Source organism: Pelmatolapia mariae, linkage group LG9 (genome assembly GCF_036321145.2).
Source record: "Pelmatolapia mariae isolate MD_Pm_ZW linkage group LG9, Pm_UMD_F_2, whole genome shotgun sequence".
Classification (NCBI taxonomy): Eukaryota; Metazoa; Chordata; class Actinopteri; order Cichliformes; family Cichlidae; genus Pelmatolapia; species Pelmatolapia mariae.
This window is the reverse complement of record NC_086235.1, coordinates 6,468,871-6,612,500: the sequence shown is the minus strand read 5'-3', so window position 1 is coordinate 6,612,500 and position 143,630 is coordinate 6,468,871. Positions and strand designations below refer to the sequence as shown.

The 143,630-nt window shown below is 40.9% G+C and overlaps 6 protein-coding genes and 1 long non-coding RNA gene across 17 annotated transcripts in view; 4 read left to right on the top strand and 3 right to left on the bottom strand.

The window, feature by feature from the left end:
• The window catches only part of LOC134634972 (zinc finger protein 345-like), a 7,585-nt gene extending 2,565 nt beyond the window's left edge, over positions 1–5,020 (top strand). Inside the window, exons 2-3 of the mRNA XM_063484482.1 lie at positions 961–1,557; positions 4,140–5,020. Coding sequence (XP_063340552.1) covers positions 961–1,557; positions 4,140–4,829 — 1,287 coding nt within the window. The 3' untranslated portion in view covers positions 4,830–5,020. The remainder of the gene's footprint in view (positions 1–960; positions 1,558–4,139) is intronic.
• An 18,660-nt stretch (positions 5,021–23,680) lies between these two features.
• pld1b (phospholipase D1b) lies at positions 23,681–82,856 on the bottom strand. Of its 3 annotated transcripts, none has more exons than XM_063484406.1 (26): positions 82,800–82,856; positions 56,125–56,295; positions 55,869–56,032; positions 55,067–55,206; positions 54,808–54,913; positions 54,640–54,705; positions 54,079–54,137; positions 53,746–53,838; positions 52,340–52,492; positions 52,108–52,257; positions 48,253–48,336; positions 47,492–47,573; positions 47,209–47,319; positions 46,935–47,117; positions 44,936–45,155; positions 39,212–39,340; positions 39,013–39,131; positions 38,726–38,839; positions 37,663–37,773; positions 37,305–37,393; positions 32,720–32,833; positions 32,388–32,437; positions 31,519–31,653; positions 29,622–29,775; positions 28,579–28,696; positions 23,681–28,319 (listed from the first exon to the last, which is right to left on the bottom strand). In XM_063484406.1, the coding sequence occupies exons 2-26, from the start codon at positions 56,261–56,263 to the stop codon at positions 28,095–28,097; spliced, it is 3,108 nt and encodes a 1,035-aa protein (XP_063340476.1). In that variant the 5' UTR covers positions 56,264–56,295; positions 82,800–82,856; the 3' UTR covers positions 23,681–28,094. The 3 variants fall into 3 exon arrangements, with proteins under 3 accessions (XP_063340476.1, XP_063340475.1, XP_063340478.1); XM_063484405.1 differs by lacking the exon at positions 82,800–82,856 and adding an exon at positions 68,500–68,742; XM_063484408.1 differs by lacking the exon at positions 82,800–82,856 and adding an exon at positions 68,500–68,742 and having other exon boundaries at positions 55,869–56,029.
• Positions 82,857–95,645: 12,789 nt separating this feature from the next.
• On the top strand, positions 95,646–108,958 carry mynn (myoneurin). 4 transcript variants are annotated; one of them, XM_063484417.1, is made up of 9 exons: positions 95,646–95,700; positions 96,291–96,365; positions 97,897–98,167; positions 99,713–100,689; positions 102,605–102,764; positions 103,171–103,349; positions 103,449–103,541; positions 103,857–103,982; positions 104,992–108,958. In XM_063484417.1, exons 3-9 carry the CDS (start codon positions 97,902–97,904, stop codon positions 105,438–105,440), a joined length of 2,250 nt encoding a protein of 749 aa, XP_063340487.1. In that variant the 5' UTR covers positions 95,646–95,700; positions 96,291–96,365; positions 97,897–97,901; the 3' UTR covers positions 105,441–108,958. The 4 variants fall into 4 exon arrangements, with proteins under 4 accessions (XP_063340487.1, XP_063340485.1, XP_063340488.1 ...); XM_063484415.1 differs by having other exon boundaries at positions 97,894–98,167; XM_063484418.1 differs by lacking the exon at positions 95,646–95,700 and having other exon boundaries at positions 95,740–96,365.
• Positions 108,959–109,348: 390 nt separating this feature from the next.
• lrrc34 (leucine rich repeat containing 34) lies at positions 109,349–112,627 on the top strand. The gene is made up of 10 exons (XM_063484483.1): positions 109,349–109,488; positions 109,945–110,051; positions 110,191–110,255; positions 110,344–110,430; positions 110,671–110,799; positions 110,877–110,972; positions 111,043–111,197; positions 111,280–111,435; positions 112,055–112,181; positions 112,266–112,627. The coding sequence occupies exons 1-10, from the start codon at positions 109,382–109,384 to the stop codon at positions 112,500–112,502; spliced, it is 1,266 nt and encodes a 421-aa protein (XP_063340553.1). The 5' UTR covers positions 109,349–109,381; the 3' UTR covers positions 112,503–112,627.
• Positions 112,628–115,299: 2,672 nt separating this feature from the next.
• On the bottom strand, positions 115,300–124,552 carry LOC134634991 (disco-interacting protein 2 homolog C). 4 transcript variants are annotated; one of them, XR_010573799.1, is made up of 7 exons: positions 124,232–124,552; positions 120,380–120,461; positions 119,837–119,960; positions 119,623–119,744; positions 119,331–119,442; positions 118,197–118,323; positions 115,300–117,660 (listed from the first exon to the last, which is right to left on the bottom strand). XR_010573799.1 is itself a non-coding variant. In XM_063484510.1 (6 exons), the coding sequence occupies exons 3-6, from the start codon at positions 119,889–119,891 to the stop codon at positions 118,262–118,264; spliced, it is 351 nt and encodes a 116-aa protein (XP_063340580.1). In that variant the 5' UTR covers positions 119,892–119,960; positions 120,380–120,461; positions 124,232–124,551; the 3' UTR covers positions 115,300–118,261. The 4 variants fall into 4 exon arrangements, 2 of the variants coding, with proteins under 2 accessions (XP_063340580.1, XP_063340581.2); XR_010573798.1 differs by having other exon boundaries at positions 115,300–117,667; positions 124,232–124,548; XM_063484510.1 differs by having other exon boundaries at positions 115,300–118,323; positions 124,232–124,551.
• A 135-nt stretch (positions 124,553–124,687) lies between these two features.
• LOC134635007 (uncharacterized) lies at positions 124,688–126,448 on the top strand. The gene is made up of 3 exons (XR_010094923.1): positions 124,688–124,783; positions 125,538–126,199; positions 126,374–126,448. It is a non-coding gene; the product is annotated as an uncharacterized LOC134635007 (long non-coding RNA).
• A 4,086-nt stretch (positions 126,449–130,534) lies between these two features.
• Positions 130,535–143,464, bottom strand: lrrc31 (leucine rich repeat containing 31). Of its 3 annotated transcripts, XM_063484455.1 has the most exons (12): positions 143,405–143,461; positions 143,124–143,197; positions 142,361–142,425; positions 139,538–139,735; positions 137,706–137,849; positions 137,302–137,469; positions 136,952–137,116; positions 134,537–134,719; positions 134,259–134,426; positions 134,016–134,180; positions 131,772–131,927; positions 130,535–131,498 (listed from the first exon to the last, which is right to left on the bottom strand). In XM_063484455.1, the coding sequence occupies exons 4-12, from the start codon at positions 139,671–139,673 to the stop codon at positions 131,110–131,112; spliced, it is 1,674 nt and encodes a 557-aa protein (XP_063340525.1). In that variant the 5' UTR covers positions 139,674–139,735; positions 142,361–142,425; positions 143,124–143,197; positions 143,405–143,461; the 3' UTR covers positions 130,535–131,109. The 3 variants fall into 3 exon arrangements, with proteins under 3 accessions (XP_063340525.1, XP_063340526.1, XP_063340527.1); XM_063484456.1 differs by lacking the exon at positions 142,361–142,425; XM_063484457.1 differs by lacking the exons at positions 142,361–142,425; positions 143,124–143,197 and having other exon boundaries at positions 143,405–143,464.
• Positions 143,465–143,630: the final 166 nt, after the last annotated feature.

The following is a 143,630-nucleotide window of genomic DNA, read 5'->3' as shown; positions in this document are numbered from 1 at the left end:
TGCCGACATGTGGCCAACAGTAATGTTTTAATGTTCTTCATTATTAAACATTCGCACATAAATAAGTGACATCATATTCAGTACTTACTTTTGCCAGTTCATTCTTCGGCCGCTCCCTTCTGCCGTATTTTGCGGCAAAATTATCCACACCCACCGCCGCGCTATGGATTGTGGGATATATGGGACCACGAAGCGTGCACCGGACCACGCTTGATATTTGGGGAAATCGACTGCGCATTTGGAGTATGCATTTCAAGTGCACTTTGAATTGGGACAGCCTTACTCGTACTCGCACTTGAAATGCGTACTTCAAGCGTGCATACCCTGAATTGGGACACAGCCTTTGACCCACACCTGTTTTTACACCATGGCTGGTGTGATTAGGTAGAGGATCAATAGGGGGTCCATGACCCTTTTGGGGGACACTCCCATTAAGTTTAAAATCTGGGACTCTCCACCATTTGACCCTAGAACTGAATAAGATTCTGGGATGAGAGGTGAAACGTCTTCAAGCAAGCTTGAACATGTTTGCCTTCCAAGCTCCTTAGAGTACGATGACCTGAATGACTAAGAACCTGTTAACTATTACAATGGATCTGTTGTCATTGAATAAACTAATATCAGGAACGGGAAATATAAAAAAGCATAGACCTGTAAACATTTTTTACTATTATGAGTGTGTTAGCATGTTAGCATTAATATTTGTGTACAAGTAGGCAGGTGGGGCATGATTTTACTGTTTGAACAGTCATCCAACCTGGTCTTAATTATTTTTAAACACCAGTTTGCATGTAATGTGTTACTACTACCAGCAGGTGGGGATAAGAGACCTTTAAGGAATTTGGTGCCACACTCCACCTTCAGGTTTAAAACTAGTGTTAATGGAGGGAGTTTGAAGGTTCAGTTTTTTTCACGACTGCATTTCACTCACTGCCTTTGTTTGTATCTCTGTCACTGCAGGACCAACATGGAGTGAGAAGTCAGCGCTCTCAGGAGGCCGACAAACCTCACAGAAGAAAGACAGAGAAAAAATACACCTGTGACGAGTGTGGGAAGGATTTTAATGTGAAGTATAAACTAGAACGTCATCAGGTCATCCACACTGGAGAGAAACCGTTCTGTTGTGATGAGTGTGGAAAGACTTTTTCCTGGGGGGGTTCCCTAAAATCACACCAACTCATCCACAGTGGAGTTAAAGCGTACAGCTGTGATCAGTGTGGCAGAGCTTTTTCTCGCAAGAACAGCTTACGGCGGCATCTAGTTAGTCACTCTGGAATTAAGGCGTACAGCTGTGACATTTGTGGAAAAACCTTCAGCCGGCCGTTCACCCGAGCCATACACCTACGCATTCACACCAGACATGATGTGTACTGGTGTGATCAGTGTGGCAAACAGTTTACAACAGACACACAGTTACAAGGCCACATGTTTACCCACACTGAGGAGAGACCTTATAAATGTGATGTGTGTGAGAAGACTTTTAAAACTCCACGTTACCTGAGACGACACCAAGAGATCCACACCAGAAAGAGACTCTACAAGTGCAGTTACTGTGAGGTATGTATTTTTATTTCTATCTTGTCATTTTAGCCTGACTGTTTGGAACAACTCTGCTCGTTAAACTGTGTTAGCATGTTAGCAATTCTACTGCATGGAAAAGCAGCTCTGAGTGATTATTCAGATTTTCATTTCAGTTATGATTTTTATTTACGCGATCATGAAAAACTAAAAGTGCTGAAAATAGATATGATGGTGTTATTTAATGTTCAGGTAGTTTAGTGCCTTAGGGCAGGGCAATATGGCCCAAAAATATTTTTCACAATATATATTTGAAAATTTGCAATAACAACATAACTGACGATATAACTGACATGAGACAAAATACTTTACAACTCCACAACATTATTAGTGAAAAAAAACACGAATTTATTTTGTATATAAAAATTTTACAGTGCAAATGCAAATTCCTTGCTAACATTTTAACCAAATGGCATTTCCAGTGGAAATTGGCTGACATATCCTCAGCATAACCATGTATAATATCCACAAAACTTTAAAAAAGGTGCTTTGTATCATAAAACTGAAGTGTGCCGTATTCTATGGACCATAAGGTGCATTAAGCGAAACAAAACAGTCAGATAAGTCAAGCTTTACTCAACTCATTCTTCTTGCTTCCTCCACTTCCGTACCATTGATTCATTAATGTTGAATTCTCTCGCAGCTGCTCTATTCCCATGTTCAAATGCGTGACTGACAGCCTTGAGTTTCAAATCAGTTTCATAAGCATGTCTCTTAACAGGTGCCATTTTGGGGTCCTTATACACATGCAATACGGCAATATTATGTTAAAGCACAGTACGTATTACTCTGCAAGGCTCCTGACCAATGTTCCCTCTAAGCTGTGCGTGCGCAATTGCGCACTGCTGGCACGGTCTCTGCGCAGAAAAAATCTGCGTTGCACACACACAAAAAAATCTGACCAGAATTGAAATTAAAGTAAATACGTTAACAGTTCTGTTTTGCAGTGTTAGTCAGTAAGTGACTGGCTGCTCCCGTATGGGATTAGAACGATGCCACCTTATCCCATAGTTCAGCCAATCATGCGATTCACATTCGTATATACGCAGCTAATCAACGTTGTTGACAGGCTATGACAGCGTCCTTATGTGCCGACACCGGTGTTTTAGCTAGCAAAGCGGCGTGGCTGATGTGGAGTGAAGCCACGTTAATGACAACGTGTACAACCATTGGAGATGTGAGCAGGACAGACGGAACAATTGACGGAAAAAGTGTGGATTTTATACCAGTTTTTAAATTGTGTTGATAGGCCACGTAAAACCAGAGTTATGATAAAAAAATATGCAATGTTTGGTTTTCTTCCTGAATACTGTCGTTGTTTATATTTACTGCGCGAAGAACCAGTAAAAACGGGGTTTATAAGGAAAACCCTCGAAAGTACTCTCCGCCTGTGGGCAAAGACGAAACCAAAACACCCCCCACCCCTTCCCATTGGTCGAAAAATGTACCATGTCGACCAATCAAAACATGGCATGTAGTTGTTAAGAAACGGGAGGAAGTTTTAGGAGTGGCGGTGGTGTTTTGAGATGTGAGAGATTTGCAAAGTTTAGCGCAAATCTTGTGTAGTTCGTGTGTAGTCTAGTCATTAATTTTGTTGTGTGTCAGAACAATGAGGCGACTGCTAAATGTTACAGGTGTTACAGGAGTGATACATCGTACGGTTACGGTGTAACCTTGGTTCTCTTCGTGACAGACAATCTCTCCCCATATGTACGGGTGCCACGACCAAGGAGTGGTCGTACCCCATACATATGGAATATGTTATGGTGTGGAGAGATAGCCTCGATATGCTAGAGAACTCCTGTTGTCAGGCCTGCAGGTATCAGGCTTTTGATGTTCTCCTTTATCTCATAGTGGACAGAAATTTATTTTTTGGAGTGGCACAAATAATTTGTGTGGCATCAGATTTGATGCAGAACACCTGATTGTTCTGTAAATATTTTGTAATGTTTGTTTAAAAAAATGCCTTGGCAGCATTTTAGGTAAACAGCTGCAAAAAACTTCGTCTGCAAAACTCAGTAACTTTTTTGAAGAACTATATAATTAATTGCCCAGCATTGGTCTTTATATACTGTATTTTGCAGTTACAGAGTTACAGGACTCTCTCCCAGACCACAGACTCATAATACAAGTCAGAGCTTTATTAAAAAAAAAAAAAAAAAGAGAGAAAGTTGTGTTTTCAAAATTGGAGTTCAAGTTATTTTTACTTCCAATAGTGTTAACATACTACACAGGTCATGAACAAGATTTATTTAAATTTTCATTGTAAGTGGGCTAAAGCAGTTTATTAAAAATAGTCTACCATAAATGTAAATGCTGTAATTTGATTATTTTAATAAACCATGTAACTTGGATGGATTTGACGCTGGCGTCACCACAGTGTACATGTCTGCTGTCGCTCACAGTGGTCCAAGGGATCGCTCAGGGAGTTTGTGTGTTCACTCAGACACATGAAAAATTAGAGGGAACATTGCTCCTGACTACAGTAGCCGTAGTGCTCCAACAATCCATCAAGGGTGCGGCTTCGTACTGATTTACACTGTGTTTGTGTCTTTGTTTAGAAGCAGAGCGGCACAGATGGATCCAGTTCTCAACTCTGTCATCACCGTAGTGGTGGGAAAGAGTTTCTCTGTGACCTTTGTGGGAAAACTTTCATTCTTCAGCGAAGCCTAATACTACATCAACGTAGACACACTGGAGAAAAACTGAAATACTGCAAAGAATGTGGGAGAGGCTTCCCCAAACCAAGTGACTTAAAACAACATGAACTCATTCACAGTGGGGTTAAAAAGCACCTCTGTGATCAGTGTGGGTCATCCTTCAGTAGTGCCAGTAGCCTTAAAACACACAAACGAGTCCACACAGGAGAGAAACCATACAAGTGCAGACACTGTGACAGAAGCTTCTCATGTTCATCTGCTTGTAACAAGCATGAACGTACACACATGGAAGGAAACTACAGCTGTGACCAGTGTGACAAGAGCTTCAGGAATTTCACTTCATACTCCGCACACAAACGATCCCACGTTACTAATAAACTGTTTCACTGTTACCAATGTGCCAAAACATTCACCTCATTGTCTGCTCTGTACAAACATCAGCGTGATCACTCAGGGCTGAAATCACTCCCATCACTGGATCACAGTGAATCTGCAGAGAGAGAAAGATCCTCTTCTGGTTTCAGGGTCAGACTCAAAACCTTTGAGATCAGGCTCCACAGAGTTCAGAGTGAATCTCCTGTAAAGATCTGATCAGGTAACTTTGAATGAAAATGTTCTGCTACTTAAATTTTAAGCTTCTTACACTGTTATGCTTCAGTGTTCGTGGCGAATGGTTTGCTTTGTTCCACCAGTTGGATGAACAAATCTGTTGTCAGTTTATCGAGTTTTTATTGCGTGTGTTTTAATAAATGTTTTCTTGTTCAGGTTGTGCTCTGAAATTCTGGAACGGTAAAATAAAAATTTAAAATGTTAAATAAACTGTTTGAGCCGTGATTTCACTTCCTGTATTTCAGAGTGAAGACTGAATTGAGAAATGAAAACATATTTACAGTGAGATGAACTATTTTCACTAGCACAGATGGAGGTTTATTAGAGGAGATTTGGCTGTTCTCTACTCGCACTGAACAGGGTTTCTGCAGCTCATAAAAATCTGACCTGAAAGTTATGAAAAATAAGATCTTTTAAATCATCAGTTTTTTATTTAGTTTTAGACGAACAAAGAAAAAAGGTAATGCGCATACACACCCAGCACACTGAGCAAACAAAATTTCAGTTAGTCACTTAATTAACAGCTATACACTGTTGGAGTCAAATTGTTAAATGTTGCCATTATTGTACTTAAACTTGTAAGTCTTGGTTCAAACTATGTGATCAAAGACATTCCGTTGTTTCTGACCCCCTCCCAAGCCTGTTGAATGGTGTGGGGGAGGCTGTAGTGGTTTTTTTTTTTTTTTTACAGGCACATCCTATGTGAAGGTTCTTTTTTCTTGTTTAGTAAACTTCCTGTTTTCATGACCTCACCTGTGTTTGTGTATGGTGAGACCGTTAGAAGAGTTAAGTTATATAAAGGGTGGGCCAGATGACCCTTTTGTGAGCAGGAGGTCACACACACACACACACACACACTGCCTTATCTTTTATAACCATAGGAGTTTTTGTTTTGTTTTGTTTTTAACAATGGGTGTTTGCGTAAACTGTGTGTCACACAAATAAAAGGCTGCAGGGGAAGCTGGTTCTTTGGACTTGTTTGACACCGAGGGCAGAGGACTGCTGCCGTCCGGCTCCCTTTGCTAGCAAGTAAAATCGATCGATCGCTGTTTATCTTGCTTCGTTAACAGGAATAAGTCTGAACTAGTGGGCCTGTGAAAGCGCAGACCCAACAACACACGTCCCATCTATGCCTCTGCATTGAACCATATCCTCTCTCAGATCGCATGGCAAGTAGTCCACCAGAAGTCGCCATATGTCCATGAAATTATGGTCACTGTCTGTTTAAATTTGCACTGAGCCATTCAGAGAGCAGAATGATAAAATTTCTTTGCAACACTAAGTTACAGTAGGGGGGCTGCTCCTTAATCCACATCTCCTAACATTAAACATAAGCTTATTTAATGACGTGGATCTCTTTTTCTCCAGATTTGTATTCAGAGGCAGCAACTGTGGTAAGAATTGATCCAGATCTTTACAGATCTTATAATTTAGTATCGAGTTCATTTCTTTGTTTACCAACATTGGGAAGGTTACTTTTAAAATGTATTCCACTACAGATTACAGACTACATGCCCCAAAATGTATTTTGTAACGTATTCCGTTACGTTACTCGATGAGAGTAACATATTCTGAATGCTTTGGATTACTTAATATATTATCATGCTTTTTACAACCACATGAATGCACTATTGCTGTGTGATTTATTACTATTACTGAGAGCTTACTCGCCATACCAATACCAACTAGATTTTTAAATCTTAATACAAAATGAATAACAGTAGCATGACTTGGGTAAGGCTGCACTTTTTGCAATGATCTCATATAGAAAACTATTTCTGTATGTTCTATTTTGTTTTATGTTGTCTTTTTGTCTGCTTTCAGAACTGCACATGATTATTTGCAGCTAGCAGGTTGTTAATGCTATCTATCAAGTCTAACAGTCTATGAACTAACCCAGAGCTTCCCAAAGTGTGGGGCCCACCCCCTAGTGGGGGCGCGGTATGAAAAGGAAAAAAAACAAAAAACACTTGGACACTGCTAGCATAATGGACAGGTTTTTGATGGGGTGCCCACACAATTGCAAAGCAGCAGATGAAGCATCGCTGAATATGTTTTCAAACTAACTTCATTCTAAGCCAAAGACTAGAAAATATGGTGAAGTATATCTGCATTCTTGATTTTTAGTTCACAAACACTTCTTGCAATGACTAACTACTCCTGACATTTTGGAGATGTTAGCTCTTTATACAGTAAAGTTACAGTGGGATACAAATAATATCAGGCCGTTCCTGCCACGATTTGTTCCCCGGTTTAAATCCCGGACAAACAGTATCCCACAGTTGTTTATGTTTTTAAACCCATTTTGCACAGAAAAGCATTTTTTGAGAAATGTATTGATAGCAATGTTGAATATTATTACACAGGAAAAAAACAACTATATGTAAAATAATCACACCGTGACGCCTCTGACTTGTAAATGGAGGGACATTAACTGCGTGTGTATGAAAGCATGTAAAACCTGCAGATAGTCAGATTAACAGTATTTTGCCTCTATCTGCCATTCTGCAATTCATCTCATGTAAACAATAACGTGGCGCACAGCGTGACATGAAAAAAGGCACATACCTTTGACGTTGTGTGACGAACTCTGTATTCCTCGTCCACACAAACGCAAAAAAGGAGTTTTAAAAACCCTCCGTTTTCTGTGATTCAAAACGCTCTTTACATCTGGATGAAAGGCCCAAACGCATAGAAACAGCTGCGTTAGTGAGTTAGTAGTGTATTTTATTGCTACCTGTAATTTATTGCAGATTACTTTTATTTGTTGAGGTGTGAAATAAACCACAATGGAGTTTGGAAAAAATATGGGTGTGTGTGGTTGGAGGATGTGTTTTTCTTGTAAAACAAAGGGGGCCTAGCAAAAAGGTTGGGGAACCACTGAACTAACCCTATCTAACACCAGCTAACGATGTTAGCTTTGTTGAGAGTAGCCTTCAGTAATAGTAATAAATCACACAACAATAGTACATCGAAGATACTAAAGTGGCATACAACCCAGGCAGCTACCACAACTAAATTGAGATAGTTCCAGTAGGCTAACATTAGTGTTTATAAAAAAACAAAAAAAAACAAACTTACTTTCAGCTCAGAGCAGCTTGTTTGCTGGCAAACAATGTTTGCATTGCACTGTCAGATTTTGCCCATCCCTTTGTTCTTTAAATGTGAAGTGGTGTCAGAATTTCCACAATTGCCCATGCAATACTGGCCCTGCTTCCACTGTGTAACTGATGCCACCAACATTAACAGGACGCTTACATTTAGTGGTGTATCCGGTATGCACGTGCGATACTGCATATATTGGTATCGATCCAATACCAAGTTAATACGGGCCAGTATCGGTAATACCAATACCGATACCAATACTGTTCAATAAAAAATTGGATGTGTCATTGAATTGCTAAATCGCAATTAATTTTCATGACCTTAAGTGTTTTTTGTGAGGTTTCCTTTTTTATTATTAATTAGTTAAAACCCAGGAGATAATTAGGAGAAATAATTTATTTATAATGAAATTAAAAAATGCTTTATTATTGTGGCTGGTCGTGGTCTGCTATGCCGCTGCAGGTGAGACGGACTCACCTTCACGGCATCTACAATCATACCTTGCCAGCTTAAAACTTGTGCTCTGCTTGTGCTGTTGTTGTTTTTGGTGTTGATGTGTACGGCTGGCAGAAGGAGAGTTGCAGCCGTTGAATGGTGGACAGCGTGCGGCAGCTGGAGGCTGGCGTGCCAGCGGGACCTGCCAAGCTGGAGACGGAGGACGGAGGTCGAGGTGCGTGGAGTCCTGACACGCCTGAGGTTGGCGTGCTGTCCGCTTCGGCCTCCTCCGGTTGGACACTTCCCCGTTGCTGGGCCAGGGCATGGGGCGCTGATGTTCCGGGCCGATTCCCTCGCCTGCTCGCGGAGTGGGGAGTAGGTTCGGCAGGTTTGGTGGTGATGTGTACGACTTCCAGCGGGAGAGCTGCAGCTGTTGAATCAAGGGCGTAGATTTGGCATGGACGAAAGGGACACCCCCACCAATATCCAGCGATTATTGAATTGTCCCCACCAGTAATTTGATGTCTTCGAGTAAAGAAAAACAAAACCAATAGAAAGAAAAAAAACGATCTGTCAACGTCTCATGCAGTTAAATTACGTTCTCTACTGGCAGTGGCGGTCCTAGCCTGTTTGGCGGCCTGGACGAACACTCCCTCTGGCGCCCCCCCCCTCCCCCCCCCCCACACACACATGAAGAGAGAGAGAGAGAGAGAGTATGAATAGTATGGAAACGGCTACTAAACAGACATAATTCGTCATACAATGAGAACAGGACAAATCAACAGTTGACACTGACTAATTAATATTATATTATTGTATATATTATTTGGAGTTTAGTCTGCTACTGTTACTATTTTTTACCATTTCTTCTTGGAGTAACTGTAGCCCACATAATTTCCTTAGGGATTAATAAAGTATTCTGATTCTTAATGTTTTAGGATACATGACCTGCCATTATCCAATGACACATCTGCTTACCTGTATCTTTTGCTCGTTTCTCCTTGTAGGAGCCATAATTAAATGTATTGAATTTTAATGATCACTGGGTTTTCATTTGTTTGGTTGCTATGGTGATGTGTAACGGGAGTCACGTGGGTGCTAGCGGTGACATTAAGAGGGCGTTGTCAGTCTGTCTTTCACTGGTTTGATTTTGACAGAGAGGAGGGCTGGGTAGCCGTAGTTTTTGTTGACCGCAGCACAACGAGTTTCCCCTTGTTGCATTAGAGCCTGTGATGTTTTAAGAGTTTGAATCGCGAGCCGATCACATTGCTCTGTAAACTTTTCAAGCACTTTAATAAACAAGCAAGCAATTCATCCTCTCGCATTATTGCGTAAAGTTGACAGCGCGTCAGGCAAATAGGCTCAGTCCCCGGCCTCTAGCGACTGTGGAAGTCGCTACGCTCCTCCTCTTCTTTTCTCTTTTTTTTAAACTTTAAAAACGGGTTGTGTGAGACTTTAAATCAACAAAATATAAAATATACATTTTAAATTGTTATTGATCCCTTTACCCCTGGTCCTAAAGTGTATATTTATTTTTTACTCTTAAATATTTATTGTTCGTTTACTTGCACTGTTTTAACTGGAGCCTTGTCGTCTCGTCTCTCTATGTACTGGACTGTATGTAGCGGAGATGACAATAAACTTTAATTTATTATTTTACTAGCGAGCAGGCGCACCGAGGGCTCTCGCGCTCACTTTTCGTGTATAGAAAAACATTGGTGCAAATTATAAGTCTGTATCATAATGTCTGGTGTTTTCGTGTTGTTGGTTTGTTTTTATTTTGTTTTATCTTGTGAGTTGGTTATTAGATGCTGCTCCAGCCAGCCAGAGAATCCCCCGCCGGCCCGCCCTCTCCTCCCTGTGCCGCAAGCAGCAGGTGCACCTCGCAAACGGAGGGCACCCTTACTCCCAGCAAATGGGCGATAGAAAACCGATCGGTGCCTACAACATTCCTAATATGCGCTGGCATGATGTCGGGGCAGCATTTTTATTTATTTAATTTTTTTTGCCGATGCCCGTGATGCCGCCCCCCACCACGATGCCGCCCCGGGCAACCGCCCATGTCGCCTGTATCTAAAACCGCTACTGTCTACTGGAGTCCTATCTCATGTGACAAATATGGCCAATGTGATTGGCTGTGCCTTTCAGGGAGCTCTGTTTAGTTTTAGCAGCGGCAAGCCTGCGCTGCAATGACCTGCAAGGAGGAGAGGAGGATGACAGCAAAAAGAACCTGGATATAAGAAAGTATTTTTCAAAGAAACCTGTAAGTCACTTAAAGTCAAGTTCACTCATAAAATCTGACCATCACAATAATGTTTACAGGCTATGCAAGGCAATACATGCCAACCCTCCCGTTTTTTCTTGCACAATCCCGAATTTCAGTGCCCCTCTTATTACTCTTTCTGGGTTGCAAAATAAACTTTTAAAAACTTTTCAGGCGAGAATGTAGCTGTGCAAACTTCAAATATCTGAGCCGGGGAGAACAGCAAACTCCCGGCACATCGTTTTGGGCTTTGGCCCTCATCAGTCTAAAATTGTATGTAACCATGAATAACGTGTTGCCATGTCCACCAGGAGAGACTGGACAGTATATGTAAAACAAATAAGCCAGTGTTGCGCTCTAAAAGTAGTTATAGAACTTGTATTTTCTGAATCATTGGAAAAATCTCTAAAGACTATTCTTATTTAATATTGTTTTGTTTTCGGACACATTTCTAGTTAATTTTTGTAGTTTACTAGCTAGGAGGTTAGAGTTCAGACGAGTGATGTCATCAGTAAGCGCAGGAAGAAAGGGAAAAAACAGTAGTCGTGTCCAAATTCATGGGCTGCCTCCTCCTGAGGCCGCATTTGTAGACCGATTACGTCACAGCGACGCGCCGAAGGCTGTCCAAATTCGTAAGCTGTGTCCCAAAACGTCGGCTGCATCCTCCGGAGGCCGCATTTGAAGGCCGATTACGTCACAGCCAGGCGACGAAGGCTGTCCCAATTCGTCGACTCCTTCAAATGCGGCCAACAAATGCGTCCTTCATTTACCCGAATTTGAAGGATGGGTCCGGTGTGTCCTTGGCGGCCCACCATATCCCAGAATTCATAGCGCGGCCCAGCCAAATTTCAGCTGCCAACAATGGCGGCCGCTACTAAGTTTTAAAATTAGTCTTATTAATCTTTCTGGGTCGCAAAATAAACTTTTAACATATTTTCAGGCGAGAAAGTTGCTGTGTAAATTACAAATATCTGCTTGGTTTATCAAGACATCGTATATTTGCAAAACTGTGCCGACGTTTTCGGAGACGTCTGTTACCCACCCGCTCGATAGCAAGCCGGGGGGTTCAATGGTCACTCCAGCCGGCGCGAGCAGCGGACTCCCGGCTTCATCGTTTTCAGACCCTCGCTCTTTCGCTACTCAGGTTAAACATGATATATAAGTCAATCGGATAACATAAAAATGTAATTGTTTGCCTTTTTCGGTGTTTTATTTGTTCCGGAGTAAATCGGTTTGGCTGAGATCAAAGTTATTAGATTATTAGATTAAATAAAACTTTATTAATCCATCGGGTGGGTTCCTCCGGGATTTTCACACAGCTGAATAAACGTTAAACAGAAAACTGATTAAACAGAAGTGTGAGCCGGTTGAGAATTTATGCCTGTTATATTTTAGATAGCAAGGAGCAGACGGCCGAGTTTATTAAACTCCACCACAGCGGTGACGCAAATTCATTCAGTAATGTATATACCTTTACATATTGTACATATATTTATTACTTTTTAGATTAGCCATTTTTATATTTTGCTTGTTTTACATTATTGTATTTTGCACAACTCTGTTGCTTGTGAAGCTCGCACACAAGAATTTCACTCACATGTACTGTACCAGTGTACCTGCACATGTGATGTGACAATAAAAGTGATTTGATTTGATTTGATTTGAAATCTGAAGGCTAGACCGTCCCATTTCACAACCTCGCTCTTCCGGCCTTCTTGGTCTGTGGAGGACCCGGCTCACGTATACCGCGAAGCCCAGGTCCTCCGAAGGATGCAGCCGACGTTTTGGGACACAGCTGTAGACTGCTCCGAATGCAGTCTCCTTTTCCCCGAATTTGAGGATGGGTCGGGTGTATACTTCTTGGCCCACCATATCCCAGAATTCATAGCGCGGCCCAGCCAAACTCTAGTTTCCGGCAATGGCGGCCGGTACTACGTTTTATATGGGTGTGTAAACTTCAAATATCTGCTTGGTTTATCAAGATATCGCATATTTGCAAAAGTGCTTCGACGTTTTCGGAGACGTCTGTTACCCCACCAGCTTGATAGCTAACCGAGAGCTCGAGGGTCACTGAAGCCGCCGAGAACGGCACAACATTTTCAGATCACTGCGAACTTTCGCTACTGAGGTTAAACGTAGTATATAAGTCACTTAGACAACCTAAAAATTATATTGTTTTGTCTTTTTTCATTGTTTTATTTGTTCGTGAGTAAATCAGTTTGGCTGAGATTAGAGTTATTAGATTAGATTAGATAAAATAAAACTTTTTTAATCCCCCGGATGATTTTCACACAGCTGAATAAACGTCAAACAGAAGACAGATTAAACAGAAGTGTGAGATGGTCGAGAATTTACTCCAGTGTCCTGTTATATTTTATATAGCAAGGAGCAGACGGCTGAGTTTATTAAACTCCACCGAGACAGCGGTGACGTTAATCAGAAGGCTAGACCGTCCAATTTCACAGCCGTTTACTTCCGGCCTACCCGACCTTCTGAGGACCCGGCCCACGTAGACTGCGAAGGCCGGGTCCTCAGGAGGATGCAGCCCATGAATTTGGACACAACTCCCGTTTATGGTGTGCGTGGTCAGTCTGTCAAGCGGTAGTTATGGTCAGCGCTGGCGGTCCAAGTGAGGAGCAGAGGACTTTGCAGCATTTAAGCAGCCCTTTGCTCCCCTGTCCGACCGGGCTAAAGCTATTACTAAAGCTACTGGGGTGTTTAGCTGCAGACAGGAGGCCTATTCTGTTGTGCAAAACAAGGTTTAAACTGTGATGAACGTGCGTGAGCCACGCTATGATATCTCGTTGCGCGTCCCCTTCAGTGACAAGATCGTCCCGAGCATGTATGAGCAGGAGAAGTTTAAAGTTATGGCTGAACTGTCCCAGGCAAATGGGTGGAGCTCCAGTGCTACGGAAAGCCACGTGACCGTGACCACTCGTTATATCACAGTGGAGTGGTAGATACAAAGCCCTGCACTGCCCTATAGATTACATTAGATTAGATGAAACTTTATTTATGCCTCCGGGAAATTCAGTTTCCAGTAGCACCGACAGAAGTTGCAGAAAGTGAGCAGAAATATACCAAATATACACATATATAAATACAGAGAATACAAAAGGGATAAATAGAATAATTAGGAATAAGAATACAAGGGAACGGCACATTTTAAGTATTGTGAGTCTATTACACCGTTGGGTATTAACAAAAACTATTGCACAGTGAAAAGGCACTACAGCTACTTGTTCCCCCCTCCTCTGTCCCCGTTTCCCCTCCAGCGAGGAGTTAAACAGTTTGTTGGCCTGTGGGAAAAAGGACTTTTTAAGTCTGCTGGTCCTTGACTTTGGGAAAAGCAACCTGTCACTGAACAGACTCCTCTGGTTGTTTATGGCCGTGTGCAGAGGATGCCCAGCATGGTCCATAATGTCCATATTGCACCTTAATTTGTTTTTATATAAGTGCGTGGAATGAGTTTTCAGTTGAATGTTTTTTAATAGGCAAAAAATACTTAAATAAGTAAACGGCGAGTCGAATTTTTGTCTTTCTTTTCTATTTTTGCTGATCTGAAAATTGATCCGATCCGTGACTTTAAAACCGTGATCCGATCCGAACCGTGAGATTTTTGATCCGTTGCACCACTAATTCATTTATCCACAGGTGCAGTTGCATTCATTTTCTCTGATGGTAAACATCTGGACAAGGCAAAGTAGAGCAGCATAAAAAACTTTGATATTAGTGGCTTTCAAAGTACAACCGCCCAGCTGTTCTGTATCACAGTGAGTCCCGATGACTGTCACGTGGGAAGGTGCTGTCCAGGGTCTTTGAACTACGAGAAGAGACGCGCATCTTTTTTAAGGAAAAGGGCAGTCATCTAGCCACCAGCCAAACTAATATAACTTAATGAAATGTTTCTGAAACTCAATAAACTGAATTTGCATATGCAGGGCACAAACACTCACCTTCCACATGTGGCAGATAAAGTCACATAATTTGTCAGAAAACTTGAGATGTGGCAGCAGTGAGTGAAAAGTGAAAATGTTGACTCAATTGTGAATTTAAAATTATTCAAGTAAGACAAGAAACTGCAGAACAAAGTAATCTCATGCATGAAACAACACGTCTGGGCTTCAAAAACAATTCCAGAGATATTTCCTGGTGCGGAATTCCAAAGAATATGACTGGGTCCGTGGCCCCTTCAGTGCAACAACCCCTTCTGACATCAGCGCATCCTAGGAGGAACAGTTCATTGATCTCATCTCTGATTCAACAAAGAGGCTGCAGTTTAATGCAAAGACCCGGGCTGCATTTTGGATTGGAGTCGAGAAAGATTACCACTGCTGGGTAAAACTTCCTTCCTTCTGCCACATCCTACTTACTCTGCTTTTCTGCTGTGGCTTCAATCAAGACGAAATATCGATCAAAGCTGGACATTGAAAATTAAATCAGAGTGGCAGTCTCAAAACTGCAACCCAGACTTGAGAAGATCTGGAGCAACAGGCAGGCTCAAACCAGTCACTCAAAAATGTGAGGATTAAATTTGTTATTTTTGCACAACAATGATGTTTGATTTTTCTTCTCAGGGAGTTGTTTATGTTTTTAAACCCATTTTGCACAGAGAGGCATTTTTTCTTGCACATTCTTACACAGGAACAAAACCCAACTACACATAAAATAATGACACCATAAAGATGTTTTTTCTTTCTGTGATTCAAAGACATAGTTTATTGCAACCTGTAATTTATTGCAGTTTACTTTTATTTTTTTTTTCCAATTGTTTACTAAATGTTTGAGGTGTGGAAGTTTGGGAACCACTGTGTTAAAAGCTGTGACACAACGAGGGAAAACAATGCACACAGAGCTCATCGTCCCAACCACAGCTCAATCTAACTAATGAGATGAGGAAACAAAACTCAAGACAACAAAGAACATAACCTCCCAAAATAAAACATGTGAAGTAACTGAATAAAGAAAATCCAGATTATGAATGAAGTAAATACAAAGGACTTGACACAGAGAGTGACAGAAGCTTAACTAAACAAAAAGAGGAAAATAATGATTATAAACTAGTACAGAGCAAGATAGTAAAAACTAGCAGGACTCAAATTATATGTGCATTTAGAATTAAAATGCTTGTTTCACTGACTTACTTGCCAAATAACCAAATTAATCATTTTCTTCAACATTAAATTCCTGTGTTGTTTGCAATAATGTTGAATTGTACTGTTAAATTTGTTTTTTTTTTTCTCTTTTTTTATATTATATTAGTATAACCAGTCATCATAATTTTATAATCTCTCTGATTGGAGTAGGCAGTATGCATACATTTGAATTGCATTTTAAAATCTTTGTAAGGTCGTCTCATTAAAAAGTGTTTCAGAGGCAAAGAAGCTAAAACAAATTTGACAGCACCTTATAAAAACGCATTAAATTACAGTGTAAATGTAAGTAATTTATGTAGTTGGTAACTTCTCAATAAGTACAAACACCGGGTCACCCTCAGTGCCATGCCATAACCTTACCATCTATTATAATAATTTACTATATTATAGAGTTGCTTGCATCATAACTGTGCTTCATTTTGGTGTGCATAAAGAATTTTCCACTGCTCAAATATCTAATAACAGAATTTGTAACATATTTTCCACCACTATTATGAGTCTGAAAGATTAGATGCAAACAACTTCGTTACCTAACTCAGCATACCTGTTTTCAGTGATGCAGGTTGAGGTTTATCAAATGAGGCGACTTGGCTATTTTCCAGATTGAAATTCCTCTTTGTGCAGGTGTTCTGTAGGAGTGGCAAAGTTAATCTGGCAAATGATCAAAAATCTCAAGTGTCAAAGAACCAGTTTTTCTGCAGCAGAATGAAGTTGAAAAGAGCAGAAAACTGAGGACATTTCTGATTTGGCTTTGAGATGTCGGAGGAGAAGCTGAAATCCAAACTACAACTGAGGGTAAGTGCTGACAATGCTGCAGTCAGAGCGGTATCACAGTGTGTTTGTGTAAAGTTTGCTTCCTGTGATTCTCTTCTCTATCAGGAAACATTTGTGAAAGAAGAATGAAACTGTTATTATTAGTTTTATTGCCAGATTTACTAAAACTCGATCATCAGCCACACTTCAAATCCCAGAAAGCTCATAAGTATGTATGAGATGGTTTATGTTACACAATTTGAAACGGGCAAAGTACAAACCTACTGAAACAGACTTTGGAGTATCAAAATGTTCTATAGTTAAATTAGAAGATCAGAGATTCAAGATTTTTATTTGCCATTTGCGCAGAGCTCTCCGGGTCAAGTTACATTTTTACAAGATAAAAACAAAGCAACTAATGGATCAATCATAGTGTTTACTATATACAAAAACACTGTACAGAGAGGGTGGTAATACACTTCTTAGTGCTGCACGCATAACATTGCACATTTTCACAAATCTGTTTCAGTGAGTATACTGCAACATCAGTCAGTGACTTAATCCCAATGTACATTCGAAGTGAGGTAGTGTTATTTTAAGTGTTCAGTGTTTTTTGTTTTGCCATCAGTCTGAAAGTGGCGGGGAGGGAGCTGAAAAACCTTGTTCTGTGTGTGACGACGCTGTCCGGTCTGTTGTGTCTCACGTTGTATGTGCCGTTTTTGCGTCGGAGCAGAGGGTGACCTGGATGGTGTGTGGAAGAAAGAAAGTAATTATTTCTGCAAATCTCATGTTTTCCAGCTAAATCTGTGACTTTTAACATCTTACGCACTAATGTGCATCAGTTTCTGTGGTGCAACAAATGGGTGAAGTTTGTGAACTACTTATCCACAGTTTTGTTTTGTTTGTTTTGCCGTTATTTGTGTTGGGCATTGTGGATCAGCACCTGCCCTCTTTGCTTAAATAAGATCAAATCTCTTTATCTCTGGCTCTTTATAGCCTGATCCCACTTTCAGAGTCCAGAGTACAATGAAGCAAATTTAACTTTCCCAAGGTGTCTTTTAATAATAATAATAATGGATTGCATTTATATAGCACTTTTCAAGACCCTAACAGCACTTTATAATTCCACTATTCATTCACACACTAGTGGAGGTAAGTTGCAGTTGTAGCCACAGCTGCTCTGGGGCAAATTGACAGAAGCAAGGCTGCTATATCACACCATCAGCCCCTCTGGCCATCACCAGTGGGTAGTAGATGAAATGTCTTGCTCAAGGAAACAACAACCAAGACAAACACAGCTGGGGATCGAACCAGCAACCTTCTGGTTACAAGAGGAGCATCTCAAGCCCCTGAACCACTTTTCCATAGATGGCTTTACTGACATGCCTTAGTTTTGGTGCGCAGCTCCTTTTGTAATCTAGCTAACTCAGTTTTTGTCTGCTGCTCAGTGGGAACTCTAAATTACAGCAGTTCAATGAGCTTTTCATGACCCGTGGTGCACTCCCATGCTTCTCTTATTTCTTTAAAAGTAAAACCTACACAGGTACACATCCACTCAAAATTTGTACGACAACTCTCCAAACTAGAGCTGCATCTGAGGTTAATCTGTTAGTTATTCTCCTTATTGACTGATTAGTTGATTGTTTGGTTTATATTTTGTGAAGTAATGAAGAAGATGGGCTTATGAAGCAAGACTTGTACTGATATTCTAAGGATATTAGCTGAAAGTTTTAAAACAAGAACAATGTTTTCAACCGCTTGCAGCCAACAGGGGAAAAACTTAGGAATAAAGTTGCTTCTGAGAGAGTTTTGTATCGGTGAAAGACAAAAACCTACAACCAGGCGTTCGTGTGACCTGTGCAAAAGATGGTGACGACAACTTTTTCCAGCAATGTGATTGGAAAATATAAATGCTTGGAAAAAAGTAGAAATTCTTGTGGCTATAGGAAAATCATTATTGATTTCTAAAGCTTGTCAAACATGAGGAATTCAAATGAGAGCAGAGGAAAGAAAGGCAAGCTGTGCTTAATTGTTTAGCACCTTTCAGAGACGAGCTTGACATTCTTTACATAACCTGAGGTGGAAAAGCATCTTGATTTACTTGAGCAGAAACACCACAAAGTGAGCAAAACGTCACACAAAGTCCCGGTTAACATTTTCTTGATACTACTATCTATTAAACTATTAATACAGAAAAATGTATTTAAATCACTACAGTAAAATATAAGTATATTCAGAAAACACCGTATGCAAAACATAAAAGGTCCTCATGATCGTACCAAAGATAAGACTTGAATCCAGAGTGAATGACTTTCTCTGTGATGGAGTTTGAGAGCACCGGTTTACATCTTGATCTTATCTGCAAGAAGCACGAATGGGATGGATGGAATTTATGTGAGAGTTTAGGCTTGAGTTTCCATGACAGCCTTCGCCTTAAGAGTATTATTTGTTTTGTGCTTTTTTTTTTCTTTTTTTTTTACTTCTGTCTGGAAAGTGGAGTTAGGGGCGTGGCCAACTGGATTAACACCTGTCCTACAGACCTGGACTGGCACCTTTTTGATGTAATCTTTTAATTTATTATAAATGTAGTGGAGAAAATTTGAGCATCTAAGAAATAACAATTTGCAACTGATGAAAATATAAATATAAAAATATGAAATAAATATAAAATTGCTTATGTATAAGCTCATGTTTACTTACAGTCATGTTTCCGACCACCTGTTTAAATTTGTTTCTGAAGAAAACGTTGTCCAGGGTGAAAGCAGGTTTGGGAACTTAATTTAAACCTCCCGTGTGCTGTCAGTGAAAAAGAAACAGTTTCTACTTGTTTCTACCTGATGCATGACCAAAGAACTCTGCTCTTCATTCATCTGTGTAAAATGAAACTGACATTTTGTGTGTTGACTTTTTTTTTTCACCCGGCAAATGACGATGCGTTTACACAACGTCATCCTCCAACAAAAAAAGTTTATATAGCAGCAACACCAAAATAACACAGACACTCACTGTTTTTAACACTAGTTTGGTAGTAGCTTGTAGTCTCTTGTAGAGCAGTTCTGGCCTCCGCAGCCCATTTTTAACACCCCTGCTCTGAATCATTGCAGTCAGTGAGTGTGAAGCTATCAGTGTGAAGTACTTAGCTGCATTTACTCAGTTACGCCACTATTTTTTGCATTTAATATGTTCAATGCAAAAAATAGAAGAAAAAAAGTACAGTTGTTGTTGTTTTGGAGGGCAGCACGGTGCTGTGGTGGTTAGCACTGTTGTCTCACAGCAGGAATGTCCTGAGTGTGACTCCACTGGCTGGGTCCTCCTGTGTGGAGATGGCATGTTCTCCCCATGTGTCCAAAAACATGCATTTAGTGGGGTTAGGTTAATTGGTGATGCGAAATAATAATGAAAGGGCATGCATATAAAAAAATATTAATAATAAACCAACAAAATGTTTTTTTTTAAATGAATAACTACATGGATGAGCATGAATGGTTGTCTCTTTCTATGCATCAGCCCTGTGACAGTTTTGGATGGATGGATGTCATAAATTACACGGACGCACCTTTATCTCAATAATACTTAGATGCTATGCTGTAACTATAATTATTCGTGGAGCTCATAAGATGTAATGAATGTAATGAAGTGGTTCCACATTCTTACAGACTAAACCATCTGCCTACTTCCTCTAACAGTGAACAGTAGTTTTGCTCATTTGTTTATCTTCCTGATCTCATTCAGGTTTTTTGAACCAGTCAAAATGGCGCCCCGTGAAGGACACGTGGATGGAAACATCGCAGAGAAGCACATAGCAGAGACTGGAGCGACCAGCTGGTCCACATTCACAAAGCGTCCCATCAGTCGGTGCTTCACTTATCACCGCAAACATACAGAGTGAGACAACATTTAACATTCAGCTGTTAGAGTGACACGAGAAGCTGGCTGTTCCGAACGTGGATCTGTACATGTGTAAAATCACTTAATACCAACCAGTCGTGAGAATAAATGCACTAAATCTAAAGGATGATTAAGAGCTGGTGGTCACAGTGCCCGTGCATGATATTCTTGACTTTCTATTTGAAACTATCTGCAGCTGACTATAGATTGATGCCAGCTGTATGTAGAAAATGTCCCAAAGAAGTAACATGGTGCAAACTGTTAAATATAGCTTATAACTTCTAAGTAATAAAACACAAACTTGTTTCAGTTCAGCACACTCCGAGGGCAGCTGCTAAATCCTCAACCCTCGAATGACTCTGACTTTATTGATCTTCTGTACTTTTACTGCAGCCAGGCTACATTTTTCTCTTTTAGCCAAAGTGACTGAGTGAATCTGTCTTTCAGTGATGAGCTACAGATGGACGCACCGAAGTTTCCCACAGCCAAGTTTCTGCTGATGAAACACAACGGCAACCAGGAGCTGATCGGATCTAAATTGGAGAATGAAATTGTGAAGTAAGCATGATTAAAGGTGCCTTAATTCCCTGTCTTTGTCTTGCTTTCTGATACCTTTATTGAGAAAATGCTAGCTGGTCTAAAATTAGAGGTAACTCCAAGTGTACAAAGTTCATGAAGCAAAACAACAACCAAACTCCAGCAAACACCAGGATCAAACAGGCACAAAGTCAAAGTAAAATAGGACGTGATCTAAAAAGGACTTGAGGACAAGATTCAGTGTGACTCTGTGGGGAGACTAAAACATAATACAAAGAAAGAGATAAATAGAAATCTCAACCACTCTTAACTAATACAACAACTCAGTGCTGATGGCTGTTCCTCCCTGAGCCTGGTTCCAATGGAGGTTTCTTCCTGTTAAAAGGCAGTTTTTTCTTCCCACTGTCGCCAAGTGCTTGTTGTGATTTTCTTTAGGATAAATTACCTTTCAGTAGAAAGTCCTGTTGTGATTTAGCGCTGTATAAATAAACCTGTACTGAACTGAACTTTCTTCATTGTTTAGTTAGTTCACGTGTTTCCCTGTTGTTTTCAGATTTTGTGCAATGCTAAGCTAACCGGCTTCTAGCTGGAACGTCATATTGACAAACTGCATTGTGTAATGCAGTTTGTAATATTTCAGTGCACAGTTTATAAATACATGACTTCTTCTTTTACAGACTTCCGTGTGTGAGGACAAACAGTAGAAGTTTTCCCCCCGATTTATAGATTCCACCCTGAACCTTTGAAAAGACACGTAAGTTTACTTCCTCCTGATCACAGTAAACCATGTTGTCTTTTTAATCATATATGCATAATGGAAATATATTTCGCAGGTTATGCCTAAGATGAGGAATGAAACCCTTGAGAAGCTCGATTAATTCTTGAAAATCTCCTGCCAAACTCAGCGGGGCATGAAAAGCGAGACTGCCGTTACAGTTGCTGTAAAAAGTTGCTAGAAAAAGACGTAAATGCCAACAAAAAAAGAGGTGATGTTGTTCAGTTTTGAGTGTGTAGATTATATTTTTCTACATCAGTATTCTCAAGTGTCAAACGTGGATTTGAAACACATCCAAGAATTGGGCCTTTATGGTGGATAGTCTTTGATACCAGGGTCACCATTTCCTACCAACAGATTGATTCCCATCATCTTTCCTTATAAGGCTGGCAGTGTTGGATGTTTGTTTGTTATGTGTTTTTCATTTCATGTCAACAAATTCCATAAGAAGATTTCTTTAATACTTCAGGTGATTGCTGTGAGTTTTATCAAACAGGAAGAATTTGTCAGTGCTCACTTTCACATCAGGAGTAATCCACATCTGAGCTTTTTGACAATGATCAGCCCAGCGTCACAGAGGAGTGACAGTGTTTAGGGTCTTCTTGTGGAATTTAAATTGTAGCTATCTGAACGTTTCCACTCTATTTATTTCACTGATATGCTGTTTTTCTTTCATAGAGTTTGTTTGTTCTTGTTGTGGATACAGTTCAACTGATGTATGTATTGTGCATCACAGTTTTGTTCCATTTGATGGGAGATTTTTAAAAAGCAATCATGTAAATAAAAATATTTAAACTGGTGTGTGTCACAGTAGATTTGAGTAAAAAGAAACTAAAGCATCGGTTTGAAACAGGGTCTTAATCTTAAATAAGCTGTGGGTCCCTGCTGGCCACTTTAGTGCCAAATAGTCCAAAAATGTAGTGGGTTTATTTGCTGTTTCTTTAATTTTAAACTGCAAACGTAAATGCAAATATTTTTCCTCACTCTTAACTAACTGAAGCCTTTCTTTAAATTACCAAATAAACAAACTTGTATTTTGCCTTCATATTAAATCATTTTTTGCTTTTTAAAGAAGAACAAATCCTCCCTAACAAAAAAAGCAGCTTCAAGGGCCAAATTGCATTGTATTTCTTCACATACACGGGCCACAAGTAGGGGTGGCCCCCGGGCCACGAGTTTGAGACCCCTGGTTTGAAAGAAAGGATGCTTTTTTTTTTTTTTAAAGTAACACTTCCATGATGTGACAAAAGAAAGGCAGGGAAACAGAATGAAATGATTAATATTTAAACAAGTTTCCAAACATTTACTAATAAATGAAGCCATAAAACTACTTTCAGTAATCACATTAACTTCAGCATTTCATATTATGATTTTAGCGTTTTTGTCAGTTTTAAAGACATTTATGCATTTTATAATTGTGAGAAATAGATGATGAGAATTTAAAAATGTATACCATGTTATTAAGAAATAAAAGGTGTTTTTTTTAATTTATTTAAAATGTATTTTTCCACAGTGGCCTTCTTAGCTGGAAGTTCCTATTTCACAAACTTTAAATTTTCCATTTAAATTACAGGGAAAAAAAATGTTAATCTTCTATGAATAAAAAGAAATTTTGAATTTCATTCAACAAAAAAAGAATAATTGTGATATCATGAAAAAATATGTATTTCCATATAAGGGTCCCTTTAAATCCTAAAGAATTAGACTTTGATAATGAAAACATTTTAATATTTAACATCGTAGGTGCTGAACAGCCGATATAGATCCAGCACAGTGAGTGCTTGTGCCTCTGTGTAGATTGACAGAAAACTTTAAAGAAGACGTTACTGAGCTTCTCAGTTCAGTTTAACTCACATAATATCACAAACTTATACTAAGGAATCACTGAACAACACAATCAGATGCTTTTCAATGACTTGTTAACACCTCATTTATTTAATCCATCATTTCAAAAAGCAACACATGATGTGGTACTGCAGATCATTTTAAGGGGCTGCCACAAAGAAACAACAAACTGTGCAAATAGTGCATATTTATAAAGATACAGCAAGAAAAGGCAGACGAGAGAAAAACGGGACAGATCAGTGTTTCTCAGCCTCTGAGCCGAGATTCAAAGAACACGAGCAAACAGTCAGATTTCAGCCATATTTCTGTGTTTAAGTTGATTTATTTGAACTCAGCCTTTTATCTTTTAAGCTTCTGATTTAGATTTAAAACATCTGATATCACAAAAGCTGAAAATATGAGGAGCTGAGAAAGCGCTGGACCAGGAGGTAGAAACACAGGGAGGTAGAGAGGAAGACTAAACAGAAAGAGCACACTTAAGGTCCATTTTCCATCAGCATTAAAGTATCAGGTCCATGTTACAGACAGGCACACTGATTAGCTTCAACAATGGCTTTAAAGAAAACTGTTCAGCTTATAAAGTTCACACGTTTGTCCGTGACGGTTTAATGGCAACGAGCTGCTGTCATGCTGTCAGCTGCAGTCAGTAAAGATCCTTACATATTTCCAATTTACAGCACAAAACAGCATCATGCAGATGAACAGACCAACGAGGAAGACACAAATAGCGATGCTGCATTCCAGATGTGTTAGAAGATCAGAAGATTCTGATGCATGAGGCTTCATGCATCAGAATCTGGTTAATCAGAAGGTATTTAACTGTAAATATTCCAAACCTGCAATAATATCTTTTGGCAACTTGAGGGGAGCAGAAACAAAGTGCAAAGACAAAGCTGGTGTAACATCTTCTTGATAATGCACTTAAAGACACATTTTCCACAAGGTGAAGCCATGTTTGCATCCACAAAAATCCTCTTTTAATTACCAGAAGTTAGGGTTAGGGTTGATTTGAGCAATACAAGGTTAAAATTGTCTACTTTGACATTGACATGGTCACGGTGATATTTACCCAAATTTTGACATAAACCAGTCAAAATCCACAAAGTCAATATGAAATCATGAAAGTCTTGTGGTCTGACTTTGTCGCACCTTACACCAAAGTGCAGTTCTGTTCCAAATAGGACCAACACTTAATCCAATTTCAAAGGAACGCCACAAGCATTGAAGGCTTTTGTTTGTTTTATTCTCCTCAAACAGACTATCCAACTAGCCGATCAGTATAGTGTTACATGTAGCAGCTGAACTGTAAAACGCTATTCTTAGAGTAGGTGGAGACCAAATATGCAGCTGAAAGAGTGAAAGTTTGACTTTTGGGTTGAATAGTTGATTCAGAATTGTGAAAATGTGACAAAACCTACTCTTTTAGATCCCCCAGGGACTGTTAACACTGGATAAGTTAAAATGACAAAAAGGCAGAATGCAAATGGTATCACAGGTATCACAGCCCACAGGCAGACGTCCGGATCTAAGATAAGAGAGCTCTGATTGACTTCATGGTAGCAAAAACACGTGACTGCAGCGTCTCATGGTAGCAACGCTGCACACACAAGTTCACCAAGGGGAGATCTATCCAAGTACCACTGTTCAATCGTTCAGTCAACCAAACATTGGGAATCATCATCTGGAATAGTGGCAGACTTTGGCATCATAACTTCCAAAAATTAGATTTGATGGATAGTCAGCAGGTGAACTCAGTGATGGACAGTCACGTGTCTTTACTCCTGCTGCTTGTCTAAACTGGCAACAGTTTGCAGATATAGTCACCGCAACAACTTACTAAAGTGGTAACATGTTGTTCTGCTGCCCCCTGGTGGCCATAAAAATCCATTATACCAGTAACAAACCTGTATTACCTGTTAATGCAAAGTTAGCCATTGGGGGAAATTTACGCTTTCTGACACAAAAGGCAATGCAGCAATGTAATAAACTCTTCATGCATGCTTCTGCAAAATAAAAGAGCTTTATACAAGTCAATAATTTCCTAATAGTTTCCTGGAAATAGTGACACGCTGCATGTATTGATCTCAATAACTGGAGTCTTTCTAAAAGTCAACCAATGAAAATAATTTATTACATCGAGAAAAATATTCCCAATTACACACAAGTAATAAATTAATATTTATTATTATTTGAATCCCCCAATCACCAAGTTACAGTAGTGGTTTCCAGAAAATTATTATTAGGAAATTAGAAACCAGCAACATAAAGCTATATCAGTACAGCTGGTATAAACGTAGGTCACTTGAGGCTTTAGGTCATGCAGAATCCACAGTATGAGGAATGTGTGTTAATATCAGCGTACAGTCCGTCATCTTTGGCACGTTTGATTTCCTGTTTGACATAAATATTAAAAGCAGCAACATGAGACAAGTTTAAAAGGAAAAACATGTGCAGAGATGTCCTACAGCTCGATCCGGCTCTTCATCCCCGCCTCTGCTCTGCTGGATTTTACGATTTAGTGTCTTTTGAAAGCAGAAGAGTCAGAGCTGGACGTTGCATAGTGTTGTTAGAGAACAGAGGCTCAAGCTGTACTTAAAAAACAAACAAAAAAGGTAGAGTAATAGCTTCATGGTGACAGGGGAATTTCATTTTTTCTGTAAACACGAGGCCCAGACTTTCAGGCACTGTAGAGTCCATCGCTCCCTCTGCTGCTGGTTTGTACGCCCATGTCTGTTGCTTCTGTTCAGAAGCAACCTGTGTGCACATATGAGCTCTGGGAAGGTGTGGAGTCTCTCTCTGTCTTTGAACATTTAAGAAAGTGTAAGGTTAGGTTCATAGATGTTACATCACAGCTGACGCCATGCTGGAGGTGACGTTTACAAGGCTGTAAACAAAACTGCTGTATGTCTGTAACAAAGAGTCAATTCTGGTTTTTGGAGCCACTAAACACATAAAGTAACACACACCAATGAGCCACGACATTTAGGTGGACTGGTCTGTCCACCTTCTGTCATAAATCAGATGGTGGATAGTCATGTTAAACATGGCTGAGCCCAAAACTCACACTGCTCCAAACCCTCCGTTTACAAAAATGTTTCCACTATTGGCTCTGTATGATGTCATAAAGTGGGGACAGTCATAATGTGGTCACCCCAGACTGTGAGAACAGAAGTCCTGGCAGTTTAAATTAATAACATTTATAATTTTGATGCAATTGAAGATTCTGCCCCAGGGCCCTGGTATTTATCACAATTTCTGCAGACCAAGCTCATGCACATCTACATGGTACCACCCCCCCAACAGCAGTGGTCTCCCCCACAAATCAAAAACTACCCATGACTTGAGGTCCATGCCCGACCCTAACGACTGTCCTTTAATAATGTGGGCTGCATTGATTGCTCTGCCTGCTCTGGCTCATCCTGCTGATGGTCGAACAGATTTTAGTGGAGTTTAGAAGTTTTGGCCTCTAGGTGGAGATCATGTTCCCGGGAAGGTTTTGCGTCATGTTTCATCATGCTGGGACGAGACCACTGCTGTCAGGGAGTGTTGGTAACATAAAAGGGCGTATGCATTTAGTCTGCGACAATCTTTTGATGGGATGCCAGGACTCAAAGCTTCTCAGCAAATCACTGTTTTTTCACAACATGTGATTCACTTCACCTGTCAGAAGGTTTAATGTTGTGGCTGCTTGATGTATGTTCAGGTGTCGTCTCATATCTTAGTTTAGAAACTGGAGCTTATTAGAGCTTTTTCAGATTAGTGTAACTCAAACAAATGTGGGTTTGAACAAACCCACAAAAGCCTGCTTGGACAAAATTTGGGGACCTGACTGCACTTTAGTTCCTGCTTTATTGACATGAGTATTCAGAAATATTTCTGCCTCAAGGGCAGACATTCCTCTAAAGCTGCAGCTTAAAGCTCATCACAGTAATTAGTAGGTGTTTCTAAATAATCTCTGATTTCTGTGACTTCCTTGTGTGACACAACCATTTTAAACGGTTTTGACCACACCTGTTTTTCTTTGGCACACTTGTTGAGGCTGCCAAATAATCTATTTAAATCACATAAATTGCCTGTTGTCAATACATTTATTTATCATTTAAACTTCATGTATGATTTTATCTATGATTACTTCAGTCATTTTTCCAGTCTCTGCTCTCTGTGAACATGTCAGCATTCTTGACATGGGTCTGTGTTTGTGGAGAGTCTTAATCTAAATACTCACCACTGAGAACTCCTCAAGTAGCTATGATCAGATTACAGTTTAAGAGTAAATGTCTCCTGAGAGTCTCAACTCAGGGAGATCCTGTCTTATTAACATGCAATCATGAGCTATAATCTATGATGTCAAACAGAGATCATAACATTTAAAAAGCTCCAGCATGACCTCATCTGTTTTTGGTCAGAGTCCCGTCAGACCTCCAGAATGGCGTCAGAGTGTTTTTCTATCCACCTTCCACGTAACGAACACAGACGTGCCCCCCTGTGCCTCAGGTCCAGACCTCCATGGGCACCATAGCCTCCTTGGAGCCGATGGGTGGAAGCAGGTTTTGTTCAGACAGGAACTGAAGAGGAAACTGAACGAGGAAGCCACGGATCTTCTTCAGCTCCTCCTGAGCCCGAGCCGGGTCCTCCTTGTCCAGGCCAGCCTTGGCCAGGTAGCCCTCCAACTCCATTATGTTACGGACGTCGCTGGATGGCAGACAGCGGAAAACCTGGAGGAGCAGGAGAGAAACAGGAGCTTGGAGCAATTTTTTAATGTCATTATTCAGGATCTATGACTGATTATGTATTTATAGTATTCCTCCATGACTGTGTGACAGCAAGTGGAAAAGTTCAGCTTTACCTTCAGCTGATATGCTTGTAATTTTAATATTGATTAAATCGTCCATTAAATAATAGAAAACTCATGTAAAAAATATATTTTATAAAAAGAAAGAAAAAGTTGAGCTGAATACAAAGGAGTACACTCACCCTCTGGTAGATGGAGGCGTTGCGAGCGCTGGTGGACATCCAGACCTCCTTGTAGAAGTGATCGCTGATTGGATCCGAAACATCGATGGTGGGATCTGTGTAAGTGCCGAGGATCGTCCTGATGGACACAGAAGGAGGGTAAGACACACAAAGATATACTGAACAGTATAATAAGTAAAAACTGAGCGACAACCTGCATTAAAATCTTTACATTACATCATAACATTAAACACAACCAACAAACTTAAAGGGTAGAAAAATAATATAATAATCATACAAAATTTACACATTTACTTCGAGACTAACTTGAAAAGAATTTAAAAGGCAAATGAGGACTATGTATAAAAATGGCTCTAATTCCTAAACAGTCAATGCAATACTTTTGCAATATAGCATAAATTAAAGCTTAAAGGCTGCACTTCAGTCACATCTGGATTGTTTAATTTCATGGATTGAACCACATATTAAGAACCAGCAGTGACTGTGTGGATGTTTGCACTATCTCTGATTTTCTATCACACCTCTTTTTATCTGTTCTCTTGTTTCTTTTTTCTTTTTGAAAGAAAACAATGTAACCAACTAATCGGGATCTAGATGTCAGTATGGATGCAGAAACTCAAGTCCTGCGTGATGTGAAGGGAAATTTCCACACTGGCAGAGGTGTGCCGTCTGAGACTGCTCTTCTTTCAAGTTTGAAATCTGAGACTTCACTCTGCACCCAGTGAGAGGTGGTGAAGAGCAGAATCCATGTGAGAAAACAAGGAGGTTAGGAGAGCAGTAATGCACTAATATTACATGAATCTAAAAGAGGGGTTTTGCTTCAAACACCCTCCTTCAGGCTGGGACTGAACCTCCCATTCTTTCCATCTTCTAATTCAACCTAAAAGCGACACGACACCCAGGAGGGTCTTTTAAAACAGATCACCACTTTAGCGTTGGACAGCTGATTTGAGAATGTAAGTTTCCAGTTATCATCATCATTTAATAATCAGTGTTTCTGTCAAATAAGTCTTTCTAATGTGTAATTGCACATTTTTCAGTACTTGAAGCACTCGAGCCGGAGCTGCAATGCATATTTTCCCGCCTTGTACGGCTCTCCATCCATCACTGAGTCCACCATCTCCGAGTCCTCCACGATCACCGCCACCTCGCTGTCCCGCTTTCCCAGCATGCTGCGGTCATTGATGTTGGCAGAACCTGAAGAAACAGAGGATCAAACCAGGCGTCAGGGGACAGAAGACACCAGCAGGGGGCGCTGCAACACAGGATTTTAGACTGTTTAGGTTTCTGCTGTTCAGGCTGTTTGCATCTCTCTCACAGCCAGTTTGGAGTGTACTGGAGGTTTCTTCCTCCCCATTTTCACTTCACTTTATGTTAGAACCACATCCTAATCATAAGACCTGCAGCTAAACAAATACATTTCACTGGAACTACCACAAGACACTAAAAGACTTCACAATTAATTAAACGGGAGAGTTTTTTAATCAAAGTTTGCTTTTACTTTCTTGTGCTAATTCAGTTTTTAGGGAAGTGTTTCTCTTTTAAACTTTTCTTTGTGGTTGTGGGCAAAATAAAAGCAACAACTTCCCATTTCAAAACAGAGAAAGTGCATTTATTCCTAAATTTACCTACGATGCAAACACTAACAAAACAGTCAAGTCATCAGCAACATATCCTGACAGTATTATAGGATGCTGACACAGTTCAGTGGTCAGGAGTTACTACCAACTATCACCTAAGCTTAGAGATGATTCATAGAAAAAAGATTTTGAGATGAAGTTTGGAGAATGTTTGAAAGAGGAAGTTCTGCTCCCTCAGATTTTGTCTTTATTCTTCTGTGGCCGAGTATTTCTGTTATTTTAACCATCACTTCCCCACCAATATTTATAATACTGATGACACCACATTATCAGATAATTCTGCCTTTGAAATCTACTGTACTAACTCTCCTCCCCATCACCACCGCATCCGTCCGGGTGTCAATGACTCTCAGATTATCCGTACACAACACTCTGGGGACTTTCTTATGAAAACATCCACAAACACAATCAGTGCCTCCCAAATGACCCCAACAGAGTCTCATTTTTTTATATAAAAAATTATCTTGATATATAAAAAAGTGGCTTTAGATGACGCCACTCGTGGCCACAAGTGGTGCCCTCCCACAGTGGGTTTAAAACCTGAACTAAAAACCTCGAGATTTTAATTCAAGCGCCTGAAACTCTGAAACTGTCCACAGTAAGAAGGTAACATTTTTGAACAGCATCATTTAATATTAAAACAAACTTAACAAAAATGTAATACCCTGCCTTTGGTTGTTTACATGAAATGATCCTGATGATTTTATAACACACAAATCAAGAAGTCAAATCTAAGGAATCAACGTCAGTAATTTTTATTTCTTTTTTTTTGTCTTTAACTTTAAACATTTATTTGCAAAAATAAGAAAACTTATTGTCTTTTACAGTTACTAAGTCATGATATACTAACAGTGCTCAAAATAATGTTTAAATTATAGTATTTATTGGAAATTTATAAGGAAGTTCTGAAATTCTGAATTAAATGATTAAAACTCTTATAGCAATTTCCAAATAAAACTAGAGTTGTGGAAGAGTCACGTGAGTTGTCGGTAGAGTTGTCGCGTCTTTAAATGAACTTATAAACCGAATAGATCATCAGCTTCCTGTAAAGCACAGCGTCTTCCACTAATCTGCACAAAAGACAAACTCTCATCAGAAACGGGTGTTTGATTTCATCTCTCTCCATCTTTGAAAACTGTAGTCTCATCTTGTGGAAACTGAGTTGTGACTTTGTTTTGAACCATTTTAAAAACATCTAAAATCTTCTGACACGTCTCACTCTGCAGCTCTCATTTCTCTCTTCTCTATTATACATGTTCAGGGTGGAATTTAATTCCTACATTCAGTTGAAGCTGCTCACCGATGATGACGGTGTTGTCGTCCGCGATGAGCATCTTGCTGTGGACATAGATGAGCTCAGTGACGAGCTTCCCCTCCAGATCAGCGTGAGTCCTCAGACCAGCGATGGAGATGTAGTTTATCCAGTTATCTCCCACTGCAAGCAAACGCCACACAGTTACAATCACATCAGTATTTTTGCAGTTTGGGGGTTTTGATCACTGAAACTGTATAGAAAGAGCAGAAAATCTACACCGTCACCTAGTGTTTACTCATAAGGAAGTGACTGATGCGCTTCTCTGGCTAATACTATAGATTATTTATCTTACAGTATAAAAGTGTGAGTTGGTGATATACAAATGAAAATGAAGTGAGCGAGGGAACTACGAACAAAATGTTCAAATTGACTCAGGTAAGAGCTGCATTGATACAACTACAATTTACAGGAAAACATTGCTGAAGTTACTGTAACACTGTTATGCTCCTGCTGGAAATCTACACTGTAACTGGAATCCCATTTTAACACTGCGCTGCAATGACTTGAATGGCATGGACGGTTTCATTTTAGGGACAAAAGGATTCTGGTTACTACACAAGTTAGGACGTAGATTTCCCGCAGAAGTATAAACCAAGCTTTAGGCATTACTGCACAAATATACACGATAAACAGGATTTGAGATTAAAAGTCTATCTAAGATTCAGCTGACTGTAAATAAACTGCTTTTTTCAGAACTTGAAGTTAATTGATTAAATTAACTCTACATATGTTAAAGGCTGTGACACAATACAGTGCATACAGTGCAAAGAGAGCTCATAGTCCCAACCAGAGCGGCTACGTGACACCCTGTAACAATCAGGGTGGCGGATGTGTTGCAGTTAGCGCTGACTTACTCTCTCTCTTGAGCTGGGAAATGATGGAGTGGTCTCCTCTGTTCATGGTCCTGCAGGGACAGAGAGACAGAGGAGGATTAGCAGCAAGTCCACATTCCACACAACACAAGGCTCCGTGTGTGTCAGCATGTTTGAGCAGGAAGGGCTGCCTGTTTACTCAAGAATGTGGGCGAGAAAAAAATGCTTCAACAAAAAAAGGAACGGCGTGAAGGCACACAGCACCCGCACACACACATGGCAGATTTAACAGGTGTGTGTGTTAAAAGTTAAGGTGTGGCAGTGGTTTAACATGGCTCATTCTTTGTTACTTACAAACACACACACACACACACCTGTAGTTGAAGTGCATGACAGCCTGGATGGCGCTGCCTCCTCCGGTGTTGATGTCTCCTTCAAAGCCCGGCAATAGCGGCGTCACCACGTAAACGCGATACTTTTTACCCTCCCTAAAATCACAAATAGAAAATCACAACATTTCAGTGTATTTATGAAGCTTTTCACATTATTTTAGACTCTTTTGTCTTTATTTGATGACATCAAACGATTGGCAGCTTTTCTCTGAACTGCAGAGTTAGCTACCAGGCTTTACACTTCAGATGGTGATTAAACATCCATTAACTGTCCATCAATTTGGCAACCTTATCCAAGATGCCATCAAACAAAGATCAGTGCCTCCAGGACCAGAACATCCGAAATACCCAATAGCTTGGTTTAAAAAACTTAAACATAAAAAATCAAAAAGAAAGAACAATACAGAATCCACATCTGAACCAAAGAGTAAAACAGTGAAATGTGGATTATTAAATATTAGGTCTCTCTCCTCCAAGTCTCTGTTAGTACATGACTTAATAATTGATCAACAAATCGATTTACTCTGCCTTACAGAAACCTGGTTGCAGCCGGATGATTATGTTAGTTTAAATGAATCAACACCCCCGAGTCATTCTAACTACCAGAAACCTCGAAGCACAGGCCGAGGGGGCGGTGTGGCAGCAAGTTTTCACACCAGTCTATTAATCAACGAAAGACCAAGACAGACTTTTAATTCATTTGAAAGCCTGATGCTTAGCCTTGTCCAACCCAGCTGTAAAACTCAGAAACCAGTCTTACTTGTTATCATCTATCGTCCACCTGGGCCTTACACAGAGTTTCTCTCTGATTTCTCAGACTTTTTATCTGATTTAGTGCTCAGCTCTGATAAAATAATTATTGTGGGTGATTTTAACATCCATGTAGATGCTAAAAATGACAGCCTCAACATTGCATTTAATCTGTTATTAGACTCAATTGGCTTCTCTCAAAATGTAAAAGAACCCACCCACCACTTTAATCACACTCTAGATCTTGTTTTAACATATGGCATAGAAACTGAACATTTAACAGTGTTTCCTGAAAACCCTCTGCTGTCTGATCATTTCCTGATAACATTTACATTTACAATAATTAATTACACAGCAGTGGAGAGTAGACTTTATCAAAGTAGATGTCTTTCTGAAAGTGCTGTAACTAAGTTTAAGAATATAATCCACCCACTGTTATCATCTTCAATGCCCTGTACCAACACAGAGCAGAGCAGGTATCTGAACACTACTCCAACAGAGGTCGATCATCTTGTTAATAATTTTACCTCCTCACTACGTACGACTCTGGATACTGTAGCTCCTGTGAAAACTAAGGCCTCAAATCCGAAGTCCCTGACTCCGTGGTATAATTCTCAAACACGTAGCCTAAAGCAGATAACTCGTAAGCTGGAGAGGAAATGGCGCGTCACAAATTTAGAGGATCATCATTTAGCCTGGAGAAATAGTTTGCTGCTTTATAAGAAAGCCCTCCACAAAGCCAGAACATCTTACTATTCGTCACTGATTGAAGAAAATAAGAACAACCCCAGGTTTCTCTTCAGCACTGTAGCCAGGCTGACAAAAAGTCAGAGCTCTACTGAGCCAACCATCCCTTTAACGTTAACTAGTAATGACTTCATGAACTTCTTCAGAAATAAAATTTTTATCATTAGAGAAAAAATTACCAATAATCATCCCACAGATGTAATATTATCTACAGCTACTTTTAGTACCATCGCTGTTAAGTTAGACTCTTTTTCTCCAATTGATCTTTCTGAGTTAACTTCAATAATTAATTCCTCCAAACCATCAACGTGTCTTTTAGACCCCATTCCTACAACACTGCTTAAAGAAGTCCTGCCATTAATTAATTCTTCAATCTTAAATATAATCAACCTATCTCTAATAATTGGCTATGTACCACAGGCCTTCAAGGTGGCTGTAGTTAAACCTTTACTTAAAAAGCCATCTCTAGACCCAGCTGTCTTAGCTAATTATAGGCCAATCTCCAACCTTCCTTTCATATCAAAAATCCTTGAAAGAGTAGTTGTCAAACAGCTAACAGATCATCTGCAGAGGAATGGCTTATTTGAAGAGTTTCAGTCAGGTTTCAGAGCTCATCACAGCACAGAAACAGCTTTAGTGAAGGTTACAAATGATCTTCTTATGGCCTCTGACAGTGGACTCATCTCTGTGCTTGTCCTGCTAGACCTTAGTGCAGCGTTCGATACTGTTGATCATAATATCCTATTAGAGCGATTGGAACATGCTGTAGGTATTACAGGTACTGCGCTGCAGTGGTTTGTATCATATCTATCTAATAGACTCCAATTTGTTCAAGTAAATGAAGAGTCCTCTTCACCCACTAAGGTCAATTATGGTGTTCCACAGGGTTCAGTGCTAGGACCAATTCTATTTACATTATACATGCTTCCCCTAGGCAGCATCATTAGAAGACATAGCATAAATTTTCACTGCTATGCAGATGACACTCAGCTCTATCTATCCATGAAGCCAGGTAACACACACCAATTAGTTAAACTGCAGGAATGTCTTAAAGACATAAAGACCTGGATGGCCACTCACTTTCTGCTTCTTAATTCAGATAAAACTGAGGTTATTGTACTTGGCCCTGAAAATCTTAGAAATATGGTATCTAACCAGATTCTTACTCTGGATGGCATTACCTTGGCCTCCAGTAATGCTGTGAGGAACCTTGGAGTCATTTTTGACCAGGACATGTCCTTCAAGGCACATATTAAACAAATATGTAAGACTGCTTTCTTCCATTTGCGCAACATCTCTAAAATTAGAAATATCCTGTCTCAGAGTGACGCTGAAAAACTAGTTCATGCATTGATAACTTCCAGGCTGGACTACTGTAATTCTTTATTATCAGGATGTCCTAAAAACTCACTGAAAAGTCTTCAGTTAATCCAAAATGCTGCAGCAAGAGTACTGACAGGGACTAGGAAGAGAGAGCATATTTCTCCTGTTTTGGCTTCCCTTCATTGGCTTCCTGTTAAATCCAGAATTGAATTCAAAATCCTGCTCCTCACTTACAAGGTCTTAAATAATCAGGCCCCATCTTATCTTAATGACCTTGTAGTACCATATCACCCTATTAGAGCACTTCGCTCTCGCTCTGCAGGCCTACTTGTTGTTCCTAGAGTATTTAAAAGTAGAATGGGAGGGAGAGCCTTCAGTTTTTAGGCCCCTCTTCTGTGGAACCAGCTTCCAGTTTGGATTCGGGAGACAGACACTATCTCTACTTTCAAGATTAGGCTTAAAACTTTCCTTTTTGCTAAAGCATATAGTTAGGGCTGGACCAGGTGACCCTGAATCCTCCCTTAGTTATGCTGCAACAGACGTAGGCTGCCGGGGATTCCCATGATGCATTGAGATTTTCTTTTCCAGTCACCTTTCTCACTCAGTATGTGTTAATAGACCTCTCTGCATCGAATCATATCTGTTATTAATCTCTGTCTCTCTTCCACAGCATGTCTTTATCCTGTTTTCCTTCTCTCACCCCAACCGGTCCAGCAGATGGCCGCCCCTCCCTGAGCCTGGTTCTGCCGGAGGTTTCTTCCTGTTAAAAGGGAGTTTTTCCTTCCCACTGTCGCCAAAGTGCTTGCTCATAGGGGGTCATATGATATGATTGTTGGGTTTTTCTCTGTATTTAATATTGTGCTATCTACTGTACAATATAAAGCGCCTTGAGGCGACTTTTGTTGTGATTTGGCGCTATATAAATAAAATTGAAAATTGAAATTGAATTGGAAATTGAGGATTATATTCGCACTTCACTCTCTTCCTAAAGGCTATTTTAATGAGATAGCTCAGTAACTTGAGAGGAGGAAGAGGTACTTCAGTCCTTCTAAACATGACTATAAAATCAAAACGATCCTCTAAATAACTGTACAACAACAAGCAGTCCGTGAATTTTCCAGAATGGACATTGTTCTTGTGCACAACTTTGACTTTGAGCCCATGAAGTTGGTGCAAAAACGGATGTGTCTTCTCAGAAGCATAAACTCAGATAAAAACGTATCTATGCGGGTAAAAAAAACCCCACCTATCTGCTATAGTGTAAATAAAAAGATTTGATTAAGAATTTGAACTTCAGAGTGTGGCCATTTTAAAGGTCTTTAAATGAATTATGCATTAATTATGCTACACATGTTTTCCTGCGTATGCATCCATTAAAGCTGGGAGGTTCATCAAAAACCCATCCTGGACTGTTTATAAACTGAAGCCACAGAGACGTCGGGGCAGGTTTGTGTTTCTGCAGCATGGAATAAACTCAAGTTCTCGCCAGCAAAACATCACAGAGAGGAGAACCATCAAAAAGGAAAATATCCAACGAGCTCTTCGAGTGGGTCAGACTGAGTTCATCTGTTAAACATGTGGAAGGTACACAGAGCAACATAACACTGTGTTTCTGGGAAATAATGTCACAATAAACCAGAGCGAGTGTTGAGTCCATTGGAGTGTTTTTACTCTAAACACACACAAACGTCGCCAAACTGTGTGTTCTTTCAGCGATACGCTGTGTGCGTGTGCATTTGCGTTTTACCTGTACGCACGAATGATGCGCTCTGCAATCGCGTCTCCTATCTGGTTGAAAACATATTTGTTGTCGGCACAGCTGATGAAGAACTGATTCTGGGAGATAAAAACAGAAACATTCTTATATCCTGTACAAAGGTCATAAATATTTTCTGCACAGTGAAGAAAAGCGAAGTACTCCTATGGATATCAAAGCTTCATGCTGCATACGCAGTCCTGACTCTGCAAGAATATGAAGCCAATATGAGGCTGAAGCTTTAAAAATCAAGTTGGTATCTTTCTATGTTGTAGCTTTTAGAAACGATTTCTACTTTTGTTGTTATACTTCCACTACAGGATGGAGTTATATCTGTAAAAATGAAAACCTCTATGTAGATGAAGTGCTGGCTGTTCTTGATGACGTGGACGTAGGCAATGTGGATGGACTCTTCATGGTATTTGATGCCAGCAGACCAATCTGAAGCTGAGCGCAGAATCTGAGGGAACACAGATTAGCGATGGGAATAAGTCACAGGACTCTGTTTCCTGTCACTCAGAGGAAACTTCACAGAGAAGATTTATTACTTTTTTGTGTTTATTTCAGCTTCAGCTTAGTGATTGCTAAACATTTACAAAAAAGTTGAAAACTCTTCCTTGTGAACATGTTTCTATCTTTGGTTATTATCCAAGTACAAGGTCTTGGTTCTCTGCCAGAAAACAGTGTATTTCTACCTCTGAGTTGGGGAAGAACCCCAAGCAAGGACAATAAAGATCTTATTCACAACTGATGTGGCTGAGTTATTGATCTACTGCTCAATCAACATTCCTGCCCTCAACTATGATCGTGACCAAAACCGTCCGGGTTTCAAGTGACTGAATTGAGTTTCCAACACTGGGTGTCTCATTTCTGCCTTACAGATCCTGGACTGACCACAAGACAATGCAGTCAAACTCTACGAAGGTTATTTGAGATGAATCACTGAATATTATCTTCGTGGAAATCAAAGGATGTGTGTGCAAAAGGAATCATGCACAATTGTACGATCTACTGTACAATATAAAGCGCCTTGAGGCGGCTGCTGTTGTGATTTGGTGCTATATAAATAAAATTGAATTGAATTGAATAGAAACATAATTGGACCTAAGATAGAGCTCTGGGGGACACCACAAAACAACATGTCAGTTCAAGTGGCAAAGTTCTGGCCTCATAATTATAAAGCTCCTGTCTGAAAAGTGAGAAACAGGCTGATCCAGACACAACAAACTCATTAATAATGTATATTGCAGTATATACACCAGTGTTTGTAGCTTCAACTTTTTACAATTAATCTAAAACTAATTAATTCACTGAAGATTAAGGCACATAACTGACACCAGATGACTATTAGCTAAGCCAGCAAAAATAACAACAACCCCAAAGCCTACTTGGGGGTTAGTACCACTACTAACCTGTACTTTGGCGGGGATGCAGTTGGGGACTTCGTATCGCTGTTCTCCAGCAGTGGTGTGAGACTTGGGCAGCAGATATGGGTATGACAGGGAGCGGTACTTTGGCTTCACAAGCTGGTAATGCAACAGAAAAGAGATCTCATCAACTTTTTCTTCTACAGTCATGAAAATCAAGCACTTTGTTTAGTCCAAGTCAGTTCAACCAGGGATCACATAATTTTTGATCACAGCTTTCCCAGTTCTGTCATTTTTATTCAGACTGAAGCAGCAGCAGCATGACCCCCAACCTTAGTGAAATTCCACCGCTGGATGAAGTGTCTGGCCACATCCCGAGCTGCTTTCCCATGAACCACTGAGGCAATGTCATGCCAAGGCATTCTGGGAGTTTTGTGCCTGTCTATGAAATCTAAAGAAGCAGAAACAGGAAGTTCAGACCTAAAGAAAAGCATCCTGCATCAAGAGTGACACCATCAGTGGTGTGCTTACCATCGAAAGGCTTATCTAGCTGAATCCAGTCCTTGTGCACAAAGTTGCAGTAGTCTTTCCCGTGCCAGAATCGCGTGTTCCCATGCAACTCCCCGACCCCCGCAGGCTCATTTTGCACTGGGCCAGAGGCTAAAAAACAATTGATACTGATCAATTATCTATCATCAAAAGAAGACGATGAACTATTCTTAAAAAAGCTATTTCAATGAGTTCACCCAACCTGGGACGTTCATTTTTGACCAATTCTTATTATACTTATTTCAAACCATTATATGGTCAATATACAATGATAACAACGGTCTCTTCTTTGAACATTTCAGTTTCCCTGATGTTGCACCTGTGCTGTTTATACAACGCACCATTTTCAAACATGGTGGGATTTTCAAAGATACTGCTGCTGACAGGATCACACTTAAACAGCACAAAATACACATCAAAGCACACACCACAGTTAAACTGTATCTCAGAGATGGATGGAGTCAGCACGGTACGAGAGATTTATTGTCCATAGTGATACAAATAAGAACCATATTTTAATAGTGGCCATAAACTGATCTAGAAGGTGTTTATTGAGGTCATAGATCAAATGAAAAGTACACTTTCATATAATCAAACAAAAAAAAAAGCCAGCCATTTAAAAATAAGACTGGTTTAATACCTTTACACAAGCATTGGCTTTTTATTAAATTATTAAATGTTGTTTATGTAGTGCCAATTAACAACAACAGTTCTTTCCAAGCTCCTTAGACAACAGTCACCTGAAGCCGTTTTATACTTTTTTATGTGGGGTAAAGACCCCACAAGTTGGACATGGACTCTATATATTGGAAGTTAGCTTTTAACAAGCATGTAATGATTACATTAAAAAAATAAAACCACCTAATTTAACAGACATATCTCTTTAGGCCTAAACTGACAGTGCCAACAACACACATTCAGACATAGTAATAGATGGTGTTTTTAATACTATATGTGTTAGTCTAATGTGGTTGTATGGGGTCTGCATTGACCTTCTGTGTTGTAAGTTAATGGTTGCACAGCTATTAAGGATCTAATCAGCTTCTAAATGTTTTTTCTCCCTCTGCTTGCTTCTTACAGTCTTTGAGACTCGGGACCAGCACAACACACATTACATCAAACTCGTACTTATCAAACTAAGTCTAGAAAAGGAGCTGCTGGACAGAAAGACATTACCTGAGTGGGAAGTATTTTGGTTTTCCAATATATTAGTAATTGTCAGTGACAGTTGCTAATAACTGTAACTGTAATTATACTGTAGATCAACCTGTTTTACTTCTTGTTTCTTTTTTTCTTTGCTTTGGGGAACTTGTTTCTTTACTGATCGATTCCTGCCTTCTGATATTAGACTTGAGTTATGACTGCACTATGCGGTTGCTGATGAGTCCAGTTAATTCCACAAGACATCCTGTGTAAGTTAATACAAACAATGACAGTTTAATCTGCATTTCTTGAAAAATCATATCCCACCAACTTAGTTTAGAGCAGGGGTGTCGAACACCAGGCCTCGATGGCCGGCGTCCTGCAGGTTTTAGATGAGTCCTTGATCCCACACAGCTGATCTAAATGGCTAAATTACCTCCTCAACATGTCTTGAAGTTCTCCAGAGGCCTGATAATGAACTAATCACTTGATTCAGGTGTGTTGACTCAGGGTGATATCTAAAACCTGCAGGACACCGGCCCTTGAGGCCTGGAGTTACCCAGCCCTAGTTTAGAGGGTCCACACTGTCTGCACAATATATAATGAAGTCTGCAAGTTTTTGAACAGTTAAATTTGCTTTGTGTCCAAATTATTATACAAATCATCACAATGAAAAGTTCTTGAACATAGCTCTTTTAAAAAATATGCTTTCCTGACATTAATGCAGGGGTGGGCAATCTCAGTCCACGAGGGCCGGTGTCCCTGCAGGTTTTAGATGTGTCCTCGAACCAACACAGCTAATTTAAATGGCTAAATTAGCACCTCAACATGTCCTGAAGTTCTCCAGAGGCCTGGTAATGAACTAATCATGTGATTCAGGTGTGTTGACCCAAGGTGAGATCTAAAACCTGCAGGGACACCGGCCCTCGTGGACTGGGATTGCCCACCTCTGCATTAATGTGTGTGGGGTGGTGGTCAGGGCTATCCAGACTGACAAGTGGGACATTGAATGTCACCTCTCCGGTGGGGAGGGAGCCTGAGATTGTCTACTTTGAGGTCTGTTCTACAGCAAATGCAGGAAAAAAATGTTTAAGAAAGCAAATGAGTTCTTTTTGAATGATACTTGTATTCAGTGCTATATTAATATAAATGCTGTACTAGAAATGTCAAGGATGATAAAAAAAATTTGATTTTTTTAAGCAAGTTAGCACAAATTATTTTTAATTTAGTAGAACTTGAAATGATTATCAGTGGGTAAACATTTAGTATTGTGCCCCAGAAACATCTGGCTATTCTTAGTACTGTATACCTGCAATGAACGTTATCTTAACCTCCTAAGACCCGAACTCTTCCACAGCATGCATTTTTAATTTATCTTTTATATTTGGGCTGATTGGGGCCCGATGAATGTAAAACCAAAGAATTACCAGATTTTTTTTTACCCATTTTTGTTTCTAAGAAAAATGAGAGCCACAAATGAGGATATTCGTTTAAAATTTCAATAGAACAGTAGCAATATAATGTCCTTGTAAGTGGATATCAGGCCCTTGTAGAGCGAAATTGAGTATTTGGGTCTAAATAACCAAAAATGTGATGTCCACATATGTGGACGCCAGGTCCTATGAAGTTAAGTAAACTTCAATTTGTTTTTTGAGGCAATGAGTTTGCATAGTCTTTTTAAGTTCTGGGAACTAATTCAATTTTACAGTGCAGCTTATCTTAAAGAGCCATGGAGACTCTGTCAGTGATATATGGGTGCTGAAAATGCTTCAACAGCCATTTTAAAGACATGAAACAGCAGCTGGAAGGAGGACAGGACATAAACAGAAGCTGCAAGCAGACTGAACTCCACTCACCCTGTTTGCACTACAATCACTTCACCTACCCGCCAGGCTGGAGGCTCATTTTAAAAACATATTCATATGGTCAACTGTGTCAGATGTGCAAACAAAGAGAAGAAGCAACAGCAGGGGTGATTTTTCTGCCCTTATTGTTTAATTTGCATCACGTTCCCTGTGATATGACATCAGCAGGATTAACATAGATGAACGTGGCAAACAAACAAAATGCCTCCTGCAGCTAAAAACAAAAAGCCTGCAGCAGCTGTTTTACTGCAGGAACGACACTCGCTCAGAAACGTGTTTGTTTAAAAAAAATAAATAAATGGAGTGAAAGTGATTACAGGGTGTTGTATATCATTAAAGGGAAAATCTGAAACAGGCCACAATCAGACTGAGCTGTGAGTTATTTAAGAGAAGGCTGGTTGATTCCTTATCATTAAACTCACAAATACACGTTTTCACCCCCTGTGGGTGTGTTTTCCCCTTACTCCCACATTTCTTAGCTTTTTTTGACGTTTCTGAATGTATTTATGTTCTCAGCTCACTGAGTGTGCAGGTGCAATGGACTAGATAACAGCACCGAGTACCTTTGGTCGTTTGATCAAAACGTTTTATTACATGCCCTTGTATACAGCCCCACAATGTTTCTGTTTCAATGTCTCTAATGCATACACCATGTATATAGTTCACTCACATATATGTATATATGTACACATACATATTGCTTTTTATTTTTCCCTCGATGTATTTTTTATTTTTTTTTTACTTTTGCACCTTTGTAGTCCAGCTTCCCAATTTCACTGTGCAAGAAACTGCACAATGACAATAAAAAGCTCTAAGTCTAAGTCTCTCTAAGTCAGTCGATCGGGAACATTAAACTGTGACTTTTGAGTGAGATTTTTGTTTTGTTTAGAAAATCAATAGAACAAAAGTGTCCAAAAACTCATTAAAATAAAGAGAAAATAATTTCAAAGACTGAAAAGCCAGGATACACTGGAGGCTCTCAGGTATATATTATCGTAGAAGCCGGTTTTGATGACTAAATCAGTGTTTTGTTATCCTCAGCATACTGTTTTCCTAGTGGCAGTTTAAGTTTTATGAAACACTGAATTTTGCTTTGACTCTAAATTCCTGAGGTGAATTCTTCCATTCTGAGTTGCCATCTGGAGATTTCCCCTTCATGGCCAGACCTTTTTCTCTACATGCCCAAATTATGAATCAAAACCTGGCTATCCCACTGTGACGGGACTTATGGTTCACATAGAGGCCCGTTAGGTGGAAGCATTAAATCAGGTCTGTTAACGCTTGCTTGTTAGTGATAACTCATACAGTAGCGACTGCAATGGAACACTAAAATTTCTACTAATTTTTTTCCTGGTATAACATTTATTCTTTTGAGTAAATGTCTTGTCTTAATTAAAGTTAAATAAAAAAATAGAAGCTTAGATTGACCTTTGACAAACAGAATCAAATGTCAGTCAGTCAAGCTCAAACCACAGCAAAGCACACTGCAAAACAGGCGATCTAGCAGCCACCCTGCTTCCAACTCACCAGCCTGGCACAGGCCGAGCGGTATGGCCACCCTCGGCTCTGACAGCCTGCCGGGGATCAGAGCCTGATGGCTGCTGATGCTGTCAGACCAACCTAAATGCAGCGCCCATGAAAACAAACATCAAATCACCTTCTTCCCTCTAAGCAGGACCATTTGAGTTCATGTTAATTAATAACAACTGATTAATTACAGGTTAATTTCAGCTGTTCTTCATGCAGTTCTGATGGCCACATAATATGAGAGACTGACGAGACCAAGGCAGATAAGAAAGCATCAGCATGAACGCCACCATCAAATATGATGAAAACAATGGAAGAAATGTTTTAATTGAACAAAAAGAGAGTAAAGAAATAGCTAACAAGAAAGAATGCATTTACTGATTTAATAAAGATAAACAGATAATAATAAATGTTTTTATTAAAGTAATAAAAAGAAAGGAAATAAAAATAAATAAAATAAAAGCAAGGAATAAATAAACTAGTAAAAATGTAAATTTTAAGATGAAATGTATTTAAAAGAGATTAACATAGAAACACAAAAAATAACCTAAACTAATAGTTTTAGATTAATTTGTCTTTAATTCCTTTTTAAAATACATTTTTCTATTTCCTTAAACTTTGCATAGTTTTATGGGGGCAAAGCTAATGCTTTGATTATTGATGATTACCTCACTCTGTCACCTATCATCTGCCATAGGACTGTCATTCCCAAAATGGCATGAATCGTACACCAGTAGCACACAGCACTGTTTACCTAACCCATGGGTCGGCAACCTTCAACATCAAAAGAACCATTTTAGATCATCCCACGAAACTACATTTAAAAAGAGCAGCATGTGATGGAGACATGGAGGCAGAAGATACCAATATCATTAGCCGATAAAGAGTCCCATGTGGCTCACAATCTGTCTTACCTAGCCTAAGCTAACCTAAACAAATTGCATCTGTTTCATCAAAACCTTGTAAAAATACTGAAGGCAAGGATGAAAACACAATATAATTTAAGCGCCGGTGAGCAAAAATCTTTTATTTTTGCAGAGACACACTGCATAAAGTCGAGTAAGCAGTTTTTGTTTTTTTGTTTTTTTAAAGTGAAAGTACACCCATGCACCCTGACATAAGCGTGTTCTGTACATCTGCTGTGTCGTGCATGCACTTTTGCAAAACTCACACTCTTCGGGCTCCAGGTCGCTGTCGCTATCGGGATGGGCCAGCCCGTGTTTCTGCAGGTGTCTTCTGATGCTCATTCTGGTCCTCCTCAACCTCCCGTGACTCTTTAGCCTTGGCTGGTCCATCGAGTCTGCCACAGTGAAGACGCCTTTTCCGTTGCTCTGGGAAAACGTACCACTGCCGTTGGCTTGGGCAGCCATGCCGGGAGAGGCAGCTGCAGCCTAATAAACAGTAATAAAACAGATGTATTATCACTCTTGTACTGCTTTCTTTAATGTAAGCCTGATCCAGTTAATTCAGTTAATTGATATAAATTATGACTATTGGGTTCATTTTTAGATCATTTCCCCCCATTTTCCCTCTGTTCTTTTTGGGTTTTTAATATTTTTTATTAAGAAAAGTTTTTAAAAAGTTATCCAGTTGATAGAAAGCTTGGTTAGAAGAAGACTTTGAGCAGCAGATCACTCTATCAGAAACATAAAAGTTGGAGTAGGCATTTGTGATACTGTGGCTAAGACTGTTAATATACACAATTTGAGAGGCCCTAGAATGGATCCCTGGGGAACACCCTTGGTATAAGGAGGTTAATTAGCACCTAATATCAGAACATGGGATGAGGGTTCTAAACACCTGTCTGGATATGTTTGTGTGCAGGGTTTTTTCATTGTGAACAGAGCATTAAATCCTTTAGTCCAGACCTTCCCAAAATGTGGGGCCCATGGCAGGGGGGGCGCGGCATGAAAAGGGGGGGGGGGGGGGGGGGGAACGCTTGGACACTGCTAGCACAGGGCGCCTACAGAAACGCAAAGCAGGAGATGAAGCATCACTGAATATGTTTCCAAACCAACTTCCTTCCAAGCCAAAGACTAGAAAATATGGTGAAGCATATCTTCCCTTTGGTTTCACCTGCACAAGTGCCAAGGTAGGTCTCCCCTGCATAATTGGTTTTCCCTGCGTCGGGAGCAGCGCTGGGCTGTTCAAATCATGGACAAACAGTATCCCACATTCTTGATTTTTAGTTCACAAACACTTCTTGTAATGACTAACTACTCCTGACATTTTGGGGATGTTAGCTCTTTATACAGTAAAGTTACAGTGAGATACAAATAATATCAGGCTGATCCTGCTGTAATTTGTTCCCCGGTTCAAATCACAGACAAACAGTATCCCACAGTTGTTTATGTTTTTAAACCCATTTTGCACAGAGAGACATTTGACATGAATACATTTGAAAAATGTATTGATAGCAATGTTGAATATTATTACACAGGAAAAAACAACTACATGTAAAATAATTACACCGTGACGCCTCTGCCTTTCTAAACGGAGGGACAGTAACTGCGTGTGTAAATGTAAGCATGTAAAACGTGAAGATAGTCAGATTAACAGTATTTTGTCTCTATCTGCCATTTTGCAATTCATCTCACGTAAACAATAACGTGGCGCACAGCGTGACGTGAAAAAAGGCACATACCTTTGACGTTAGGTGACGAACTCTGTATTCCTCGTCCACACGTAAACGCAAAAAAGGAGTTTTAAAAAATCTCCGTTTTCGGTGATTCGAAACACCGTTTACGTGTGGACGAAAGGTCCAAATGCTTAGAAACAGCTGCGTTTTCAAAAATACCCGTGTAGGTGTGGACGTAGCGTAAAAGAGTTAGTAGTTTATTTTATTACTACCTGTAATTTATTGCAGATTACTTGTATTTGCTTAAATGTTTGAGGTGTGAAATAAACCGCAATGGAGCACAATATGGGTGTGTGTGGTTGGAGGATGTGTTTGTGCGTGTGCGTGCGCACGCGCGGGGGGTGGGGGGCGCGAACATTTTTCTTGTAAAACAAAGGGGGGCCTAGCAAAAAAAGTTTGGGAACCACTGCTTTAGTCTATTTGAAAGAAACGAGATAAGTATCTGTGGAGAGTGATGATGGGAATTTAGGAGGTCTATAAAATGTTTTGATTCTTGCATTGAGCCAAAGTGACACTAAATTGAAGAAGTGACCTGCTCCAAGTGAGAGAGCGTCACACTCCCAACATCGGTGAGCCGGTGTTCCCTGTCATCCCAACGTCCATAAGCAAGGTCAATCCCACCCACAAAGGCCACCGACTGATCAATGACGATGATCTTCTCATGATGCGCCCACAGGTACACAGCGGAGGAGACGTGGTCTGGGTGGCGCATCACCTGGTGAAGAAAATATCCCAAAATTTAGAGAAGAAATGCAACGTGTCAGCCATTATGAACCCGCAGAAGACCTTTACACTTGTGTACTTGCCTTGATGTTGGGGTGGAGGCGCAGCAGCGTTCTCTTGCTGTATCCTGAGTTAATGCCCAGAGCTAACTCCACCTCCTTGTAGAGCATCACAAAGATTCGAACTCCTTGTTGCTGTGGGGGAGACCGGGGAAACAATTATGAATCAGGACACAAAGTCACAACCTTAAATTTAGCTTTTGGATGAAATAAAAGAGGGAAAAATACTTTGTATTATATCAATATGGAGAAATTGACATGGCAGCTTTACTTTTGTTATAAAAACTAAGAAAAATGTCCTTCTTACCGCTTTGCGTTTCAGTATGCAGTCGAGACGCCATCGGTTTCCTTCAACAACTGGCCTTTTCAAAAAGATCTCTGGACTCAGCCTGCGGGACGAAACAGGCCAAAAAGGTTTTTCCCCTCATTTCACTCTCACTGTTATACTTCCTCCTCCTTTCCTTTCATTCATCTTTTCTGTTCCTTACTTTTCTCTTTCCTTAACCTTTCTATCCTTCCCTTGCTTCTTCTTTCCATCCCGTTTCTTTTCCTTTTCTATATTCATGTACAGATTATGTAAAAATAATCCTTCCTTTACTTCCTCTCTAGCTAATCCGGAAGCATACCAGTAGACTTAAAAGAGCCACTGCTGACTCCGGCCTCCAGGATACTTGATTACACTTACACACACTTATTTTTATATATATATATATATATATATATATATATATATATATATATATATATATATATATATATATATATATATATATATATATATATATATATATATATATATATATATATATATATATATATATACACATATATGCAAGTAAAATGTAGTATTTTTGTTTAGCGGTAAGACTGATTTATAAAAACAAATACTGTCTGTAGCGTTAATTGGTGTATGATGTGTGTGTGTGTGTGTGTGTGTGTGTAACAGTAGCCGGACTGTAACTGATCTATTTGACCAGAAAACCTCTCTTAGAGGTGACCGCCACATGCACTCAGTGCACTATGAAACACACACACATACTCACAGCTCTGTGTGCGCTGAACACTCACCACCAGTCAGTGATAAAGATTTCCTCCTTGGCTTCTTCGAGAGCATTGGCCACATCCTCCATGTATGTTTTCCCGTTCACATACCTTCAGAAGAACCACAAACAAACCCACAAATTATACTTCAATCATCGCCTTCTCAAAATGGGAAAATCAGTCCAAAATAGTTTTTTTTAAATTTCATATTAAAAAGTGCAAAAAAAGAAATAATTGAAGGAGCACAAGACAAGACGTATTCTCCATGAAATCTGTTTTTTTCTCCCATTCAGCACTTTCTTTATTTTTTTTTCCTACTGTGAACAACAACACAGAAGGCATCAGAACTCGTCAACCACATATAAAATTATAAAATAAGTACAAAGGCTTCATCACCTGGATTCTTTTATTTTGAAGGTGTGCCCTTCATAAACTGAATTGTCCTTCCTTTATTCTGCATTCCAACTCATTCCAAACTGTCTCAGCTGATTTTAACCTGGGTGATTATGAGTTATGAGTCGAGCCTGGAGGGGTTTCTAATCAGGGTCCTGATGAAGAACTAATGAGGGTCCCACTTATCTATAACCTGACTGGTCATCATGTTGCTGTAGGACAGGGGTGGGGCAACTCCAGGCCTCAAGGGCCGGTGTCCTGCAGGTTTTAGATATCAGCCTGGGTCAGCACACCTGAATCAAATGACTAGTTCATTACCAGGCCTCTGGAGAACTTCAAGACATGTTGAAGAGGTAATTTAGCCATTTAGATCAGCTGTGTAGGATCAAGGACACATCTAAAACCTGCAGGACGCCGGCCCTCGAGGCCTGGAGTTGCCCACCCCTGCTGTAGGATGTTGTGGAAGCCATGCACGCTGAATTAAACTGCAACACTATCCTCACAGACCTCCCTGGCATCATCACATCTCCTCCTGCATGTAATTACCATCTGTCCACCTTCTCTGACAAAGACACAGCTGCGGAGGTTGTGATGTGTCTGCTGCTTTAACTCGCTGAGATTGACTCTTATTTGAGTTGCTTTTATTTCTATTTGACTCGTGAGTGGAGTGCTAACTTTTTTATTTATGTAGGAGGAGTGAATCAGGGGCAGAGTAGGAATAGAGTTTTTACTTGTGTTATTTTAATTGTAACCTGCGACGTAACCTCCCTCTTCTTTGTTTCCTCTCCATGTCACACCCTTCCTCATGTCCTTCCTCCAACTTCATTTCCTCGTTTTCTCTCTCTCTCGTGCACCAGGTGGGAAAACTTGCTGATTGCTCTGTCTTCTGTTTAACAGAGAATGGGAGCGTGTTCTCATCCCTCCTCAAACCCGGCTGTTCCAGCTTTCCCTGACCCCGTCTAGAAACTTATTTGTTTTCCCCCTTGGGATGATTTCTTTGTTAGTTTATGTAAACTTCCTTATGTCATAATTAGGAAAGTAAGTTCTGGGGCCACCATTTTTAGGACTTTTTGCCAGGCTGCCGGAGCATTAATTTGTTCTGACTTCTATTTATGATCAAATGATTGTTGTTAGTAAAACTTAAACTGGGGTGTAGCATCCTCTTTTTATGTGGCTGTAACAGAAGTAATAAATCTCTATTTTGTTATATTTTATTGTTTTATACACACACAACGTGCATCTTTTCCTTTAAACACAGATGCCCCTGCGAAAGCAGGACTCTGTCCAAAAGTCCTTCACAGTTATCAGAATTTCAGAAAGCTTAATCTTTTCTACTGGTAATTGGAGCAGAGACAGGTGCTAAACCTGTTATTTGATACAATAAGAGAAAAAGCCTGGAAAAAAGCCCTGCGCAGCAGGGAAAAAGGTGCAATTTCTCTCACCAAAATAAAGCTCATAGTAAGTCGTATGATTTGAGTTAAGATAAAATTCACCTGCACAGTTGTTGACGTGTGAAACTATCTATAGAGACAAAACAGTTTCTGCAGAAGGCTGTAAACATGTTTGCTTCTGCTGTAAAATTAGGCATTTTAACATGGGAGTCTGTAGGGAACTGACTCACTTTTGAAGCCAGCCCCAGTGGACATTAGAGGACCTGCAGTTATTGGAACTTGAGCACTAGATAAATTTTTCAGCCTCCGAGGTTTCAGCTTTAACCGTCCTCTGGTTTCATTGCAGTGTTTGATGCTTTTTGCTCTTGTTTGGACAGAAAGAAAAATGAAACAAACACTTCCCCTCTCACTTTTCAATCTGTCCATTGCCTGTTGAATCCTTATGCTCTTGACAGCAGGCACACACTCACTCACAGTGTGTCTCACAGATGGTATAGGGTTCCCCAGCGGGAGGACAGGTGATGAGCAGGTGAGTCTCACTTTCCCTTGCTTTGTGTCGGGTTACTCCAGCGCGAGACACACATTTGTGCATCTACCTTGTGAGGATTGCCTCTTACATAATGCTTTTTCTTTGTGTAACCTCACAGCTACAGTCTTTAAATCTGAGTCCTTACAAACACTCTAAAAGTGGGTCGTCACTTTCTATAAATGTCCTCACGTTTAAAGTCTAAACTTCAAAGTGGTTCCCACAAAGGCAGAAGTACACAAACACACACTAACCTACACACTGTGCCAGCTGGACCGGGTATCGTCTAGACTTTTTTTTAAAGTGATCCTGGGTCTGGTGATTGGCACTAAAGTGCTTCAGTTTAAGGTTAAGAGGAAGATGTGAGGCTGTTTTTTAATGCTTCTTAATAAATAAAAGAAGCTCAGTTCATACACAGATCAGCTTGTATCCATGAGTTTTAAGTTGCCTGAATCATCAGCGTCACAGCAGTGAAGAAAAAACTGATCTGTATCCACATCTTGTTCGCTTGCTTTTATGGAAACTGTACTGTAATGCTTTATAATGGCAGTGGATTTTACCCGCTGTTATCCAGAAGTTCAGTTTAAATGGTGATGTGTTCACTTGCAGTTGAACTTTGCAGCCTTCACTCACTCTTTCACTTGAGAGCATCAGTAAATAGCATTTTAACAGCTCTGCATTCACTTTCTGTAGCATGCGCTGAGAGCTTTCCAGTTATGATGCATTTACCTATCGCAGCAGAATAGTGATGTGTGTTTTGGACGTATCCATTACTGAGGTTCTCTTATATTGTTTTGCTGCTTTTAAACTGAAGTAAACACAGAACAAGAAAGAGTTGAAATAAAGAAATCATCTAAGAGTCGGCCCGATGTACAGTCCAAAAATTTAGATCGGTGTATCCCTAATTTGATCTAATGTGACTCATGAACTCAAACTACTTTGACGTACTGAGAAAACTTCACTTTTCAATAAGGCTTATTGTTAAGGCTGGGTCAAATGATTCAGAACCATCCCTTTTGATACTACAGGCTCAGGCTGCTGGAGGACTTCCCATGATGCACTGAGCACTGCTTCTTCACTCCCGCTCCTTTGTGTTTATATCTAACTACTGCATGTCATTGGCTTGTACTCCTCTCTCACATAGTTAGTGGTTTGTCCTCGTCTCCCTGTGCTCTCCTTTCTTCTCTTCTTTCTCCTCATCCCCGGTTGTTTGCAGCAGATGGCTGGCCCTCCATCAGCTTGGCTCTATTGTAGGTCTCTTCCTGTTAAAATTGAGTTTTTCCTTTCTACCATTGCCATATACTGCTCAGGACTGTCGAGGACTGTTTGTTGGGGGTTTCTCTATCATTCGTAGGGTCTTTACTTTGCAAATACAAATCACCTTGAGGTAACAACTGTGAAAAAGCTCTATATAAATTAAACTGAAGTGAAAAGAATGTATTGCCGTATGGATAGATGTCAGTGCCACAACTGAATGTTTAGACAAAACTGGAAGTGATCTGAATGCCAAATAACGGGTTTTAAAATGTCAAATGTGAGTGTAACTACAGGAGAAAGAGTAAGTGTGGTTACCATTTGGCAGGGATGTTCACTTCCACTCTAGCGAAAGATCCAAAGCGGTGATCTTTGAGGAAGGCTGAGCCATACTTCTGGACAAAGCCTTCAATGGACTGACCCCACCAGCGGGCATGTCTGTAGCTGTTGCACTTGAGCACCAAAGACCTGCACAAACACTACTTCAGTTTCTGTTTTTTCTCAAGCCTTAAAATATTAAACATAAGCAGTAAAAATAGCCATCGCAGACCTGGAGAGACTGTCCACACGGACGCCGTGTTTGGTATCCGTGTCTTTGGAGTCCATCTTGATGCCAAACTCTTTGTCAAACAGCATCACAAAGGAGATGGCGCCTGAATCCATCTTCATGTACAGCAGAAACGAGTCCTTCACCACCAACCAGCTGCACACACACACAGGCAGTATTTTAAGCAAAAGTTCATTATTGACATATACTTCCTTAAACACCATTCGGCTTATGTAAACATAATAGCTCCCCTTTAAAATAAAATAAATACATAAATAAATAAAGCTGACAAGCTTCTTAGATTCAAAATGTTTATCTGTTATGATATATGTTATGATGGATCACGGCATTTTAAAAAGGTTAATTACCCCATTTGGCGTGGCACATATTTAACTGGTTAATCATCGCCTATGTCAACTACATGTAATGAACCAAGCAGGATGATGAAAAATCCACCAATTTCTGTTCCCTAGCAAGAAATCTCTGTCAAAACATGATGCCTGTGTTGATCTGTCTTAGGTTCAGGAAACCCCCTGTGAAGCGCAACAAACACACAGAGCAATGTTCCTAATATTCTCATAACCTTCTGTTCACCATTTCACACCCAGGGGTTCATGCAGGCAGTAATTTAATATTCAAATTTAGTTCTTATCCTTGCGCGATTGAGTGTGGATTTACATTTAACTTATGATGCACATCCTGGGAATAAGATCAAGGATTTAAATAAGAATAATCAAAGGTAAATTCTACTGTTTGCTAAAGAAAATGAATCTAAAGCTAAATGGAAAGAACTTTGCTGTTTTTAAGTCAGTCAGCTGTAGCAACACTGACGATCCTAATCAAAGTTTCCTCTTGTTGTTTAGTGGACTTACCTGTTAACCCTTCTTTCCTGCCATTAATAAGAGGCTCTGTTAAAATGATGTGTCAGCATTTTACTCAGTATCTAAGCCATTAACAATTCTGAACTGCAGTTGTACAATTTGCAGACCGTTACAGTGATTTGAACACTAATTTCAAGTATAAATCTAAGGAAGGTTTGTACAGATAAGGTTCCAGATAAGATAAGATAACATAAAACATTGCTTTAAATGCTTTATATTTAAATCTCATCTTCAGGACGTTTGTTTTGTCAGCTACATAGATAGATTCAAATGTTTTTCCTAGATCGAGTACTAACTTTTCACTTCAGAACCCCCAAGAATTGAACCCTTTCCTCAGATTAAACAGCCAGTAAATACAGCATTGCCTCTTCTGCATAGATGAGGTGATGCACTGGTAAAGATGTCTCTAAGCTTCCCCGTCATTTCCTGTTTTACCTAAGCTGCTGTGTATTTGTGGCATATCACAAGCTCACATTGAAAATGACCAAGACTATTAAGGCTAAGCAAACATCCTGATTATTTACTGACCGTTTGGACCAGCGGTAGCACATTCTGCTGCGACCACAGCAGTTTATGCCGGGGATCCGATGGCCGCCGGATCTCTTCAGCACCATTCCCTCTCTAAAAGACAAAAAGACAGTTCATAATATAGAAAAATACTTAGAAAGGATTGGTTAGGAGAACCTTACTATATGAAGCAAGACAATTCACCAAAAAGATTAAATATTTTGCCATTAACTTTAACCTGCACTCCCCACCTACACCATCTTTGAGTAGGAATTTCAGAACCTCATTGGATATATTTCTTAAAGTGCAAGATTCCAGTGAAAAATTGACATATTGATAACAAATGATTCTTACAGTCCTTTTGGTCCCAGGTCGTGAATGAAAGACATTTGACTAACATCAATGAACTCCATCTGAAAATCAAGCAAAAATATTTATAAACTCACTTTCACAGGTTTGTTGTCTACTTTATCATCTTCTAAGTTGACCTGAACAGGTCGTCAGTGTTTTCCAGAATATATAGAAACCTTTCAAGGATATCCGTTATGCTTTTCTTTATTATATACAGTGTTACTACGGTGGATGTTCATATTAAGCATGGGCAAAGTTTTTAAAAATGAAGCTCAGATTCCAGACTACTCTAAACACTCGGTTTCTTTCTTTCTTTCTTTTTTAACCCGGTCATGTTAGATAACGAAGCCCTGCCCACTTCTTACTTAAACCTGTTTGCAAGATGTAACCAATCAGAAGTTGGCTTAGAGGGAGTTGGACCTAAAACTGAGGGGCCAAGTTTAAGGTAAGAAGGATTATTTAGAACTGTGAATTATGCAAAGTGACTCTGATAGAATCCAAAAACAAAAACATGGAGCTGAAAATGAGCAGAATGTAGTTACTTTGTAACTTTTGTGTCCTTACCGTAGCATGGTAGTTCCTATACATCGGCATCGCTAGCACAGTATTCAAGTAATCTTCCAGTTGTTTCTAGATCAAGGAAACAATGAGAAATTTTCAGTACAATTTAATATACGTAGTACATAAATCTGGTACCATAAAATTAAATATCGGCCATCAGGAGTAATTTACCCTTCGACTGGAAACTCCTCTGTCCAGTTCGCCATCGCCTCCTCTGGGGAGTTCTGGGATCTGGCTCACCTCACTCCTCAACGGTATGTTCCTCTTCACCGTGTGACTGCAGAGAGAGAAATAAAATAAAGTTTTCTTAGACGGCTGCATGTTCAAATCCAAGAACATGCAGTGGAAATACAGGCAGGAAAAATGAGCTCTGCTAAGCACAGTGAACATAAATATGAACTGTGAATAGGCACAGGAGACACTGAGGTACCTGCGTGGAAGTGGAATCTTCATGAAGGTCTTGTATGTTCTCAGTTCTCTGTGGAGATCGATGAAGTGCTTCTCCTTCCTCTTCACCAACCATGTAAACTCTCCGTGTTTCATCTCAATTTTATACACAGCTGGCATTGACTGCACACACAGCAGGGCCTCCAGTTATTTACATTCAGTGTTTATCATTTGAAAAAGCTCATCAAATAAATGAATCATAGGTTGGGATTTAGTCTAGAATTTTGACATCATTTCTTTTGTTTATGGTTGATAAACTGCCAACTTTTACTACGTTGTTGGAATCTTTAAGTAATCCAGTCACCTGGTTTTCCTAAGCAGCTAAAAGTTTCCTGAAACACTGGAATAATGACTTTTTCTGCTTTATCCATGACTGTAGATGACATCTCAGGTGCTGCTAAAACCTCAGCTAAATCAAGTTACTAAAATTGGCCTTTTGATTGCATTTTTAAAGCTGGTGCTTTTAAGAGCACTTTAATGGACAAATATTGTGCCTTGCTGGGAGGTAAAAACCATCACCTATGTTACAGTATTGGTAAGCAAAACTCTGGTACTTTTGTTTGTTGCTTAGCCCTAATCAGCAGGTATCTGTGTCTGTGTGTTGCATCCATACAATATACAGATGCAGCTTGCTAACCATCTAGCTGCAACTTAGCACCCCATCCTCTTCTACAAGTATAGTCCCTTCTGGCTCAAACTGTGACGTCACAGTGGCTACCTCCATGTTTCATGTATAGTGTATGGCTAAATGCAATTTTTCCCTACAGTGACAAAAAGATCTTCACCTTGTTGACGCTCCTCTGCGTGGTGAGGTTGAAGCGGTCCTGAACTGAGGTGAAACGCTCCACCTCCAGGATTTTGACGGTGATGGGAGAGGACAGGTAGACTTTGGCCTCTGTCTCCTTGAAACCCACTGTGTTGTAAATCTCTTTAAAAGGCAAACCCTCTGCTAGGTGAAAAAATATAAACAGTTACACAAACAAATCGCTTACACAACAAGTAGAGAAACACCTGTACAGAGTGCAAAGTGATGGCAGGTACCAGGTGCATTGGTGTCTGTCGTGTCATAATCTCCATCGCCTAAATCGAGATCGCGGGTGTCCAGATTGTCCATGATGTCGCTCATATCACTGGCAACCAGCTGCAGGGTGCTGGACGATGGCTCAATCTGCTGCAGCATGGCTAACACTCAGTCTGGAGCCCGGGGCTCACCTGGACAGACAGGTAATGAGGGAATATGGTGGTTAAGTCAAAGGTAAGGAACAAAACTGGATGTGGTCTGTTTTCAAAACTCTTTATCTGACATTAATTGCTTATTACAGACTTCAGGTTCAGTACCCATCGCTGTGAGAAAAAAATAATCAGGAAGCCTTGAGTCTGGTCTAAATCCACAGAGAAACATTTCATCTCAGAGTCAACATATAACCGCTCGCTGCTTGCGCACTGAAAAGAAATGTCAGGGTATCATTAACTGTAGCACAGCGACCAACATCAGAGCGCTCTAAACCCATTTCAGTTCAGTTTATTAAATGGGTCCTTTCATATTGCCTGAAAAGAATTTCAGGTGAATTTCTTAATTGGCATTATGCAAAATTCCCTGTCCACATCCCAAATTTTGGATGACTCATCCAGCCAAACATGGCAAGCTCACTGGTGTGTTTCACCCACGCACAGCATTTCTCTTCACATTCATGTTTCTGGGTCAGTTAGTGTGAAAATCCTCTCCAGTGAATCCTCTTCATTCACGAGTGCACACGTGAACACCATTGACCCCTTTTTGTTTGTTTTTCCTTTTTTTTTTTTTCCCAACTCTTGCTCCGCATGCTCACACATACAGTTGTACAGGGGAATATGTGCTTCCTGTGCTTCTCCTCTGTTAATCCTGATCTTTGGATTAGTGTCTTATGTGAGGTTAACTGCTGCTGTGGGAGAATAAAGGAGGAGGAGAATGGACCGGCTGCAGGCTGTAGTACAAGAAAGGGGATTAAAGAGGAATCCAGGCAAAGAAAAGATGTGTATAGAGGTTAAAAAATGGATAAGAGCGCTTATAAGAAAGCACGAGAAAAGGTTTCTGAAGTAAAGCAATGCTTTACCGTGTGGCAATCCTGAAATCATGACTGACATCACTGATATAAACGTCCACATTATCATACCAGGTTCCATCTACCTGTCGTTTGGAGCTGAGTAAAGCCCACTTAGATTAAAGCTGTAATGTTTAAAGATCTTTCAGGTGAAGCGTGAACTTTATTTTATCAGGTGATCAGGTCAGAGGATTGTTCCACAGTCTTGATGCATGCTCAATCATCCAGGGAAGGAAATCCCAAAAGGTTGATTCTGTGCATTTGGATGTAATGCTACATCCAGATGAACAGAATCAACCTTTTAGGATTGTTCCACAGATCTTTTTTTTGCAAACATTTTAGCAATGATGACAGATTAACTGTTGGGTTTAGGTCACACGAATCAAAATCAGATATTTTCTCTCTTTTAGCTCAACTTTTGGTCTCCACCACATCCTCAGGCTGAACACTGTCCACCAACTCATGTTCCAACTGTGTCTGCTTGCTGCTTAAAATGAGATTTGTTCAATAAGAATGAAAAATAGTATCGTTGTGGGCTATAAAACTCAAACATTGAACTGAAAGATGCCCTAAACCTTTCAGCATGCTGTAATTCTATAAATATCTTGATGTGTGCTGAATTGTATAAAGTTTTCATGTGAGCAAGTAAGAATTAAACACTAGTTGACATTGACCTCCAGAACCACCACAGGAGCCCCTAATGATTTCTCACAGTCTCCATAGCTTTTAATATACCCAGCACCTTGCTTTACTATGATATATATGGCATCCATCCATTTTCTGATGCTTAGTGGGTCCAGGTTTTGGAGGCAGCAGTCCAAGCAGAGAGGCCCAGACCTCTCTATTACCAGCCCCTCCTCCAGGGGAGGGGGGAGGGGGGGACAGAGGTGTTCCCAAGGCAGCAGAGAAACATGATCTCCCCCAGTATGTTCTGGGTCTGCCCCGGCGCCTCCTTCTGAAATACCAAGGTGGTGTCCCGGACACATCTTAGTCAGTCGGCCAAAACTGGCTCTTTTCAACTTCCCTGTTTATATATTTTTATGTGATTCTACACAAAAAAACTTAAGTTAGCTCTTTATATGCTTTCATTGATTTATATTTTCCTGTTTTCTGAGCATGAATTGTCGTTTCTGTGGTGGCCCTGTGACAGGCTAGCGACGTGCCCAGGGTGTAGCCAACCTCTCACCCTGTTAAATGTGGCTGTTAAATAGATAACTTTAGGAAAATGGATGGCTTGATTTACTGTCCGTTATGTTTATTGATCATCCTGAACCAGGTTTTACTTCAAACTCCATGCTGTACGTCATTACTTTTTGTGGGCATCTCCACGGTAATCAGGGCGACACCGAGAGGAGGCTTAAAAGCAGGAAATAAGTACACAGCTTCCTTGTTTTAATGTGTTTTAATGGACAGGTTTGACGCTGACTCATCTGAAATAAGGTCTGGGTTAAGACGAGCTTAAAAATATGAAGATTAAGTAAAAATCTCAGCTGTGAATTATGAAGCTTTTACATTGTGAGACATTTTCAGTGTCATCACGCTAAAAACAGGAAGTTATTCTTGGTTATGCTGACATCATACGGTGTAGTTTATAGTTTAACGTTAGTGCTTTGCTTTTAGGAAGATCTCAGTTAAGTTGCAAATAATATGTTACTGATAAACTTCTTTATTCTGAAACACCCTCGCTGCAGGAAGGAGCGCTTTCGCAGATCATTCATCCCAACAGCAGTTAGACTCTATAACTCCTCAATCACGATGTCATAAGTCACTGGACACTGTGAACATCCACGGTCACCACTTCACGCATAATGGACCTTCCATGTGTATGGACATGTGCAGGTATATATGTATGTATATGTATACATATGTATATTTAGTGTGTACATGTGTGTGTTTGTGTAAATGTCTATAAATAGGAATAGTAGTGGTACAATAGCTATATCAAGCTATATAGTTTATGTCTTCCATATTTCCAACCATATCCATAATCACATACTGTGTATGCTACCATTGTATATAGTGTATTATCTTAGTTTTTTTCATTGATTGTACTTATTTGTATTTTTGTATTTCCTTCTGATATCTGTACCTGAGCTGAGCTGATAAAAATTTCCCCGTTGTGGGATCAATAAAGTCTTATCTTATCTTATCTTATTATTGCAGAAAAGGTATTTTCTTTTAATCAAAGGAACCAAGGCAATGCTAACCAACTTCCTGACTGGCCTTCAAAAAAAAAAACCAAAACAAAACAAAACATTAAATAAACTGCAAAGAATTCTGGGTCCATGATTTCCTTCTTTTTTCTTTCTTCTCTTTTCTCTGTTCATAAACAACAATTTCAACAGTCGAATCTAACACAGATTGATCTTGGATTTATGATATGTTTATTAATTGGATCCCTTCAGATTGTAGAGGACTTCCTCTTTTAAATTTAACCTGAAGAAAGAAAAACATTTTTAATTCCCTTTCACCTCATCTCTGCTTATATTTTAACAGATACATTAAAAAAGTGATATCACACATTCAGGTCCGTCCGGGCCTCTGGTGTGAAGTTTATTTGTAAAACTGTCATCATGTTTGACTAAAAACACGTCTATCTAAAGGTAGCACATTCTAAGAGGCAGCAGAAATACAGTCGATAGAAGATTGTGCTTCGTTACTGTTCTCTATTTAAAAAAATAAACCATGCAGGAGTCAGATTTCTGACTGTATGATGCAATTCCTGCCAGACAACTTCTAACAGCTCATTCTTAGGAAGAACATGGGTTATGTTTGGGTTTAGTCAGAACTGGTTTCACTGCGGTCTGTCTGCTTTCACTTCCTGCACCACCAAAACACCAGGAACAACCACACAAGCAGGAAGACCGCACCCCGCCGAACCCCAAAGAGCATTTCTTTGCTTGCAATGTTTATTCACGGATAAAAATCTGGCTAAATAACCATTAATCCAACTCTCCCACAGCCACGCAAGCCATCACTACCCACAAAGTTTCTATTAACACACACACACACACACACACACGCACACACACGCACGTGCACACGCACACACACACACACACATCATACATTTTAAAATAGATGATTTAATCCAAATCCTTTTTACTAAATTTGAGGATTTAAGCAATTTCACACAAAGCCCCCTATTAAACTATGCACAAATGAACAATAGCAAAAAATAAACAGCAGCCAAGTACAGAACTAAAACATGACAGAGTTACATAATGATTTGCTATTTAAACTCCATCAGTACATTGGAATTATCACTCCAGCCCTGTCGTTTGCATTTTTAGTTAGAAAAACTGTCTGAACAGCTGCTTTGCAAGCTTAGGAGAAATATGAGCAACGCTTCCCGTTTCATATTGAAAGTCTAGTAGGAAAGGGAAGGAAAGACGACGACTCACTGAAGTGTCATTTGCCTTTTCAGAAAGAACACACGCACAAACAGAAAAAACTGTACTGTCTGTCACTAAGTACTAACTTAGTAAAGGAGAAGTGCAGATTAAGTTACCAACTTTGAAGTTACCAGGCTGGGTCATGTATGAGCCCGGAGGGGTGCAACTATAAAGCTAGATTTATGGGTTAATGAGATATGTCCAGTTTAAAGTCAGACTGGTTAGTGTCACAAAGTTGCTGGCTCTGTTTTTACCGAGCTAGATCACTATGGTAACTTATGCTGTACACATATCCCAGACTGGAGCAGGTTTCATTTAATTTTGGCTTAAAAATCACCCCAAAGTGCCAAATTTGAGCGAAATCCTATTTTTTCTGCTTGCACAGTTAGAGCTGTCAAAACAGCTTAACTGACAGATATTAACCATTATTAATGAAACTGAGCAAATATAAAAAGAAATATTGTCAATAATGTTTGTGTCTGATATAAACATGTCTCCAGTCAATCTCTGTGCAGCTGAGGTAAATAAAGATCCATTATTGGAGCATTTATGATCGCCCACATTGAGATCATCGTGGATCATCAGTGTATTCTCAATGTGAAAAGAGCTTTTTTCTAATTGCTTCTTTTCTCAAAATCAGATTGAATGGAGTTTTGTGAGTGTTTATGGTCCTCTGCTGCTGTGATTTTCTACTGTAGTTACAAATTTTTGTTTCTAATTTGTCGGTTTCATCCACCCAAACATTTCATCTCCAGTTTTAAAATATGTTGTAAAGAAAAAAAATATTATAGTGTTATATAGTTATCAAACAATCCTGACTGATTCACGTCACGCAAACACACCAACTTTGAGGTGGATGGACTACAATAGAGGGCCGTGTCAGGTTTCTGAAACTGGAGGTTGTGAAGAGCACAGGTTCACTAAATCTGGACAGAAAAACTTCTGAAAAAAAAACTTCATTTATGCTGAGACTGCAGACAGCAGGGTCATTGGGCTTTAAAAAGATGACTCCATGCTGTTGCCAACAATACAGATAGACTGGGGAATGTTTTCTTGGCACACTTTGAACACTTAATTTACCAGTAAACTGTGGTTTGATTGCTACGACATGAGTGTTTCTGCTGACTCTGTACAGTTTTTTTTATTGCCACAGTTTACCATCGTCTAATGGCTCCTTCCAACAAGAAGTCAGAAGTCAAACTAATTTTATGAACATGGAAATGCAATCAGTGACTTCAGTCTCAAGAGAAGACGTCTAATAAACTGTATGCATGTTGAGATATTATGTACTAATTATGTACTAATAAGTTAATTAGCTTTCCCGTTAGCAGTCATGTACAGAATCACCTCTCACTTGTCAAATCTCATTAAAAAGAAGCTGAAAAACTTTGTTTACTCAGCCCCAAAATAAGTATTTAATTTTGCTCATTTAAAGCAATGGTTCTCAAATCTTTTTTTAACCCTTACCCTCCTGAAGCCCCACTTCGGGAGCCATAAAAAGCTCACACACAGCTCACACAGGCTGAAAAGCTTGGTTCATTTATAGGGATGGGTATCGGTGTGCGGTGCCATTATGGCATAAACGGTAGTAACCAGACCGAAAAGCAGCGCACATTTCGGTGCTTTATTTCCCCTGAGATGTCATACACTTTGGATTCTAGCCAATCATTTTACGTTTCCGAGGATAGTAGGCGGGCCCAGGTACGTATGTTCTTTTAGAGCAGAGCTACAGATTAAAAATGCCCAAGGCGAAGCGGTCAAAAGTCTGGCTGTACTTCACAGCAAAAGATGCAAACTCAGCAGCCTGCAACAAGTGCTTTAAGCTGGTACTGTGCAAAGGAGGTAACTCTTCGAATCCGATGAAACACCTGGCGACGCATAGCGTTTTTTTAAAAGCCGAGAAATGCGCCGTGTTTGATAGCTTGCTGCGAGACCTCACACCGTGCACATCTACTGCGGGTGTGGTGCCTGTTATCGGACCCGGAGTTAGCAACATCCCCCAAGAACCCGAAGAGTAGAGTCCTGGCCCCTAGCCCTGCCAGTGTAGCAGAAATGATGACGGATGATGATGGCAGCAGCAGCTGTTCTTCTCTGCGTGAGTAGCTTAATGTTGTTCGTGTGTAATTTACGTTGAGTAGGCTAACCACGTTATTAAATTAATGCGCGTAAGGTGAACTAGCAAACACCGTCGTAGTTACATGCGGCTGTCTTCTTGTTTGATGGCAGATACTCCCTTCACCCTGGCCAAAAAGGCTAAAATGACCAAAGAAAAAGTGGACGAAATTCATAGGGCAGTGACAAAATTTATAGTCAAAGATCTCCATCCATTTTCAATGGTGGAGTCAAAAAAAAAAAAAAAGACGGCTAAAAATAAAAACACAAGAGGTTTTTGGACAAAGTTTGTGTTCGCCATTCTTTAAGCACCAGCACCGTTTCAAAAGTACCAGTTTGGCACAGGTATCGGATAAAACCTAAACGATACCCATCCCTATTTATTTAGCACCAGTCACACAGGCCTGGAGACTGGTCTGCAACCATTTGGCAACCATTGGTTAGTAGAGAAAGTGTACCTGGGGGTTTAGCAGTTGCTGGGTTGCAAAAAGGTGCTGCCCCAAAAATCTTCTTACAATCTCTTTATGTGGAAGATGCCGACAAGCAGACAAGTCAACATCTTCCAAGCAAACTACCAACCACAGCACCCTGCTGGCAACTAAATTCACCCAGCAGCAGCCAACAGACTACAGCAACAGCTTGTCAACTGCTTAGGGAATACCTACAGACAACAGAGGTTGCCCGAGGGTTGACAACCAATCAGTAGGCCTCTGAGCTCTTTGATAAACTGGTTTAAAACCAACGTAAACAAAACGTCCTAATACAATGTTTCCTTGTCATCGCTTGTATTTAGCTATTAGATACTAACCTTTCACCCCAATAATTTAAAAAGCTTAAGGAGGTAGAGCATCATGATTCTACTAGTACATCCTGCATCTGTCTGTGTCAGACATTTACTATATTAGACTTTCCCCTTAGTACACTACTGAGTTAAAAAGTATACACTCTTGATTATATGTTCAGTTGCAAACTAAAAGCAAATTTCACGCAAATACTGTGGCCTTTACTGAACCATAACACCACAAACAAAGAAAGTTATACAGTCCTCACAGAAAGATACACAAGCACAGTACACTGCATGTATTATGCAAACTAGCCACGGAACAAAGATCGTGAGTGTTTCTGGGTTTTTTTCCCTCCATCAGAGTCGGATTGAAACTGTGTATCTGAGGTGTGTCTCAATAACAATAGATGCTGGTGGAACCGGTGGTGCAGGGATGGAACAAGAGGGGAAGAAATAAATGAGAGGTTAACCAAAGTGAGTAAAAGTGGCCTACAGTCAGATTAAATCAATAATCTGAGGTGTGATGGCATAAAAGAAAAGGTTAGCCCAGAGTTTTTACACTTAATAAAATCAGGAATGGCTTCAGTTCGGCTAAATTTTTCATCCTGTCTCATGTCTGTGCAGGAATAACGCAATAAGAAATCTTCACTTCTAAAAATTAAAGAGGAGCTGAAACTTGTACTGTGTGCCACTTCATTGATCTTTTCAGTTTCTATATGAACTGAATCTGACATGTTCTGGGTTTGAAATATCCAGTAAAAAAACAACATCTAATTAATTTGCTGCGCTGGTTTCAAGAATATTAAAACGTTTTATTTTATAATGTTTAAACCTTAATTTTTCCATATCAAAATAAAAAAAAAGGTTTGGTTCAACTTTGACTATGGACCCATTTAACAATCTTCATCTGAAAATAATACTCAGCACACAAGGAAAAAGTGATGGCATGTAAATCTGTTGAAATATACAACTTAAACAGACAGTGAAACCCAGATTGTGCTGATTCATTTTTGTGTAATAGACTGATGTACCACCTATTGTTGTACTACTACCTATAGCACAGCATGTGTTACTTAATCCCAGTAATATTATGTAGTTCAAAGGCTTATCACAGTTTCTCTTAAGTGGAAAATAAATGTCATAACACACATACAATATCACAATATGACTCATTCATGCTTTAAATACCTGCATTAATGCAGGTATTTGTGACAAATTGTCTACAAGCCGTTTGGTTTATTTCTGCTAACATGCCGATGTTGCTAACATCAGTGTTAGCAGAAGTTAATTAAACGTACAGGTTTGCAGTCACACTGCAATTTAAAAAAATGTTACACTGACATTTATCTGAAAGTGGCGGTAAATTTGAACAGTCCCAACTTCAAACCAAATAAAAAAAATCTAACATTTCATATTCCTGTCTCAGGGTGCTGGAATTGGGGCAAAACCCTCCATTATTTACCATTTACCATTTATTGTAAGGACTTGTCATGATGTCAGTGGCTTTTACATTATGTTTATAATTTTTTAGATAATAGATCATTTCTAAATTAAAGACAAGTATCAGATTACTTTTTAATAATGATTCCTATGATATTAATATATCTAAGAAGACCCATCTTAACCTCTTTGTTTTTCATAAAGTTATTTTAATGTTTTAAATACAGTTTATTGAAGAAGTGACACATTACATTTTCTTTGTATTAATACTTTAAAAAGATCTGAGTATTTTATTTCATGTAAACATATTCAGCAGTTCGAGAGCAATCTTATCTTTAACATGTAGTACTAGTTATGTCCATCTGACTATTATAATTCCTCAGTTTTTGCTCCAATTTGGGTCTCCTCCACCGCCTAAAAACAACATTACCAATAAGACTGGCTGTTTTCTTCCCCAGCTTGTCTGTACCTGCCTCCACCTGCAGATTTATAGGTTTTCTCTCTGTAGTTTAGAACTAAAAGTGAGCTCTTTGTTAATATAAGACTATAGATTAATGGAGCTTGCAGAATAAATCCTCTCCATTTAAGGCTGTTTTGTGAGGACATGCCCGGAGCTGCATTGTAATAAATCTCAGAATCAGGGGAGGAAACTGGGCTTGAAGGCCCACTGTTGACCTTGGAAATAACAAAAGAGTATTTTAAAATGATTAATGCAGACAGTGTGTGTGTGTGGATGTGTGTATACATTATGTCTGGCCCACTGAGCACTCACATTAATTGGGTACAGTGTGGCCCATTACCCCCTCACAGCATCACTCGCCAGCCAGGTGGCAGGATGCTGAGCCCTCTCTCACACAAACACACACAAACACACTTTACTCAGATAATATAAGAGTGTTCTTTGTTATTTAAAATTATATTAGAATGTATCAGAGCTCTTATGCTAAAGAAAAATATAATGGCCGTTTCTCAATTCTCAAGTACGCGAGTACGTACTCGCGTTCTCGGCAAGTACGTACTGGCCGAGAACGCACGGGAGTACGGACTCGCCGAGAACGCGAGCACGGACTCGTGATTTGTACAATTAGAACACCAGCGTACATGATGATGTCACAGGTCCGGAGTTTTTACTGCCGTCCCCTCTTAATTTAACTGTGAGTAACATGTTATGAAGCTTAACTTTAATCACAGCCAAACCGGTTTACTCAGGAACAAATAAAACACTGAAATAAACCAAACATTAACATTTAGAAGTGATCTAAGTGACTTATATATCATTGTTAACCTCAGTAGTGAAACCTCTATTAATAAAAATAGTGTACATGTACATACGTGTACATACCTTAATAAAAACAAGCAGGTGAGATGTTAGAACGCTTTTATTTTTATTTTAGTGGACACTTAATACAATAGACAGCTGCTGGAGTTTCTTTAACCTGAGTAGCGAAAAGACCGCGGGCGGGGGGGGGGGGTTGAAAACGATGTGCCGGGAGTCCGCTGTTCTGGACGAAATGCATTCTGGGATATTTAGCTGTACCAAGTCCACACCGATGCATGCTCGATAAAACGGGCGGAGTGAGAACACATCCGGGACTTTTTCGCGTTCTCGGCTTGATGCGTACTTCGAATTGGAACAGTACTTGGTCTCCGACTGATGACGTATCACGAGTACACGAGAACGCAAGTACACACAAGTACGCATATTGATAAACGCCCAATGTCAGGATTGCCTTAAATATTTGTTAACTGCAATCAGAAACTAGCCTGAACTTAAAGGAATTTCATAACAATTCAAATAAAGTTACTTTAAGTTGAATGAATTGTTAGTCGCATGGACAGATATTTAGGTTGTTTCTTTTTTTGATGAATACAGTGAACTTATAACCTCCACTGAAGTCATTTTTACCGCAGTTTGTACACTGACAGCTTCAGACAGTGAGATGCATGATGTCTGTACAAAGGCAGGGACTGAGTTCAGTCCCAACCTTCATCACGGTTTGCATTAGGATGAAAATAAGCTATCGGACCAAATCTAAACAAACACGGCATGTTTCTGTTGTGCCAAGTCATGATAAACAATAGTCTCTGGGGAGTTTAAATGCGCTTTAATCCTGCTTTCATAAACTCACTTTAATGAAACGAGTGATTGCTCACCTTATCTTAAAGTCAGAAGAGAAGAAAAACACTTAAATAATAATGAGAAAAAGATTCAATAACTAAATAGTATAAAATAAGGACCTTAAATGTAAAATGAATGCAGGTAATTGGGGATGAGATGATTTTTAGATTATGTGTTGGAGAAGACAAGGAGTCAACTGCCTGTTCAGTAAGTGATGAGGTGGGTGGTCTGGATACATTAATTATCCACAGCCATTATCCACAGCCACACTGTGTCAGTGATTCCAAACAGCTTGCTGATCAAACTGGATTCAAACACCAACACAAACTTCACAGCTTTTCTCACTTTTCTATCACAAGTCCAGTCCCTCCACATTTTTTCTTGCTATTTAGATTAATGTCTCTGTCAGCCCAAAAAGCACAGCTGCACAGACTAAAGATAAACCCAAATATATCATCACACCGGTGGAAACATTTCAGAAGCTGCACCTCCTCTTTGGACACAATTGTTTCAGCTTCTTCAGTCTGACTTTCTCCTGCTTGTGCAAGCTCATCACTACTTTCACTGCTTCACCTGGAGGTAAACGTCTCCTTAAATAGAGAAATGGAGCTGCAGAAGCCTGCTGGTTCGTAAACCCAGTGGTAATTTTGCATACAAACTTTAAGTGCAGGATAAGAGCATTTACACTAATATTAGTAAATAAAGGCCAATGAACATTTAGCCTGTGCAAAAAGTCTGTTATTTGCTGACATTAACCATCTGACTATTATTAATATGCACTTTTATTTCATTCATTCCCACTTTTGTGCTACACCAATAAAGAAAACTTAATTATAACAATAAACTGACTCAGTTTAAGACTCTTCAGCTGTGGAAACATCCACTGGCATCTGTTTATGGACTGGGACTTGAATAGGACTTTTCTTCTCTAATTAAGCTCTCAAAGCACTTTCACCCAATCACACACACATTCATACTGCACCTTATCCTTCTGTAACATTCACACAAGGATAATTCACCATGCAGACTAAAGAAGCCGAGCACTGAATCGTTGACTTTCCGATTAGGAAACGACGTTCTATTATTTGATGATGAGAAGACTTTAGCCTCTGATAGTAGTTAACAAAGCTTTATGAGCCAGTTATTGACATTCGGCCAACATGTGAGTGGATCTCTATGAAAAACTCTTGGATTGACTGTTTTCCAGCCTCTTACAGCGCTGGCTGCCAGGCTTGCCAGCGCAGATGCACACATACACTGATGCCATTTAACCTCAGCTGCTACTCAACCAAATCTGGTGCACTAGAAGTGAAGTACAACACTGCTGCATCCGGGTGTAAAACTCATACAAAACATGCAACAAACAAAAAATGGAGAGGAAACTGGGAACCAAAAACAGGCTGTTTGTGACAATAGGAGGATCCTGAGGAGCACACACACATAAATGCCACAAAACAGCTCTACAGAGTATCAGCATCCACTGACCTGAGCCCGCGGAGGTCGAGGGACACCCATCATCATCTTTAACGTCTTTATAACCATCATCATCATCATCATGTCTTTTCTTCCCAGCGAGAAAACACACTTCCTCTCAGAAGAACAAAAAAGAAGCTGCCACTTCTCTTCTAAATCTGTTCACACGTTCATGCACACGCTCTCTGCGGTGTGCAGCACACACACACACACACACACACACACCTCCACACAATCCTGACAGCCAGTCTGCAGGTTGAGAGCAGAGTGCCACAACGAGGCAGACGGGCAAGGGAGAGATTCAGGAGGGTGGGACAAAGGGGGGAGGGAGCAGATGGTATTGGCCAGAGGGACACTTGGGAGCCAATGAGAGGGCTGCTCTTACTCCAGTCTGCATTAAAGGGCCAAACGGTTAACATGAGAACCAAATTACATAATTTTCACGTTTTGCCTTTTCAATTCAGGCTACAGCTGAAAAAGTCCATCAGTTTTTATCAGAAAGTTTTGTTTTAAAATGTTGACAATTAAATAATTGTTAGCTTTCCAAGCCTTTTTTAAAAGAAAAACTAAATTCAATCATATTTCAATAACACAGCGTTTGATGAGAGCCAACTCTCTGTACTCTTCTCACTAAGCCAGAGTGAGAATGATAAGGAACCAGTGGGTCAGTAACACTAACGCTGTGTTTGTAGCAGGGCCAGGAAGGGTGCTTATGAAGGTTTTCTTTGTCATATGCTGTAGTTCTTTAAAGTCTGAACGCCTAAAATCACCACACCTAAATCTGCACTGCACAACCCATTATTGTGTTGAGACACACCTGGTTAACACAGGTTATAATATAATATCCAGCTCCACCCTTTTGACCTGAAAAACCCAGTTTTTACCAGAACACTGAGCTTTCAGAGAAATGAGAGAACCAGTTTAGATTGAAGCTGTATTTCTGTTGCTTTACAAAGCATTAACTGTCATGTTAAAGGCAATGGCTACACAATACACGTGGATATTTCTGCTGTAAATACATCTTAGGGTAGTGTGTGTGTCCTTTTCCAAAACCTCTGCCAGTCAATGAGTGTGCATTAGTAGGACATGCTAGTATTTTTTGGATGACACCAGCTTCACTGTATTTTTCCATTGTGAATGAAATATGTGTGTGGGTTTGTATAAAAATCTGGGTTTTTTTACATCTTCAGAAGATAGCACAGACACCTACACGGTCACATTTTTCTCTGAGTGAATGAAAAATTGTTTCAGGCTAAAAAATAATAAAAATTCTTGAACTAACTGAGACTAAAGTTGAAAGCCGGAGCAGCTATCACCCGGAACAAGCAGTGACTCATTTTTGACATTCCAGAAAAGGACCAAAACATTCAGACTCCCACCCACATGTGAGCCACTGCAGCACGCACGCACGCACGCACGCACGCACGCACGCACGCACAGCTGGGCAGAAAGATGTATGAAGCCTGAGCCTAAATTGCAGCATTTCTCTATGGAGTCTGGTGCCTGTCACTTCCACCCCTGAAGGTACAAACTAGTCCTTAAAATTACGGTGCTTGTTATTCATTTCCTGCCCGCTGTATTTTATAATCTCACATCACTAGTTAATATATTTTAGTCCTGAATTTTTTTATGAGCTGATCAATATTTACTTAAAGCCCGAATGAGAAACAATGTTTTATCCAGATTAAAGTTAATGATTAAGAGTTTATAACCCAAAAGACATTCATAGATTCTTGTCCAAGATTATCTTAAGAGAATTAGAGAATCAAGGGCACATAAAACATAGCTGACAGCAAACTAATGAATCAATGACACAATATTCTGAGTTTGTACAGTGATACAGAGATAATCTAAAAGTAGTGGTACTAGGGCTGGGCCATATCATACCGTTCACGGTAATATCAGTATAATGTTAGGCAATGATAAGAAAATGAAATATCGCGAAAGAATATGGGTAAAACGCGCATGCGCAGTGCCTTTGTTTTCACACGCACATGGCGAAAAAGCATTTCGGTGACGGAGAATGAGAAGGGCGAAAGCAGATCGTTGAATGAAACGGATGAACCAGAATTGGTTTGTAAAAATGCTGCAACTTCAGTGGTGTGGAACTGGTTTGGCTTTCGTCCCTCAGATACACACCAAAGCACATTATTTGGTAGAGCATGCAAGCGGCCGTCGTTATTACCAAACCAATTTTATGTGGCACAAGGTGCTCGAAAATCTGTCAAAAAATGTTTTAGTACGACTTTGCTAAGCTAGGAACCCGCAACGCTTGATGGATTGTCGGAGCATTAAGGCTGCCGTAGTCGGGAGCCTCGCAGAGTAATCTGTACTGTGCTTCAACATAATATTACCGTATTGTGTGTGTATAACCTCTTTTTAAGTTTTGTGGATATTATACATGGTTATGCTGAGGATATGTCGGCCAATTTCCACTGGAAATGCCTTTTGGTTAAACTGTCAGCAAGGAATTTGCATTTGCACTGTTACATTTTTATATAACTTTAATGCACATAAAAAACAGCTGCTTGTTTAAGTGAAAATACATTGATGGGTTTTTTTGCACTAATAAAGTTGTGGAGTTGTAAAGTATTTTGTCTAGTGTCAATTATATCTTTATCGCAAATTTTCAAATGTATATCGTGATAAATATTTTTGGCCATATCGCCCTGCCCTAAGTGTTACCGCAACAAAATGATTCCCGTGCAGCCCGATAAGCATTTTCCGTCGCAGAATGATTATGAAGGACGCCACCAGCTGCACACAAGATTGATTATTGCAGTCTCTAATTATTCTGTTTGTTTTGGGGGAGTTTTTAAGTTACAACGCTATAAAAACACAGCTAACATGAATAACAAACGTGGTCCATATCCATTATTGAATGTCTCAGGTTGAACTCAGGGCAAGATGGACGCTACACTGACTCGCTGTACCATCTTGTGGATTAAAATGGTATTACATGAGATTACAGTCCTGTCCCAGTTCAACTTTAGTCGATATCTCAGCAACACATAACATCACAGCCGCTGTTTCTTCACACTCTTATGGTATTTTAGGTAATGTAGATTTAGCAAAGTATTTTAAACAGAAAATGTTGACTTTAAGCCCTAAATCAGTAAACCATGACTTCAAACATTAAACCATCTCTTTTTTCCATGAATTGTAATTTTGGTGACAGATAAAAACATTCTTATGAAAGTAGCTTTGAAATTAATTTAAAAAAAAAAGAAAATTAGCTGCAGTTTTAGTAGGATGATGTTGAACGCTGGAAAGCGTGCAGCTATTTTAATCTTGTCTTTTTAATAAGCATGTAGGGCGGCCGTTGAGCTGAAACACTTTCTTGCAGAGGTGTCATGTCAGCTGCTGAATTTGCAGAGCGTAAAGAAGAAAAAAGTGAGAAAAGTCACAGGATCCTGTGAAATGATCTTGTGAAACCCAGGCCTCTGAAAACACAGAAGAATGTTTGAATGTTTATGAACCAACTACAAGGTCCTAAAATAAGAAACGGACTGAACACAATCTGCCTTAAAAAGGTCATTAACAAGTTACATCAAAGGAAAACACCTGGCATGATAACAGGTCTGTGTGTAGAGCAGCCCCTGCACCGCATGCTGCTATTTTCTGATGCAGCTCAATGCTCTGACAGCTCGTCCTTGTGCAAGACGATCATTAGGCGGCAACCGGCTCCACTATTCCTCTTAGCTGACACGGTGATGATGTTCCTGGCTGATCTTACAGGCCATTAAAGACACCCAGCTCCTCCCTGAAACACTTTGATGAAACACAGCCTTAACTTGTAGAGAGGCCAAAGCATACCTGAATTCATATCTGAGCAAAAACAGCCGCTTCTAATTTGACAGTTCAATTTGTTATTGCAAGATGAAAGAAATGTGAAAAACCCATTTTCAGCACGTGGGGTTTCCAGACAATAAGGCAGTTATTGTTTGTTTTTTGGGTGGTGGACGGTCTGCACTGGTGGTTAGCTACACACAAGGAAGTTGCACATTTTCCCCCTTATTAACATGTTCACTGTCACTGAGAGCCATTAATGTGTCACACTCTCATAATTCCCACCAGCAACTGTACGAACAGGCCGGGGTTAACTTTGACAGATATTAGGAAGCACAAAAGGCCATCAAGACTACCAACAGGCTACAATGACCCTACATTTTTTTTTAAAAAAGGCATCATATTATTTTAATTTCAAGACAATAACATCTCTTTTATATCCAAAATCCGGAATACTCATCACATATGCATGGGCATGTAATAATAATGATAATTCCAACAGGGCTTTAATAATTCACGGCTGTGTACCATGCAGGGTTTGGTTTGTCATTCCTTTTAAATTAACAATAAGACAATAATGCTATTTCATGTGCTGCAGCTGCCTTTGGTTTCTGTATTTCTCTCTTTGTTTTTTATTGCTTTTAATGGTTTTAAAGAACAAAATGTTGAAATAAGGCAGCGATTCTTTTACTGACTTCCCAGCATGCATGTGGAAAGTTCCGTTTTAGGAATCAGAGCCTCTCAGCGGTCTAAAACAATGACCTGCTAAAGTGATTTCCTTCCACAATGCACATGCCATCCTGTAATTACTGGGTAGAGCTGCTGCAGGAAGCTCAGCTCCTCCATGACTCAGACACAAAACACACAAGGTAATAAAATCACACTGTTAATATACACAGACCCAGGACATGGTGATAATTACACTTTACTGAAAGGGGACTCAAAGGAAAGCCTCTAAAGTACAGGAGAAACATAACTGTTCACTAAATGTGCTGACAATGAAGACAACACGACAGTGACACCTAGTGGTCAGCTCTGACAGCTGCATCGCCTGTCACACCGATCAGGTCTGCACACACACCTGGGCAACATTTCCTTCTGGAAGGACAAAGAGGCAAAGATGGCATAAACACGGGGCCGCACATTGAACCACTGACACACATCATTACACACATGTCTGCACTGCTCTGGTTATTATCAGCATGTTCTAAAAACGGCATGAAAACTCATCAGTTGTTTTACAAAGCAACAACAAGAGTATTAACAGGAACTACAAAGAGAGATCGAATTTCTTCCATATAAGCTTCTCTTCACTGCCTCCCCGTTAGACCCAGAACTGAATTTAAATTCTTCATCAATCAGGAGACGGACACCTTCTCTACTTTAAAGATTAGGTTTTCCTTTTCAAGTTAGGGCTGGGTCAGGTGACTTTATCCCTTAGTTATTCTGCTATAGGTTCAGACTGTTGGATGAACTCTCATCAAGTCCCCCACTGAGCACTTCACTCCTTTTTATCTGCCACCCATGCATGAGTTTCTATGCTCTTCTTTTGTGATCTGGATGAACTCGGGATCCCTGAGAGGAGCTAGAAAACATCGCTGGGAAAAAAAACATGTCTTATTAGCCTGCAGCCAGTATGAAATAATGGATCTGAATTCTCTGATTATCTGAATGACCCTTAAATGTTGCAGCTTTTATCAGAATAACAGACTATCTGTTTTAACCGGGCTTGACAAAACAGGAGGAACCGATATTGTGGACGTTTGTCTCAAAGGAGGTCAGATTTAAAACCACAAACTATGCAGGTTACAGGTTATCTGAATGTAGACGTCCAATCTGTCTCTCTAGGTGGAGAGATCACGAGTCCCTTTTTTCTGTCCATCTGTAGTTTCCATCATTTTCCACAGAAATCTGCGCAGCTTATGACTGTCTGCTGACTCAATTCCCCCTCTTAAGCAGCAAAAGACAGTGACATGTTAACCCTGCTTTCTTCACAGCCATCGACTTTAGAAACGTGGCAGTCCTGCCGTTCTTTTGTAAACTAAAGCCAATCAAATTGGACAAGGAAGACAACACTCACATATAAAGCAGGATAACCTGTTAATCTTCTGATAGAGTTAAACAGCAGCACAGAGCCAGAGTCCATCAGTCGACTTGAGTTTTATTAACACGTCACTCCCTTTTATTTATCACGGGTCGTCTTCTTTTCCTGCTAAACGCTAAAAAACGTGTGAACGTGTGCCTGTTTGAGCTGATTTAACAGAACACACTGGTAGGTGTGCACCATCTGATCACCATTATTACTTCAATAACTATCACTGTTTGATAAATGCTAAATGCTTAGAGCCAGAAAACAAACACACAAACAAACAAACAGCAGACTGTCTGGTTTAGCGTTTGCTCTGGGCTAGTTTACGACCTCACTAAACCATTTCCTGGTGAGTTTATGATCGCTGTCACTAGATTTGAGTCTTATTAATCAGCGTGTTGTTTATTTTGCAAAATGTGGTCCCATTAGAGGCAAAAAGCATGTTAAAGCAGGGCATGCTTCACAGCACGCAGCATCAGATTCAGCTCGCTCTACTGAAGTCTGACTTTTGAACATGAACAACCGAGGACTTGATATATAGAAAGTGATATCTCTTTCTTTATCTTCAGGGTTTAATATGATGTCAGCTGACCCTTTGCCATTGCCGTTATAACAGCTTCAGCCCTTCTGGGAAGGATTTCCACAAGGTTTAGCAGTGCGTATGAGAATTTTCTACCATTCTTCCAGAAGCAAACTTGTGATGTCAGACAGTGATGCTGGACGAGAAGGTCTGGCTCACAGTCTCTGCTCCAAACGGCTCCTACAAAGTTGGGAGCATGAAATTGTCCAAATTGTCTTGATATGCTGAAGCATTAAGAGTTCGTTTGGCTGAATCTAAGGGGCTGAGCCCAACATGTGAGAACAAACCCCTCACGCTAAACTCCCCCCTCAACCAAACTTTCCATTTGGCACAGTGCAGTCAGACATGTACTGGTCTCCTGGCAACCGCCAAACCCAGACTCATCCATCAGATTGCCAGACAGAAAAGTGTGATTCATCACATCAGAGAAGGCGTCTCCACTGCTCCAGAGTCCTGTAGCAGCACGTTTTACATCACTGAATCTGACGCTTTGCGTTGCCATTGGTGATGTAAGACTTGGGTGCAGCTGCTCGGTCGTGGAAACTCTTGAGCTAATCGTGAAGCTTGGAGGTCTGTAGTGGTTGACTGCAGAAAGTTGGCGACCTCGACCCCACTCTGTGATTTCACGTAGCCCACCACTTTGTGACTGAGTTGCTGTTATTCCCACTTTGTTATAATACCACTAACAGCTGACTGTAGAATGACTGGACTCGTTGCACAGGTGGCATCTTATCACGGTACCATGCAGGAATCCCTGACCTCCTTAGAGCATTTGAATTCTGTCCCAGATGTTTGTAGAAGCAGCACGTCTACATGCTGGCTTTTATACACCTGTGGCCATGAGAGTAATGGGAACACCTGAATTCAACTATTTGGATGGGTGAGTAAATACTGCATCTGGGCTCAAGGTTGCAACACACTTCCTTTTTCTCGCAGTACAAATGTGTCACTGAGTGTGTGTGTGTGTGTGTGTGTGTGTGTCTTATCGGTGGAGTAAGAACGAGTAGGAAAGACGCCTGATTTGTATCCGTCTCTTTCAGCATCAGAACACTCAGCATTTCTTTCTCGTTAACATTTCTTGTCGCCATCCTTCACCACTATCACATGATCAAAATCTCCTGACACAGATCATGAGAGCTCACCAGCCAAACCTGTGGCACAACGGACTCTGTGTACAACTCGATTTACTAAGACATGTTAGGCATCCAGCTGACACTCCCACAGCAAACTGAGTCACCGTCATGAAAAGGAGAAAAAAAAAACCATTTCCAGTCAGAACTGAAGTGAAATAACTGGATTTCATCAGGATATCCAGCAAATGTATCTTCCATTTGACAGAAAACTGCTCAGAAACTACAAGCCTGAGTAATTTTTGCAGTTCAGCGGTAAAACAGAGGCCAGTGATTCATTTTATGACACCACCAAACATTTAAAGAGGTCTCATTCTGCATTTTCTTATTTTCTGTTGCACTGTTACAGATGCTCATATTAAAATGCCGGTTAAGAGCAGTGAGACTATAAAATCAGCAATAGAATAATAGTTTACAGATGCGTGCAACGTCTTCAAGCTTCTTCAGTTATTTTTAGTTAGCTATAGAAGGAGTGATGTCGAAGATAAAGGTCCAAAAATTGAAAGAAATCACCAGGCCAACAAAAAGCACCAGCTGAAACGTGCATACTTTTCCTGTTTGCGCAATGAAACGCTTGATGCATGTGCAGTTTCAGTAAACGTGTGCAGTTTCTGAGTTTGGCTTGATTCACAGGAGTTAAAGTCATGTTAGTAAAACACATGTAGCCCAAGCTCATCCTCTAACCCAACATTTTATAAATTCAATTAAAAGCCTAAAAGATCTCACAGTTTTGTCGCATTACAAAGAAATCCTGCTGCACCTTTCTTTCACCTCACACTCAAATCAGTGAAATTAGAGAACAAGCACAGAACAAGTAAAAGCAGAAGTTATTTGTTACACCACAGTAAATGTCTTGCATTGTTTAAAAAAATGAAAATAAATAAATGGAGATTTAATGCTGCATCTGTAGATGGAAAAACAGGAACTTTGTTATATCTCACTTTGTTATTTAATGGTTTAAGCATTACTTCGTCCTTTCTGAAGAACAGAATACAGTGAAAAAAATGTTGTTTTTAATCTCGTGGCTCATATTGGACTCTTCAGCGAGCTGGTTCAGGCACACCGTCCAGCATATGAAGAACTAACTGCTTAGCATGGACCAGTTAGTTTGTGTGTCTTGTCTTTGTATTGGTTAATAGTCAGAGTGAGGTTTACTGTTACACCTGCAGATACAGCATGAACACAAAATCAACAATCTGTTGGTCTGCCTGGGATGGAGTCAGATTCCCAGCTTATTCTTTTAGTCAGCTGACAGCTACAGTTTCTAATAACGAGGTCAGTGCATGTACAAATACTCCCTGGGAGCCAAAAGCTCATTTTTCAGCCTCCTCTGAAAACTTTTTCCTTGTCTGAGCTCTGAATGATGTCAGCGAGGGAGGTTATCCTGTATGCGGTAAACTCAGGCTGAAAAGCTCCACCCGTCTGTTGCTCAAACCTTCTACTACGAGGAGCTAAAACAGCCTGCTTCACACAGATGATAAACTGCATCAAGGCTCAGTATTAGATTAGAAAGGTTTATTTTGAAGTGTGAATCATGCAAAGCTACTCTAGTAGAGTCCAAGAATGTAAACAGGGACCAGAAAACTGGAAGAATAAAATATGGTAAATGGCCTGTATTTGTATAGCGCTTTACTTAGTCCCTAAGGACCCCAAAGCACTTTACACGTCCAGTCATCCACCCATTCACACACTGGTGATGGCAAGCTACATTGTAGCCACAGCTGCACTGGGGCGCACTGACAGAGGCGAGGCTGCCGGACACTGGCGCCACCGGGCCCTCTGTCTTGCCCAAGGACACAACAACCAAGCCGGGACTCGAACCGGCAACCTTCCGATTACAAGACGAACTGCCGCCAATACCCCCAAATCTTTTATTTTCTGTATGATATGCATCTAAAATATAAGTACTCATTAAGGCGTGAACCTTTTTAAAAGGAGATCCTCCGAGTGACCTTCAGTGTTAACCTCCTCTCCCAGCCTAACTCAATGGTAGGTTAGAAGGTTTTCTGCATGTTCGTTGCTTACAGGCCAGAAGATTAAAAAAGGGTTCATTGGATTCTGAAATAAAGTCCCTTTAAATTAATATGTTAAATATATGCTAGTGTAATTTATACTGCTTTTTTTTAAATCATACAGCTTAAACACATTAATATAAAGAAGGTATTTTAAATGTTTTAATGGCACTATCCCTCTTTCCTCTCGTTTCCAGAATCATAGACTGCTGCTGGTTTGTTTAACACCTTCAGCTTTACCGAAAAGCTCAGCAGCAGATTAATGTCAGGAGCTTCAGGCGAGTCCCAGATTTCTAACTTTAAATCTTCTTCTGATGGCTGTCTAGACTGCAAACAGACACAGGCCACATTTTCCTTCACGGTGATTAAATTCTCCTGAAAACACCAAATAACTGCAGTTTGTGTGACCCCTGGCTATTCAATTCGACTCGATGGCACTGATGGGAGCAGAGACTTAATTCAAGTTGACGTGCTCCTGAGGTGAAGCTCAAGCTTGCGACCTTTCAGCTACAAGATCATCTCTTTAACTCTGAAACACAGTCAAGTCACATTAATAAATCAGAATTTGTTTTGCTCCCGTCTCAGCAAATTCAGTGTGCTTTATTCAAAAAGAGACGTGACTAATTGTGACGTGATGGGCAGCTCTCCTTTAGGGATATCCTGACTGATCGCCAAGTCCCTCTAGATGAAAGTCTCAACACTTGGCAGACATGTTTAAAACATATCTGGGCAGCTTCAATCTAAATGAACAGGGAGGAGACCATTTTCCTTCGTCTTTCCTCATTATCATATCCGTAACAAAGACACAAAGAGAAGCTTAAACTAGCTCTACCTCAAACAGCTGCAGCAGTACTGATGTAAATCTGGGGATTTTAATACTTGAAGCATATTCACTTCTTTATTTGTTCAGGGCCTTTTGTTCCAGTGAAGAGACAACATGACGTTACCTGAGACGACAGAGTGCTTCCAGCTCTGCATCGACAGTCTGCCCTGTGCGGCCATCAAGCACACAGTCAGCTCCTTAAAGAAAGGCTTTGCCCAGTTTGGTGCGAAGGAGTGTAGTAGAGCTGTGACCAAAGACTGTATATAACAGATGGCTGCAGCCACTGTCACTTTACTCACTACCATATCTTATACTGAAGCCTTGGAGCACTTTCAGCTTTGTCATGTGGTTGTTCTCAAACCAAACGTGCTGAGAAAGGGCTCACAGGGCAGCCAGCTGTAAATCATATCCTGCTTTATCATCCTCCATAACTCTAATGAGACCTTAACTACCAAAACAAGCATCACGATGTGTTAATAAGACTTTAAAATAGCAACTGAGGCCATAAACCCATAAGGAACATGTGTCCTGATGTCATAAATCAAGTGAGAAGTTGGGTCATTTTATCATTGACTTCTCTAGGATCCAACTTCTTTTTGCAAACAGAGGAGCCGACACTTTACAGCAGCACAAACTAACTCATTTTCTAATATCACTGATGGAATTTTCAAATATTTAAATTACAATCAAAAGTTTGTCCGCTATTTTGCAAGATATTTAAAGAAAAGCATAAAATTAAATTAAAATTATTTTAATTTATCTAAAAAATAATTCAAGACACAGAATTTTAAAAATAAATGTACATTTTTTAATTTAATTAGAAATAAATCAAAATATTGTTAAGTTGTGGGTTTCCTTAAATAAACTAAAGAAAATGTAATACAAAGCATCCCCTTAAAATACACCTGGGGGGTTGTATTAACAAAATAATACAAAACATTTAATAAACTGAAAAATGAGAAAGATTGTTTATTGGCTAATCAGCTGACCCATGTGTGTATATTGTGCCCCGTGTTATCAGTTGTTTTATGTGCCAGATGTATTTGAACTTCAGCAGCTGTATCTTACTGCACTTTACTATATCTGTCTTCGGTTCTGCAAAGTCATTAAATTTAGCTACTGATAATATTGATTGAAGGCTGGACCAAACCCACCGCTCCCAGTGCCCCTTGAGCTCTCTATCAGCGTGTGTGTGTGTTGGCTGGAAAAGCACACACGCCCACGCCCACGCCCACAAAGTCAATCAAGCACTCCCCACGCTGTGGCCTGTGTTTTGCTGGAAGCGCCATTAAACACAGCATATCCTACCTGCGTACAGGCCAGTCCTATTAATCAGCCTCGACAGTCTCCATGGAAGCAAACGAGTCAACTCTGCTCCGTTTAAGTCAGACCAACAAAAATAAAACCCTCCGACACACTGGAAGAGCAGGTCTGTGTGAAACAACACAACAAGAAAAGAAATCGCGTGTCACTTTTCCCGCACTTGTCTTCAGACTTCCTGCTTACACTTCCTGTCCATCTCATCGCATCGTAGCAGTGTCTCAACAAACTTCATCACTGACCTGAACTGCAAATTTTGTTGCCCCACAACAGTCTTGCAGCAGGAGCGATGATGCAACTCTGTTAAAAGGAACTCTCTGCAGACTTTCTGAACTGTGAAACCTTAAACACTGGAATCTTTTAAAAAAGGAAGGTGATTATTTAAAAGAACTTAAAAGGTGAATTAACTATTTTGATTACAAACTACAGGTACTGTTTAAATACACTTAAATAACCAGGTGGGGTCATTTATGACTTTTTGATGGTTCTGTTTGTTTAACACTGAATGTCATTTATGCATCAGTTTAGCTGTCACATTCTGCAGCAGTAAATCTTTCTATCCAGGTCCATCATCCACAGGTCACAGCAAACTATCACAATGCAGTCGTGAAAAGTGGAAACTTTAAAGCAATCTGAGTGTATAATGTGAAACTTCTTTACATATAGATATTTTTGGAACACCAATAATCCAATTCCTATAAAAGTACCTTACAGCTTGCCTCATATATTAACCCACTTGCAGGTTAAAGAGAAAAAAACTTATCTCAACTCAAATAGTTTCACCTGATATTCTGCTTAGTTTAGGTACTATACACTCACAATGCTGTGACACACTCACTCTGGACACAGCAACACTGCTGAAAAAGTGCGAACTATATCAGACATGCAATCTGTTTGTAAAGTGATGACGTATCGACCCCGTTTCCTGCTTTGGATGAGCCTTTCGTCGTGTGTCTCTCATTTTTCTGAGCAAACATGAACTTCCAAAACCTGTTTAGCTATTCTCTGTGTTTTCAGCCTTTTAAAGGGATTATTTAACAGCAGCATGTCTTTAATTTTCTAAAAACTCATCGTTTATATGACAATATCAAATGTTTGAATGCTTTCAGTGTGGACATTAAGCTTAGGATCAGGACTTTTTCATAATTCAAATCATGCAGCAACATATTAATGACTGAGCTCATGTTGCAGATGGACCTCAGACACTCTCTTGACTGGAGTTTGGCCATTTTTCAGGGACCCCAACATGGACTTTTATTGAGATCAATTTAACCCTCGTCCTCTGCCTTAGCTGTGCTAACATGTTTATCTCAGCCTAAATGTAGCTCTGTAGCTACATCACGTACACATCATAATATGCCAACTACCAAATCCAGAGCCCTTCTGCCTCTGTGTCCATCCAGCGTTACATACTTCAGTCAGAACACAGCATATCATCTTTAAAATCTACCTTCTCGCTTAGCTAAAGCTCATAAATCCTCGTTTTCATGTATCTCTGGATGTTAAACACCAGGGAGCAAAGCCACACTCATTATTTTATTATAGCTGAACATTTTTTAACACTCGGGCACCTCAGCGTTTGATAGATTTTGAGGAGTAATGGAGCATTTGGACTGGAAATGGTCAAAATGTCAACAAGCAGATACTCACATTTAAGCAGGCGTTATCTAACAAGACAGAGGCTGGCTCAACCCCAAAAAGAGAAAGAAATTTTTACATTTACACAACATAACCGGTTTGATTTCTCTGAGCATGCGTGTTTAAAGTGTGGAAGCTGTCCCTTAGGGTACATAATAAAGTGCCAGCTGAGTGTGTATGTATAATGTTGTGTTACAGTGCCACATAAGCTGATACATGTGGAAACAGACACGCAAACAAGAAGCAGAGAGGGTAAACTTTCGCGCTTTAACCAGGAAAATGGGCCCTGAAGGCGACTCAAAGGTAATTTTGCTTATTACAAGGTGCTGGGTGAGGATGGTGAGTTGTGTTACACACTGACTGGTATGGAGGAAGTGTTTCACTGCCATGTAGATCGACAAATGAAGAAGGAAGAAGCCCGCAGTGACAGGTCGGCGGAGTGACGCACCGACACGCCGCAGCTGCAGCAGCTGACTCGCTCCTCGGTACTGGTCTGACCCGTTCCCCGTGCTTCCCTGAAAACGTTGCCTGAGCCCTCCTCCGGGCCAACGTTACGCTCTGTGGTTCTCCTCACTCGATTCAAGCGACAGTGAGAGCAACACATGGCTCATATGTGCTCGCTGCCTCCCAGGGCAGCCTGCTGCTGATGTGCCCGGGCACTGCGGTGAGGAGGACGGATGCCAAAACATGCCAAAAAAAATCCCAAAACAAAACAGCGCATCCACCCACGTCTACCCCGCGCTTCCACTTCACCACATCAAATTTTACGCGCAAAGCCACCGCTCCACTCTTTACGCGTTTACGCATCTGCGCGACCACAACAGGAGTAAACTTTGCCGACAGTCACAGATTTAATCTTACACACAAACATCTGGATGAGCCACAAACGGCACAGCTGGACGCCAAAACGAAGGCTGAGTGTTCGTCTTACCTCCTGATGTGATGTGAAGTGACGGCAGCCGGAGATCTGCTGTGGCGCCGCGAGCCGGTGACCAAAAACCACCAAAGTGCTAGGACCAGCGGCAAAGACTTACAACGCGACTTCCTGTTCAGTCCCTGTCAAAATAAAATCCACACAGGTAGGACGGTGAGCTTTCTTCCATTTATTTCCAGTTTAGTGACATAAAGCAAGGCGACCAGCTTTTATTACATGAGGATAAACAAACACTGGTACACACACCTTAACTGCGTAAAAATCAACTACTGTGGGAGTTCTATTAAAAAATAAATACATTTAAAATAAAATACGGACTCACAGAATACAAGTAAAGCTTGTTTTAATAACATTTCAAATAAATACAAATTAAAAAAATAATTAGCAAAGCACAATTAAAGGACTCTATAATTAAATGAATAATCGATTATGTTTTATTAAAAATAAAATAAACATAAAATAAAATAAAATAAACAGTAACATGATCAAGCTGAGGGGTTTGTTTTGACTCATCACACATGAGTCTGACTGTTTGTCAGTCTGCACACTTTACAGCCGGTATTGAATGTAAAATGGTAAGAAAGTAAATGTGAGGAGTCCTGAGATGACCCACTGGCAGCAAAGAAGGACAAAACACCAGTGTGTTGTCATTTTGATTACTTTCTTTTCCCTTTAAAAGTAGTTAGTAATTAAGAATAATGTCATTTTTCTTTTGTCTCTAATTGTTGAGTATTTTAAGACGCTACACACAGTGTTACCAGACTTTCACTCAACTTCCAGTCTTCAGTTTGTCAGCATGTATTAAGATCTCTGAAGACACTGGAGTAAAACAGTGTAAACAGTAATAGACACAATTTAAAGTGCCACACTGAAGGCGTTTACAAGAACTTTACTTAATTTAAATTACTCTATTAAACTGAATTTACAAAGGTTACCTAAATATACTGAGATATATGTCTGCGTACTGATGAGTATGTTTGGGTCACATTTATCCATCCATCCATCCATCCATTCACTTCTATATTTCAGTTTGTGCTGTTTTAAAATGCCTGTCTGGTGTTTATGATTGAGAAATACATTTTTTGGCAACAGGAGTGGCACAGACTCAGTCAGAGAGAGTATTAAAAGGGACTTCAGGTTTAGGTGGCTTGCAAGTGTGCACAAATTATAGCAAAGGCTAAAGGAACTTATTTAGCATATCCTATATGAGATTTGCCTGTTTAAAATAAGTATATATCGAGTTGTTCACTTTTTTTGTGTTTTCAGTTTTGTGGAATGACGTCAAGGAAACAGCGTTCAAATTTATTTCTGACTTTACTTTGAAGAGCACACTGCGATACTTCCGGATCACGCAGTTTTTCTGTCTCTACCTTGATGAAGTTGATAAGACACAGTGGCTTCCTCTGTGAAACCATGCCTGAAAACCACTGCAGCTCATTGCACTCAAGAACAAAAGTTGCTTGCCATGAATTTAGAAAAAAACAACAGACGAACTTCATCTAAAGACTGAAATATAGAAACAACGAAGAGTTACTCACAAACTGAAATATGCTGACTTATTCAGGCTGATTGCCACACATGCACTCTGCAGCTGGGCCACATAATCTGTGTTTATGTGGGAGAAGAGGAGGAGGATAGGACAGAAACACAGTACTCATTTCTGGGTAACTGTGTCGTTCCTTCCCTTTTTTGGTTACGTCCCTTTATCTGTAGGATATGTGAGAAGTTCGGTCTCTGATGGTAATCAAATGTGCAAATACTCCCACGGGAAAGTGAGAGATTACTGCACGTAATTAGAGGGTTGAGAGTTTCTGGGTAAAAAAGAAACTGATATCACCATTTTGTGGTGCAATGCCACATTTGTTGCACTCATATGTAGTTGGGGGCAAAGATTTGGACAGATGTTTACAGTTTTACTAAGTGTAGAACCAAATTAAAAGAATCATAAACATGTCTGTTTATACAGACATGTATAAACAGGGGGCAGAAGTTTAAGCAGAAACTGGTTTTTCCCTGACCACCTCCTCCAGCTCCTCCAGGGGAACACCAAGCCAGCCGAGAGACGCGCCCTCAGACCTGAGGGTGTCCCTGAAAACCCTCTCATGCTCCCTTCAGCTTTCTGGCCAGCGGTATTATCTGACCAAAACATCTGATGTGTTTTGTTAATATGTCCAGACCACATCAGATGGTCCTCATTCTGGAGAGAGCCCTGACCCCCTTTATATTGCGTAAGGGAAGAAAACATGTAAGGGGCCACTGTTCACCTGGAAGTGCTCCCATCCGACATGGGAGAGGCATAAAAATGTGTATACTCTAAATAAAAGGTGGACATGTATTCTTTCTAAAGTCCAGCAGCGGAAACTCTGCTGGATTCAAGTAAAAGTTAGATTTCACTCTATGGTGGGCTGGAGCTACTCTTCACCTGTTCTGTGATCTCAGTAAACTCTTTCCTGGTGATGTCAAGGTGCCTACGTGCATCTGCACGCGTCAAATCTTTCTACACATTCAGATGACAAATCTCATATTTATCATTCATCTTATATTTAACCTCATTGATTCTGTTTACAGATAATACCACAAACTATTTAACAACAAACCATAAAAGATCAATAACAGGCCACAAGACGAGACCCCAAAACAACAGGAGAAAAACCTCCAGAAACACAAACAAACAAAAAGTAAGAAAATTGGCAAACTTAAGGAAATGCCTGAAAACTCCCGTAGGTGTTAGGGGGGGCAAACAGGGGCGTAGATATCATGGAAAGTGATTAACTGATTAACATCAGAAAACTGGAGTAAAATAACAAAGGGAGCGCAGGCTCAGCCAGAAACTGTTTATAAAAGAGGAGCTCGGGTGGAGGTGACTTACTAAATGGCTTAAAGGTGTGGAGCAATGGAAGGTATAGGCTAAAGCACCTGAAATATTGTACCCTATATGAGATTTGCCCTCCTGACTAAGGCTATGCTGGATCTGTTCACAGTTTGGATGCTTCCTGTTTTGTTTCTGTCATGAAGTTGACTTTTATTTTGACCTTTGTTACTCTTCATTTCCTGTTTTGTTTTTGCCTGCTTTTCCACCTCTGTTTCCCTGTCAGTCATCTCTGAGTATGTCAGTCAGTTCTGCTCAGGGAGTTTGCTAATGAAATGTAGTATCTGCAGTCAAAAAAGGAGCTGGTTGAATTCTCTGACTACTAAAGATGGGCAGGTCAGTGCTTCCTTTATTACCTCCTTTAGCAGAGGACAGACTGGATCGACCCACACCTGATAAGTCACACAGATCAATAAAATGTTAATTAACCATCTGTTTCCCATTTCATGTATTGACCTGCTGCTGAACTTTTAATGGATGAACTTTGAAATCAGCTTCTCAGTGAGGTGTTGTTTTGTGTGAATAAAGATTATTAGCTATTTAAAAAAGTCAATCTCTGGTTTGACCAATTTGGTTGTGAATTTATATTTTTCAGTGGTGCTCTGTATTATGAACTGCATGAAATAACACAGCAAGAACTCACAGAGGGAAAACAACTGTACCCACTGTACAGTTGTTTTCCATTTGTATCCCTTTGTAAGCTGTTTTAATAAATATCACAGTCTGACTAAAATAGATTTCATCTATTGACCTCATATTTCTTGGGGGGGGGGGGGTATCATCATAATTAAGTTTTGGCATAAAGGTGTGACATTGCTTCAGTCACAGAAAAGAACATAAGGACCTCAAGTGGTAGTGGGCTGCAAGCCACTTTGCATTAACTGAACAAGCTAAGTCTCCTCTGTGTAGCCTCCTCTTTTTGAGCCAAGTTGGTAACATTCTTTAATTCTATTATTTATGCACATGACAATAATTCAAATTCATAACGTATAAAATACCATTCAAATTCATGTATCTCAAATGCACACTGCACAGCTTCTGATCATGATATTTTCTGTCTCTGCTTTGATGTAGTCGATAAGAACTCGTGGCTTCCTCTGCAAAACCACACTTGAACCTTTGCAGCTCTTTGCTCTGAAGAAGAAAAGTTGCCCATCTTGAACTTAGAAAAACAATGACCATGTGACAGGAAAAAAAACTGTACGCAGCTTCAACCCTCCGTCACATTATTAACCCTCTGAGGTCTGTGTGGTACGGTCCTAACCCTGACTCTAACCAACATTACATCTATCCAAAACATCCTTTTGCTACTCTCCAGAATATAACAATGTAAGATTAACACCAGTGCAGATTTAGAGCTCAGATGATCGAGGAGCCTGGTGTAAGAGGAGTCTGTCCTTGACTTCATGATGTGAGCTAAAGCGATTAGGACGAGACCCAGGAGGTGATTTCTCGACTACTGACTGGAGCCGTTGTCTAAACTTTCTTTTGCCGGTCCTTGTGTGCCCATTTTTTCTTCCCTCTGGTTTCTAAACTGTTTTCCAGCCTGTGTCAGACATTTTCAGTTTGTCCAGTTGATGCCTGAGTATTTCTTAGTAATAGAGGAGTTTGGTACAAGTTCACCTCTGCATCTCTTTGGATTAATTTGCGCTGGTTTGAGAGTGGGGTTTCTGTGAGCCAGTGGCTCTGGTGCTGTGCTTGGATCAGGATAATTGATGGCAGGTGTGTTTTATTGTGCTTCCTGCCTCTTCTGTTTATGCTCCAGACTGCAAACAATGCTGTTACATGATCTCGTTTCTGTGTGCAGGCGAGGACCGGCTTGTTCGGCAGTACAGGGAGGTAGTCTTGTCCCTTCTGAAAAGATGCCGGGCTCCCCCTGAAGATAAATTCCGCAGATCCTTATTCATTAGAAGACTCTGCAAGTTGGTCTTAGGTCCAAATCTGATCTCCATAACAACAAACCCTTGAAACAATAGGCGTGTATCTATTTGCACTGTAATATTCAAACACTGCTTCCTCCTCCCGCTGCATGCAGGACTCCCAGCCTCTGCGTCTATAAAATCCTGGTTCCAGCCCTGCAGTCTGTGGACAGACCTGCCACATGGCTCCACATCAGCAGCCTCCTCTCTCACACAAAGCCACTGTTATGGCTGCACTATAAACCCTAAGCTATCTCATATTCAAACTCTCCCTCTGTGTGCTCATTAATAACACACACATTGACCTGAAGGCGTTTATTTGCTGTGCTGTGCAAACACCGGGGCGTGTTATGCACAGGCTCATGCAAACACACACAGTGAATTAAACCACATTGGATTCTTCCTTCATAGCGAGCCTGTGGTGTGTTTATTTACCGGACAGTGTCATGATTTCTGGACCAGCTGCTGAAATATTTCTCTTTCGTGTCCAGCCTCACTCGAGTCCCTCGTTCGCATTTGCAACTCAAACACCGCAACTGCAGGGACTGATAAGCCATCAAATAATGCAAATTACATTTTCCTACTCATGCAGTTATTTAAGTTGGTTACCTTCTAGGCACACTTACCTCCACTGTTCATCGTGTGTAGCTGATAGATATATTTTGAGTGCTTTGCAGTGATGATACAAGAAAACTTTGAACTGAATTGTTGTGAGAGACGCGTCAGTCAGATGAAAATGAGACTGACCGACTCGTCTATCTGCTGCATGTAGAGATCAATAATTATCACTTATTCATTCCTCCAGTTGAGGAAATTGACTTTGCCAAATGGACACTCACCTGCTAGGCAATTATCATTTTCTAACTGCATTAAAATTCACATTAAATGAAGAACATTATCTTTAAGACAGCCTGAATGTATCTTGTTACTGGAAAGACGTTTATTCTCTACCACGAGCAGTTTCTTCTTTTCCTTTTGCCTCTCATAAATATTTTGTCAGTTACTTTATTGTTTACTTGAGTAGAACTTTTAGGCATGTGTGCTTTGCTTGAGTCTTTATTTTTCTGACGATAAATTTGAGGAGAGTTATTTCATATCACTGTTCACCTTCTGGACATCAAACTAATTTGAACATAAACTGGAGGCAACAGTAACACATAAAACAGGATGCTATCTCCTCCTGGACTATTGTGACTAATGTAAAGTGTGATATCTCTCATGCATAACTTTTCTTAACCTAGCATGGTGATCTTGAGGACCTTTTACGTATTTTAACTGAAGAGTTTACAATTTCTATCTGTCGTATTCATATTTAAGTCAAAATAGAGATAGAGAATGATGTAAGAAAGAAAGGACAGGAGAGAAAGAGGAAGAAGATTTTATTCAAAGGTAAGGACTGCTCAGTGACCTTTGATTAACTAGAAATGTAAAGTTTGCATGTAATATCCTCGTTCCACTTTTTTTTAGAGTTGTTGTTTTTCTTACATTCGATCTATTGCTTACATGAACGTTCATATTGTGAAACGTCTTGCAAAGCAAATATAGGTATATTAACTTTGTGGTATTCAAAGGTTGCATTAAAAACTGGGGAGTTAAGCTGAGGATAAGCTGGTTACTTTGCAGTACTGTGATATAGTTTACGGTAATGCACTATGTTGGGCTGGTGCAGAGCAGCTGTGCTGATCATGCTCAGTAGTAGCAGACATCAAATGAAACTTAATGTGATGATGCTCATTCACTCACTGATTTCTGTCTTTAAACTAGCTTTATACTGTCTGCAGGCTAAATCCACAATGATCAAGGAAGGGAGCAGAAGCAGCTGCGCAGCTCAGCTGATCACAGCCTGCACACCACAGCGTGTACTGGAGCTCGCTTAGCTACACCTTCCTACGACAGGAAAGGAATGGTTTTCCCTCAGAAGTCCCTGAACTTGGCATAGACTCAAAAAGATGCAGGAAGGGCCCAAAGAGTGCCAGGAAAATAATCCCACACCATGACACCTCCAACAGTCTGAACTGCTGATACAAGAAATGATGGATCCATGCTTTCATGCACCAAATTCTGACCCTAAAATCTGGATTTGCAGCAGAAATTGAGACTCATCAGTCCAGGAGACATTTTCCAGTCCTCTGTTGTGAACTTTTGGTGAGCCCATGTGAAGGAGTGGCACCCACTGTGGTCTTCTGCTGCTGTAGCCCGTCTGCTTACAGTTTTCACATGTTGTTGTTGATTGGATATCGAACACTTGTATATTGATAAGGTTTTTGCGTTGGGGTTGTAATGGAATAGCATGTTGGCATGTTAAATTTATAAAAAAAGAACAGAGTACAGCTCATATCTGTGTGTTTGTGGGTTCTTTATATGTTTATTTATGTGTTTTTTAACTAAAAAGTGGCAACAGAAAGTAGTAGTAAAATGTTACACCAAGCTGTTTCTGTTATTTTGTCTATCCTGTTTTACATGAATGACACAAGACAGAGAAAGATCTCTGCAGAGCTTATCATTCAACAACATCCTGCTTCAGTGTCTTTTTTCAGCATCACTTATCACTGATGTTAGCGACCGCCTGTAGACAGAGCACACGGCTCACGGACGCAGGTGGTGCGGGCGATGCAGGTGATGTCACATTCCAGGGAAGCCGAACGTTCCTGCAGATCCTGCATGAGGTGGAAGGAATGTTTATCTGTAATCCTCCAACATTTACATTAAACGTGTGGCGTAAAAATGTGACTACGCTCTTACGGGAGAATGACACACAGTACGTGGACTCAGACCCGCGTCTTCAGCACACACTTAATGTTAACATGTATGTGGTCTGTATAGATAACACATGTTAAGCATAAATTACTACGATATTGATTTAATACAGTGGTTCCATCAGGCCCTCCAACATGGGCTGGTAAAGTGGACTGGTACTTAACACTACTCTATTTGAGCACTCAAAGCACTTTCATACTGTAAGCTTCATTCAACCATCTACCATTCATGCATCAGGGGATAAAGCTGATCTTCCAATTAGTGGACAAGCCGCTCTACCTCCTGAGCCCCAGCAGCCCCAGCTGAGTAACAAAAATGACCACACAGGACTGAAATCCATCGTGGTGCAGTACAGAGACAAAGTACACACAAAAATAACTAAAAAAAAGTCCTTGACTGAATATTTAGCAGCTTACTGAGGAACAATTTTATTTTCTCTCTGTTTTTACGAGTTGAATGATTGGGTTTGTGTCATTACTGAAAGTGGATGTTTTACAGGTTTGGTATTTAACTGTGTGACAACCTCAGCCCTCGCTTCTATCCCTCACCCACTTTGGACTGAAGTAAAAGGAAAATAGCTTTTTGATGTGTCAGTCGGAATTATTTTTTACATTTTAAAAGATGCACATTTCTGATAGCATAAAGATAGAGTAATCACTGACAGTGCATTAGATCTGGTGCATTATATCAGTGCACAGGGTGCAGCGGTGCAGAGGTTAACACTGTCCTCTCACAGGGAGGAGGTTTTTCTTTGGAACATCCTGGTGAGCCGGGGCCTTTCTGCATGGTCTGCATTTTCTGCCTGTCCCTGTGTGGATTCTCTCCGGACTTCCTCCCTCAATCCGGAGACATGCGTGCCAGGATAAATGTTTCTAAACCGTGAGTGTGGGTGTGAGTGTGCGATGGACTGGTGACCTGTCCGGGGTGTGACAGCTGGGAAAGGCTCCAGCTCTCTCTATGATCGAAAGGTGGATAAGCGGTTAAAGAAACAGAGAGATGCATTATATCCACTGCATGTGTTTTATAACAACAAAGTGAAGAAAATACAAAGAAACAGGATGTGAGCCCTGTTTCAAAGTGTGCACATACCATCGGAATCGTCGATCCACCTCTCCATCTTTGAGTGGAAAGATTTTTAGGCGTTTTCATAAACATTAAAAAAATATTTCATTTTTCTTTTCTTTTTTTTTCAATTTATTGCTCAGACATCGTGTTTTTACCGAGTCCACTTTTTGGCACATTTAAGCGGCACATAAACTTCTAATGAACTTTCATCACTAACCATGATGTGTCCTCATGTGGACAGCCATTAGAGGAAGTTTGTGTGGCAGCAAGCGATAAATAACAATGCAGTAAAACTCAGCTGTACTGCTATAAAATGTCTTCATCGAATGGTGCTTTCAAACGGTTTATGGGTGTAACTGTTGCCAGTATGAAAACATCAAGATCATAAAACAATGTTTCTGTCTTTCTTTCTTAACTACATGACTACTGCATTGATATTAAATGCATTTGTATGAGCTTTGTTATTGTTGTCACAACTGTAGTTGAGCCTGCAGCGCCCCCTGGTGTGGGGGCATTTTAATGCAGTGCAGAAAGGTCAGAAGTGCTACTGTAGCTTTATTATCAATAAAAATATGAAATATAATCCAAACATCCTCTATTTCCTTTTTTCTGTGCATGAAAATCAGGAATCGGAGCCATGAGATGTACATTTTAAAATACTATCAGAGGTTTAACTTTAAAATTTTTATTCACTGTCTTCTGATGTTATTTAAATGAATGCATTTAATATTTGTATTTTACTACATGTGTCTTGTTCATTTAAAGCCCTCAGCTGTTGCTCTGTGATGTTTATACACAAAGTTATTGCGCTTTAGAGGTCTGTAAAGATATGGATCTTTAGCTTTAGCTGCTGCTGAAGAACCCACACACATAAAAAGATCATTTGAAAATCTATCTGAAAATATTTGCTGCCAAAAGCAATCATGTTTGAGGTCAGACTCGTGAGGAAAGCACTTCTCCACATTTAATACAGTCCGCATTTGCCAGTTTGGGAGATATTGCTTCAGGCTAGAATTTTTAATTAGCTGTCAACAAAAACAATAAACACACCTGCAGGATATTGTTTTAATCTTCTTCTTCTTCTTTTTTCTGAAGTGATTCCCAGAGCAGCAGTTTTCTCCTGTGAAACTACAGAACAAATCTTCTGCTGCAGATGGATGAGTCTAATTATGGCTAAAAGCAAGAAGAATATCACACGTGAGCAGAATAATGTGCCATAATTACCCAAGCAGGATAACAGCTCACAGCAGCCTGTTGGACTGAATGTGGGGCTGAAGGTGTTTTTCTCTGGAATAATCAGCTCCTTCACTCCATGCATAATGCATGATGAGTGCAAAACAGTGTTTTAGTGCCTGAGCTGCACACTGTTGCATACAGTTTATTATTTCCCTGCACATTATTATGAAATTCCTGTGTCACTGAATATGATGTAGAGGAGTTATATAAACATATAAGTAAATAAGAATTCTGATTAATTATGATTAATAGCTTTTTTTTGTTCGTTTGTTTAGACCAACAGTTTATCTTATAAATGATAAAGAAAAGAAGAAAGAACTTGGATCAAAAAGAAATAAGGAAAACAGCAATTTGTACATTTTATTACGGTTTTCCTCATTGTTATTTTAATTGGATCACATGCAGATTTTTTCAAGGCCTCCAAATGTGATTAAGAGGAAATCTGAAGTAAGACTGTAGCTAAACATCAGTTTGATTATTTCCTAAACTATAAATTCAGTCAAAGATTTCTGAAATGACTGATTTCTTGAATAAACGTGAGTGCAAGCCAAACATGTTAAATAGCACCAAACACTTGTATAAAACTAAATATCATATTGTTTTTATTTATTACTATTATTATTTCACACCCTTCAGCCTCTCCAGCCACATGACATAGCCAAGTCCACACCCACCCACACCCCACCTTGTGTGAAAAAGATGTGAAGCAACTCTTCAGGAGACAGAAGATCATGATGGTACCAGGCTGTGCTGATCAGCTGCCTCCCATCTTCACACTGATCTTCGACAGATCCCTGGAGCTGTGTGAAGTCCCCTACTGTTTCAAACAATCCACAATTATCCCAGTCCCCAAGGAACCCTCTATCACTGGGTTAAATGACTACAGGCCTGTGCCCCTCACGTCTGTAGTCATGAAATCCTTTGAGAGATTGATGTTGACCTACCTGCAAGACATCACATGTCCCCTGCTCCACTCCTTTAGTTTACCTACTGGTCAAACAGTTCAGTGGATGATGGTGTCAACATAGGAGTGCACTTCAACACTGCAACACCTCGACTGCACTGTTACATGTCCTGGAGTCGTCTGCTCCAAACTCACTCGGCTCATTGTCCCAGCCTCCGTCTGTCAGTGGATCACAAACTTTCTGAATGACAGGAAGCAGCAGGTGAGACTGGGGAGAATCACACTTCAGGACTGTGTCCTCTCTCCTCGTCTCTTCTATTCAGTTTAATTCGTTGTTATTTCTACAGCAACAAATCACAACAAGAGTTGCCTTTAAATGCTTTATATTGTAAAGTAAAGGCCCTACAATAATACAAAAAACCCCGAGAAAACCCCAACAATCATATGACCCCCTACGAGCAATCGCTTTGGTGACAGTGGGAAGGAAAAACTCACTTTTAACAGGAAGAAACCTCGAGCAGGACCAGGCTCAGGGAGGGGCGGGGCCATCTGCTGCGACCAGTTGGGGTGAGAGAAGGAAGACAGGATAAAGACATGCTGTGGAAAAGAACCAGAGATTAATAACAAGTATGATTCAATGCAGACAGGTCTATTAACACATAGCGAGAAAGGTGACTGAAGGAGAAACACCCAGTGCATCATGGGAATCTCCCAGCAGCCTCCCAGCAGCATAAGGAAGGATTCACTTAGTTACGCTGCAATAAGTCTTCTTCCTCTACACAAATGATGACACCTTAGAAGACCCATCTGTCAAAATTGTTAAGTTTCCAGATAGCAACCTGAAGTGGCCACCAGTATGGACACTATCATCAAAAGGCCCAGCAGAAGATTCACTTCCTGCTGCAGCTCAGGAGATGTTGATCCAGTTCTACTCTGCAATAATCCAGTCTGTTCTCTGCTCATCCATCGGTGTACGGTTTGGATCAGCCAGCAAACAGGAAAAGAGCAGACAACAACAGACAGTCAGGACTGCAGAAGAACCATTGCTCCCGACTTACCCTTGATTCACGATTTGTACAAAGCCAGAGCAAAGAAATTAGCAGACAACATCACTGCAGACCCATCACAACCTGGACACAACCTGTTCCAACTCTTCCCTCCGGTAGGCGCTACAGAGCACTGTACACCAAAACAAGCAGACATCTGTGCAGTTTCTTTCCACAGGACATCTCTCTGACAAACACTTAAATCAGTCACACAGTGTCTGTACTTAAAAACTTCCACTATATCTAGTAGACATAGTGGAAGTCCATTATAGAAACATACATTATTTTAGACATATTTTATATGAAAAAATCTAAAGTTAGTCAGATGTTGGTGTGTTCACTTTTTCCATTTAATAAAGTTTTTGTTCAGTATTTAATGAGTTTTAATTACTGTTATTTATTTATGGTTATTTCCTCATGTGTTCCTTGGTCGACTGTTTAGATTAAAATGTTTCCCTTTTTGAGCTGTACACATCTGAACTTATATGTAAAATCCAAAATGAAAACATCATAAAAACTATATTTTACGCTTGAATGTACATATAGTTGAGTCATAAATAGGCTCCACACAAAATAATGTCTTGCTCATGTTGTAAGTAAAGCAGGAAAAAGTAGAATATATTATTATATATTATCATTGCATATTATTATTGCTATTACTACGACATAATAGTAATGATATAATATGAAATATAAAAATACATGTGCTAAATTGCATGACTGTTGACAGATAAATAGCCTACAGATACAGTCTACTTGGTAATACAGCTATGCTATTTATAAATATCAGCCAACAACAGCACTTTTGAACATTTCAAAATTAATTTCTTATTTTCTGGGCAACATTTTTTTATTGACTTCGTATGTGTATATTTCTTATTCTATAGATTAAAGGGTTAAATATAAATGAAATGAAATCTTTTATTTTTAGCTATTACTGTAAATCCATATTAATGATAGTAACCCTCCCCAACTGTCGTCCTTTGTCAGGGAGCGACGGTGTCTATCTTGACCGAACCCAGTTTCTCTTTGATCAATATTGTCGTCTCGCGAGAACTTCGATGTCACGTGGATTATGGCTGAAGATCGCGGATATTAGAAGGTACTTTTCTGCTTTTATTTACTTTGTTGTGGGGTAAAATCGCGCATTTACGCAATTTGCTTATTGCAGCTCGAGGCGTATGTGCATTAGCTGTCGCTAAAATAAGCATGTGCAGCTTTTTGTGGCCGCTTACGTCGGCACCGCCGGTACAAACCTTCGAAATAAGAGCACAATGTTTTGCGCGCTTTTTACCACTACGAAAACAGTTAGCTTCTGCTTCGTGAATGATCCGCTGTGGTTAAACACCCGTGGGCCTTGCTCTCCTGTTTGGAGGCTTCTACTACACCCAAAGTGCAGATAAGTCTGCGTAGAGACCTAAACGGCGAGCAGGAGAAAATTGAACCCAACGGCGACACCGCTGTTAGCCTTAGCCACAGCCCGAGGCCTGCTCAGGAAGCGGGCGGGAGCTTTTATTTTCCAAAACTGCTTCTTCATCTCACCTGCCAAGGCTGTGGATTCAGATCATTATACCTGTTCACAAGCTTTTATTCAGATGTTAGACGTCCACACGCCCGTATTTAGATTTTGAGCTGTTAATTAGACACTTAATATGCACCGCGGTTCGTTCTCACACTCTTTGTCATTAACAGGAGAGAAATCTACAAACCGAGAGCAAAGAGGAGGCGAAGCTGTGACTCTCCAGCAGCTCTGACACACTACTCACAGTAAGTTTTCACTCTGTTATCAAGTTTTAGAAATCCACGAGAAATCTGTGCTTTTATGTGCATTGACGTTTTTTGTGATAAGATTTAAATTTTGTGCAATTATTAAAAATATTAGAAACATTACACTGGATTTCCAGCAAGTGAGTCATTAATATAAACTGCAGGGGAGGTTTATTACGTTTGTGAGGTGTTTGTGTCTCGTTGTGATGTGTTTAGTCGTTTTAGAATAATTCAAGGCCTCACACAGGTAGATATTAAATTAAAGCTTATTTATAAAAGTGCTTTTCACAGACAAGCAGTCACAAAATACTGTACACAAAAAACTAGGAATAAATACATTACTATATAATTGAAATTTAACATTAAATGAATCATAAAGTCTACTGGGAGCTTCTGTAAAGAGTATAAAATAGAAATAAGTGTGAACTTGCTTAATAGAACTCATTAATAGTTTGGTTATTGGTTTCTGGTTTTTTATTTAAGTATTTATTTTTGTTGTTGTTGTATAGCTCAGATTTATCTAAGCCAGTAAACAGGACATTACTGTAATCTAAAAAACACTGATTAATTTTCTCCAGTTCAGCCAAGGAGACCGCTTTTTTGTTACAGTGTAGACATGTTCCTTATATAAAAGAAACTCTCAGGTAGAATTTGATTAGTCTGATTTATCTCAGGAACAGTGCTGATTATTACTGATCAGAGGAGCTAATATGTAAAATTGTTCAAATAAATCTTGTGGTGTCAAAGTCACACCTGTGGCTCTGTTAGCAGATGTCTGTCATATGAAGCTGGATTCAGTTAGAGAGGTAACCTCAGGTTTATCTGCAATCCATCAGTTTTCTGGTGTCATCAGTGCTGGAAAAACTTATGTCCTCTGGAGTAGAAGGATCTGGGGGGGGGGGGTTCTAGCTTTTTTTTCCTGTATGCTACGAATGGATGAGCTAATATAACGTCTAGCCTTACTGAAGTCGTCCCTTGATGTTCTCAGGTGTATGAGAATAATTCAAGGCCTCAAACAGGTAGTAAATACTATTCAGTCAATCTCTAAGGTCTAATAATTCAAACAAAATTGATTGCATTACAAGCAACAGCTTTTTCCCTGCTTTGGCCTGTTTGATGGGTATTTAAGACACAGAAGCCACACCCACTCACCGTACCAAGGCTCGCTTCATGTAAAGCTATAAAATAATTGGGCTTTTCATGGTTGACTCCACAAGTTTAGTCCATTTTGAGTGTTTATAATAATTTAGTAAATGATGCCTCAATTACCAAAATTAGTTTTTGAAAAAAGCTGTTATATTATATAAAAAGAGGTTATTTTCCTTGGACTGGGTTAAAGCTATTTTTGGTGGACTGTGCAGAAAAAAACTCTGGATAAAAGTGTTGTAGTTGCAGTAATTTGTTTACATCGCTCCTGGAGCTCAGTGGCTCAAACACAGGAGAAACGTCTCCCTTCATGCAAAGTTGTATTTTCCCGTTAAGTGTTGCTAATGCGTTAGTGATGAGGATCCCCTCGCCTGTTTTCCAGCAGCAGTGATGGCGCATGTCTTCAACCATGGGAAGCTGCTCCTGCAGCGCCTGCACCAGCAGCGGGAGATGGACTTTCTGTGTGACATCACCATAATGGTGAAGGACGTGGAGTTCAGGGCTCACCGTAACATCCTCGCTGCATTCAGCGAGTATTTCTCCTCCCATGCTGAGAAGGGGGAAGAGATCACAACTTTGGACCCCGACAAGGTCAGCCGGTACTCGCTGGAGAAGCTCCTGGAGTTCGTCTACACGGGACACATGAACCTCAGCAGGTAAGCGTGAGGGTTTAGAAGCTAGCATCAGCCAAAACACGGATAGCATTTACACAGGGTCATCCTGTACAGTTCTACATCTGTATACCCAACAACCTGAGTGTACAACATATGAACAGAATGACAGCAAAGTAGACTTGGATGTGATGAAGCCAACGTCAGAGTTATGGAAAGTAAATGTTAGTGAGACATCTTTGCTTTGTGCCTCTACATGATTTACTGATGGCTAAAATGTGCTTATTATTAGTTGGTGTTGTGGCTCACATTCGCTCATTAAGGTTTTGTTTTTTTTAATTAAGAAAGCTAGCTAAATAGTTTTTCAGACAGTACAGGGTTAAAGTTAGCACACAAGATACAGTTAGCCTGCTAGCTGCGTGAATAAGTTCTTGGTTGTTTTGTGGCGTTGAAGGCTTCTTCATCACTGCAAATCAAGATGGCGGCTTCGTAGTATGGTGGCTTACATGTTCGCCAACAAGCCAAAGATCTCTGGAGGACACAAAAAACTATTTATGAAAGGTCTGCAAAATCAAACGTGTGGTGCTACATGCTGTGGAGATCTCTTTTGAATCAAGGACTGAAAGTAGCTTCTTCAAGACAGGATGTTGCTTTGTTAGCTAGGAGAGTTTTGCTAAGTGAGACGGTTTGCAGTTTGGTCATTGAGCAGAGATCCTAGTTTGGTTAATGTTGACTGTAGTTTTGTCCTGCAGTCACTCCTGTTGTCATATGTGTTAGCTAACGTTAGCTCACCTGCTTGTACAGGCAAACTACTTGATTAAGCGCAGCACTGAGTTTGAGTTTTGCCTTGAGCCAGTTGTTTGATGATGTTGGTGATTTGTGGACTCCAGTGAGGGGCGTCCGCACAGGAAGCGATCCGTTCGTTATCAGTTTGTCGCTGATGGTTGGTCAGCTTTTTCAGGCTCTCGTTGCTGAGTAGCACTCTGCTGCATTATCGCCTGGTCCCATGTCAGGTGTCCGTACTCACTCTCATCAGTTATTCTTTCAACCAGTTGCCTCTAAATTGACCAATTTTTCACTCCAGACTGACTTTTTGTGGTCACTGGTTGCCATGGCACTGTTAGATACTTGTTCTGTGGACGCCCCTTTAAGGTATTCATACCTGACGTTTGACTAGCTCTGTTGGGTGGTGCTGTTGCCATAACAACAACAAGCAATAACTCACAAGGCGAGTGTTTTAGGTTTATGTACAACGGGGGGGGGGGGGCTCCAGGCCTGGAGGGCCGGTGTCCTGCAGGTTTTAGATGCATCCTTGATCCCATACAGCTGATTTAAATGACCTCCTCAACATGTCAGGACACCGGCCCTTGAGGCCTGGAGTTGCCCACCGATTATTCTCTGGACTGATCAACTTCTCCAACATTTTAGTGACATACTGCACAAGCAGCCACTTTAGTTTCTAAGGATATGTTTTTAGCTTGATTTCATTGGTTAATGCTGCAGATTATGAGAAGGTCATAGACGTGAGACACTTGCAAACTGAATTTTGAGTTGGTACTTTGAGTAAAATGTTTTTCTTTCTGGTTCCAGCACCCGACAAGCGGCCGTACGGCGAGCAGCCATCTTCTTAGGAATGACCGAGGCCACGAAATATCTGGAGGAGTTCCCTCACTGGTCTGAGCTCGGCGAAACGTCACAGTCGGAGGCAGATAAAGAGACGGGTCTCTCGCCTCCCAGCCCCGCCTCCCCAAGCAGCCCCAACTCCCCAGTCCCACTATCCATAGTCTCTGTTGCGGGGGAATGGCAGGAGGAAGGTAAGGGCAGCAGAGAGCAGGATGATGAGGGCAGAGATATGTTTGTGGAAGACGATGAAGAGTACACCCCAAGCACGCCGAGGAGCACCGGGAGAGGACAGGGCAGGAAGAGAGGTAGAAAACCTAAACGTTTTGGCGACGAGCAGATGGAGGCGAGCAGCTCGGCTGACGGCACGCCCAAAATCTACAGCTACAGAGGGAGAGGACGAGGGAGAGGCAGGGGCAGGGGGAGAGGAAGAGGAAGAGGGAGCTTAAAAAGTCAAGAACTCTATTTGGATGACTCTGATACGAGCGTGAAGGACTTTGGAGACACCTCAGCAGACTGGAGCCCCTCACAGGGGGAAGAAGAGGAGGAGGAGCCCGGGATGAAGAGGGCGAGACTGAGCACTGGAGAGGGGAGGAGAGGGCGAGGCCGCGGAAGAGGGAGAGGCCGCGGGAGAGGCAGGGGCCGAAACAGGGGACAGACCGATGAGGAGGAGGAGGAGGAGGAGGCGGGGGATGACAGCATTGGCGGAGGCACGGAGGAAGAGGCGGGGGAGGGAGTGGAAGAGGGCGAGATCGGGGAGATGGATGCGCTGGCTCTGGGCGAGATGTCGCTGTCGTGCACAGAGTGCAACAAACTGTTTAAAGACGTGAGCAGCCTGCGCCGCCACGAGAAAATCCACAAGGGGCTGAAGCCGTTCGCCTGCATCTTCTGCTCCAAAACCTTCAGGCAGGCCACGCAGCTGAAAACACACCTGCGCATACACACAGGTGAGCTCAGCACTGAGTGTCACGTAGAGCAGGGTGATATGACCAAAAATATTTAGCACGATATACATTTGAAAATGTGCGATAACGATATAACCGACGATATAATTGACACTAGACAAAATACTTTACAACTCCACAACTTTATTAGTGCAAAAAAAAAAAAACATCAATGTATTTTCACTTAAACAAGCAGCTGTTTTTTATGTGCATTAAAGTTATATAAAAATGTAACAGTGCAAATGCAAATTCCTTGCTGACAGTTTAACCAAAAGGCATTTCCAGTGGAAATTGGCCGACATGTCTTGAGCATAACCATGTATAATATCCACAAAACTTAAAAAGAGGTTATACACACACAATACGGTAATATTATGTTGAGGCACAATATGTATCACTCCGTGAGGTTCCTGCCTACGGTAGCAGTAATGCTCCGACAATCCATCAAGCGGTGCGGGTTCGTAGCTTAGCAAAGTCGTACTAAAACATTTGACAGATTTTCGAGCGTCGTGTACCACATAAAATCGTTTCGAGGTCAGTAAACACAACCAGAATTCATACATAAAGCACACGGGATTATAAGGGGCACTGTCGACTTTCAGAAAAATCAAAGGATTGATTTTAAGTGTGCCGTATTTTCCAAAAAACATGGTAATAACGACGGTCCGCTAGCATGCTCTACCAAAAATAGTGCTTTGTTGTGTATCTGACGGACGAAAGCTAAACCAGTTCCACACCACTGAAGTTGCAGCATTTTTACAAACCAGTTCTGGTTCATCGGTTTCATTCACCTATCCGCTTCGCCCTTCTCATTCTCCGTCGCCGCCATGCTTTTTCCGCTTTTTGTGCGTATGAAAACAAAGGCACTGCGCATGCACGTTTTACCCATATTCTATCCCCATATTTCATTTTGTTATCGTTGCCCAACATTACACCGGTATTACCGTGAACGGTATGACATGGCCCAGCCCTAGTGTCACGTGTTTTTGTTACTGGGTTTGTGAAGATGTGAGGCTGCTACACAGCTTTTCATTTATAATTAAGTGTATAAAGACAAGAAAATACACCAGCAAGGTTCTTAGTCAGAATCAAACTTCGGTTACTTTGATTTATAACCTCATTAACCCTTTAACCCCTAATCAGCAACAAAAATCAAGGTTTTTTGTTTTGGTTTGGGGTTTTTTTTTTTTTGCAAAATAAAACAAAAACTCACTGCTTTCAGACACCATTAAAATTTTAAAAGAAAAAGTTGCAAAAACATTCAGGCCTTTGCAGTCGAAACATTTCCTGGTGAGTTTCTGGGCTCAGATGCTACTTTGTAGTCTTACTTCCAACAGAGTCATGTTTATTGTTTTAGAAACAGGACTTCTTCCATCATTTATATACAGTCTGTAACCCTACTGCATTGTTTCTAATTAATTCTCTGTAATTTCCTGTCACCTGACTTCGAGTGTTGATGCTTGTGTGCTGGTTTTATTCATAATTTCAGTGAAAACTTTGGTTGAAATCAACTTGATAAACAGAAGAAAAGTTTCTTACACGTATTAAACATGTCAAACTGGCGCTCCGGTGCTTTTCTGTGACATTTAAATGCATAAGACGTTTGCACGTCCTCTGCAGCAGAATCCTCCCTCTGTGTCACAGAGCTGTCCTATACTTTCTGCTTCCTGAGCTGCAAAAACAAGCTCCGGAAGCAGGAAGACAAACATAGGATGTTGAGCACAAGCATGAGTCTAAGTTTGGAACAGAAATACATCGTATCACTCAGCAAACCTTTGAGTTAAAATAAAAGTATGTGCAACGTGGATGTGAAGACCTGTGTCTGTCACCAGATAAGTGGAAAACCTTGTAACCCATCAGCTGGCAGATATAATGTAACACACGTATAACAAGCGTCCTCCTTGTTTCTCTGTTGCAGGCGAGAAGCCGTTCAATTGTGCCGATTGTGACAAGTGTTTCGCTCAGAAGTGCCAGCTGGTCGCTCACCGCCGAATGCACCACGGCGAGGAGAAGCCGTACACCTGTGAGCGCTGCGGCTTCAAGTTTGCTACCTCGTCCAATTATAAAATACACATCAGGTACGTCAGTGTGGAAGGAGCTGAGGCCAGGAGGGCCAAGAGCCTGCGTATCTGCATGCAACTCACCTTCACTTAAGCTTTCCTTTTATTACATATGACTGACGTAACGAGTCAGCTGCTGGTCTGCTTCCACCGAGGAGCTAGTTAAAGATCTTTATTTTGCTCTCGCACACACGAGGGTGTTTACGAGTGGCAGAACTAATAACATTAACCTATTGTAGGTTAAACTACCCAGTAGTTTCTATAGTAACAGTTCTGGTCTGAGGGCCACTGAAGAAAAATGTGGTTGCTGGGTTGCACACGTGTGAAGGTGATTACGTGGTTCTCACCTGTGACTTTTTTAAGCACTTGTTGTTGTGAGTTGTTGCTCTATAAATAAAGTTGTATTTTAACACGTTTCCCACAGACTGCACAGCGGGGAGAAACCATACGTCTGTGACATCTGCGGCCAGGCGTTCGCTCAGTCCAGCACGCTGACGTACCACAAGCGACGACACACTGGGGAGAAACCATACCAGTGCGACCTGTGTGGCATGTCCTTCTCTGTGTCTTCCTCTCTCATTGCCCACACACGAAAACACACTGGTGAGAGATGTGCAAATGAAACGATGCGCTGCTCTGGTTTCCTGCCGAACTGGGCAAATAGACTTTACAGACATTTTTCTGTATTTCTGTGCGTTTCAGGCGAGACTCCGTACAAATGTTCGCAGCCTAAATGCGACGCCAAATTTGTCACATCCTCTGAACTGAAGAAACACATGCGGCGACTTCACCCAGGTGAGTTCAAAGCTTTGTTTGTTACGCCAAACATTTAAAGAGTGGTTAGATGGGACTGAAAGTCACCAGTATCACACCAGGATCCTACTGCTAACTGCAGCTGTCTTTCAGGAGAGCTCATAACCTAAAATGTGCTTTATTGACATAATGAAACTATTTTAAAAATGTGGCTCAAACGGGTGTGGAAGAACTAATGAACTGAGTTATAAAGAGAAAGCTCTCAGCTCCACACAGTTTCTGACCAATCGAGGTATAAACAGAGAGCCAGAAACAGATTGGCTGCAGTATTTAAATGCGTTCTCATGGTGTTTGCAGAGGGGAATAGCGGCGTGCAGTGCCTGCTCTGTGGAAACAGATTTGCCAGCGTGAAGAACATGATCAAACACCAGGACAAAGCTCACGCCGACGAAGTGCGGCAACACAAGGAGAGAGCCCGAGCCGGTGAGCTGTCAGCCTGTTTATTAAAATCCACTGTGTCTTAAAGTGCTGTTAAAGTTTAATTGACGTGTTAGAGTCACAGTCAGTAGATCTTTTTGCAGCTTCAGTCAGAACCCCCCCCCCCTCTCAGTGTCACTGCATGATTCAGCCCTGAGGCTGGAAGCCCATCACTGTGTTTACATGTGCATCAGTGTCCTGGTTAGCATTAGCTTTTTGAAGTGTCCATGTCCTGTGCAATAAAGCAGGATGCTGCAGCATGTAAGCATCCCATTGTCTGCAGTGTGCAGGCTACCTGCAGAGGCACCACTTAGACCAGCAGCAGAAACTTCCTCTCTGGCAACAGAGGAAGTGCCTAATAGAGGAAGTGAATTCAGTGTCTTTTTTGGGGGCGGGGCTTGCTGACCAAGTCAACACATTAAAGGCGCTAGTTTCTGAAGATTTTACATCTCTGTGCCTGTAAGCTTCAGATATGTGGGGTTATTCTCCATCTTTAAACCAATGTGGCAGACTTCAGTATGTAGAGTCAGTGGAGAGTTTAAGGTCTAGCTGTGATCCCAGTGAAAATGGAATAGTATGATTGATTGAAAATGAGCAATAGTTGATAATCTGCCAGTGTAGATGATCAGAATTACTTGAACTGTGACAACAGACAACTGTGTCTGTGTATAAGTTTGTTTTTGTTTTTTTTTTTGTTTTTTTAAGTGGGTTTTCCAGATTTATTAGCTCAAAGTCCACTCCACTGGTGATGGCAAAGTAAAGCAGACACACCAGAGCACAAGCTCAAAGTCAAACAGTGTTGTGAGCTAGGACTCTAAATCAAGCTTAACATGGGAGTGTTGGATCTGCCTTTAACAAGTGTGCAGTGCTGCTGCTGCCTTAAAGGCACAACAGCAAAGCTCCAAATTCTGCTTTGGGACCTTTTAAAGAACAGGCAGTAAAACGGTGTTGTTTCCATGTTGTCTTCTGGCTGCTCAGCAGTGACTGTCTGACTGGGTTTTGTGTGTTTGAGCAGTGGTCCTGCTGTCCACCAGCCATCCTGTGGCCTTCGTCCAGAACAAGCTCTCCCAGGAGAACAAAGGTTTGGGCTCCATCCCCGAGGGCGAGCCAGCCAACCCTGAACCGACCACTCCCAACCCCAAAGCCAACGACCCCGCCACGGCTGCCACCGACATCGCCACCACTGACTCTGCTGCAACCACGACCGCCGCCAGCGTGACCGCTGACGGCGCCACGGACGCCGACGCCATCATCCACGACTTCAAGGCGGAGCCCACACACACCCCTCTCACCACCGCAGAGCAGGTGACCTTCGACGCCGATCAGGAGCAGACCATCAACTCGGACACGCTGCACGCGCTGGTGGAGCAGCTGCGGCCGCCGCCCTCGCCCGCACAGACGCTGGAGCAGATTGTCATCATCAAGACGGTGGACAACATGGACAACATGCCCCCTCAGCAGTGAGGCCTGAGTAACACTGATCAGAACTAAATTTCAATTTTAAACAGTCACTCGCTGATTGGCATAAAGTCAGTGCTCATGTTCAGGATAAAAAAATCAACATTTGTAAAGATAATCTACAATACAAAGACAATTTGGTCCAACTCGGGCTTTATTTTCATAGTTTTGACCATCATTTCAACCTGTGGTACAAACAGGAAATGCGAGCAGTCGAGTTAGAAACTAACAACAAGGTTAGACAAAATATTTTGGACGACGGACGGCAAAATATAATCCAAACTATATGTCGCCACATTCAGTTAAATCCATTAGGACAGACAGTGATGGGAGCGTTTTCAGACTTTTTAAATAAATTAATCGCATTATGTCATTATTATTAGTCAAAAAAGTCTCAAGTAGCATCCTCAGAAGTCTTTTTTGTCTTCCATACATCCCAAAACCCAAAGACTTTCAGCTCTCTGTGACTTAAAATGGAGAAAAGCACCAAGTTCTGCATTTCAGAGGCTGAAACTGGAAACATGATGTGGTTACCACAATTTGTACGTGGAAAAACCAGAAAAATGATGTGCTGGCATGCACACATTTAATATTTTGCAATAATAAAAAACTTTCCAGTATTTTTTTAAATTGTGACGTATGAGAAACAGACGATCAGATTCACAGCTCATGCTCTGTAATTTGGTTTATTATCAAAATCACTTTAGCGGTAGATTCTAAAATATTTACAGATGAACAACCAAGACGAGCGTTTCCACCAAATTAACACTGATGCAAAAAGCATCAAATGAAGCTATAAAAAAAACCCAAAACACAAACCCTTAAAGAAGCAGCGTGGCTTCAGTTGAGTTGGTTTACTGGTCAAAACTATAAGAATAAAACCTGACCCAGTCATCCTTTTAAAAATGCCCATATTTTTATTAGAAGTGAAATGAAAGTCATGATCCAGCAGGACGATTTACAGCTCCTCAAAGAGAACATGGGTCATATGGCAAACAAGATGCAGTTTAACCGTGTCAGTGGCTGATACTGTTGTGTGACACCAGTCTTGAGCTTGAAAAAAAAATGAGTGTGATGGAGATCTGAAAGAGGCTAAAAACAGATCAGTTATTTTTCTAATGAAGATTTTTGTTTCCTTGGCAGACAGGAGGAACGAGCGGCAATAAAAGGCAGAATCAAATTATTATAACCCCAATAAGATTCTCTCTTTGTGTTCAGCAGTGACGTTCATGATCAGCACTGATGATTTCATGCTGTTGTGCTTAAACCTGTTTCACTTCTGAATGACCTGCTAACTGTTCGTTGGAGTCACAGTTAAACTACATTCTTCCTGTAAAATCCACTGTTTGGGTTTACCAGATGTAACCAGTTTTCTCCCAGCATTAACCACCTGTACACATGAAGATAACCAGTTTGATTACTTGTGCTGTCTTTTCAATCAGCAGATGTCAGAATCAGGAGGGAAGGGAGGGGGGAAAAAGCCCAATCAGCAGATCTGTAAAATTTACCGTTGTTCAGATGTCTAACGTTCTGATCCAAGTTCCTCGTTTCACTTCCCAGCTTAATGGTGAAGTGTGTGAAAAAAGAAACTGATTCTACATTTTCTTCTACTGTAGAAAGTGAAGCTTTGATTCACAGCGACTGACCTGCTTCAAACCGCTTAAAGGTGCTTTTTGTAAAAACAGCCCGTTGTGTGAAGATGATTTACAAGTCCAAAGACGAGTGTGTTGGGTTACTGTGAGCGTGAATTGTTGTATATCTGACCAGAAGAATGAGTTCAAGGATATAAGCAGCAATGAAAAAAGGAGTTTCCTCCTATGGGTTTCTGGGATCTCCATTAGAGAGAGGGCGATTAGCTCAGGGTAGGAGGAGTCAGTTTAGGTAGTTCAGCTTCCTCCTTTAGCGAGGTGTTTCAGGACTGTCTGCTGGATTAAGTGGCTGGAAGAGGAAGGTCTCCTTAGACTGCAGACCCCACAACCGTGATCTGGATACACAGACGGATGGAAATTAACACCTTTGTATTTTGTGGCAGAGACGTACTCCTGTAATACCACTTTGGAGCACAGGGTGGAGCAGTGAGTCAGTATAGTGTCCTCTCTGTCACTGACCTGGCTCGTTTGGTAGCTAAAAGACTGTGTAGTGTTTTTATAACGCGAACAGAAACTTTAGATAAGCTAGAAATCTGATCAGGTATCATTTTAAACTTACACAGAAGAAGGTGGCGCTGTTTGGGGCGGATAACTGTGCTTCCTGGTGAAACACCACCTCCTGGTGGTGAACGTTTGCATTACACTTTTTTCTTTTCTTTTTTTTTACAAAAAGTACCTTTAAAGTCCTCTAACCTCACACAACATTTTCTCCGACGTGGATGGTGTGGCTGCAGTTTTTTTGTTTGTTTGTTTGTTTTTTCTATTACAGCTTCCTTTTGTTTGATGGAGTAACGCTTGTAAAGAATAACTGATACAGTACAACTCCATTTTAATAGTTAGCGTAGTGAATAGGAGCTTTGGTATCATAAGATGTAACATCTTTATTTATCAAGCAATAAATGTTCCACCCTGCAGTGACATGTGATAATGGTGGCTTCATTGATGTAATAGAGGCTCTTTTTATTCTTCTTTTTTCTTTTTTTAAGTAAATCAGTTGTTTCAGTGTGAAAGAGTGAAAAATGCATTTCTATTAACATGACCGTAGCTGTTTGTTTATTTCATTTGGTTTTTTTGTTTTAGGTAAAATGTCTGCATTACTTGTAAAAATTTGTGAATTACATATACAAGTTCACTACTGTATGAAAAATGTACAACAGCAGCAGGAAAATAAAGACCGACAAAAAAGGGACAATCGGACTGCTGTTTGTCAGTTTATTATGACATTTTTACTTTTTTGTTCTTTATGTCACTGCAGATGTTTTGGTTTTTGTTGTTTTTCTCAAGCAGAACCACCTGTTTAGAGGATGTAATTTGATTTATAATATAATCAGTATGTTCTAAACGCATCGACATTGCAATAAAACAGTTACTGAGCAAAGTGTCTAGAACTCAGTGGATACTATTTAAGGAACAGCAGTTTCTTGTCATAAATAAATGTGATACTTATGATTGGTAATATATAAATAACACAAGTGTCCGATCAATTAAAAGTATTTTAGGAGTGAGGAAATGATTGGAATTGCTCAAAAATACCGTCTAGCAATATAATGCAAATTATTTAGATTTTACATTATATTCAGTGATGATTTTAAAATATTTCATGTAGCTTCTTAAAAAGCACAGAACACTGACTTAAAGACAAACTGAGGACAATCCTTTAAAGGATTAATTTTTAAAAGTTTTATCGCAATATATTTCATGTTTTAAAATACACAAAATAGGCTAAAGCTCAAAATTTGTTTCACAATTCTTTTTGACTATTGACTTTTATTGATTTGTTTTCTTGTAAATGCATCCACTTTGTTTCCTAAAACAATTTATTTTCTTTTACATTTCTCTAACTGATCATAAAGATAAAAGCTGTAATTAATTGTTTTGCCATTGATATTTCTAATTAAAACGTTTAGTTTCTCTTAAATATGAATTTGTGTTCTCCTGATTTTAAAATTGAAACTAATAAATTGGAAATATTCTTTTCTCTTAGAATGTTTATTTCTTTTTAATTAGCCACTTTTTCTTTTGATTTTCTATTATTTTTATGATTTTAAACTCAAAAGCTGAAGTTTTTTTCTTTTAATTCCACTCACATTCACCCATAATCCTTTTTCTTTTGTTACATACTGTAATTAGTTACTGAGACGCAAACCTACACTTTCATTTATTGTATTTCTTTAATATATTAACGTCCATCTTCTGTCAAAAATCCACCTTATGTTAAAATTTCCCTCCCGTTAATTGTTTGTACCTCCGCGGCTGCCGTCCCTCGTGTTGCCATAGCAACTCAAACAGTATCCAGTGATGGCTGCCCAAAGCATGTCAGAGCTCTATAAAGCCGTGTGCGCTGAGAGAAAGATAAAAGTGAATCCGTACGTTTCGCAGTCATTAAAGAAGACGCCGTTAACGGGGTAAGCGTTTAAACTTTAAACTCCAATGTAACTTTAGGGCACCAAAAGTGAAGATTTTAGTGGGTTAACGTTACCGATTAATACTGCTGTGGACATAAACACAATCTCTTAGTAAATTCATTCACTCACTTGGCACTTTTTAGAATTATTTTATTACCACTTACTCCCCATGAAGTGTTTCATATTTCATACTAAGCACACCCAGTATGAAAATAATCACGTGGTTAAAAAAATGCTTGACCAGTTACCTGGTTAAATGTTGTGAAAATAGTATATATATATATATAGATTTATAGATTTCAAATATCAGATTTTTAGAGATCTATTTGGGCCTCACATGGCTAGTTAACTAAACTGAGTGTGACACCCCTGTTTTAAAGATGTGTGTTTTTTCCAATGCATTTCCCATATAAACATTGATTCTCTGCTGGCGTGGAAAACTTGTCTGTGTGGCAGGAAGTTCACCCTAAACCTTCCAGGAAATGTCAGACAGGTTCAGAGACTCAGTGACGACGACGTCCTCGCTCTCTGTAAATGTCTCCGACATAACGAGTGTGTTACAGGTGAGCTGGCGGATTCACGTCAACTGATTCAGACAAGGTGTGTTTAACTGTCTTTAACTACCTGTGTGTGTGTGTGTGTGTGTGTGTGTGTGTGTGTGTGTGTGTGTGTGTGTGTGTGTGTGCGCGCGTGTGTGACCAGGTCTTGATCTGAGGTACAACAACATAACAAATGAAGGACTTGAACACCTTGCTAAGCTCCTGCAAGTAGGTAACAAAATGCAATGGGTGGATCATTTTCTGTAAGTAAAACGTTTCATGTTTGATGTATTTCGTGTTTGTTTTCTCTGAGCAGGAGGAGAAATCATCTCTGAGTTGTTTGGATTTAATGTTTAACGACATCCAGGCCAATGGAGCTCAAGTCCTCGCCAGCAGCCTGCAGGTTCACACTTAATATGTTCTCATATAAACTGTTTATTCTTACTCTTCCCTTAGGAATTAGGTGCTTAACCCCCCACTTCGGTAGTCCATGAACTAAAATGAGCTTGATCCTGACCAGACTCCTCTTCACTCATGAGATCCTTTTAGATTTTAGCAGAATTAATTTACAGTTGGATTTTCATTCCTTGTAATGCGGCTCCAACGTTTCTAATGTGGAAGCCACGTCCCCACCTCTCTACAGGGTAACGGCACCCTGCTCTCTCTCAGGCTGTCAGGTAACAAGATTGGGAGAGGAGGAGGTTTGGAATTGGCCAGCATGCTGCAGGAGAACTGCACGCTGCAGGAGCTGGAAGTGGCCGACTGCGACCTGGTAGATGGGCTTCAGTTTTTAAAAAAGGTTTGTTGCTGACATCATTCTGTTTCTGAGAGTTTTCTCGATCCCTACAGGACATCAGCAGTATTATAGCGCTCGTCATCATGCTGAAGAAAAACAAGGCTCTTTGCTCTGTCGATATCAGCCGCCCGCTGCTCTTCAGCCATCAGGTACAAACACACACCAGGTATAAAACTCAGTGGGAGGCAGACTCATCTGAGCCAGCTCCTTGTGTCTCAGGAGGAGTGGGCAGTGCACTGCTCTAAGATGCTGGCAGTGAATAGCAGCCTGATGGAGCTCCACCTGGGGAGGATGGGGATGACCGACACTGGGATAGAGCAGCTCGCTGAAGGCCTGGGGCGGAACCACAGCCTGCGCTACCTGGACCTGTGCAGGTAGGAAACGAGTCGAGCAGCCAGCAGAGGGCGCATTTCCTCCTCTTCATACCATACATCTGTCTTTCTTGGATATCTGTAGCAACCGTGTGACCCGTGACGGTGCATTTTATCTCGCCATGATGCTGAAGCAGAACAGGGCCCTGGAGATTTTAGATCTGTCATCCAATCAGATTGGAGATGGTGGAGCTGGGTACCTGAGCAAAGCCATCACCTGTCCGCGCTGCACCCTCAAAGAGTGAGTCCTGCATCAACCCCAGAATCACCCACACTGTTTTGGAAAAGAGGTTGCCCAGTTTTGACACACATGGAGGTTTGCAGCAGAGACAGAATCACATTTTCTGCTTATTTTAATGACTTTAGAAACCAGAAGCCTGATTGTTTGTTTTTTACATTGAGACAAAGTTTACACAGAAGGACTATATCGGGTCTTTGTTAAAGTGACTTTCAGGGATTTAGGATCTCTGAAGAAAAACTATCAAATTTTATTACTTAGAGATTTTTCAACATCTAACAAGGACAGACAAATTGTCCTGATTTTGCATAACTTTAAGAATTTAAATGTGAAGAGAAGAAAAGATCCATGAACGTAATGATTCAAAGGGTTCAAATATCTTTGAATTTATGTGCTTCAATATATTTTTCGGACTGAGGAAAACAGAAAAAAGGTTAAGTATTCTGAAGAGCGTAAGATTACGAAAAAACTACAGATATGAAATATCCAGATTTTAGAGGCCCAGAGAGGTGAAGAGCAAAGCAGCAAACAGAGAAAGCTTTGTAAAGGAAACAGTTTTAGCTTCATCCTTTTTTAATCCTTTAATCTTGACCTGCTGTCACCAACCTGCGCTCTGTGCAAGGCTGTCTGTGTGCAGAAACAACATCACATCAGAGGGTCTGCTGTTGTTGGCTCGGGCTGTGAAATCCAGCTCGACTCTGACTCACATCTACATCTGGGGAAACCACCTGGAGGAGCCCGTATGCCAGGTACACCCCTCAGATCTCTGTTTCATCTTATCCTCTAACATCCCATCACCCCTCTAACAGATCCACGCTCCCTCCCTGCTTCAGGCCTTCAAGGAGCTGATATCCAGCGGCCGGCTGCATCCAGAACAGACAGATGTAAGCCCCTATGAGGTGGATGGTCACGTGTACCTTGCTGAGGTCTTCCAGAGTTTGAGGAAACCAGTTTACAACATCGACTGTAATGGTACAGATGTGCCTACAAAGACTGCTGCAAGCCCTGATGCCACCGCACATCAGGGACAACTAAAAGATTATTTAAACTGCAAAGATTTAAGTTTGTGAAAGTCTTTTGTTTGTTCATCACAAACACAATTAATGGCAATCATTTCTAATATTTTAAGACATTGACTTCAACTAGACCTCCTGAAATAATTACATAAACAGAGATGCTCGTTGCAGAAGAGAAATGTTCAATGTGTTGTGTGATCTTAATCAGCAAGCAATATTTTTATATTTTAATAAATCTGTTTTGTGAATATTAATATTTTTAGCACATGAGCAGAGTTTCTGTTGATGCTTAAAAAGCCTTAAAGAGTGCTGAAGTCATTCACAGCAAAAGATTGTTAACCCTCTACTTTACATGTCCATAAAAAACATGTCAGGTTGCTCGTTCAATGCAGCTGCGCCATAAAAGTAGGGATAGGGTCCTATTCATGTGTACATGGCGATCCTGTCAGGGTCCTTGGGGAGTATGAGGTCCCTGTACAGCCGGGGAGACGTCAGACCTCTTCTTTTTTTGTCATAGATTCTGTTTCTGGTTTTTATGGGCACATTCTAGTGATAGCAGGTTGTTGAGGGTCTCCACTTTGGTTGCCTTTTTGCAGGCTTCGTGTCAGCTTCATCAGGTGGCGACCTCCAGGGTATACTGGGACAGTATCTGATCTATGTTCCTACCTTCACTTATGGTTACAAGCTCTGGGTACTGACCAAAACAATGACATCACATATAAAACAATGAAAATGAGTTTCCTCTGATGGGTAACTGGGCTCTTTCTTAAAGGTAGGGTGAGCAGCTTGATCGACCAGAGTGAATTCGAGTTACTGCTCTGCCACACTGAGAGGAACCAGTTCTGTGGTTCAAGCATCTGACAAAGCTTCTGCTGGGAGGAGTGTTTTAGGCATGTCCTACCAGTAGGAGGCCCAGAACAGACTCGCTGGAGGGATTACATCTGTTGGCTAGGATGAGAACGCCTTCGCGTTCCCCCGGGTGAGCTGGCAGATTGGGCCCAGACTGCTGACCCGTGACCAATAACAGATGAAAAAGAGGATCACAAATGAACCTCAACAGCCTTCCATATCACAGTTTCTGGACACTTGTGCCTGGCAATACAGCATGAATCATCCACACTGCACTAAATTTACTGCGATAGTTATTTGTTTTGTACTGTGTAAATCTCAGTACTTTTTGTCTGAACAGGAAGTTCTGCTTTTGCATTTTTCATTCAATGTTTATTCTTTTTGGGGGGGGGGGGTTGTTTTTTCCCCTGTCCCGTTTGGATCTTTAGCCATCAGAATTGTTGTCTGAAGGCCAAGAACGATGCCTAGCGGATTTACTTTACCAAGTGGATCATCATGGCTTTGCCATATTGGTCCATTTGATTGACCTTTATTATAATTATGTATTTATTTTATTTTATTTTCGGTTGTTACAGACGGGACAGACATGACTGGGGGATAGGACAGGGAGAAAGAATGAATGAAAGAGAGAGAGGGAGAGAAAGAAAAATAGAGGGGAGACGAGATGGTGAGAAAGGGGGGAAGAAAAAAAGAAAAACAAACAAAACACCGGGATCACCTGTATGGAGAAGAAAACAAACAGAAGAGAAAACAAACAAAAAAGAGCAACATAATAAATACAACACCATCACAATAAACTAGCTAACAGTAGATAACAGTAGATACTAAATATTAAATGTTATTGTGCAGCATGTAAGATCAACAGTGCACAGTGTGCTTTGAGGTAGCAGCCAAGAAAGGTGTAGTTTGTGTCTGCGAACACCTGTGTGTACACCTGTGTGCATCAGCACGCATGTATTCCAAAGGTTTCTCCACGTAATGATCTGCTAGGGAGTGTGGGGAGCCATAGCCCCATTCCCCAGGGCATGAAGCAGGCATGGAGGAGATCCAGGCCAGACGGTCAACGTCACCCTCAACACTGATAAGACAAAGGAGAGGGTGAGCAGCTTTAGATACCTGGGGGTCTACATCTCTGAGGACCACACCGGGACACTGAACACCACACAGCTGGCCAAGAAGGCTCAGCAGCGGCTTTATTTCCTGAGAAGGCCGAGGAAATTTGTTATGCCGGCCAAGATCCTCAGCAGGTTCTACAGCTGCACTGTGGAGAGCAGATTGACCAGCTGCATCACTGCATGGTACGGCAGCACTACTGCTGTGGGCCGTAAACGCCTGCTGAGAGTGATAACAACTGCAGAGAAGATCACCAAGACTGTGCTGCCCTCTCTGCAGAGCATCTATCATCGCAGAGTCCAGAGGAGAGCTGCCTCCATCCTCAAAGACCCCACACACCCTCAACACGGACTGTTCACACTTCTGCCCTGAGGACGGAGGTCTAGAAGTGTGAAATCCAGAACGTCTCGACTCAACAACTCCTCCTTCCCCACTGCTATCAGACTCTTGAACAGCTGACCTATTTTTAACAGTACCAATAATTTTTGCACATCAGGTCATCTCACATATCAACCAGCATATTAAGCTCATAGCTCTTTTGCACATAAATCTATTTCATACATCAATTTTTTCTTTTTTGTCTCCATTTATTTATTCATGCTATTTGTATTTTATCTATTGTACATATTAACCGGCATCTGTGAGTGGACAGCAGAAGAAGAATTTCACTGTACAGAGAAATGCTTTTTCTTGGTACACATGACAATAAACGCTTTGAATCTGGAATCTCTTGAATGCTGTTATGTGTATGAAACTCTACATGTGTCACAGGAAAATGAATAATGATAGTCCACAGCAGATCTGACCAAAACTCTGTCCTTTCTTGCTGGCTTTCAATGGCAGCATGTACACAATCAATTTATTTGCAAGTCATTTCCCCACCTCGCTTTTCTCAGTATTAAACTTTGTATTTTTATTCCTTTTATTTCAGCTTAAATGTAAACAACAGCAACACAAAGCAAACTTCTTAAAATGTCTTTTTGTTCCTCTTTGTTTCCTCAGAATAAATTGTGACCGGGCTCACTGGCTGAGATGGAGGAGCCAAACATCGACATGTTAACTGTGACTGCGAACTTCCTGTATGAGCCGAACAACTCTGAAAATCCAGGAAGAGCAGAGTGTGTTTTCTTCAAAGCTCAGATGGAATTTGATGGACTAACGTGCTGCATTTAGGACATTACCAAACTGGTATATGAAGAGTGGTACCACTAGAAAGTGTGCACACATTGTCTCACTTTGTGCTTGCTCTTCTCCAGCCTCTGCTATCACTTTGTAGTCACTTGTGTTGTTATTATCTTATTTGTTGCGATTTAGGGTCTGTGAGCACAAGCAGAGGTTTTAGCTTGGAAGTAAGCGTGACCTCGTTTTCAGAGGCTTCTCTAAAATTTAATGATTGTGAAATATGTCAAACTTTTCTCCTCTACTTTATCAGCTAAGAGCATTTTTAGCACAGTGGAGAAAAGGTGTGCACTGAGGATCTTGAACTATAGCGTTTAAGTGTTGTCACTGCTGAGGATTGGTGGACACAGATCCTTATTTACTACACTGCTGCTTAAACGTCTTCATGAGAAAAAGCACTTTTAATTGTACTTTGCTCCTCACTGTCTTTGAAAAGCAAGAGCTGATCAAACAAATCCAGTAATTGCACTTTTATCTTTAAGTTTGGTTTAGTAATGTGTCTTAATCTATTTTGTGTTTTTATTTATTATGTGGGGAAACATCCTGTCAGCCCTGTGCTGAGAGGGCTGTGGTCATCCATCTGTCCTGTTCTGATAAACCCAAATTTCAGGACCACCTTCTTTAGATCTGTTCATTTTTATTCATACAGCACCGGTCAACAAATCCTGTCTCATGCCACTTCATATTGTAACGTAGAAAACAATGTTGCAATTATATGTTAATTGTATATAATGGACCATGTGTTCTTTCTGCGTTTATCTCAACACATGCTGAAACCAGCAAACTTACAGAATATACACAAAGTAATTCTGAAATCGCACCTCTATAATGTACAGCTCAGTTAAACTTAGCTGCAAAAATAGTCTTCTTTTAAACTATTAATTCACAGAATAAACATTCAATGAAAAATGCAAAAGCGACAAAAAGTACTGAGATTTCCACATTACAAAACAAAGAAACATCGCAGTGAATGTAGTGCAGTGTGATTAGCATGTCCTCTCTCATCTAGTTTATGTGTCAACATGTTTGTATGTGTCCATGTGTGAGTGACAGAGAAAAATTGTGTGTGTGTGTGTGTGTGTGTGTGTGTGTGTGTGTGTGTGTGTGTGTGTGTGTGTGAGACAACGAACTATTCTGCATTGCATTTGCAAAAGACCAAACTGGCCAAAAGTCTGTCGGTCATTTGTGCACGATGAGGCCGTTGAATGTTGCCACCATAGCTGAAAACACGCTCCACTGCAGCACTACATGCAGGTACTGCCTGGTGGCCACATGAAACAGTGAAGGAAGAGTCTGCATGTTCATTGCCCAGAACAACAGGGCGTTCTGTCCATCAGCAATATCCAGGTAGTGACTTAGCTGTAGCTAGGTTTGTCACCTAACCCCCAGCACGGATGGAACAGCAGGACTGATCCTGACTATTTCCTCACCTTGTGTCAAATCTGTTGCTTCTCCATAAAGCTTCAAGTTGTCCACCATCTCCTTCAACAGGTTCATGCAGTGAATAATAACTCCTTGTGCGCAGCCATTTCAAGAAGAGCAGTGAGTTTTAGATGTTCACATTGAAGAACAGCCTTTACTTGTCTCAGTGTTGAATTCCATCTTGTGATTATAGCGGCAGGGATCGCTTTCTGTTCACCCAAATTCAGCTTCAACTACATCTTTGAATGTTGTGCTTGTGTGCAGTAGAGAGCTGAGCTTAGATAACTTTGAAAGAGAAGGACATGTCACTTTGGTCTCTCACAGCCCATCTCTCACCACCAGCTGAAGTGGTCGTTCTGCAACATACTGGGCTGTATTTGCTCTTGTTTTCCAGAATAGACAGGGGCAGGTTGAAACTAATAATCAAGTCACTTAAAAATAAATTTGTGATGGCTTGGTTATTGGTCACGGGTCAGCAGTCTGGGCCCAATCTGCCAGCTCACCCGGGGGAACTTGAAGGCGTTCTCATGCTAGCCAATAGATGTAATCCCTCCAGCGTGTCCTGAGTCTGTTCTGGGCCTCCTACTGGTAGGACATGCCCAAAACACTCCTCCCAGCAGAAGCTTTGTCAGATGCTTGAACCACAGAACTGGTTCCTCTCAGTGTGGCAGAGCAGTAGAGAAAAAGAAAAAAAACAACAAAACACTATTAAAAGTAGACACTGGTCCATTCATTAAATGAATGGCTGTTAGAGGTCCCAATCAAATTTAAAAATAAAATCTCATTTGCATTTTACTTACAGTTAAAAACCCTGATGTCAAAAAAACATTGAAAATCAGAAAAAAAAATTTAGGGATTAATTTAAAAGCAACATAAACTATACAGAATTAAATATGAACAGTTTCTAAATGCTGTGAACCATTAAACACACTGATGAATATCAAGGAATTTGTTCAACTGTGTAGAAATCCTAAAATCTTGATAATTCTCAGGAGACTTCTGAACGGTTTTTATTCTCTGAGAGTCCAAATCTGATGAAGCCATTATAGTCACATCTAACCTGTGTGTCTGCAGGGTGCTGATGCTGTTGTGTATAATACTCATGTGCACTTTTATGGTGTGGATCTGTTAGAGGGGTGATGGGATGTTAGAGGAGAAGATGAAACAGAGATCTGAGGGGTGTACCTGGCATACGGGCTCCTCCAGGTGGTTTCCCCAGATATAGATGTGAGTCAGAGTCGAGCTGGATTTCACAGCCCGAGCCAACAACAGCAGACCCTCTGATGTGATGTTGTTTCTGCGCACAGACAGCCTTGCACAGAGCGCAGGTTGGTGACAGCAGGTCAAGATTAAAGGATTAAAAAAGGATGAAGCTAAAACTGTTTCCTTTACAAAGCTTTCTCTGTTTGCTGCTTTGCTCTTCACCTCTCTGGGCCTCTAAAATCTGGATATTTCATATCTGTAGTTTTTTCGTAATCTTACGCTCTTCAGAATACTTAACCTTTTTTCTGTTTTCCTCAGTCCGAAAAATATATTGAAGCACATAAATTCAAAGATATTTGAACCCTTTGAATCATTACGTTCATGGATCTTTTCTTCTCTTCATATTCAAATTCTTAAAGTTACGCAAAAATCAGGACAATATAACTTTGTCCTCGTCTGTCCTTGTTAGATGTTGAAAAATCTCTAAGTAATAAAAATTGATAGTTTTTCTTCAGAGATCCTAAATCCCTGAAAGTCACTTTAAAAAAGACCCGATATAGTCCTTCTGTGTAAACTTTGTCTCAATGTAAAAAACAAACAATCAGGCTTCTGGTTTCTAAAGTCATTAAAATAAGCAGAAAATGTGATTCTGTCTCTGCTGCAAACCTTCAAATGTATCAAAACTGGGCAACCTCTTTTCCAAAAATACAAAAATAACCATAGTAATTATAATAATGTGGCTATATTTTCTTCTCTAGTGATGTAAAAGTTACCAAACTGGATAAAATCTGCTCATTTTTATCAGGGACCTAAAATTCCTTATTATATTCCCACTTCCTGGTGCTTTGAGTCTCTAAAACAGTGGTGGGGAACTCCACAGACTTGCAGCTACAGCAAGTTTTTATTTTTCGATAAATCACAGAGTGATGGAGCTGTAAAGGCAGGTTTCATCACAGCAGAGGATTTCATTTAATGTGCATTCTTTAGGTTTATATCTGCAACCAGAACTACTCAGACTGCATTGTGAGGCGGCTGTGCACGACCTGCATTTATGTTAAATTAAAGTACTTAATGCGAGCGTGATTTCCCTGTGCGGATATGAATGAAACACTGTACCGCTGTCCAGGACTGGGGGCCAGTTCCTGATGTCCATCGTGGCCATGGCCTCTTTGGAGCGCAGCAGCTTACAGATGACGGCGGTGGTCATCACACACGCCGAGTGACTCACCTGCACAATTAGGAAGAGAAAGACAGAAGAAGAAATTAACCTCCCTTTTTTCCCCAGAAGAAATCAGAAGTCAGCCAGAGCCATACGAGTCTGGAATTAGCTGGGAGCGAGAGCTTGAGCCCTGGAGGTCTGACTGAAAGAGAAACCGCATCGGTTTAACAGACAAATTAAGAGTCTGACCTCGACAATCATCTTAACAGTGCGCAGGGTGGTGGAGATGTTCTGAGGGTGAGGCGGTCGCACTGTGATGGGAACGCAGCCGGCGTACAGGCAGCCATAAAGGGCTGCAATCAGGTCTATACCTGCAGAAGGAGACACACTGGTGTGAACGATGCTTGCAGTGTCCAGGTGCTGTCACCTGAAAAGTACATTTAACATCTGCATCGTCTCTCACCTGGCGGGTACACCAGAGCGACACGATCTCCTTCCTGCAGACCGCCTCTCTCCATCAGCAGAGCTGCCACTCGCTCCGCCCTCTTGTGCAGCTGCAGACAGGTGAGAGAGCTGGACACTGCCCCCTGCAGGAGGTGAGAGAGGGGAACGGTGTGAGCCATCAAGAAACCACCTGCCACACTCAAAGGACAAAAACTGCAGTTCATCTAACGGCCAGTTCATCCACAGTTATGGATAATTATTATTCCGTTTTCTACTTGCTTGAATTAGATCATAATCGTCAAATATGGTCACACCTATTTTTATTTATTTTCTTAAATTAACCATGATTATGAAGCCTGAAATTCCTGATTTTAAGCTACTGATTCCATGGATAAAGATCCGTTTTGGTATCGATTATGATCCACTTTTATTCTCCTTGTATTCAGCATCTTAACACCACAGAGCAACGATGACTGATCTACAGATTTTTCACCTGCAGGTTATTGAGCTCAAAACTGTACAATTTTTTAAGGTGGCCAGTTGTGCGTGGGTGTGCTGGTACCAGAGAGCTGAGCAGGGTTTGGAGAGGACGGGGTCCTGTGTGGTCTGAGCTCTCCACTGCAAACCTCGCACAGGAACAGAAACTGCAAGACAGACATAAACACTTCTTTTACACACACTTTGATGGCCTAACCTCTGTGTTTTTTACATTAATGTGTTTACGTGTGATGTACATGACTATTGTGCATCTGGCTCAGTGTTTGATATTGTAAAGGAAAGTCAATAACAGCAAATATTTTATATTTTACTTTTTATTTCTGTCGCCCTCCTGCATCAATCCCAGAATCACCCACACCCTTTACCACATTTGCTTACTTTAGAGACTCCAAACACCAGGAAGTGGGAGTAATTTCTCTTATAATAAGATACAGTAATCTTTCTGATAATAGGTGAGATTGCTTTTAAATATGGAAACGGGGGTAGTGACAAGAAGTTTGAGAGGCACAACTCAGACAGAAGAGGAGACAGAGAAAAGCCACGTGGATAGGAGCTACTCTCCCGAGCTAAGGTTAGCCACAGAGGGCACGGATGCAGACGAGCCCAGCCTCCTGAACATCCCGAAACAGCTTCGTGACTTTAGGAAAGACAACAACAAACAATATGCACATATTAGACGAGGGTTAAGAAGAGTTGATGCTAGAATGGAAGAGGCAGAGGGGCGATTCGACGAGACTGAGACGGTGCTACAGTTGTTTATTTTATTCATAAACTTCACTATTTCATTAATTATTTCATGGTTTCTTTGCATCTTCATCCGTAGTACTTCCACATCGGTGTATGCTGCCTGTGTTTGCTTACATTAAAATACCAGTACTAATGACCAGAGCATAGAAATGCAGCTTTTCATATTTGACAATATATTTTGAAAGCACAAGACAAATCACAAACAGTTTTCAATTTAGGTTTGGTTTTTTATTTTGTTTTTCAGTTGTTGATTTGATGGTGATGTGATGCTTTATTACATGTTTTTAAGATTCAGATGAATTTAATATTTGTAATATAGCATCACATCACAACCGTCTCCTCAAGTTGCTTTATACTGTAAGATAGAGACCCTACAGTAGCAGCAAGAAAACCCCAATTAATTAATAATCCCTTATGAGCAAGCACTTGGCGACAGTGGAGAGGAAAAACTACCAACAGGCAGAAACCTCCGGCAGAACCAGGCTCAGAAGGGACGGCCATCTGCCTCGGCCGTTGGGGAGTGATGGTAACGATAATACGAGGAGACACGATGAAGAATATTTCTCAGTCTAATTAAAGTCGAATGAAATAGTTTTAAAATAAAATATACCTCTGATGTTAACTCTGAGGCCAGACTGCTTTAAGATTTTAAAAGAGGTATTTGAAAAAATTCAAGATGACAATTTAGTCATCAGTACTGCCTTAAAAGCAGCAGCTTCTTTTAACACTGCTGAGAAAAACCTGGCGAGTTTGGATTTCTTTGGAGGATTCCTGTAGACACTGAGATTCTTCGCTAGATGCTTCAGAATAGTGTCGTAAAAAGATGAATCTTCTGATATCATTACATCGAAGAACTTGACTGCAGATCCAAACTCCTTGATAAGGCCTTCAGCTGTGTCCACGACTAATTCAGCCCTGTTGTTTTTAAGAATTTCCAGGGATTCGGTGCGTCTCACTTCAGAAAGTACCAAATCTGTCAGGTGGTTGATAGCTAAGTATAATTTTTCTGTATCCAGAAGATGTCTGGCATTTTTGTGCAATTTATTTTCAATTATCAGAAATAGAACACTGGTAAATTGATTGGCAATTAGCCTATCATCAGGTGACACTGATGTTTCTAACAGTTCTTCCTCTGTGTTTTCAGAGGTTGCTGGCTGATTTTGACCCTCTGTGGGTTCAGTGTCAGAGACTGATGCCTGATCACTGCTTGTATTTGAAACCAGGTCCAGGTCTTCTGCACTCACACAGACTGGTTGATTGGTGAGATCAGTAACTGGACTTGACTGTGATGTAAACAGTCTGTCGCTTGTTTCACCAGCATCTGGTCCAATCATAACTTCTTCCTTTGATGGGGTCAGCACTCTTACTATATCTTCCACGGCACCAGAAATTTTGTCATTTATAATAGTTTGGGTTAAAGTTTCATTCTCCAACCAGAAAAGAAGGTTTTGTAAGAACCTTTCCACTGAATCTTCTATGAGCACATAGACCACATCAGGAGCAGAGGGCTCGTTACAGTCACCCTGTGAAGTCTTAGAGAAGTCAGACTCTGAGAGACTTTTACCCATTTGCATCGTGGGGGCTAAATATGTTGACTCGACATGGTCGTACACTTTATCTGTCAACTCCCTTGAAAACATATTGATTTCCTTACTTGTCAGGTCAAGGTGTCCTGCCTGGGTTAATCTACTAAACAGTTTATCCAGAACCGGCATGACTGTTGTAAATTTGAGCGGAGAAGAACTTTTAACTGTGGTTTCTAAGGTTGGTGATTTTCTGGGAACTTCTGAGGGATTCATGTGTTTGCTTTTCCTGGAGTCAGCTCTCTCACTCTCAGGGGAGTTTGCCTGTTGTCTCTGAAAGGTCAAAAATCCTTTGCTTTTCTTCAAATGATCTTTCAGCTCACTGTTCATTTTTTCAAATTCCTTTTTAGCAAACCTGAAGAAGTGTTGTTTTACTTCATCTGGTTTTATAATTAGGGCGCATGATGCAAAAAAGTCTTTCACCTTTTTGATCACCAGGTCCACATCAAAAGCAGGCTTGGGTGAGCTACACTTCTCACCTAATGTGATATCTTCTGCATCAGGATACTGAACGTTAGCAATTAACACATTTACAATGTCAGCTGCAGCTTCATCTGCATCATCTTCATCATGTAAATAATTCAGATTGTTGAGGAATGTTTCATCATCACTTTGAGCTTTCTCCTCAGCTTCTGCAAACTCATCACTTTCTTTTTCCTCCACGGGTTGCAGTTCTCTGTGACAGTCCTCGTCATCTTTACTTATCTCTCTGTCTGTACTCCACCTCATGAGAGCCATACTTATTTCTTTAATTGTTCCCATCTCAGAGAGCTTGGATTCAAGAATCTCATCGCTTGAACTAAAGGAACTCGGTAAAGCCCCCCTCATGCACAGGCAGCTCAGCTTACCTTTATATCTCTTCAGACATGAGAAAGCATGAGAAACCATGCATCTGAGGTTTTTTGTGTTCGTTATTTTTCTGGTGACATAAATAGAATCAGGGTTTTCTGGGACTAGAACCCAACCCGAGTTGACTTTATTTGAGATCTCCTTCTCAACCATCTGTGTCAGCGCCACAGCACTCTCACACTCCTCATGGGTGACATTAAGAGCGGCAGCAAAGCTGGCTGAGAGAGAGTTTCCCAATACGGGTCTTATTTTTGTCACGGCTATGCTAAGGTATGTCTGGGATGATGCATCATTTAATTGGTCCTGACCTCCTTGAAGCAAAGTTTTTAAGATGCTTGCACTAACTGACTGTATGACATCAGTAATCATATCAGCCAGTGCTACTTGGACATCGGAGTCCCAGATCCCATTTTCTATTATGCCCCACTGTAATCCAGAGAGCCTATCGAAACACCCGCTGATAGCAGGTGAAATAGCCTCTGAAGTAATGTGGATAGGGATTCTAATATTGAATACAGACATTGTCAATGACTTAGTTTCGCTACAATTACTTTGGAAATCCGTTTTCTCTGAGCTTTCAGAAAGGGAAGATCGCGGTCTGTACATTTAACGTACGACAACTAAAATGCAAAATGCAAGATTCTTGTATAAAGCCGCTGTCGCGATCGCTAACAATTCACAGACGCATCAACAGTGTTTTAGCTTCAGCGCCGGCGTTGTCAAACTTTCAATCGTACCTGCAGCCAGTTCTTTGAAGCTCTCACATGGGCTGAATGGCGGCTGTTTTCCACCATCATCGCAGAGCATTCCTCCAGCAGGTCCAACAAAACCCGCGACTCCGGCAGCTGTGCTCCGAAGCAGTTTGCTAATGTGATGCTAACTAGCTAAAGAATCCCAACATATATGAGGTACTTAAAAAACAAAGGGAACGAAGGAGGAGGAGAAGTAAAATGGTGGTAAATGGCCTGCATTTGTAAAGCGCTTTACACTACATTCAGTCATTCACACACTGGTGATGGCAAGCTACATTGTAGCCACAGCTGCCCTGGGGCGCACTGACAGAGGCGAGGCTGCCGGAAACTGGCGCCACGGCCTAAACCGTTTCCCATTCATTCTCTATGGTAGTGCTAAACCACTACGGATGTAATATTTTTTTGGCCACTACGGTCTTCCGGCGCTGTTGCGAGTTTGAGATGCGGCGGCACTTTTAAAAAATCTCCTCTTTTACGAGAAAACAAGTAACGCACCGCTCGCATCACATCTCAACGATCCTCGTTCATTGATCAAAGGTAAGAAACGTCGTTTGAAATAAGAGTAAACCAACAGCATACATTTACAGGTGTATATTACAGGTAATAGACGTGTTGCGATTGCATTTACGAAGCATCCATCGCTCAGTTAAAGACGGTGGGAGTTTATCCGCTGTTGTAAAGTGGCACGGTAAATCATGAATGAACCTGCTCCTTAAATATATTGCGTGGTTCATTGACGTGTTTTACTTTTAAATAAACTGGGTAGGTTTCTGACTGCTGTGACACTGACATTACTATAATGTGGTACAATTAAATAACCGATAAGTGTTATGAGATGACATGCTAAATGACTTGCTTTAAAAGAAAATGTATTGCTTTCATGTTGTAATGGTCAATGCGAATGTCTGTCTTGATATCAACATGAGTAATGCCCACTCGTGTATGAATAAACACGATAGCTTAAATACATATATGTTGTTAATCTAAAAGCAATTCTTATGTGCCATGACTACTAAGAAGTTCCCACAAATTTTGCAGATATGCCAATAATCATTCAACCATGAAAGGTTTTTATTTACAGACAGAACAGTTTGTTATACCTGGAGGAAAAAACACTTTTATCGCAAATGTTGTCAATTTTCTTTCAAATTGTGTCTCTTTATTGTTCTCCTGCATCCTGCTGTTAAACCCAGCCACAATGTGCAGCAAGATTATAGCCTGAAATGTCTTTGTTTGTGTTTGGAATCAATTTTGTTTAATATAATTGTTTATTTTTTCACTGCATGTCAAGATGCAGAAGAAAATTGTGCCATATCCAGGGAAAATCTCTGTGGCGTTCTGCAAGGGGCCACTTGGATACCTTCCCCGGGACTTGTCAAAAGAAGCTCGGCGGATTAAAAATGACCCCAAGCTTCAGGACAAGTCTGCACCTGTGAGGGAGGACGATGCTCTGACTGTCATCTATCAGAGAGGAGGGGATGCCTCTGACATGAAGGAAGTGCAGGGAGAGTACATCCTGCAGTTTGGAAAGTATAAAGGGAAATCTTTCCGGTGGCTTCTGGAGAATGAATGTCGGGTACACCATGTACCTGATCAAAGATCTCCAGAAGGAAGAGGCTGCAGGGACCTCTGTGGAAGAATGGCATGGCAAGGAGAGCTTGCATTCATTTGTACAGTATGCCCTCAGCTTTACAGAGATAAAGACTCTTCTGAACGAGGCCAGCAGAGTGAGTGTTGCAGCAGAAGCCTCTGAAGATGATCAGCTGGTTGGATTTGGCTCATGAGCCAAGAGCACCTGGAAGGAGATTTGGGGTGGCAGAGGTGACGGCTATGGAGACTTTATCATGAGGAAGAGCTGCAGTCAAGGAACACGGATGCATAAGCTGCAGCAGTACGTGCGGAAGAAGCAGCAGTCTGTGTCTGCTTCCACAAACGCTCCAACTAAACCCCTGGGTAAGTTGTTTTAATAATATTTTAATAACGTTGTTGATGTGAAATAAGTTCAGTATATATTTATCTAGTTGTTGCAGAGCTGTAAGTACTGCGTTATTACTAAATGTCAGACGTGATAATGGCTAAGTCTGTTTCTATCTCATATGCCTCTGTCCTCTGTCTCTGCATAACTAGTCACTGTGCCAGCAGCAGCAGAAGGGTCCACACCCAGAGGATCTTCAGGAGCAAACACAGGTTTTCACATGAAAGGTTTCAGAATTGGAGTAAAATAGTTTTACATGAATTGCTCTCCAAAGCTGAGCCTGAACTTGAACTTTTATATATTGTCTTGTTCTTGTTTTTGTGTGTTCTGGCCATGTTCCGGCGATGTTCCTCTAATAGTATAGTTGTATGCTGGCTGTATGGTGGAAGAAAACAGTAAATAAGGGAGAAACAGTTGATATTGTACATAAGACAGTTTTGTTCTAGTTGTGAATGTTTCTTTTGTTTATATAAATAAAAACAGATTGTAAATATAAAAGTGTAAATAAATAGTTTTCTGCAAAAATATCAACAGTTTTCTTCTTAGAGTTCACCTATATGTTTATATATCTGTGTGTGCTCACCATCAGGTAATCAGTTTTAATAAGTTGTGAGTGCTGGCCTGAAAGCTTACATACTATTTCTTTCTTCACTTCATGTGATGATAACAAGCCATCCTTTCTCTAGAGGGGTCTCACAGCTTTTATCTTCATAATCTTTCTGTTTTCATTTATATTATTAGAAACATGACTGCTGTCTTTTATCTGTGTGACTGTACAGCCTGTTTCAGACATGACCACCACACAATGTCTAAAGTTATCTTTAATACATGCAGCACACAGCTGGAGCTGCAGACAGTTTCTCACTTCTGGTGACAATATTTAGGTATTGCTTGCTAGCTTGAAACTTATCTACAAAAACATTTCAATAAGAAGAGATCATGTGGAAAAACTGAACATGATTTATTGAGATACAGAAATAAATCTAACTGTTTGGCAGTTAAGACTCCAATGACCCATCATAGCAAAAAGAATCCCAGCAGTGACAGGATTTTGCACAACAACCACCCCAGAGTCAACATGCTGATAGTAATGAAGATGAAGATGGAGGCTGGGACAAGGTTCTGAGTGACCACAGTGAGGAGGAGAAAGGAGAGGAGGCGGGCTGCATGGCTGCGGATCTGAAACGCAGAATGGCAGAAGCAGAAGAGCAACAGATTTAAAGCATGCAGAGTGGAGGCTGGCATGCTCGGTGAAGGCAGGCAAGAGCATGACTGGAATAAAGTAATGATGTCAATACTGAGTTTGTGCTGGAAAATGAATAGATATAAACTGGCAGCCACCAGGAAGCAGACAGATGACTTATTACAGATCTTCCTTATTGAAATTATGCATAAGCTTAATTTTCTATGCCAACAGAATCTATCTGTATTATAGTTTTAGCTTTAGTCTTTGTATTAAAAGTTGGATGTCTGCATAATTGTAGACTATATGTCTGGTATGTATCATCTCAAAACTGTGATGATACAGTTTAGTCTGAGTTATGTACTTTGTGACAGTATAGGTACGTAATGCAGAAAAATTGCTCCACAGACCATAACACTATATAATATAAATAAAATGATAATGAAATAATAAGAAAAAGCAAAGTGAAAAGTTAATGTTATCCACAATAAGTAAATTGAAAATGGTGTTTAACTTTTGATAATGTAACACAACCTTTGTCCCAACCAGGACTCGAACCCGCGCTCAGACGGTTCAGTGTAAAAAAAAATCCCTTTTTTCCAATGCCTGAAAAGCTGCGATTTGATTGGCTGTTTCTCCGTTACACCTATACGCGATGGGCCGCCAGGAGGCAGCCTGGGATCGAACCACCGACCTTCTGATTAGTGGCTGACCTGCTCTGCCACCTGAGCTATAGCCACCCAAGCGGAGACAGCGATCTGACTGATTGGTTAATCTGAGGCTCCTCAGTGGTTCCCTGTCTCAGCGAGATTCACAACACTTCTTGCAACAAACTCCCGTAACCATGGTTACAGAAAATACGAAAATAGGAATAAAATATAAACAACCACAAAATAAATAAGATAATACACTATATACAACAGTAGCATACACAGTATGTGACTATGGATAGAGTGTTGTGGAAATGCAAGAAATAAATTTAACTATTGTATCATTACTATTTAAGCAATAGATATCTAAAAGTATCTATAAGTATAGACATGTACACGCACACACACATCTACACACTAACTATACACATGTATACATATACATACACATATACCTGCACACCAGGTAAATGTCCAGTGACTCATGACAGCGTGATTGAGGAGTTATAGAGTCTGACTGCTGTTGGGATCAATGATCTGTGAAAGCGCTCCTTCCTGCAGTGAGGATGTTTTGGTCTCTGATGAGGATCTGCTCAGCACACTCACAGACTCATGCAGAGGAGGATGTGGGTTGTTCGTGATGGATGTCAGCTTTACTAGCATTTTTAGCACACGATCAAAGTTTCTGTGGATCCTTGAAAAATCTTGAAGAACGTTGAATTCACTAAAGGTTTTAAAATAATGCTGTAATCAGTTTGGTTACAGTTGCAGTGTTGTCTTCTGCTACTGTAGGCCACAGCAGCAAAATTAAAACCTTTTCCTAACACAGAATGTATTTTAAGTGTCAGTGCTAGTCTTCTAAGCGGAAGTATAAGCAGTCATACCAAATACTGACTTTCAAGCTTTTTAAAATTGTATAAGCTTTGTTTTTATTATTTATACTATATTGCATGCATGTTCCCATGTTATAACATTGTTATGGACATTATCGGGGCGACCGTGGCTCAGGGGGTTGGGAAGGGCACCTGTCGCCGGTTCGATTCCCGGCCTCTCTGTCCTGGTCGTTGTGTCCTTGGGCAAGACACTTTACCCTACCGCCTACTGGTGTTGGCCAGAGGGGCCGATGGCGCGATATGGCAGCCTCGCTTCTGTCAGTCTGCCCCAGGGCAGCTGTGGCTACAACTGTAGCTTGCCTCCACCAGTGTATGAATGTGAGCATGAATGAATAATGTCATTGTAAAGCGCTTTGGGTGCCTTGAAAAGCGCTATATAAATCCAATGCATTATTATTATTATTATGGACAATGCTGGGCATCCTCTGCACACGGCCATAAACAACCAGAAGAGTCTGTTCAGTGACAGGTTGCTTCTCCCAAAGACAAGAACCAACAGACTTAAAAACTCCTTTGTCCCACACGCCATCAGAATGTTTAACTCCTCTCTGGAGGGGAGAGGGAGGGGAAACAGGAGGACAAAGGAGGGGGGAACAACTAAGCTGTAGTGCCTCTTCACTTCACTGTGCAATACTTTTTGTTAATAGTCAACGGTGCAATAGACTTCAATACTTGAAATGTGCAATTCACTTGTATTCTTATTCCTATTTATTCTATTTATCCTCTTTGTATATTTTATTTATATATGTCTCTGTATTTATATATGTGTGTATATATGATATTCTGCTCACGCTCTGTAACTTCTGTCGGTGCTGTGCTTTTGGAAACCGAATTTCCCAGAGGAACCCACCCGAGGGATTAATAAAGTCTTATCTTATCTTATAACAAATCAATTTTAGGTTCCTCTTGTTAACTCATGGCTTTAGTCACTACAGGAGCAAAGGGGTGTAACCCAGCTGATACCTCGGGGCTCTGATGACACCAACAGAAGTCACTCAGCCCCCGTAAACAGAGATAAACCACACAGTTTATCCCTGTGGAAAGAAAATTTCCACCATGAAGCAGCCAAAAAGACGACAACAAAGTTACAGTGGGGACAGACCCTTTAGCTGTGATCAGTGTGGGAAGTCTTTTAATCAAATTAGTCACTTAAAAACACATCAGCTCATCCATGCTGGAGTTAGACCATTCAGCTGTGGCGAGTGTGGAAAGTCTCAGACTGTGACAAGCGAATCCCCTACACGACCACATAGTTCGCTCTTTCTAACAGTTCTTTATCCGGTTGCTCATTCGTTGATACTTGGTTGCTTTTCAGCTGCAACCCCACACACAACAACAACCTCAGGTCCCGACACGTCTGATGCAGGGGAGGCGTGATGAACTGATGGAGCTGCAGTCTGTCAGCCTCCCCTGCAGCTGCGCCACAAACCACTCCCCGCTGCACAGACCCTATCTGGGAAACTGGTTCCAGAGCCTGAGCATTGTGTTGAAGCAAGCTACATTGTATCTAATCAGTATCTCTGATTCTGTTCCGATGTCCCGATTGTAATCAAACTGCAACGAAAAGGGAGATGTAACAAAGGTGAATCTTTATTTAGGCTGTTGTCTGACTGCAGAATTACAAAGTCCATGAAATGTGGAGCCAAGTGCAGAATGATAAAGTTCATGAGATTAAAAAGCAAATTAATTCCACTGTCCTTCATAAACAGAAGACACCACCATTTAAACACAGAAAGCCAACAAAACAGGTGAAGATGATCAATGACAATGAGAGAGGAGAGGGACGTAAAACTAAACATGAAATGTTTCTGACAGTTGACCGCCAAAATAAAATGGGACATATCCGGTGTGAATATCGAACTCAACAGGGAAACAGACACAGGGATAAACCCCACAGAATAAAGACTCCAAACATGCTCAAGAATAAAAGAAGAGTATTAAACGACACCGTAAACACCTAACAAAGAATTCAACATTGTAAAACTCAAGGTCAGTCCCAGAGGACCTGTCCCAGCTGGTCACATTGTACAAATGTTTGGACAAATTTACTTGTAATCAGAAGGTTTTTCAGACCTGACTGCGTTTTTCTTCCCTAGTTCTCTTTTGAAATCTCTCTGTGATGATTTTTAATTTGAGATCAGATAACTCAGGCTTTCTGCTCCCTACTCCTCAGGCTGACTCTCTTCTAGGCTCTCCTGGCTCTTCCCTTTGCATGCTGATGATGTGTCTTGTAAATCTGGATCCCATTCCAGCAGGACACTCCTCTTCTTCAGACAGTACCTCAGCTGCTCTCTCTCCTGACAGTCAGCTGTCCACCTCTGCATGGCCAGTCGAGCCAGCGCCGGCATTTGAGGCAGAGCTCGGAGCAGAGCGGGCAGCCAGGCTGAGCACGGAGCAGAGGTTGAAGGTCGCAAACTGACATCCACGTCTTCCAGAGAGCCCAGACCTCCTGCTGCAAACAGACTGCACCAACCGTTGTCTCCCACCAAGCTGTTGTAGGACAGATCCAGTGCACGGAGTGAGGAGAGACAGCCCCGTCTGCACACGGCAGCTGCACAGAGGAAGAGGACCCATTGATAACTGATCACTTTATGCCTGTTCACTTTACTGTTTTGTTCACAATGTTTCTGATGGAGACAAAAATAACACCCAATAGTTTCATTGTTTTGTTTTGTACGACAGCTACAGATGCTGGCAGCATAAAATAAATGAAAGAAATATCAATTTCCTTCAGGCTTTATTTGTCTCAATATACATTTATGTAGCCTAATGATCCACTACAGACCAAAAAAGAAAAAGTATAATGTCATTGTGTGTTAGTTACCCAGATGTTGCATGTCATCAGTGGTGAGCTCGCAGCTGCAAAGACGGAGCTCGCTGACGACTGATGGCTGCAGAGCATCCAGCAGGAGCGCCAAGTGACCGCCAACCACTTTACACCAGGAAATATCCACCGTGCGCAGATAGGGCACCGCCAGGGCTGATGCATAAACACAAAGTTTTCACGTCTTGATGCATTCTCAATCATCCAGGAAAGTAAATCTCCAAAAGTTGAATCTACAACACAGAGCGAACACCATCCCCACTGACACAGCGGCCAGGGAGGCAGAAGAACAGCACATCAAGAAGGCCCTGAGTAAATGTGGTTATCCCAGCTGGACTTTTGTCAAAGCTGGAAAGGCACCTAAAGAAAGCTCCAGCCGATCCAGGAGAGAAGGACAACCGCTGCCCAAGCGAAAACCTGTAGTGATCCCATATGTGTCAGGAGTATCAGAGCAGTTGAGACGCATTTTTTCTAAACACCGGGTCTCTGTGGCTTTTAAACCCCAAAACACGCTGCGCCAAAAATTGGTCCACCCCAAGGATCGGGTCCCCCGACACAAACAGAGTAACATAGTGTACGCTGTTAAGTGCCAGGAGGATTGCCAGGATTTATACATCGGGGAAACCAAACAACCTCTGGCGAAGCGGATGGCACAACACAGAAGAGCAACCTCGTCAGGCCAGGACTCTGCAGTCTATTTACAACTACAGGCCAGTGGACACTCTTTCAATGATGAGGATGTACACATCCTGGACAGGGAGAAACGCTGGTTTGAGCGCGGAGTCAAGGAGGCCATTTACGTGAAAAGGGAAAGACCATCTCTGAATCGAGGAGGGGGCCTAAGGGTACATCTTTCGTCATCTTACAATGCTGTGATTGCAGCCATTCCCCAACTCTCTCTGAATGGTACTCATGGCCATTGGTCAGTGTTCTTTGGTCAGGGGGTTTTGGTCAGTGATTGTTGATCAATGGTCATGGGAATTTGCATAATTATGATTAAGGAACTGACCTCACAGCCCATTGTTCCTTCAGTGGGCTGGTTTCAGTCATTATGCAAATGTACTGTTTATAAGGTTTGGGGAAACCTGCAGTCAGCTGAGACTGAAGAAGTCACTTGGATGAGTGACGAAACGTTTCTCCCACAAAACGCTACGTCCAGATGAACAGATTCAACTTTTGGAGACAAAGTTTTCACCATTTCAGGCTAGAACAGGGGTGGGCAATCTCAGTCCACGAGGGCCGGTGTCCCTGCAGGTTTTAGATCTCACCTTGGGTCAACACACCTGAATCACATGATTAGTTCGTTACCAGGCCTCTGGAGAACTTGGGCGTTTATCAATATGCGTACTTGTGCGTACTTGCGTTCTCGTGTACTCGTGATACGTCATCAGTCGGAGACCAAGTACTGTTCCAATTCGAAGTACGCATCAAGCCGAGAACGCGAAAAAGTCCCGGATGTGTTCTCGATCCGCCCGTTTCATCGAGCATGCATCGGTGTGGACTTGGGACAGCTATATATCCCAGAGTGCATTTCGTCCAAAACTCAACAGCGGACTCCCGGCACATCGTTTTCAACCCCCCCCCCCCCCCCCCGCTCGCGGACGTCTCACTACTCAGGTTAAAGAAACCCCAGCAGCTGTCTATAGTATTGAGTGTCCACTAGAATAGAAATAAAAGCATTCCAACATCTCACCTGCTTGTTTTTATTAAGGTATGTACACGTATGTACATGTACACTATTTTTATTAATAGAGGTTTCACTACTGAGGTTAAAAATGATATATAAGTCACTTAGATCACTTCTAAATGTTAATGTTTGGTTTATTTCAGTGTTTTATTTGTTCCTGAGTAAACCGGTTTGGCTGTGATTAAAGTTACGCTTCATAACATGTTACTCACAGTTAAATTAAGAGGGGACGGCAGTAAAAACGCCGGACCTGTGACATCATCACGTACGCTGGTGTTCCAATTGTACATATCGCGAGTCCGTACTCGCGTACTTGGGCATTGATAAACGGCCCTTCAGGACATGTTGAGGAGTTAATTTAGCCATTTAAATCAGCTGTGTTGGTTCGAGGATCTAAAACCTGCAGGGACACCGGCCCTCATGGACTGAGATTGCCCACCCCTGGGCTAGAGGGTGGAAGAGGTATTCGGGGAGAATGACTTGAAGGAAAACTTCTACAACTAAAGAAGTGTGTGTGTGTGTGTGTGTGTGTGTGTGTGTGTGTGTGTGTGTGTTACCCAGAGCAGTGAAGGACTCGTTGCTCAGGTAGCAGCTGTTGAATGGCAGCCGCCTCATTTGTGTCACAGGGAGGGCAGAGACCAGCGGGTGGACCCCACCTCCCACTTCCTTGTTGGATGACACATCAAGCTCCGTCAGTGCAGTGAGAGAGGGCAGCACCTGGACTGGAAAACAACGAGTCACATGACTGCTGCAGCGTGCATGCGATTAGTGTCCGGCAGGTGAGATTCGTAGCAACTCACTCAGAGCCTCTAGATCATCTCGCGTGAGGCAACACAGGTGGAGGTCGAGTCTCTCCAGGTGTGTGACGTGAGCCAGGTGAAAGGTGAGGCGGCTCAGTCCACCAGCTAGAAGTTTGTTACAGGACAGGTCCAGCTCTCCCACAGAGGGGAGGCAACGGAGTGAACCACCTGCAGGACAACCAGAGGTATAGGGTTTTTTTAAATTTACCCCTCCGAGAATCTTATAGGACATAAAACAAAAGTAGCCATAAAAAGGAAAAATCCAGAGATCTTTGTACCGAGAGCATCAAGGCTGTCAGGCGTTAGACCGCAGGCCTGCAGTCGAAGCGTGGTGAGGGAGGTGGCGTGAGAGAGAGAGCTGACCAATTCCCTGAAGCCACCAGTGTCCACTTCCTGTGTGAGCTGAGCATTACAAGAGACGTCCAGCACACAGAGTCTGGGCAGAGCAGCCACCATTCCTCCTGAGAGATTTATGAACAGGAAAACCTCATCCATACAAATGTATCAATGAAGAGACAGCAAAAAAACAGACAAGAAAATAATAAAACACCAACTGACAGCTCTGTTAAAATGGATCCAAACTGCTGCTCCTTATGTTCTCTTCTATAATATAACTATAGTCTAAGGAGCTTGGAAAGAAAAGCGTCTGGACTTCTTGAGTTGCTTGAAGACGTTTCACCTCTCATCCGAGAAGCTTCTTCAGTTCTAAGGATCAATGGTGGAGAGTCCCAGTTTTAAACCTAGTGGGAGTTCCCCCCCCCCCCCCCCCCCCCCTCCCAAACGGGGACAAAGGACCCCCTGATGATCCTCTACCTAATCACATGAGCCAAGGAGTGAAAGTGGGTGTGGGTCCCAATCAGCCAGAGTTTCGGGTGTGCTCATTGTGAAACCTGGCCCCACCTTGTCGTGTGAATTCCTGAGGTCAGATGGCCCAGAATGTGAGTGGGCGTTAAGGCGTCTGGGGAGGGATCTCAAAACTGGATTATAGATGGCCGACAGTTGGTGTCGTAAACCACCGCCTCTGTTCAAAGATGGTCGCTCACAGTGGACATAGATGGCCTCTTTCACTCCTCTTTCAAACCATCTGTCCTCTCTGTCCAAAATGTGAACGTTGGCATCCTCGAAAGAGTGACCTTTGACCTTTAGATGCAGATGGACTGCTGAGTCTTGTCCCGTGGAGGTGGCTCTTCTATGTTGTGCCATGCGCTTGTGAAGTGGCTGTTTGGTCTCTCCAATGTAGAGGTCTGGGCATTCCTCGCTGCACTGTACAGCATACACCACGTTGTTAAGTCTGTGTTTAGGAGTTTTGTCTTTCGGGTGAACCAGTTTCTGTCTGAGTGTGTTGTGGGTCTGAAGTACACTGGGATGTCGTGTTTGGAGAAAACTCTCCTGAGTTTCTCTGATACACCGGCTACATCGGGGATGACAACGTTGTTGCGTCTGTCTTTCTTATCCTCCCTCACTGGTGTCTGATCTTCTTTTCTGTGCCTCTTTGCTGACTTTATGAACGCCCAGTTAGGATAACCGCATGTTTTGAGTGCTTCCTTTACGTGTGTGTGTTCCTTCTTTTTTCCCTCAGGCTTAGAGGGAACATGTTCTGCCCGGTGGTGTAGGGTCCTGATTACTCCAAGTTTGTGTTCCAGAGGGTGATGGGAGTCAAAGAGGAGGTACTGGTCTGTGTGAGTGGGCTTCCGGTAAACTTCAATGTTGAGGTTGCAATTCTCTTTAATGTGCACAGCGCAGTCCAGGAAAGGCAAACAGTGTCCTTTGTGTCTTCCCTGGTGAACTTGATGTTTTTACCCACTGTGAGCGACCATCTTTGAACAGAGGCGGTGGTTTACGACACCAACTGTCGGCCATCTATAATCCAGTTTTGAGATCCCTTCCCAGACGCCTTAATGCCCACTCACATCCTGGACCATCTGACCTCAGGAAATCACATGATAGTGTGGGGCCAGGTTTCACAATGAGCTCACCCGAAACCCTGGCTGATTAGGTCCCACACCCACTTTCACACCTTGGCTCATGTGATTAGGTAGAGGATCATCAGGGGGTCCTTTTGTCCCTCTTTGGGGGGAAACTCCCACTGGGTTTAAAACTGGGACTCTCCACCATTGATCCTTAGAACTGAAGAAGCTTCTTGGATGAGAGGTGAAACGTCTTCAAGCAACTCAAGAAGTCCAGACGCTTTTCTTTCCAAGCTCCTTAGACTACGATGACCTGGATGACAGAGAACCTTCACAGACAATATAACTATACTATATATCTAACTAATAATGAGGTCGGTGTAGGTAAACTAATCTTCAGCCCGCTTTAGACACTCATATTCAGGCTTTTTACCCTTGAGCCTTTATCATCTCACAGAGAGAGGATATTCCATATATGGTCATCGTTACCTCATAAAGTAAACGGAGTTCAGATAAATTAGCTAAAGCTATCCTCTCAAGACAGAATTGTTTTCTGTGAGTTAGTTTGAAATTTCTCTGTGAGCCAGTAAATCAAAATGAATGATCAAAGCTGTCAAACTGAGGGCTTATGCACAGTGGATGAACTGTAGGGGTGAAGCACGACCCAATATAAGATAAAGAAGGATTATTTTGAATTGTAAATCATGAAAAGCTACTCTGTTCTATTCTATTTGAGGAGTAAAACTATGCAGCTCGAAATGTGCTCCATAGATTTGAAGTTACTACCCAGCACTGTAGCATCGGCCGCAGTGAGCCGACAGGCCACCAGGTGGAGCTCCCTCAGTGATGGGTGAAGGTTCCCCAGCAGGCCTTGCAGACCACCGCCCCCAACGCCGCTGTTCCAGGACAAATCAAGAACTTCCAGAGCAGGGATGTAGCTGAGAGCTTCACCTGCACAAAACATGGAAAAATCCAACGACATGTGATGAGACAAGAGTGTGAACCATTCAGCAAAGCCTCATGGGAGCTGTAGTGAGGAAGGAAATCAAGCAAAAATAACTTGATTGCATAAAGAGGTTCTGTTATAGCTATAAATAAGAATAAATAAAGCAGAGTGTCTGCACTGAAGATCCCACCAAGAGCAACGACGTCTTCGCTATTTAGCCTGCAGCTGCAGAGCCTCAGCGTCCTGACCTCGCCCACGTGTTGCAGATGAGACGTCAGAGCCGTCAGGGATCCACCGATCAACTCGTTCCAGGAGATGTCCATCTCTTCCACCTGGGGGAGGAACTGCAGCAACGTTGCTGAGAAGAAACGGCAAGAAAAACATCTGTCTGCCTTTCTGCCAGCTGACACCTTACAATGAAGTCACATTATTTTATTCAGACTTAATTTTAGATGCTCCGCCTCTTGAAATGAAGCTGCATCAACTAGCTGTCTGCTGGGCTCCGTTGTGTTTGTGCCTTTGGGAGTATTTTTAGTGCAGTTATCTGACAGATACCGTGTCTGTCTTGTGTGACAGGTATGTGCGTTTTCATACCAAGCTCCAGCAGGTCTGTAGCCGTCAGGTCACAGTGAGCCAAACTGAGGCTCCTGCTGTCGGCTTTCTTCCCGAGTCTCTTCAGGAAAACACACACTCGACCCCAGCCGACGTCCCGCTCACTCTCTGCTGACGCTGCAAAGCCTGAAACACACGATACACACCCATAGGTAGGGATGGGTATCGAAAACCGGTTCTTGTTGAGAACCGGTTCCCACTGTTTCAATTCCTTGGAATCGTTTGCCATTTTTGCAAACGATTCCCTTATCGATTCCAGTCGCCCCGAATGACGTCACCGCGTTGCGGAGCGTCATTTACCTGGCAGGAAACATGGCGGCTGAAACGCTCAAAAGTTTGGTTATACTTTACCAGAACGGATGACAACAGGGCAACTTGCAATACTTGCAAAGTAGATATTTCACTTAAGGGAGGAAACACTACGAATATGCAAAAGCATTTGCTCACAAAACACGCGATGACCTTAAATGAATGTCGTGTTTTTAATTCCGCTCCGGACTCGTGAATCTCAACCCAGCAGCAGCGGTAACGTTTGCACGTCCTCTCCCGTTAATGCGGCAGGTAAATAATCAACTAACAGTGCATATTATGTTAGCGCGATCTGCCTTATTACAAAACCTGCCATTACTGTGCATTTAGGTGACCATGATGAGAGAGACAGACAGAGTCTGGCTGGCTCAGATGCTGGCAGTTCTCGCTGCAGTCTACCGGTAGCGTCTCCTTTCAGGCCAGGATAGACGAATGTCACCGAGCAGTGACTAAGTTTGTGGTAAAAGGCTTGCACCCATTTGCCACAGCAGATGCCCCCGATTTTCGGTAAGTGAATGTGTTTAATTGTAGGCAGGGACACTACTGGATATTCTTGTGTAATTGCTACAGAATAATTTATGTTATACTTTGTTATTGCTACAGAAGAATATTTATTTTATTATTTTACATTTACATTTTTTTTCCTGGGGACCCTGTGACACCCCATTGAAGGCTGGTTCTCTTGAGATCGCACTGTTGGGTTTGTAAGGCCATGTTACTCCTAAATTTCTATCTTGTTCAAAGAGAAGATAAAAACAAAGTTCTAAGCTAATCGACCTTAGTGTTCTCCTTTTTCAAAAGAATCGATAAAGAATCGAATCGTTAAACAGAATCGAAAATGGAATTGGAATCGTTAAAATCTTATCAATACCCATCCCTACCCATAGGGCTTAGCATGTCACTGTAAACTGATTTTCCACAGTAAACTCTATTTTCTTGAGCTCTGTATTTTGTTTCTGAACCTCTGATTCTACGCACCTTTTTTTTAAAAAATAAAGCAACCTCTTTACGCTTTCCTCTCTAAAAACTAGGACATGTTTGAAATACTAGGATTTTTCTCTCTTTCTCTCTTTTAAATTATCTTTTAAGTCACTTTCTGTCCTGAATTGGTCGTCTTATGTGTATTTCTGCTGCTGTTTGAGGTCTCTGTATGGTTGCATCTCCTAAACAGACTGGTTCTTATACAGCTTTTCTAGTTGAGTAATTAAAGCGCGTCATTCACCCGAGCGCTTTTTTTCTTCACATAAAGGCTTTTTATCTGACATTTACACTCTAATGGATGCAATCGGAGAGCAGCTTGGGGTTAGCATCTATCCCGAGGATATTTGGCATGCAGACCGGAGCAGTCAGGGCTCAAACCATCAACCTTCTGATGAGTAGATGTCCTGCTCTACCTTTTGACCTACAGCTGCCCCAGACTCCTGGGGACCTCAGTGTAACCTTGAACTAAACACCCATTAAAAAAATCTAAGTTAAAATCTCGTGGTGCTTTGAACAATACAAACCTGAGCTCGGTCCTCTGTCCTCTTTCATCTCCGATTCTCCGTCCTCGGGGATCCCCGGCCGGTCCGAGGTCCACGACAGGAAACGTCCTAACGGCTTCCTGTCTGAGGCCGTGCGCTTCCTGCGGATCTGACTCATGATCACATCAAGAGGGGAACCTTTCCACCTGCTGCCACTGCCGTCCCGCCCGCGCTGACCATCTAATCAATGATAGAAGGAGAGAAAAGTTGAGTCTCGTCAAAAGTCACAGTTTGATATTTGAGATTATTTAATGGGGTTAGCTATAAATCCTGTGGTGTATGGACGGGTTCAAGCTACATACCTGTCCCTATAAAAACACTGAACCGCCTCTTCAGATACCAAATTAAATTACCAATTAAAAACGAAGAGGAATCATCATCATTACAGTGGTTTTGATTCCTATGTGCATATTTACAGGTTTATTAAATTATAATTAATGTGAAAATCTATTTATGACTTGCAGGGACAGAAAGTAGAGACCTATTCTGTTCTTCCTTATTTTCTGTCATATGTATCCTGTTCCTGTGTTAAACCTGCTGATAAAGAGGTCGGTGTGTGTAAAGCAACACCTGAGGGCCAAAGGTTCAGTCTTCACACTGATCCAAAAACACTCAGTTTTGCACAGTTTTTTCAACTCTCTCTCTGTATGATGTAATAGAGAGGAGATATGCAGATACAGAAGCTTCACCCATTTTCAGCTGGAGCCAATTAGAAGTAAGCTGGCTTGAAGGGGGAGGGGCTTAATTGGTTTTGTTATAGATAGCCGATGAATTGATGCGGTTCACCAAAGCCCAGTAAAGGGTTATTTTGAGCTGCCAGTCATGCCAAACTACTCTAGTATAGTGGGATAAAAAATTGTGCTGGAAGCAGAATAGGTCCAACTTTTAAATAAGAAGAACAAGTAAAAACAGGGATACTGAAAGTATGCAGTGTAGTGCAGGTGTACGCAAGTGTTTGAATGCACTATTTAGATATGAGCCTTTTCACTAAGTTTTCAGTTGCTGTCTTATTTGCTCCTTTAGGAGTCCCCACAGAGGATCTGGATATCCGCTGGTTTCACTTTAGATATGTAAGTTTAATTTGATGCTGAATTTTTTTGTAGTAGAGCTTAAGGATTATGACTTTGACTTAGTACAGAATCTACCAGAGCTACTTGTTTCTACACTAAAACAGTTTATCGATACAAAAACTGCGTTTCAACTCCAATGCAGACACTTTTCAGGCAGTGCATGTGTAGTGGAGCACAGAGCTCACTATTTAAAAGAATACATGAATGAATATCTTTATTGTTATTGTCGCTTGAACAACTAATTTAAAACAAACATGCTGCCTCCTTCTTGGTCCAACTCGTAAAAATAATCCTGGGAAAGCACCTCCCTAACATAGTGTTGAAACAAGGTTTAACTATTTATTATACTGCTTAGAAAAAGGTCGCAAATGGCCTGAAATGGTCAGAGTACTATGATTAAACATTAACCCTTTGGTAATTAGCTATACCTTCCTGTATTACAGGTCCTGTTAAACTAGTCAATGTTTAAAACTTTGGCATATAAAAATAACCCTGCAGTAAAATTAGAGCCATGAAAAACCTCCAACGTTGCTTTATTTTCAAGCTGGTTTAATCAGCAGGAATAAAAGATGGATTCAGAGTTGAGATGTTTCCTCTACAGAGGAAGAATTATAAGCTTTCAGGATAAAAATCAGGGTTTGTAGTTTAATTGTTGATGTACTGAACAGCAGAAATCCTCTTACCTGCAGACTCCATAATCTGAAGACGAAACACAAACAAACTATAGAAAATATAGATATATATCGGGCGTGATTTTATGACTTAGTCGTGACTCGCTGACGGTCAGTTTGGAGAAAAACATAACAAGAAAAAGAAAAAAACAAACAAACGACTCTCCCTAAACTCTGCACCGAGTCTGAATCACCCCCGCAGGATCCATAAAGTCCAAGAATTCGGCTTTTTCCTCAATCACTCCTTCTACTCCTCTCTGCGCTGAGACGGAGAGACTGGCACCTGCGTGACGTCACGTCCCGTGCTCGTCAGGTGGATCAACCCGGAAGTGCGACACCACCTTCAGTAAATTGTTGCCATAGAAGCCATTAAATGCAAATATTTATACACTGTATAGCAGAGGCGGAGGCAGACATTTGAAACACCCGGGGCTTAGCCCTAAAGGGTAGTATGCACGTGGGTTTTTTTTTTGTTTGTTTGTTTTGTTTTTGTTGATGTTTTTTTTTTTTGGGGGGGGGGGGGGGGGGGGTAGAAATGACTGAAAGATTAATAGGCTCTGTTTTTGAGTTTTGTTCAAAAAAGAATGACTTCATATAGGGAAAAATATATATCACATGTGCAGGACACCTTAAACTAGTTTTTTTAATTAAGCAGTAAGGCAGAACAAAATCAGGACTGTATCAAGACACGAGGACTAAACCCCAATTCAACCAGACCCAGAACTGATCCGGAATTAAAACAGGACTACAACAGTTCAAAATCAGGACTACTTAGGACTTAACCAAGACAGAACCAGAATCAGAACTACATGATAGTAGCACTAAAAGTCATCATAGACCTGCACTACACTTATTTTTTAATTCTACCAAAGTGCACTATTTAGATTCTGAAAAGTTTATATAATTATTTAGCCTTGTTGTGCAAACAAGCCTGCATAACTTAATAAATATAGAATTTGAAAACTAACAAACCCAAAAAGAAACACTAGGTACGAGATACACGAGTACCTATGATACGGTGATACTTTTGGTAAACAACCATTTGACTAACATGTGTGTCTCACCTGCTCTTGTTCCATCTCTGTTCTGTCCTCATTCTCCTCTCTGTTCCTCTCTCTCCCTCTTTGTGCTGACAATCATCAAATATACAGTTGAAACCAGATATTTACAAACTCTTCAGATCAAAACACAAACACTTTTTTAATTGTAACATCAAATCAGACTAAATGTTTTTTTTAGGTTGATAAATATAAAAAACATATTTGTTAACTTTAAGAGTAAAGAGAGAAATTGTCTATTTCTTAATTGCAAATGGCACCAAATTGTATTCAAACTGAGCCACACTTATGGATCTCCACAATTCTTTTCCTGGTGTTTTGGTTGACAACTCTTGTTTTTCCCATTTCAAAGAAACAGGCTCTGTGTTTTGCCTTATATGCATCCACAGGTGTGCCACCAATTTACTCACATGGACTCTACTAACCTATCAGAAGCTTCTTCAGCTCAGAATGGAATCGTCTGGAGTTTTCTTATTAATTAACAATAAACTTTGTGTATATGTACTCCTAAATTTGATGAAAGTGATAGACAGCTCTGTCTCTCTTTATTCTGACATTTAACTAATTCAAAAGATATTTCAATATTTATTTATCCAAAACAAAACAAGTTTACTCTAAATTGATGTTTAACAGTAAAAAATGTTTTTTCCCTAAAGTGTATGTAAATATCTGGTTTAAACTGTGAATATACTGCTGTGTACTGAAATTCCTCTTGTTTTGCATAGAAATATACTGAACAACATACAAAGCATAATATATAAAATACTACCTGAGTTTTTTTCTTTGAAAGAAGCTCCTTATGTCCATTCTTGTATATCAGTACTTTACTGAAACTGGTAACAACTGAGAATATGAAATAAACACACATGTAAGCTAAGACTCTCTAAAGAAACAGCATCGTTGTTGTTCTGCTTTTCATTTCGCCATTTGTTGATTCACTTGAAGAGCAAGTAACGTAACATGGGTCAAGTGATCAGTTTGATATCAATCTTTCGTGATACACCGTCATATTTACATTATTTGTACAGTACGAATGATTTGCTTTGGTACCTGGTCGAACTTCAGTTCTCCTCTGTCTGCCTCGCTCCGTTTCTCAGTCAGCAGCTGCCCCGCCCCCTTGCTCAGTGTCTGAGCTCGGATCATACCAATATTAGGGGGGGAATTACGCACAGTCGTAAATTCCCACAGTGTGCACTATGTGCTTCGAATATTGTGTGTAGTTTTTTGTTTTATTCAGTTGTCAGTCAGGCATCTAAGTATGAAAAAATTACACTCC

Excerpts from the sequence above, each read along its gene's own strand:
- pld1b (XM_063484406.1), bottom strand. The coding sequence starts at position 56,263 with ATGCTGCAGCAGATTGAGCCATCGTCCAGCACCCTGCAGCTGGTTGCC. Across the intron at positions 52,493-53,745 it reads TGCTACCGCTGGTCCAAACG|CTGGTTGGTGGTGAAGGACT; the intron begins GTCAGTAAATAA and ends GTGTGTGTGCAG. Across the intron at positions 37,774-38,725 it reads GCATCCCCGCCAAAGTACAG|ATTCTGCGCTCAGCTTCAGA; the intron begins GTTAGTAGTGGT and ends GTGTTCCCTCAG.
- mynn (XM_063484417.1), top strand. The coding sequence starts at position 97,902 with ATGGCGCATGTCTTCAACCATGGGAAGCTGCTCCTGCAGCGCCTGCAC. Across the intron at positions 98,168-99,712 it reads GGACACATGAACCTCAGCAG|CACCCGACAAGCGGCCGTAC; the intron begins GTAAGCGTGAGG and ends TTCTGGTTCCAG. Across the intron at positions 102,765-103,170 it reads AATTATAAAATACACATCAG|ACTGCACAGCGGGGAGAAAC; the intron begins GTACGTCAGTGT and ends CGTTTCCCACAG.
- lrrc34 (XM_063484483.1), top strand. The coding sequence starts at position 109,382 with ATGGCTGCCCAAAGCATGTCAGAGCTCTATAAAGCCGTGTGCGCTGAG. Across the intron at positions 110,052-110,190 it reads ACATAACGAGTGTGTTACAG|GTCTTGATCTGAGGTACAAC; the intron begins GTGAGCTGGCGG and ends GTGTGTGACCAG. Across the intron at positions 110,973-111,042 it reads CGCTGCTCTTCAGCCATCAG|GAGGAGTGGGCAGTGCACTG; the intron begins GTACAAACACAC and ends CTTGTGTCTCAG.
- LOC134634991 (XM_063484510.1), bottom strand. The coding sequence starts at position 119,891 with ATGGAGAGAGGCGGTCTGCAGGAAGGAGATCGTGTCGCTCTGGTGTAC. Across the intron at positions 119,443-119,622 it reads CTGTTAAGATGATTGTCGAG|GTGAGTCACTCGGCGTGTGT; the intron begins GTCAGACTCTTA and ends CTAATTGTGCAG. Across the intron at positions 118,324-119,330 it reads GCCCCCAGTCCTGGACAGCG|GCTGTCTGTGCGCAGAAACA; the intron begins GTACAGTGTTTC and ends GCTCTGTGCAAG.
- lrrc31 (XM_063484457.1), bottom strand. The coding sequence starts at position 139,673 with ATGAGTCAGATCCGCAGGAAGCGCACGGCCTCAGACAGGAAGCCGTTA. Across the intron at positions 137,850-139,537 it reads GGACAGAGGACCGAGCTCAG|GCTTTGCAGCGTCAGCAGAG; the intron begins GTTTGTATTGTT and ends CGTGTGTTTCAG. Across the intron at positions 134,720-136,951 it reads GGCCGATGCTACAGTGCTGG|GAGGAATGGTGGCTGCTCTG; the intron begins GTAGTAACTTCA and ends TAAATCTCTCAG.